General features: G+C 42.7%; 2 protein-coding genes across 2 annotated transcripts; both read right to left on the minus strand.

Moving 5' to 3' along the window:
• Positions 1–9,570: 9,570 nt before the first annotated feature.
• Positions 9,571–106,298, minus strand: LOC111150433 (MAP7 domain containing 2). The gene is made up of 18 exons (XM_022507892.1): positions 106,172–106,298; positions 53,227–53,304; positions 51,979–52,142; positions 45,460–45,571; positions 42,304–42,414; positions 40,469–40,591; positions 34,604–34,758; positions 31,346–31,470; positions 27,072–27,321; positions 26,963–26,999; positions 26,250–26,382; positions 20,386–20,611; positions 19,268–19,372; positions 18,196–18,252; positions 17,675–17,753; positions 16,744–16,930; positions 13,816–14,088; positions 9,571–11,121 (listed from the first exon to the last, which is right to left on the minus strand). Exons 1-17 carry the CDS (start codon positions 106,296–106,298, stop codon positions 13,839–13,841), a joined length of 2,319 nt encoding a protein of 772 aa, XP_022363600.1. The 3' UTR covers positions 9,571–11,121; positions 13,816–13,838.
• Positions 106,299–114,443: 8,145 nt separating this feature from the next.
• Positions 114,444–135,724, minus strand: LOC111150429 (eukaryotic translation initiation factor 1A, X-linked). Its single transcript, XM_022507888.1, has 7 exons — positions 135,483–135,724; positions 128,250–128,333; positions 125,230–125,333; positions 124,167–124,217; positions 121,002–121,083; positions 118,268–118,359; positions 114,444–115,537 (listed from the first exon to the last, which is right to left on the minus strand). The coding sequence occupies exons 1-7, from the start codon at positions 135,496–135,498 to the stop codon at positions 115,532–115,534; spliced, it is 435 nt and encodes a 144-aa protein (XP_022363596.1). The 5' UTR covers positions 135,499–135,724; the 3' UTR covers positions 114,444–115,531.
• Positions 135,725–144,179: the final 8,455 nt, after the last annotated feature.

Consider the following 144,179-nt stretch of genomic DNA (forward strand, 5'->3'; position numbering starts at 1 on the left):
TTTGCAAATATCTTCTCCCATTCCCTTGGTTGCCTCTTTGTTTTGTTGACTGTTTCCTTTGCTGTGCAGAAGCTTTTTATCTTGATGAAGTCCCAAAAGTTCATTTTCATTTTTGTTTCCCTTGCCTTTGGAGATGTGTCTTGAAAGAAGTTGCTGTGGCCGATGTCGAAGAGGTTACTGCCTATGTTCTCCTCTAGTTTTGATGGATAAAGAAGATGTGGTCCGGGGCGCCTGGGTGGCTCAGTGGGTTAAGCCGCTGCCTTCGGCTCAGGTCATGATCTCAGAGTCCTGGGATCAAGCCCCGCATCGGGCTCTCTGCTCTCTAGGGGAGCCTGCTTCCTCCTCTCTCTCTGCCTGCCTCTCTGCCTGCTTGTGATCTCTCTGTCAAATAAATAAATAAAATCTTTAAAAAAATATTAAAAAAAAAAAGAAGATGTGGTCCATACATAGAATGGAATATTACTGAGCCATCAGAAAGAATGAATACCCACCATTTGCATCGACATGGGTGGGACTGGAGGAGATTATGTTAAGTGAAATAAGTCAAGCAGAGAAAGACAATTATCATATGGTTTCATTCATATGTGGAACATAAAGAATAGCATGAAGGACATTAAGGGGAAGGAAGGGAAAACTGAAGGAGGGGAATCAGAGGAGGAGACAATCCATGAGAGACTATGGACTCCGGGAAACAAACTAAGGGTTTCAGAGGGGAGGGGGATGGGGGGGATGGGTTAGCCTGGTGATGGGTATTAAGGGCGTGTTGTAATGAGCACTGGGTGTTATACACAAATAATGAATCATAGAACACTACATCAAAAACTAACAATGTACTGTATGCTAATTAACATAACATAATTTTAAAAATAAATAATAAAAAAAGAATTGTTTCTGCTCCATTTGTTCTGGTCTCTTTTAGGGAGAGCAATTATCTGTGGCCGTTCTCTGTTTTATCATTTTTTTCACTTTATCCTTTTCTGACATTGACATTTGGTACAACTCAAATTTGCTTTCAGTATTATTGATAGGGTTTCCCAAAGCATTATTTCTGCTTCTGTTTTTACTTAAATGCTATTAACTGAGATTTTAGCGTCCTTGCTTCATTCCTCCCCCACCCCCCACCTTTCAAATCGTCCTATTGACTTTGCATCTCATCTTACCTTCTTGCAAAAGGATGTTAAACTGGTGATAACATCCTTTTGGATTCCATAGTCAATCATTTTCATGAATATGCTCTTCTCTCCCTTTCGTGATTAGTTTTTGTGTACTTTACTATATACAGACAGAGATACAGATAAAGATATATTCTTCGAATCATCTTTGAACAAGGTGATCTTTGTTCAGACATATTGGTAGGCCCTCCCACTATTTGCTGTTCACTTGTGTGGACAGAGAGGTTAAGTAGTTTGCACAAGGTCACATAATTCTTGCTGTGTCTATGAATAACACATATGCACACATACACAAAACAAGCCTAACAGAAATAGGTTATTATCTGCCTTTCCATTTATTTTTTCTTTGCAAAGCCAAATCTGCTATTGAATGCTGGGTATGCTTAATACAAGAATTCTGCTTTAGTAAGAATAAATTACGCTACAATAATAGTCTCAAAATCTGATTGGCTTATAACAACAAACGTTTATTTCTTGCTTACATTTCAAGTCCATCGGAGGTCAGCTCTGGTTCTTCTGTCCAGGATGCGGGCTGAAGGAATAGACCCTCTCTGAGACATTACTGGTGTCAGATCAAAAGAAAAGGAGCAAGAGTTGGACCATGCCCTACATCTTAAAGCTTCTGCTTCAAAGCTGAATCAGAACCTCTGGGGGAGTGGCTCAGTACAGATTCAACAAAGCCCCTCCAGGGGATTCTGAAGCACTCTCAGGTTTGAGAACCACTTCTCTAAGGCTTGTATTCCCTGTAAACCAGAAGATGGACATAGAGGTTTATTGAAATCCATGGTAGTTTTTAGACTACTAATTCTTAAACCAGGGGGAAAAAAAGGTCAAATTAAAAAAAAAAAAAAGAAGGAATCAGGTATTGATACAGACTTGGGCCAAGTGCCCACTGCCATTGTCATTTTTTTGAAGGGACACTGTTTCTAGGGAAAGCTGCCAGCTGCCCTGACATGTATCTCCAGTTGCTCTTCTGTACAGCTTTCTTTTTAAAATGCTGATGTGAGAATTAGATAATTAGAAATAAGTAGGACAAACAGCTTTCTCATCCCTTGACAATGCTGTTGGCCCAGATTTTTCTGTTTCTGTATAGATGGTTTGTATCGTGTTGGTCATGCCTTCAGCATCTACGTTAATCCTTATAACCCAGGACTGCCAAAACCAGGTGAGTTTTCTCTTTCCTTAACTCTCTGACTTTGGGTTGGTTCATACTGTAAATGAAATTTGACATATAATGTTTACCCAGCCCTGTTTCCTATAGGCATTTTTTTTTTTTTTTGGTGGATGCTGTCCTTTCTTTACCTTTACTTTTTTAAGGGCTTTGTCAACAACAGGGCACAGACAAAAAATTTATACTGTTTGGAAGAAAATGTTTTTAAACAGGCTTATGCTGCAGATTTCTTTTTGCTCATTCTAGTCATTGTCTTTATGTCTGTTTTCCTATTGAGATGGAGGACAAATTCCTAAGCAAGATTTGGTAGTTACTACCAGCTCACTGGTCCCATAAATTATTTCTGATGAACTCTTGTATAATGTAATATGTGAAGTGGCTTGCCCCTGATTCTGAAAATCATATCATATTTGTGGTGTTAAAACGTGTTACAACTCAGCAATTATTTTGAAAAAAAATTGATATGGACTACCTACATTGATGAAGTCAAAAAGGAACAATGAGGTTAGGTTTGAAACTTAATTTTATTGCAAAATATTTTTTTACTCCCCTTATTTAAACCTTCACTGCCCCTTCCTTGAAGCTCTTCCCCTAGATCCTTGATAAACTCAGTTCACATGTCTCTTCCTACCATAAGCAGTCTGGTTTTGTGTCCTGGTGCAACCCAGACGCCAATCCAAAAGTTATTAAGCTCTCAGAAAGTTCATTATTCCGATAAAGTTGACTTGTTTAACTCTATATTTATTAGGTACCCCCCACAGTGTCTTCTACTTTTTCATACCAATTCTTACTCTCCTTTAGACTAGTACGGAAAGAGAACGTAATGGATCCTGTGGTAAAATGATAATACAATCAAAATATTTACTGCCCCTCTCTTCCCAGGTCCACTAGTTGACACTGAAAATGACATATGTGGCTCACATTATGTTCCCATTACACAGCTCTAAGTTAATCATGGCATGGCATAAACAATAAACTATATACCAAATTACTTGTGCTCCCCCTTGTATAGTACAGGTTTCCCCTTCCATCCAATCTCCCTATGAAAACTTTCCTAAGCCAAAATAGCATACAGCCAAGAGTATCCCCTGTTTTCTGAACGTTTGCATTAGGCTACTTCACTTTTATGAAAGACTTATCTTAGTGTGGTAACAGCTTTTTTCTTGAAAGTGAAAATTATTTTCTGATTTCTTTCAGTTAACAAAACCAGGTATGAATGTAGGTCTTTTCGTAAAAGAATTTTTGGAAAGCGAGGGGTTAGCAATATCTCTGGTAAGAGGCAAACCAGCCAGGGACAACACTTCCCAGCATCCCTCGCATCTATCTATGTGGGGCCACGTGAGTAGTTCTTGCCAATGAAATATGAGGGGAAATGGTAGGAGGCCCTTAGAGGACAAGTTGGTTGGGAAGCATTGTGTCTTCTCCATACTCTTTCCCTATTCCGTGGCCTTAATGCAGAAAAATATGATAAATTTGGAAGATGAAGGAGCTATAAGATGGAAGGAGACTGGTCCTTGAATTACCACTTAGAGGAGAATTAGAATAAGGCCCATCTGTTTTGGACTACACATGAGGAACAAAAAAGTTCTGTTGTATCTGAGACATTTGGCATCTTCTGGGGGTAATTGTTATAGAAGCTAGTATTACTTTAACTAACATACATGATCATCCCCTTCCCTTTGGCCAGTGATTATCTTAAGAATATGATTATCTTAATTTTATCTTAAGAATAAGACTTAGTCCTGGCCAAGGAGAAGTAGACACCTACTGGGAGCTTCTGCGATAGAGTTTCCTTCCTGGTAGAAGGAGGGAGCTGTACAAGGAATAGCCTGCCCCTAATAACTTCACGCATTTGATCATAATGGCATGGGGATGAGATGTTGGCCACATCAACCTTCTTAAAGCCAAGACACTCAGAGAAATGCTGCCCCAGAATCCTGTCATTGAGCTGCCTTTGGAGCTTATTATAAATTGTATGTGATTAATAAATACCCATAAAATTGAAGGCCCTTTCTGCTGTGTGCAGTGAAACCATCCAAACTGGTATACATATTCCCAATTAAAACAACAACAACAACAACAACAACATTCATTTAACAAAGATTTGTTGTGGAGCTACTCTGTGACAGGTGGTGTTTGTTCTAGGCACTAAGGATTCCAAAAGCAAACACAAAAACCAGTACCCTTGAGAGTGTCATCTCATGACAGAATATGAGTCTGGAAGAAAGATACGCAGATCAGAGGTCATGGATTTTAATTCATAGATTTCCTCAGTAACAACTATGTTTATTCACTCACAAATATTTATTGAATTCCTGTGTTAGGTAGTAGGAATATTAGGCAATTACGCAGCCCTGATGTCAAGAAGCTAACAGTGAGGGAGACAGACATTAATCAAAGAATTACACAAATAAATATCTCATTCCCAAACTGTAATAATACATAAATATGTAACAGCAGACCTGACCTCATTACCCATCACAACTACAATAATAACTGGGAAACTTGCAAATATAGCTGGGAGATGGGTTGATGGGCAAGAGCCTTAAAGGGGGTTGTCTATGTGATTTCCCTAAGCAGGAGCTTTGAGGCATAGCAGACCAGGGCAAGCATGGGCTCAAAAGCAAACCTTGGATTTGGAGCCCAGTTGTGTACTTCCTGATGTATGGGGCCTTGCATGAGCAACTTCACCTGTCTCGGTCCCCGTGGTAAAGTGAGCATGACAACAATGGTGCTTATCTCAGAAATTCATTCCTAAGGTTGAGAAAGAGAGGACGTGGAAAGCCCTTAGTACAATACCTCGCTGGCTCAGGTCTGGTTCTCCAGGAACAGGGTCTGAGACCAGTTGGCATGCAGGAGGCCACGGGTAGTGCAGAGAGGAGTGGAGGTAGCAGGAGGGAGAACTTGGGCTGTAATGTAGCCCCAACAAAGGCCTCTGGTGAACCCACAGGGAGCAGCTCTGAAGCTGAGACAGCCCTTCTGAATTGTCCCACCTTGAGGCAAGGATTTTTGTACACCCAAATTATCCATTGGATACAGGCTACCCAAGTGAGGGGGTTTAAACTTGGTGAGGCCGCCTCCCTGAGTCAAAGGCAATTCTTAGAGAAGAACTCCACCAACAAGCCTCACTAACTACTTCCAGCATCTAGAAGGAGACATCTGGAAGGACAAATACCTCAGTCTTAAAGAGGAGGTCCGTTCAGGTGCTGCACCATGACATCAGCATTTAATGTAAACCATTAGAGCCATTATAGCAGCTGCTTAAAATTTCCCAAACTTGCTGAGGACTTAAGGCTTCCTCATCGTCAAAGTATAACTTCCTAAAGGTTACAAGCATAATTGTGATGCAAATATACAAGAGCATGGGTCAAAACTGTGTTGACTTCGTTAAGGAGCAGGATGACAAAACTGGATCAGGGGAGGATATGGGGACTGCTTGTCACATGGATGTAGGTGTACATACAGCACCACAGGACACAAGTTTAGTGCGGAAACAAATGCTGGCGTGAGATCACAAAATTAGATACAACGCTACTCAGTGCCCTGCAGGAACAAAAAGACATAACCTTTGGAGTTAGCTTTTCTGTAAGACGAAAGTCATCTGCAACTTTCTGTCTACAAGTGTCTACTGCAGAGCCTGGGTCCTAGTCCAAGCACATGGTCTGTCATACAAAGCTACATCTGAGACTCAGCAGCCCTTGGGCTGCTGTGCGGAGACCATGCTTTAGCAGGTCTTTCAAAGGGCATGCAGTTATCTTTTGGCCTTATTTCACGTTCTGGATAATTTCTTACCATTAGTGAACACTGAACACCCCATACCAGCCATCAGGGCCGTCACTGCACAGGAGCGACCCCTGAGAACTCTTTCAAAGGTCAGGTCCACTGAGCAAATGAAATTCATTCTTTCCTTCTGGTGGTACCAGTAGGATTCTCTTTGTTCTAAAACAACCTTTGCGTCCCACCCTGGGGACCACATTCATCCCAACAAGCTCTCCATATGCCCACTGTGCATAACCTACCCCCTTCTTAGCTATCACTTCGTTGTTGACAACTTTCTGGTCATTTCAAAGATGAGCATACACACATTGTTAGGAAAATGTGGTTAAAAGACAAGTACAGTCAACAGAGGTCTGTTGATTCTAATTTGAAAAAGAAGTTATTTTACACGTAGGTTCAATTCCTTGGAACTCTAGTCCTCGTATTTTGTATGGAGACATGGGGAAAGCCTGCCTTAAGACGATCTTGGAAGTCCAGAAGCCTGGTCACTTTAGACTTTATTCCCTACCATCAACCATCCCTCAGCACCAATTGGAAGGATTAAACTTTGGCATTTCATAACTGCTTCACAGAAGCTTCTCTCTTACTGCACAGCTGAAGGGAGAGCTGGGGCGTGAATTCTCTAGGTGTCATATCTGAAGCCTATCGGCTCCCTATGCCTTTTGCAAGGTGACTCTCAGGCTCTGGGCTGCAACAAGGGTGATTCTTTCCACTGTGTGGAGTGCACACTGTCTTGGACCCTGACCTGGATCTTGGGATTAAAAAAGAAAAATACTTCCCTCCTGGTTAACATGGGCCATCTGTCCCGAAAACAAGAGCAAGTAGAGCCACTCCATGCCTACTAGATCTGATGGTCACTGTGAAAGACATGTCCTCAAAGGTTCAGAATTTTCCAAGTATTTTAATTCAGTTTCATGCACTCCATGTTTCTCGACTTAGAAGGTCCATACTGGGCATCTGAGCCCGTGTTTGGCATTTGATCTAGTGTTTATGCACAGAGAATGTGAAACAACACAAAACAGCCCACATAAATCAGGTTACATAAACACCACATTAATTTGGTCTGTTGGGACGGAAAGATGGGGAAGTGATTGGTTCAGGGAATACTACTTTCAAATCCCATGTTCTTGCTTCTAGGTACAATGGAGACGTGAGTTAGTAATACAGCCAAGCTCTGCTGCTTTACGTGGATGGATGGCTAAGACATGCTGGCCAAAGCATACTCAAACGGAGATTAGATAGTGGTGATGGTTGCACAACTTTGTGAATGAATCAAAGATGGAGTTGTACAAAAGGGGGTACTTTTGATAGTATGCGAATGATAGCTCAACAGTTTTTTGTTTTATTTTTTTAAGCACACTCAGAACTAGGATTCCCCATGGGGGTCCTGGCTCTTCTAAGCTGTAAGCTTCTGCTCTACCAAAAGCACTTCTGCTGCTCTCAGGGGCAGAAGAACCTGTCAACTCTCCTGGCGGTACCAAAGCTGGGGCCCTGGAGTCAACCCCAGTTTTGTCAAGTTCCAGCTCTGTGTTCTCAAGGAAGCAACCCTCTCCTACCTACCTCATAACCTGGAGAAGTATTAGGACCACCTCACATACAGCAGGAACTGAGAAGGTACTGCTCTTCAGGTCCAGTCCTGAAGAAGCTTAAACCATGGCAAGTAGAGGCCACTGCTTCTCACCTCCTGAGACCATGGCGAAGCATCCATTCAAGATCTTTAGGGGTTCGTGCCAAGCCTTGTGCCTAAATTTTCCCCTGAATTAAACCTTGAACCAAAACTGGTACCCACACCTTGGACCCTGATCCTGTTTTTATAATTTCCTCATTGACTTCTGGGCCCTTATTCACATCCCTTCAGACATACTAAACTCACTTGACCCTCAGGAGACATTGAACCAAACGTTCTCTCCCCACAGGAAGAAATAATCTACCCCTGCCCCACCGTACATTATATTCTTATGTCTCTTGGGTATGTCACTGATACCGATTTTTGGTTCCAAGTTTTATTTATCAGACTACGCTTAGTTATGGAAGGTTTACCATAATATTTAGCTGTTTGTTCAGGGAAATTCTCCCTTTTAAAAGGCTCATTTTTTAAAGTTTCTTAAGCTTTATTTTTTTTCCCATGTATTGTATAAGTTACAAAAAAAGAAATTCCATTGACTGGGACTTGATTTAATTTCTAAATACTGCAAAAACGTGAGGGCTTCCTACTATTAGTTTACTTCACACACATTAAGTTTTCCCACCTGGGGTCATGTCATGTCTTTCCATTCACATCTAATGTCCCCTGATCAAGTTTTAGATATAGCTTATTATTTCTAGGAATTTCTGGGTTTCCTCGGCATTGATTTCCTACTAATTATTAATGTGGAAGAAAACTACTGATTTTTCTTTAGTACTGGCTCACCTGTGAAAACATTGTAAGAGTTTTTCGTTTCTTTCTCTTTGGGTCTGCCCTACCCCCAAATACTACCCACAAAGACTTCTCTTTTCTAAGTGTTCTCACTCTACTTTCTCACATAATTGTGTTTCTTGAACAATACTCAAGAGTGGGGAGGGAGGTCACTCCGTGTTGTGCCCCCAAAGTAATGGGTAATGTGCCCCAGAGCACCTCTAGAAACAAAATAGTTCTTTACATTTGCTTTCCAAATTTAGTTTGCAAAGCATTTGACTAATAGAAAACCTGTACATACTAAGAAAAATGTAGAACGTTCACAAATTAAAAATTGCTCTTAGGAGTGACTCGCCACCACTGTGACCCTGTGGTCAGGTTGAAGAGGACAGAAACTATTTGTAACGCCACTGTCAAAGACCAGCATAGGGGAAGAAGATGTCCACTCCTGTGCACTCAACAGATGCTTTGTCAGCAGAGCTGAGGAGGGCTGCATTGACTGGATCCTTGGTTTCAGAGATGGCAGCCCAGAAAGTTATCATGAGGGTTCCAACATTCCCATTCCACTTCTGCCCTCCTGGCTCTTGGTCTTTGCTGGGACTGTCTCCCAGGCTGTAGACAAGCCATGAATCAGATACCAAAAAAAAAAAGCTGGACTGGGTTTTCACTTACTGGAAAATAAGGGTCACCATACCCATTATAATTTTGTTTAAATGCCAGATCGGTATGTGGAATGTTTTCCTGGATCACACCAAGGTTAACCGCATCTTAACTAGCTAGAATTGCTTCACATCAGTGGTATAAAAGTACAGCAACTCTACTGTATATACCTAGAAGTCCATTGTGTCCTGGGGACAGCTCATCACTTATTTCCATAGTTGGCTGCACTTGGAACTGACAACAGAGAAATTGTAATGAGTTTGACAGGGAAAGGACACCAACACAGGATTTTCGGTTTTTCTCTACATAGCTTTTAAAAAATGTAATTTGGTTTCAGAGCATTTCTTCACTGAGCCTACAGAAACAAACAAAACACTAGCAAGCCATCAGACTCCTCAATGAAAATGTATTTCACGTTAAACACAACGTACACATCATGCAAATGAGGCATCACCATGGTCACAATGGTGCTGTGAGGTATAACAGATCACAACAAAACAAACATTTAGCAAAATAAAGCTATAGGAAAGATGGTGAGGCATTTTTTGAAAGTCAGACCATGCTATCACTTTCTGTGTGCTTGTCATAAAAGGGATTTTCCCCCGATATGCATCAAGATCAATGGCACTGCATTACTGGAGGCATGTATTTTATTTAATATATACACATACACAAACATACACAGTTTCCATAACTAATAAAATCTTAAACTGTAGCGGGTTTTAAAAGCACATGAACAAGATTACTATTGAGACTTCTTTTTATCTCCTTGTTGCAAACCTCAGTCAAAATTATGGATCTTTTCCAAACGCTTTATTGTACAAGTCAAAAAAAGTTTCAGAGAAGGTCATTTTAATCTGAAAGTCACATTTCACCACAAGAAATAAAATTAAGAAAACACATTATTATATGTGTTCTGAAAATGTGCATGAAACACATGGAGTATACATTCTAGTGTCATTTGTCGCCCGTTCGGATATTTTTATACTGAAATCTATTAAAGTGATATACTGGGTCCAGTTCAGGGCCTCCTTATTCCAGAGCACTATCCTTTTCATTTGTGTGTGGCTTCATCAGAGTTGAGCAAACACAGGAGCAAACAAACAAGGACCTGAAGATCCAAGAGAAAAGCAATAGCAACAACATGGAAACCAACCACCTGTGCATGAGACACAAAATTCATTCAAACTTCCTTCGGTCCAAAAGCCACTTGATGGCTTGGGAGATTTTTTTAAGGTTCAACAATGACAAGATCCTTGCCAGACTGAGGTGCCCATATCTATAAGAAAATGCGTAAGTGAACAGAAAGCATCCCACACTGCTTGTTTCCATAATCAACCAGCCTTACTCTATTAGGTCCCCAAGGAGTAATGTGGGGCAACACATTTTACAGATGGCTAAGCTTAATAATAAAAAAAGCTTCTTGATAGTAACTTCCAACAAAGAAACCTCAGAGAAGGGAGAAAACCCTCTGGAATTTCTTCTTCTAAACAGAGACAAGGAGATAAGCAGCCCAAGTTCAGTATATATGCTTAAGCAGAGTCTGGGTTAACGTCTAGAATATTTACAGGAAAAGACATCTACATGTTTAGGTACTCCAGCTTTGGGAATAAGAACAGTTATAAGGTGAATTTCCAACACAGAACCACCTGGGTTATTCGGAGGAGCACTACGATAATAAAGTAGCACAGGAAGCGCTTTATCAGCCGCTGAAGCCCATAAATAGATCTGTAACATGAAATTTTGCTAAAGCCCAACAAGGCCAGTGTTTCAAGGTTTCTACCAAGAGTGGCCAGGGTTTGAGTTTGACATACTAACTAGGAATATACAGTTACATTTGGATCTAATAATTTGGAATCCAGGGATTTAGGACAACAGAAGCTTCTTCAGAGGACCGGCAGCTCGGATTGGACTACCAGCAGCTTCATGGGTTCTCCAAACACCACCTGTGTCAATTCAAAAACAAAACCAGGTGAGATGAATGAAGAGACCACGTTGTACCTATTCTCTCTCACTAAAATGATCACATTGTCTGGGACTTTCTACCTTCTTGATTATATTTTCCTTGGTTCACAAAGTATCTTTCAACTGAGGTGCTACAGCATTTTGGGTAGAACTATTCTATTAGGTGGCCAAATTCTCTTCGGTTGGGACTGTCCTAAAACCTGCAGGATGCCTAATGTCCTGCTTTCCAAATGGCAGTGCTACCCCCAGCTACTGTGACAATGACCCCCCCCCAACATATTTTAAGATTTCAGAATAGAACTTATTTTAAGAAGCCAAATGCAGTGAAAACAAACAAAATACATGCTCATTTATGTTTATCTCTATCCCATTCTTTGTATTTCTTAAAGTTTTTATTTTAATCCTATTAACAGTATACTGTTCATTTCCAGGATACAGTAGAGTGAGTCAGCACTTCTGTACGTCACCCGGTGCTCATCAGGACGAGTGCCCTCCTTCATTCCCATCACCTGTCTCACCCTGCACTCCCCTACCTCCCCTCTGGTAACTGTTTGTTCCTTGCAGTTAAGAGTTTGTTTCTTCTTTGCCTCTTCCCCCTCCCCTTTGCTTGTTTGTTTTGTTTCTTAAATTCCATGTATGAATGAAATCACATGGCATTTTTCTTTCTCTTGCTGATTGATTTCACTTAGCATAATACTCTCTAGGGACATGGTTTATTCTAAAAATTACCTGTCATGCATTCCCTTTCATGTGTGAAAGGGCCACACCTTCTTTCCCAAAACTCAAGAGAAGAGATGCACCGTGTACACCCAAAAGTTGAGCACAGGCAGATGTATACAAAATACAATGACCTTGATTATGTGGCTTCCCCAACCTGTTTCCTCATTTGATTTTACTTAAGTAATCTCTGCACTCAACATGGGGTCAAAAACCCTGAGATCAAGAATCTCATGCTGCTCTGACTGACCCAGCCAGGAGCCCCCAAATAGACTTTAATATTCTTTTTAGTAGGCTCTACGCCGAACATGGGGCTTGAGCTCCTAACCCTATGATCAAGAGCTCTACTGATCTGAGAATGCTCTACTGACAGCCAGCCAGGCACCCCATGTTTCCTCATTTGAGAAACAGAAAGGTTGGACTGTATCATATCAGGCATTAAAGTTCTGTTATAGGAGTGGAGCATAAGGGACGTTTAACTCTAGGAAACAAACTGACGATCGCTGGAGGGGAAATGGGTGGGGGGATGGAGTGACTAGGGGGTGGGCATCAAGTAGGGCACATGATGCAATGAGCACTGGGTGTTATATACAAATGATGAATTACTGAACTCTACCTCTGAAACTAATGATACACTATATGTTAATTGAATTAAAATGAAATTTTAAAAAAAGAAAGGGAGAGTGTGATGAAAATATAGAAATGTTTTGAAGAGTCTGAAGTGGGAGGACAGTTGGAATCAAGTTATGAAAGGAACTGATGACAGATTCTAAGTATGTTTTCATCATCAAAACAAATAAGCCCCCAACTGAAGTAAATCCAATGTGAGGTATGTATAACTAAGTCACCCAAATGCAGAGTGTTTAGAACTCATTTTGGCAAGAAAGAAGGCCAAAGGTGGTGAACAAAAGCTTTAGGACACAAACATCAGTTCTCCATTCCCCCACTCCCTCAGGTGTGATCCAAGAATAAATATTCACTTTAAAAGACTGCAGAATGGGTCAACAGAACAGCAAATCATTTGGCCAAAAGCTCATCACCGCATATAAATTATTGTAGCTAGAATGTGGGATGGCACTGAGAGAAACTAGGGGAGACATTCATTTTATTAATACCACCTTGCACCACTATTACAGCATTCTCTCTTTGCCTCTAAAAATGGTGCTACTCCAGACAGATGGCTGCTCAAACTTTTAGCAGTGCTTCTCAACACACACACACCCATCCACAAACCCCGAAGAGCAGGGGCAGGCATGGTGGCGAATAGCAATGAAGGATCTCAAAATCCATCTCAATTATTGTGTATGTGTTGCAGTATATACTATATACAGGTTTCCCCCCCATCTGAAAGAACATTCCTACGAAACCTTTTGTAATGGAATATGGTGAAGAAGCAATTACCACTAACTTACATGAAAAAAAATTTTTGAGCACTTCCAGACTCTGAAAATAACCTCTTAGGCTTTTCTGATACTTTAGGACACCTCTTGCCAATGGATGTGCAAAATAAACGGAGATAAAGCACAGATGCTTACTGACAGTGCAAAGCTATGGCAGCTGAATGCTGAGTGCGGCTGTCAGGAAGGAGCCTGGCAGAGCCACTCTCACTGCCTCTCTAACAGCTGGCTCCAAGGTGAACGCTGAATACTATTTGCACATTTTGCCTTTTTTTTTTTTTTTTTTTTTTTTTTTTTTTTTTTTTTTTTTGGTAAAAGCGAGAACCCTCTTTGGATTACTTTCAGTTACTATAAACAGGTAACTAACGTAGGTCTTCCATAAACTACATTTCGCATAGTGTGGAACTTTTGGAAAAACAGGTGATATCTGTATTCATATTCACGTTTGTATTTTTCAAATAAAACTGACCATCGAAGAGATGGAATGATGTTAACCCCACCTTCACAAACCCCAGGTGGAGAGGTATAAATTTAGACTCTAAGCAAAAGACTGTACTGTACCTTTCATTAAAGAGAGGTATTTGTCAACAGAAGGTGTTCAGAGTATTTTCTTGGCCAGGACTGTTAAATCCTTCAATCAGATTTTTGTTACAGTCATCCAGGCTGAGATTTTCACTGGATCGCTTGGGGTATATGGGGGGGCCAGTGAAATCTAAGAGATCTTGAAGAGCTCGGGCATTACCAGTTCCATTTTGGTCCAGAGACACCCCAGGAATCATTTCACTTACTGGTGAAAATTCTGGGATAGAAATAAGCTCTTCCTTTGAAACAGGACTGGAATGTGGGGAGGGGAAAGAGAAGGACAGAAGAAGAGAGAGAAAGGCAAAAATTAATTGTATTTGCAATATTTGGTTATATTACTTTTCTAGAGAAGATGGACTTAGAATTGGAGTTGGTGTAAAATGTACTAAATAAAATACAAGTTAGTTCAACTCTGAGACTCTGATAGAAAAGGCCCCCATGGAGAACAAGGGAAGTTTGCTGAGCAGAGTTGTGAAGGCCAAGCTCACACTTCCACAAGAAGAAAGAAAATAAAAACTAAAGGCACCAGCACTGTGGAGAAGCCAAGCACTTCCAAAATCTTCAAAATGGAAAAACCAAATAGAAAGCCAATGCTAAAAAAAAAAAAAAAAAGAAAAGAAAAGAAAGAAAGAAAGCAAGCCAGTGCTAGAAGTTAAAACTGAGCTGAGGAAGGGCTCTACTCAGCATTGGAGCTTCTGGTGCCGCTTTTCTCAAGCGGTGCTACTTTTGACGAGCTGCTTTTTCTCCCCTGGCCTCAGTTTCTCTGCTGTACAATGGGGGTGAACAATCATTTCTTCATACCACGGCTCCTGTGAGCGTGATGTGATCATACTGAGGAAGTCTGTGTGGAGCCACCTGAAGTAAGTGTTCAGTTTAGGTGGGAGCCGTTATTAGCAAGGACCCCACCATCCACCCACCACCGGCAGAGCAGATCTTTCCCAAGTTCCCTCTCTCAAGTAAGGCCCCACTCCACCCTGACTTATCCAGCTCCTGCCCACCAGGCCTGGCTCTCCACCTCCTAGAGATGGAAGAAGGAGTTTCACAGCTGTGTCAACCACAGGCCTAGCTCAGATGAGTGGTGGGCTGGCGTGTGAGGTCCCGTCACTCAGAGTCTTTCTTAACAGCCAGAGTAAGGCTGCTGCCAGGTTCGACTGTTCTTTTCTTCCTTGATAAGATCTGAGAGAAGAATCTATAAAAACCAGTTGAACTGAAAAACTCAGAAAATCCATCTCCCTCATACTCAGCCTAGTTAAGCGGTAGTAGAAGACCTACCAGCACCTCTGGTGGCGGAACCTGGGCAAACTGCTCGATCAGCAGAAAAACCCACCCCATCTCCACCTCACTTTACTTCCTCTCCCTGGGTTTACAGAGCTGGTCAGAGCATGAGGAGGAGAAAAGGCCACAAGTTTGGGTGCAACTTCCAGGAGTCATCTCTCTTTAAATGCAGAGACGGCCGCAGGAGAACTCGGAGCACACACAAAGCCCCTTCACTTCTTGAACCCTGGCGGGTGCTGTGTCTTATCCCATATCCCACTCCCAGAGATATCAAGAGTAAGCAGAGATAGGCTCAACATGGGGCGGGGGCAGAGATGTGGTGTTAACTTTTAAGATGACTCAGCTGTTCTGCCCTGGTGGCTGAGGAGTGGAACCGAAGGAGGCAAGGGCTGTCTCTGTAGAATCTGCTCTACTGGCGACGGGGTGCTGGACCCTGGGTTTTTACATATCTGGCTCAAAGCCAGGATGCACAAGCTGGGGTATTTACAATCACTGTGCCCTAGGAAAGACCATCTTTCCCAGACAAAGCTGAGAATTCACAGCCAAGGAGAGAACGGTAAGCTCTGGGGGGCTAGAGCTCTGACAGAACTTTTGCAAAACACTGTCACTGCCTCCTGACTCAGACAGCTGCCTCCACCCGACTGCCCTGCCCAAGGCTCTCTCCTGCAGGGTCTCTGCCCCAGCCACAGGCTAACTGAATTCTCCTTTTGATTGGGATTAATTTGCCAGGTGATATCATCTACAAACACACTGGTTAAAGAATTCCTTAAGATTGTAGCATCTGAAAGCAAATGAGATTCCTTATCAAGTCCCCGCTGACAAGTCTATGTAACATAAGACAGTGGACACAGTGAGTCCTGTTGGTGTTGCGCTCAGATCCCCTTTAGCTGTAGGTACATCCGGCTCCCAGCTGCAGAGAGAGCAGGCTGCTAATAGCTCAGAGCTGCCACCTCTTCTCTGAACACACGCCTTGGGCTGAAGGAGCCCTATGTCCACTGAAGTTATAACTGCATCCCCTACCTTGGGTGACCACGCTCAATGACTGATGGATACGGTGGCACAGAAGCTGCTTCCCTTAATCAGACCACTCTCTGGTAGAAATTTATCCTCCAGATCTCCCCTATGACCAGCTGACAGAAGTCTTGCTTAGTGATTTCCCATGCCCCATCCTGCTTCCCACCCAACTCTTGCTCCAGAGAACTCTTTCCCTGTAAATCCCATGCCTTTGAATACCTGTCCCACGCTCTACTTCTTTTTTTAATATTTATTTTAGGCGAGAAAGAGAGAGCGAAAGCACGCACACAAGTGGGGTGAGGGGCAAGAGTATTCAAGCAGACTCCCCACTGACCGCAGAGCCAGACGTGGGGCTCAATCCCACGACCCATGAGATCATGACCTGAGCCAAAACCAAGAGCTGGATGCTCAATCCATTGAGCTACCCAGGAACCCCTCCCAGGCTCTACTCCTAGGGAACCTGACCTAAGACACTGATAAACCACTGACAGCTTTCCTAAATGTCAATGGAACCTACTTTAGTTGATTCAGGTGTTTAAAAGAAAAAAAAGTCAATGAAGAGGCAGTGGAGGTGTTTGGAGAAGAGGTGAAGCTCACATGCAAAATAAATCAACTTACCTCACATCCATAGACTGAACCTCTTCAGTTGAATCATCCAGACTGTTTGATTTCCCATCAAGGGTGTCCAGATGAACAAGTCCCCCAACTGGTTTAAGCCCATTAGAGAAAATGTCTCGGGGAAAAGTTTCTGGGCCACTGCGCCCCACACCATTAACTTCCTGGCAGTTGTTTAATCCATTTATTTCTGATTGAGAACACAAAGTCATTCGTTAACCATAAAATATCCAGAACAAGGAGCTAACAGAGGAAATATACATTGAAGCAATTAATTTAATCCTCTACTTTACCAGCAGTGCAACATCTTTTGCCAAAAAAAACCCACAACAACAAACGAACAAACAAAAAAAACCCCTGGGTCATCAGCTTCACACAGGGAAAAGAAAGGACTAATGACATCACCAGTGTCTGTGCAGGGCTCCTGACCCGCCCAGGAGGCTTGCTGTCTCATACTGTGCAGGTCCCCAGGCTCTGTAGAGCGCTTACTTGAGCCCCAAGGCAAAGGAAAAATGTAGAATGCTTCTGAGATGGACACACCCTTCTGATTTTGGTTGCCATGAAATATTCACATCCAAAGAGTTTTAAGTATACCCGAGAGAGACGAGCTGGACTGCCCGAAGTGTGGAAGACAGTAGAAACCACCATAGAATAGCAGAGTCCATTCTGAACAGAACCTGACCAGCTGCTGAGCTCCCTGGAAGGTAGCATGGGCCAGCAGGTGGCCAGCTTTCTGTGGTAGCACTAGTAGAGTTCCACTTTCTGAATGGACCTGACAGACCTCTGGTGGAGATGGGGACTCCACCAGAAGGGAAACTACACAGTCCCCTTCCAGCAGTAATGCTCTTAAGATCCACAGGTGCTTGTCCCCAGCAAGAAGTGCTATGAGCCCGTACCTGCTGAAAGGAACTCAAGAACCAGTTCTCACACTCACCTATTTTGTTCGGGACAACTGGTTTTGTCTTTTTTTCCACACACACAGCAGACTGAAGCTCCACCTTTGGGTCTTCTTTCTGAAAGCAGATACAGGGAAGGATGACTTTACACAGAAAGACAAGTGCTTCTGAAATGCATCAGAAGATATTTGGAACTGTACTGAGCCATCTGCCTGTTCCATGGTAATTCCTGGAATCTTTTGAGCTTATTACAAATCAGCTGTGTTTCCCTTATTAATCTGTCACCATTTCCTGATTTATTCAGGAACTACTATGCCTCTCACTGCATTCCTACCCCCACTTCTTGGAGGAAATTTTTCATTACCACCCTGTCTGAAACTCCTTAGACTTCTCTCTCCTTCCAGGTACTGACAGTCTCCTTAATCTAGCCAGGAACAAAGTAGGAAGAGTTCAATTTTTCTGGCTTTTCCTCTCCAAGACCTTCAATTCCACTGAATATACCATGTCATTCTTTCCTCCTCAGCCAATAAATTATTAAAATGGCACTCTGAACACCTACCTTCACTTCTGGAGACACATCACTCTTTCTTGTTCTCTTCATGATTTCATCAATTCTCTGGAAACCAAAAAGAACCAGGTAAGAGGACAATAAAACCAAATACACGTAAAAGCAGTTGGGTCTATATGCAATTTCATATGTCAGAAAACTTATAAAAGAGAAACATCAACAGAGAATAATTTCCACTGGTTTTCCACTGGTTTTGCAGATATACACCTCGGACCTATAAACACGATCAAATACTTGAGAAGTGAACTAGTACCTAAAATCAACAATTTAGATTCCATTTTTTTCCTTCCTTTCCATAGGTTACCTAAAAACCAACAAATCACCACCTGCCATTCTAGAGGACCACCCTAGAGAAAGTAAAGCTGAGGTGCAGGTCAGGAGGGGAGGCCAGAGACTGGTCTCCTAACTCTTAGGCCTAAAGTAGTTCAAAGCCTAGGCTGGATCTACGATACCTTGGGAATAGAGCTTTATAATCAGTCTCCTTAAATCCAACTTTATCCCTAATTATTTAAATGTAAATGGATGAAACTCTCCAATGAAAAGACAAAGACTATGAAACTGGATTAAAATAACAAGTCTTAACTATATGCTGTTTATAAGAGACATATGGACATACATAGGTTCAAAGTGTAAGGATGGAAAAATATTTACCATGTAGACACTAAGCACCAAAAAGGCTGACAAAGTGGACTTTCAGACAATTATTACTGGAGATAAAGATGTACTGGTGATAAAGGGGTCAAATCAATAGGAAAATTTAATAATCTGAAATATGTATTCACCTAAAAGCAAAGCTACAAAAACATACAAAAGTTGATAGAACTAGAAGAAGAAATGACTAAATCCATAATCACCGATAGAGCCTTTAACACTCTTCTCTTAGTTACTAATAGAACAAGAGGAAAGAAAACCAATGGAGATAAAGAAGATTTGAACAGCACTACCAACAAACTTGACCTAATTAGGTAATTTTCTGATCATTCTACCCGACAACTGTAGAACAGAACTGGATTCACTTCCTGTTCTTGCCTCACCCTAACTCCTCCTGATCCTTAGCTCTTACCTTCTTCCTCTCCAGTCGCTCCTGCTCAATCTGCAGCATGATTTGTTCTCTTTCTAGACGCATCTGTTTAGCTGTCTCCTGGGCCTTTGCTTCTACTGCTTCATTCTGACAGAAACAGGAAAACCAAGGCACAGACTTTACTAAGCTGAGAAAACAGTGTTGTGGAATTCCTTGGGATATGCACATAACCTTCTACCTCATATCATCTACCTCAAAGGGAATGTTGTTTCAATATTCAGTGTGGATTTACACAGCCTGTTCTATGACAGAGCAGACGTGGCTGGGCCTCACTCACACACCCTCAGTCCACCATGCAAATTACCTACAGACAGTTTCCATACTGCCTGACAAGGTCTTTCTGTGCTGAAGGACTGTTTCTAGCCATGTGCATGTGGCCAGGAACTTCAGAAACTTATTTTTTTTCATTTCAAGATTTATTTATTTATTAGAAGGAGAGAACATGTACACACAGACCCAAGTGGAAGGGGGCAAAGGAGAAGGGAGAGGAAAAGGTAAAGAATCCCAAGCAAATTCCACACTGAACATGCAGCCTGATGTGGGGCTCGATCTCATGATCCCAAGACCACAACTGGAGCCAAAACTAAGAGGTGGGTGCCCAATGAAATGAGCCACCCAGGCACCCCAGGAGTCTCAGAAACTTAATTCCCACAAGGAATGATCTACAGCCATGAGAGGCAGGAGCTGAAAGATAAATAATCCAGTTTCCTCACCCCTCAGAGGGACAATTCTAAGGCGTATGGCATGGTCTCTTAGAGAATGCCAAAGGGACTAACTCCCACTGGTCCACCGTAAGCTACTCCTTAGTTCACTTACATGGGCTTTCCTCTCACTTCCCTACCAGCTTCCTGGGATCTTATCCCAAATAAACTACTGGTACCCAAATTCTCATGCTAGCATCTACCTTTTGGGGGATGTGAACTGACATACAACAAACATTACAAACTTCACTTTTATTGTCCAAAGTAACTCACGCTTAATAACCAGCCCAGTTAGTCTAAGGAAAAACTTCAAGTAAGTATTATAAGTTATTCAAACTTAACTCATTTTACCTAATATAAAGTCCTTAAGGAGAGTCCATATGAAGACTCACACAGTACCTGCTTTTCAATCATGACTTTTTCTTGCTTTTCTTTTTCTTGTTTTTCTTTTTCTTGCTCTTCTTTTAATAACAGCTCCTCCTTGGCCTTTCTCTTAGCCTCCTCTTCTGCCTTTCTTTTTTCTTCCTCTTCCTGCCGCTTCTTTTCCTCTTCTTGCTTACGGGCTTCCTCTTCTAGGCGAAGTCTTTCTTCCTCTGCCTTTCTTTTCAATTCCTCTCTCTCCAGCCTTTTGAGAACATAACTGTTGTTAGGAGATGTTGACATTCTCAGAAGACAAACTACCAAAGAACTGTGTGCTGATAGGAGCACGCAAGGTTCAACACAGTCGCAGACATGTGCACTTGAGTTAGTATCCACTCAAGGAAATGACTCAAATTTCCCGGGAAGCAACTTCAGTCCATATATATATATATATATATATATATATATATATATATATGTGTGTGTGTGTGTGTGTGTGTGTGTGTGTGTGTGTGTGTCTGTCTCTCTGTGTGTGTATGTGTTCATATATATATAGGGTTAACTTTAAATTCTGTTAACACAAAGAGTAATGAGGTACTGACTTGTGAACACACCATAATGAAGACACAAATGTTCCCTAGTCAAACTACAAATGACTACAGCTCCATCATTCTTACTTAATGACAATTCTTTAAAAACTAAGTGAAATAAATATTTAAAACTAATTAAAGCCAAAAAAACTAGAAATGTCTTGATGGCTACAATTGTGCCAGTCAGCAATTTAAGAGCAGTGATGGCAAGCTCAAAAAGTTTACTTTGGGTTCGAACTGCTACATGACTTTTTGAAGGAGCAAGTGGAAGAAAACACTCAACAGAACCCTTATATTTAATACAGAAATTAACACCTATTTCTCACTGTTTTACCGATCTTTAAAAATCTCTTTTAGCTTGGGATGCCTGTGTGGCTCAGTCAGTTAAGCATCTGACTCTTGATTTCGGCCAGATCATGATCTCAGGGTATAAGACTGAGCCCCCCACACACACCACACTAAGTGGGGAGTCTGTTCGTGATTCTCTTTCACCCTCTCCCTCTGCCCCTCTCCCCACTCATGCTCTCTAAAATAAGTAAATAATTCTTTAAAAAACGAAGTGTTAAAAAACCTCTTTTAGGGACACCTGGGTGGCTCAGTTGGTTAAGCAGCTGCCTTCGGCTCAGGTCATGATTCCAGAGTCCTGGGATCGAGTCCCACATCGGGCTCCTTGCTCGGCAGGGAGCCTGCTTCTCCCTCTGCCTCTGCCTGCCTCTCTGTCTGCCTGTGCTTGCTCACTCTCTCTCCGTCTCTGACAAATAAATAAATAAAATCTTAAAAAAAAAATCTCTTTTATCTTTCTTTGCTATATGAAAATTAAATGACATTTAGAAATTTTTCATCCACAGATGAATGGTTGATAATAGAATGATAAAGAGCTCTAAGCAGTGAGGGAAAATCCTATAAAGTCCAAGTGCTTGTGGGGTGCCTGGGTAGCTCAGTGGGTTAGAGCCTGTGCTTTCCGCTCGGGTCATGATCCCAGGGTCCTGGGATTGGCCCGCATCAGGTTCTCTGCTCAGCAGGGAGCCTGCTTCCCTCTCTCTCTGCCTGCCTCTCTGCCTACTTGTGATCTCTATCTGTCAAATAAATAAATAAAATCTTTTAAAAAAACAAAGTCTAAGTGCTTGTTTTTAGATTTCTTTTTTTTAAAAGATTTTATTTATTTGACAGAGAGAGAGATCACAAGTAGGCAGAGAGGCAGGCAGAGAGAGAGGGGAAGCAGGCTCCCTGCCGAGCAGAGAGCCCGATGCAGGGCTCAAATCCCAGGACCCTGGGATCATGACCTGAGCCGAAGGCAGAGGCTTAACCCCACTGAGCCACCCGGGCACCCCTGTTTTTAGATTTCTAATGTTCTTCCTGTTCACAAATGTGTCATATTCCTCAGCTATAAAAATAACGTAAGTAATCATACTCATCTTACAGTATGTTACTGAATGGCAATGTGACATATGGACAAGACTGCACCTGAGGTGCCTGGCTGGTTCAGTTGGTTAAGCGTCTGCCTTTGGCTCAGGTCACGATCCCAGAGTCCTGGGAACAAGCCCCGCGCCGGGCTCCCTGCTCAGCAGAAAGTCTGCTTCTCTCTCTGCCCCTCCCCCTGCTCGTGCTTTCTCTCTCTCTCAAATAAATAAATAAATAAATAAACAAAATGTAAAAAAAAAAAAAGATTCTCTCTCTCCCTCTGCCCTCCCCCTGTCAAAAGATCAGGACTTTAAAAAGAATGTCCTCCTATCCTGCAGGTAATGTGGAGGCAATTAGCCTATGTATTACCAAAGGAATACTTTAAAAGGTTAAGAAATACTGAAAGACACATACTCTACATGAGCAAAAGGTGCAGTGTTGAAAGCACTAAAAGCACTGCTGAAATTATTAAACAACAATTATTGAAAACAAGTGAAATTATTAACAAACATTCTGGAGAACTCTGGACAAGAGCATTACAGGGCCTAATCAGAAAGAAACTCCAGTTCTTAGATTCCTCAATGAAAGACCAAATATGTCTAACATTAAGAGTATCAAAATGGGTGTGTTGTTAACAATATTTATCCAAAGATTAATTCGGAGCACTGTTTTAGTTGTAGTTCTTATCCCTCATCTGATGAGACAGTTTGTCCTGAAGAAGTTAATACACTGTGTATGAATTAATGCACAAGCCACTTCATCTTTATCTTCATCTTCAGGGTCTGAAAAGCCATGCTGTTTCTTCTGTTTTACCATGAGGAATTCAGAGGTGCCCAATGCACCCACACACAGTAAGTGATACATCCTCTTGGCCCCTAAGTCTCCCTAATCTTCACTGTCATGTACAACACACATTCCTTCCCACAGGCCCATTAGCCCTTGCTTGTCCCTCCTGTGACAGACAAAATACCCTCCATTAACCATACTCTGCTTCTCCTAAAGTAGGTGAAAACTAGCTTCCTATGTGAAACTGAGTCCCTCAATATCCTCTCCAAGGACAACTATTCTTTCTCTACCTGCTTAAGAAACCAGAGAACATGGATTTGGCCATTTCTCCAATGTCCTGCTCCTGCAGGCTACCCATCCCCTTGCTCTTGCCGTCTTGATCAAGTTCTATTTGGACTTCACAAGACCCATATGCAGTTCTCTCACTCCTCTGTCTTAATTCCTGTCATCTACTCCAAACTTACCCACTTTCCTTACCAGGTAGAAAGTACCAAAAATCTATGCACTGTGGTCATCATTCAGCATTTAGCATATGCATCCCTTATCCCTGTCAATGGCCACGGGTGAGGGTCTTTGTGTAATGACCCCCCATCTCTCATCCTCCAGCCTTTGGCCCCTCTTGCACTTGTACCACATCCCTGACACGTGCTCAGCCTTGAAGTATTCAATCTGTGAACTAGATGTGGGTTTCATGATTCTCTCTCCCTTGTGTGCTTAAAAGTTTTCATTTAAAAAAAAAAAAAAAAAAAGCTTAGGGGCGCCTGGGTGGCTCAATGGGTTAAGCCTCTGCCTTTGGCTCAGGTCATGATCTCAGGGTCCTGGGATCGAGCCCCACATTGGGCTCTCTGCTCAGTGGGGAGCCTGCTTTCCCCTCTCTCTTTGCCTGCCTCCCTACTTGTGATCTCTCTCTCTCTGTCAAATAAATAAATAAAATCTAAAAAAAAAAAAGCTTAATCTTCGACATCCTGAACTTGTGCTTCTTTGATCTGTTTTCACCCTGTCTTTCAGCACCTTCTCTCCTAACCTGCTCTGGAAATGCTGAATTTGAGATGCATTTGGGACACTCTCAAATGAAGGCATAATGTCGCTGAGATATGGCCTCTAGGATCTAGACCAGTGCTATCCAAGAGAACTTTCTGTGATGAGGGAAATGTTTTAGATATTTATGCTATCCAATATGGTAGCTACTCACCAGGTACCTACTGAGAACTAGAAATGCAGCTGGTACAGCTGAGAAACTGAATTTTACTTAATTTTAGTGCATTTGCGTTCTGGTAGCCACATGGGACTAGTGGACAGCATAGCCCTGGCAGGAGAACAGGCCACAGCACAGAGTCAGAGGTCACCAGTGTACATGTGCTATTTACTGCCTCCCTCGTACCAGAAGTACTGAAGGTTTTCAAAACAAGATGAAATTAGCTTCAGAAACAGATGCTAAATGAGGCAAAGGGAAAATGAGGGTAGAAGGGGAGATGAGAGCAGAGTTGGTTTAGCACATCAAATGCTCACATGAAACTGTTGTGTGAAGTGTGGGCCCTAAACCATTTGAAGCCAGAGGAAAGTGGCCGAACAGGATGGAGTACCACTGCTCACAGAGGGCTTGTTTGGTGAAGCTGCCCAAGGGCTGAGGGTTGAGAGTCCAGGCAACATTTGAGGGGATGTGGGGTGGACAGAAGAGACTGAGAGGAGGGGCCAAAGAAGCAAGGGCAAGCTTGACAAGGTCAAAGTCAACAAAGAAATGGATTAAGAGTCTGGCAATTGGGAGGAATGGTGAGTGTGAGGTATGAAAATGAGTTGAGGAAATAAAGACAGGAAGTACAATCAATCCTTTTTGGAGCGGGGCTGTGCAGGAAATGTGAGAGAGAGAGGGTGATTATTAGAAGGTAAAGAACTCCCTCTTCCTAAGCATACAGCCACAATCATGTTACTTACCTGCTTAGAACCTGCAATCACCCAGGCCTGTCATTTGAGGTCCCGTGATTCATCTTTACCTCCTGTGACCTCTCTTCACAAATCCTATGGCCCCCTCAAACCAGCCCAAACACACCACTCAACAAAAAGATGTGTCACTGTTGACCAGAACACTGGAGGTGGGAAAATCATCAAAAAAAGGTACAGAATTTGAAGAAGGGATAAATAAGACCTACTGCTCATCCTTAAAAAAAAAAAAAAATACATCAGCAAACCTGTAATTATAGACCACAAAAGACTTGCCAAGGTCACTTAATAATTAAGGCTATTCTATTATTTATCACTCAAAATTCAGTACCAGTCTTAAAGTGCTGTGGTATGGCTTGCTTTCTGTCAAGTTAATTCTCTAAACATATTGGACTGCACTGTGTGACTACCCTAAAAGCTTCCTTACCAATTTAATGATAAAATCCACCTTGTCCTTCAATGTGCATTCTTTTCTGAATGCAAAGATCAGAAAAGGCCGGACTGCCTGTACTTTGACCAAAGCACCCTGGTACTAACACCACAGTGGTTCTCACTCTTTGGCGAGCTATTAAAACAGGATAGGGCCTATGCCTGCATATTTTCATTGCACTTGCCAGATGGTTCCGACCCCCTCCCTCCCATATTTAAAGACCACTACCATGATGTCCTCTGTTGTGCTCCAGGAATGGAGTCCCTCTACCTTGCTGCTTGTGGACAATGACATCAACTTCCACTCCATCTAGGGGTCTTTACTCAACCTTCTTCCTTCTCACCTGGGGGTCCATGTTAGGATAATTTAAGGAAAAAACATGATTTGGGAAGCAGACTCAAGATCTTTACGTCTGGAACCTCCTATCTTCAGAGAGAATCTCATTCCATGAACAGAGCTCAAACTCCCCTGATAGCTCTCTAAGGCCTCACTGGTCCTAGAGTCCAAGGGGAGAATGGGAAGCTATTGGTAATATTTAGATCCAGGAGCTAGGAGTTTCCAGGTAGTCGTGAAAGGGCAATGTTCCATTGCTGTTAATTACAACCACTAGAAGACGCAGTCTGCCGAACACCTGCCACGTAGACCTGTACTTCTGCCCAGTTTGTGTCATTAGTCAAACCCTAGAAAGAAAGGTGAGTTGCTCTTTCTACCACAGCCTTTTACATGAGATGGCAATGAAACTCTGAGCAGCCCCACACCTGTCCTGTTCTTCCTTCTCCAGTCGTTCCTGCTCCTCCTGCTCCTTCTGCAGGCGGGCCTGTCGTCTCTTTTCAGCCAGGATCTTCGCAGCCTCTCCTGCATCAGTGGTGCCTGCTGTAGGTTTTCCTGAGGCTGCATGAGAGGAAAAGATCATGGGAAATGAAATACTGATTGCGCTCACACAAGTAGCTGCCACTTGGAAACAAAAAGTCCAACTCAGCGGGTGACAGGAAATGCTGCTGGGATGAGCACAACTGGCCACTGAGCAGAGAAGTTGCAACAAGACGGTTGTGACCCTGTGAATGAATCTCCCAGTGGAGGGTAGTAGAAAGGTGGGGAGGAGAGATGGGGGGATAGCGTGACCCACAAGAGCCACCACCGCAGTGCCCATCTGGGTGAACACACTGTATCTCTTGTAAAAGCTTGAAAGACTAAAGACCTTCTCGGTGGGAAGTGCTGATGCTGGCTGGAAGCAGCTCAACAGCCCCATGAGCTTCCAAAGCCATGACCTGTATCAGTTCATCCTCTAGGAGACCCATAGGAGACCACAGGAAGGACTCAGGGGCAATGTGCAAGCCAGAGAAAACAGCATGAGGGCATGAAGTTACCCCAGGGAAAAATCTCGTTCCTTCCCCCACACATGGATCTGGGCAGAGAGAGAACGAGCTTGTAAAAGCCAAGCCCTGGGGCAGCACTGACAAGAAGGGCCTACCTCCACTGCTCTCGGCCTTCCCTCCTGTGGCCACAGGCTTCTCAGTGACATGCTTGTCCAGAAGATGCTTCTCAGTAACATGCTTATCCAGAAGATGCTTCTCAGTGACATGCTTGTCCAGAAGATGCTTCTCAGTGACATGCTTGTCCACCACATGCTTCTCTGGAGCTTCCTCTCCATGCAGGCCAGCTGCCTGCTGAGCCAGGACACCTTCCCTTTCCTTATTGCTCTTCTCTTTCTCTGCTTTCCTCTTGGGTGTTTCCTGGCTGGGAAAGGTGGGACAGCGGTGCTTCACAGGAGACCCTGGGTATGGCGGCTTCATATTCTTTGGAGACTGTGGATACACTTTAGATGTTGCCCTGGAAAACCAAAAGCATGCCTGAAGAGGATTCCAGACCCTGACCACACAACCTCTCGGTTCCTAGCGGGCTTGGTTCTGAAAAGCTGAACAATTTTATCCTTCAAGAGGAACAAGTGGAAAGCTTATTAGCACACCCAAAGTCCTTGAAGTACTATCACCCTAACAGCAACATAGGAATCGCTAAGATACCCCTGGGGGAAGGGACAAGACTTTAGGAAGCCCAGCTGCTGAGGCCATGTCCTAACTTCACTGAAGTTTGACTGACAATGTGAGGATAAAGTGTTAGGCACTGTCCTACCTCTTTTCTCTTTTTTTTAAATTTTTTAAAGATTTTATTTGTTTATTTGACAGAGAGAGAGACAGCGAGAGAGGGAACACAAGCAGGGGGAGTGGGACAGGGAGAAGCAGCCTTCCCGCTGAGCAGGAAGTCTGATGCAGAGCTCGATCCCAGGACCCTGGGATCATGACCTGAGCCGAAACCAAGAATCGGACATTTCATCGACTGCACCACCCAGCTGCCACTTAGCCGTTAAGTGTACAGTTCAGTGGCATTAAGTATGTTCACAGTGTGGTGCCAACTATCTCCACTATCCGTCTCCAAAACGCTACACCTATGAAACACAAACTCCCTATTCCTGCCTCCCTCAGCCCTTGGCAACCACCTTTCTGCTTTCTCTCTGCAGGAATCTGACCACTCCAGGTTCCTCACAGAAGTGAAATCATATTGTATATGTCCTTTTGTGTCTGGCTAATTACACTCAACATAATGTCTTCAAGGTCCCTGGTTCCTTTCTTTTTAAATTCACCATTACTGAAGTATGATTGATATCCAGTTCCTTACTATGTGCCGAGGAACCAACTCTGCCAAGAAATGGGGATTAGAGTTGTCTTATTATTCCTCACATTGTCAGTCAAACTTCAGTGAAGTTAGGACATGGCCTCAGCAGCTGGGCTTCCTAAAGTCTTGTCCCTTCCACCAGGGGTATCTTAGCGATTCCTATGTTGCTGTTAGGGTGATAGTACTTCAAGGACTTTGGGTGTGCTAATAAGCTTTCCACTTGTTCCTCTTGAAGGATGAAATTGTTATATTTCGTATTTAAATATTGGCAGTTCCATATGGTTCAGTCTGCTATAGGATTGAGAGTGATGATTTGTAATTTTTAATTTGTAATTTATGTACGGATTACTTCTTCCTAAAGTAACTCTGCAAATGCCTCTTCCCTGTGCAACCATCTGGGTAAACTCAGCTTCTGAAGCTAGGTTGTTACCTGTATCTTCAACACCTAGCACTCACCAGGAGCCAAGCCTAGACCAGTGTACTTATTATAATGGACCTTTTTCCAATATAAGACAGGCTCCTGCATTTTACCAAAGCAATATTTCCCTGAGTGACAGTAGACTTGTCCTCAGCTTTCACATCTTTCCAGTAGCAAGAGAGATCCTTTTAGATCTTAAGAACCTCAAAAAAAGACCCATTTATCACCACAGGCTTAAGAGATAACTAATCAGGGGCGCCTGGGTAGCTGTCATTAAGCGTCTGCCCTCCGCTTAGGTCATGATCCCCGGGTCCTGGGATGGAGCCCCACAACGGGCTCCCTGCTTGGCGGGAAGCCTGCTTCTCCCTCTGCCACTCCCCCTGCATGTATTCCTGTTCTCTTTGTCTCTCTCTGTCAAATAAATAAAATCTTTAAAGAAAGATTTAAATTTAAATTTAAAGAAGGGAGGCTGTGCCAGTGCATGGCACAGTATTTAACTAGCGTGGTAGCTTCTACTTCCTGTTCTGGGCGATACTTGCTCTTGGGAACACTCTCTTAAAACTCAGAGCCATGCTGTGAGATGCCGAAGTACTATGGAGAGGCTATGTGTAGGCATTCTATTCTGGTTCCCAGCCCCCTCTGAGCTCCAGCCAATGCCCGGCGTTAACTGCCAGCCAGGGGAATGGGCTATCTCCAACTTGCAGCTCAGTCAAGACAGGTAACTACAGCCCCAGGTGACATTGAACCTATGGTAGAAGACTGCAATTGAGAACCACCAGGTGAACCCAAGTCAAACCTCAGAAAAACCACACAAAAGACCCCAAGACAGACCTTCCTGGTAAGCCCAAGTCAGAGCTGTGAGAATTGTTAACAAATTGTTATTTTATGCTGCTAAATTTTGGGGGGTGGGTTATTACAGTAGCAAGAGGTTAACGAGACATTCCCCATCATAATGACCAAAGTGACTTAGAATATATTTCTAAAACCCTGAAACCTTTAAAGAACATTTCACACTGAAGAATTAGGAGTACAGGCAGCACCAACACTCAGAGACAGGAACAGGCTGGGCAAACACACATGACCACACTTGATTTCCTCTCTCTAGGTTACAAGAAGAAAGCTATGCTCCATCCACATCTTTGAGAGTGTTGCTGAAGCTAGTTTTCTAAAACCCATACAAGTACCCAACAATGCAAACAATGGAAATAAACTTGAACGCTTAAAAGAGCAATGCCATTAATATGCACTGCCACGGAACAGTGGCTTAATTTATCTGAGATCCATGAGGAGAACAATGCACTGTCAGAACCATTTATCACATGACCTGTCTGAGTTTCTGGATGGGGGTTCAAAAGGACGAACTAATTCACTGTTCAAAGCCACACCGCTTCCAGCATGCTTTAAAGATCACACACACACTTGATCTGCACAGAGGGGAGGTTGAAAATGCCACTCCGATTCAGATTTTGTGTGTGACACCATTGTAAAACTCAAGGGTTTCTTTTTTCCTTTCTTCAACATTGAACATACAAAAAAATATTTATAAAATAGGCAAAGTATGAAGAATGACATAACAAATACCCACACACCTAAAAACTAGTTCCAAAGAAAGATATCATAAATATTCTGATTCCAGAATATTTCTATTCTGCCCTTCCCTGACCCCCTCCCCCTCCCACTCAGAGGTCATCATTACTTTGCATTTTGTATTTGCCATTTTCTTACTCTTACTAAACATTTTTACCACATTTATATCCTTAAAAACATGCTGGTTTTACACATCCGGGGACTCAATATAAATGTCCCTGTTGATATCCTTTTACAACTTCCTTTTGCTGCTCAACTCTATGTTCCTGAGATCCACCCACTGGTTGTGGGCAGCTGTGATCCATTCTTTTTCACTGCTGTAGAGTTTGGCTGAATTTTCAGAACTTACAGTCTACCTGACTTTCCACATTTCTCAGACCTGGTTCATACCCATTGTGGTTCATCCATTAATTTTTACCTGGGGAGAAATTATCTTTCTTTTTGAATGTCTCAAAATCAAGAAATGTTTGCTTCTCCTTAGACCTCTCAACTTGGTAATTCTGATTTAGAGGTACTGGAACAATTTCCTGTCCCCAGGGCACTTCTTAAGGAGAAAATGATTCTGGTAGTTTTGACAGTACACAACAAGTCCAGCTGTGTTAGAGTTTACTATTTTTCCTGCCTGCACTAGGAATGGCATGCATAGGGCTCTGAAAAGAAAGGTCATTCCATTAACTCATTGGAGAGTTTACCCAATGCTTAACAAAAAAGTATAATGGCCTCATTTAAAACAACAACAACAACAACATACTGCCAGTGGTGACTGACAACTTATTATTGCCTCTCTGTTGGAGACAGATGAGGGAGGGAGAGAGTGAGTGCCCACGTACATGAGCTTGAGCACCCAAGCACAATGCAATCACTTCACTCCAGATGCAGGTGAAGGAGAATGCCAAAAAAGCGGAATGGAACTGATGGACCGAAAGAGAAAATGTTGAATGGATCATCTCAGCAAATCGGTGTTCCATGCTTCCCAGGCAACAAATCCCTGAAGAGCCCACCATTTATCCAAAAGACACACAGACAGTACCTGAGGTAACTCAAAGTCTAGCATTCCTCCTGCTTGCCTCTTAGGGCTGGCCACGACTCATGCGGCAGCAGGAAGCACACACTGCCCTGTACAGAGCCCCACCAAACCACTTGCACTGTCCGACTGTGGCAAAGCAAAAAGATGCTTACCTGGATGTCACTGGAGAAGATGACCTCTTAGAAATGCCTCCTGGAAACTCACATCTTCTCAAAGGAGACCCAAGGCCCACACTGGGAACAGAAGTTGTTCGAGGACTCCTCTTCATCTTCTCTGTCTGAAGGGGACACAGACTAGGTCAGCCACGGCCCATCACTGGCAATATTTCTACAATTTCTTTAAAAAAACCCAGATGGAAATGATGCACAGCTTTCTTCCAGAAGGGCCCATATGAAGTTACAGTGCTTCCCACAATGGGAATCTTTCGCAGGAAAGCACCATGAGGTCATCAATTTGGTGGTCAATATTGAGGTCATCCAAATTAAAAACAAAAACACTTCAGCCTCAAAATGCAAAGATTTCCTACTCTTTGCTATCTTGCAAAACACTAACAGAACCATATTATGATTCTGGACACAGAGAAACTACATCACTCAACATCAGGGAAATGCAAATCAAAACTACCATGAGCTATCACCTCACATCTGTCAGAATGGCTAAAATCAACAACACAAAAAACAGCAAGTGTCAGCAAGGATGTGGAGGAAAAGGAAACCTCATGCACTGTTGGTGGGAATGCAAACTGGCACAGCCCCTATGGAAAACAGTATGGAGGTTCCTCAAGAAGTTAAAAATAGACCTACCCTATGATCCAGCAATCACACTACTGGGTATTTACCCAAATGATATGAAAACACTAATTCAAAGGGATATATGCACCCCTATGTTTATTGCAGATTATTTACAACAGCCAAATTATGTAAGCAGCCCAAATGTTCACTGATAAATGAATGAATAAAGAGTATGTGGCATAAATGTCAAAAAACAAAATGTGGTGTATATAAATACAATGGAATATCAGCCATAAAAAAGAATGAAATCTTGCCATATTCAACAACATGGACAGATCTAGAGAATATTATGCTAAGTGAAATAAGTCAGAGAAAGATAAATGCTGTATGATTTCATTCATAAGTGGAATTTAAGAAATAGAAATGAACAAAGAAAGCAAAAGATAAAAAAAAACAGACTCTCTAACAGAGAACAAACTGGTGGTTGCTGGAGAGGGGAGGAGATGGGTCAGAGAAGTGAAGGGGAGTAAGAGTACACTCGTCGTGACGAGAACTGAGTAATGTACAGAATTGCTGATTCACTAAACTGTACACCTGAAAGTGATATAACACTGTATGCCTGTACTGGAATTAAAAAAAAAAAAACTTAAAAAAAAAACTGCAAAGAGTACAAAAATACATAATCACTCAAAAAAACTACAGGTGGGTGTAAATGTGGTTAACCAAGACAGTGAGCTGTGGACTCTTTAACAGTGGATGTGAGGTAATAGGGACTGCAGCCCCATAGGGACCCCCGTCCCTGTACATCATCCCCATGGCCTCCCTCCGAAAGAGGCAGGAGGCCCAGCCTCTGTACGTGGCACGTGGTGGGGGCTTCGCAAGGGTGGAGCCCTACTGCACTTTTCCTTCTCTCCCTATCACACGTTCCCCTCTCTCCTTATTGCACTTTTCCACAACAAACCTTCCTTTGCCCCTGACCTATACACACATATACCTTAGCCCCCTTCCACAGTAACTGATCCTATAGTAAAACCCAACGGTCTGATACATTCACTTCTCATTTAAGAACCTCAGGGCCACAACAGATTTTAAAAATACATATGGTGTTGGGGCTCCTGGGTGGCTCAATTGTCAGGCATCTTCCTTCAGCTCGGGTCATGATCTCGGGGTCCTGGGATCAAGCCCCGCATTGGGCTCCCGGCTCAGCAGGAAGCCTGCTTCTCCCTCTCCCCGTTTGTGTTCCCTCTCTCGCTGTGTCTCTGTCAAATAAATAAAATCTTAAAAAAATACAAACGTTGTTATAAAATGAAAGTCCTATAGTACAGTAGTGTGGCAGTCTTTTTTTTTTTTTTAAAGATTTTATTTATTTATTTGTCAGAGAGGTAGAGAGAGTACAGGCAGGCAGAGTGGCAGGTAGAGGCAGAGGGAGAAGCAGGCTCCCTGCGGAGCAAGGAGCCCGATGTGGGATTCGATCCCAGGACCCTGAGATCATGACCCGAGCCGAAGGCAGCCACCTAACCGACTGAGCCACTCAGGCATCCCTAGTGTGGCAGTCTTAAAACAAGTCCACATGTCATTTGATTCTCCCCCCTTCCCTTTGAGTGTGGGTTGGTCTTAGTGACCTATTTTTAGGGAACAACACACAGCAGAATGATGGTGTGTAACATGTAATATGAGAGCATAAAAGGTGCTGCAGCTTCCCCTGCTGCTTGCACCCATCATCCTTGGATCTCTCACTCTGGAGGAAGCCAACTGCCAAGTCATTTGGACATTCAAGCAGCTCTAGAGAGGTCTACATAATAAGGAACTGAGGCGGGGCGCCTGGGTGGCTCAGTGGGTTAAGCCGCTGCCTTCGGCTCAGGTCATGATCTCAGGGTCCTGGGATCGAGCCCCACATCGGGCTCTCTGCTCAGCGGGGAGCCTCCTCCCCCCCTCTCTCTGCCTGCCTCTCTGCCTACTTGTGATCTCTGTCAAATAAATATATAAAATCTTAAAAAAAAAAAAAAAGGAACTGAGGCCAGCAGTCATGTGATTGAGCCATTCTAGAAGAGCCCCAGCCATGCTTTCTTATGACTATAGCTCTGGCCATCATCCTGACCACAGCCTCATGAGAGACGCTGAACCAGAACTACCCAGCTAAGCCATCCTCAACTTCTGACCCAAAGAACCAGTGTGTTAATAAACATTTGTTTTAAGCAGCTAAGGTATGGGGTGATTTATTATGTAGCAAGTGATAACTAACAAAAGTAGCATGCTGTGTATAATTTCTAAATAAATACACATAATTGGGAGTACCCATTCAATATTTGTTTTACTGGTGGTGTCTATATGATGTCAAAAATGTTTAAAGGCCATTGTTATGGATTGAAGTCTTAGAACCTTAATTCTAGTTGCCTGTAGGGGCGAGACTGGCATCCTTAAAAGCAGAAAGAAGACACCAAGAATATTCCTTTTGGTTCCTGTCCCCAAGGACAAGGTCTTTAGGAATCTACTCCAAGGCACTTAGACTTAGGAAGATGCAAAAAGTTAAATGATTTTCAAAGGATGAGTGAATTTTTAAACCAAATCCACCAGCTGGGCAGTCTCTGGAGACTGATGGAAACGAAGACCCCCAGTCAAGCACAAGAAGTAGTCATACTATCAAATAAACCCATCCCAAGGGTGAAAGTTTAAACTTACCGGAGAGGCCTCTGCTCCTGCAGGGGCTCCTTTCCCAGAATCTCCTGCACCAGATGTAGACGGAGTCTTCTTCCTCTCAGCACTCCGAGTAGGAGAAGACTTGTAAGAAGATTTAAGAGCGCCAGCAGGAGCTACACGAGGACAGGCATGGGATACTAGAGAGTTACAATATCATAGCCAAAGAGACAAGGGAGCACAGGTGGAAAAAGTAGAGAGAGAAGGGAATCGGGAAGAACATATTTCTGTTAAAACATAACATGGGCAATCCACATTCTCTAAATACCAGCATACTTTTTCTAGTATGTGCAGAGTAGACACTATCTGGAAAGACTGCCATACGCCATGCTCAAAAGTCCAGTTCATTTCAGGAGTTCAAAGTCTGGGCTTTGGAGCCAGACAGAACTGGCACTGTCTCCAAATAGCTGGATCACCTCGGAAAGGCTACTCAACCTCTCTGAATGTCAATTTCCTTGTGCAGGGGATAGTTAATATTGCAGCCCTGAAAACTGTCCTAGAAAGGCCTGCTTACAAGGCTGGCCCTTGGTCAGCACCTAAGAACTTAGATATCAGAAGGGTTCTTGCCATTAACTGACGAGTAGCACTTCCCTTATCCTCGTTCCTTCAGGGTCTGGAATTTGGGCATGTAACTGGCCGAGGGTGCCTATGTGACCAGCCCTTAAAAAACCCCCGCCACCGAGTCTCTAACGAACTTTCCTGGTTGGCAACATTTCACATGTGTTATCACAGTGCGTTGCGGGAGGAATTAAGCACGTCCTGTGAGACTCCACTGGGAGAGGACTCTGGGAAACTTGCACCTGGTGTCCTCTGGGCGTCGCCTGTGCGCCAATTCCCTCTGCAGATGTGCCGTGCGGGTCCCACTCTAACACATCACAGCTGTGAGTGCCACCGTGTGCTCAGTCTCCTGAGTGCTCCCAGCCAATCACCAAACCTGGGGCTGGACCTGGGGACCCCTCCCTCACACAACTGGTGCCAGAAGCAGGAACTGTAAGAACGACCCTGCTTCACAGACAAATGGTAAAAGCAGTGTTTGAAAAAGAAAGGCTAAAGGATGGAGAAGGATGACCTTCTGGTGCCTGCTGGCTATGGAGTCAGCCACCGCATCAAACAGCAACTGACCTGCCATCTGTTGCAGGAGGCAAAATACCTACGGTATTTGAAGAGAGCTCATCCAACTCCAAGAGCGGGCTTGTTGGACCCCCTGGCTGGTTTTGGCCATGCTGGCTAAAGTGAGGGGGAAAGTACAGCCCAGGCAATGTCTTTGGTTTTTGTGTTCTCCTCCAAGTGGGAGTGGGACACAACCCCCTTGTTTTGTGCCATCAGTGATTTGGCAGGAATTTAAAACTCTTAAGTACTGGAACCGGAAGAACCCTCCATACCCGATGCTTTTTGCTATGACTTTTGCATAACGGAGTCTCTGCAAAAAGGGAGACACGAAAAGAGGCAATTTCCAGATAGAGATACGTTTGGAGTTTTTAAAAAATAAACCCAGGTCTATTACAGATACAGAACACCCCTCCATGGGGCCGTGACCCATGAAACTATCATCGATACTGGTTGCACTGTCTGAGTCACAGAAAAATGCTCACAGGAAAGAGCTCGTTCCCTGATGGGACCATCTGACATGGAACTGCTAGTCAGCTCTTAATTTCTGATGCAGAGTCTAATTACATCCCTAACCTGTGATTCCTGCCACAGCTGGGAGCTAGGACAGGGTACTCCCACGGAGCAGAACTCCTTCACCCACCCCTCATGATCAGACTCAACATCGGCTGACAAGATGTCCGGTATTTGACTTGCTTGGTTGGGTGCAGTCTGTAACAATGGACTAGGAGCCTGACTCTACTTCCCTTACCTTTCTCCTGCTACACACACCTCAGGAAGGCAATGCACCTGTCCCCAGAGAGGGATCACTTTTTTCCTAGGTTGTTCACTGGATAAATGAATGGGACTAGAGAGATGGCAGCTGATGCAAACCTACCCCGAAATTTTTTTGAAAATTCAGGATTTTGTTAAATTTTTTTTGTTAAAAGGCTCTTGTCCTTCTTGCTTTCAGCCTTTCCTTATGAACAGTCATTTTAAAAGTAGAGGATAATTGAGAAAATGTAAAGTCTTAATTACTGAATGGGCACACTGATAATGAAAAACAAAACAAAACCTAGCACCTGAACTGGCGCAGGGGACGGGAAGGACATTCAGGATCTTCGTTTTCCAGAACTGTTCCTGGGAACTCTGCTCTCTTCCTGAAGAAAAACTGTGCTGCCTGTGCCAGCTGCTGTGAGCACTTCAGATTCCCATGGACTGCTGATCCCAGGTCATAGATGATAATGTGACTTGAAGCTGCAGGGCAGGCCAGTTCCTGCACGGTCTCTAAAGACCACCTCCATATGCCATCAGCACGCAGCAAGTAATGAACTCAAGTTGTTGACAGAACTGTTTGGGACTGACCACCTCAAGCAGTCCCTCTGAAAGCAAGGACTGAACTGAATTCCTCAGGCCACAATGAGACCCCTGTGGTGGGAGGAGCCATGTGGGGAAAGACACAGTGGGGGCCCTGTTAGCCTGTACTGCATGACCAATATATGTCTTGCTCAGGGTTCTGGAACAGTGGAAACTGTTTCCAGGGGGCATGTGTGTCCTTGGGGATTATACTCCCTGGGTGTATGTTCCGACTATTGTGACACTGCCTCAGCCCTGGCAGGCTTGGGGACAGCTTCATCTTACTGACCAGATTGTGCTGGGCTGAACTGACGCCTTGGGCCAGGTTAAAAAAAAAAAAAAAGAAAAGAAAATGTTCATACACAAAGTCATGAAGGAAGCCACCTGGCTTTCTAAGACAGATCTTTACGGCTAATGGTCTGTGTTTTAACTGGCTAAGTCCAGAACCCCTAAAGAATGTAAGAGAGGTCAATACTGTAGATTGGCCTCAACCTCCTATGTGAAATCCTGCTGATGATAATTCTGCTGTGAATATGCCCAAGACCAAGGGGATGGACCATGCAGGAAAGAAAAGAGAAGGGGAACCTGGGTGGCTCAGTTGGTTGAGCATCTAACTTCGGCTCAGGTCATGATCTCGGGGTCCTGGGACTGAGCCCCAAGTCAGACTCCACGCTCAGCAGGGAGTCTGCTTCTCCCTCTCCCTCTGCCTCTCCCTCTGCTGGTGTTTGCTTTTGCATACTCTCTCTCAAATACATAAATAAATAAAATCCTTAAAAAGAAAAGAAAAGAACATAGAAGGCGTGACTGCTGTCCTTGGAAAGGCCAGCTTACAAGGTTGGCCCTGGCATCAGGGAACTCGTTTTTCTGGAGAGCTCCCACCATTAATTGATAAGATTGGCTCACTGTGCCTAAGCTTTGTATAAACATGTTGTTTGTATAAACAACATGATTTATGCTCAACACCTGCTTTCTTTCTGAGAGTCTGGAATTTGCATATGTACCTGGCATGGGGTACCAATGAGACCAGCCTCCAGTAAAAAGTCTGGGCACTGGGGCACCTGGGTGGCTCAGTGGGTTAAGCCTCTGCCTTCGGCTCAGGTCGTGGTCTCAGGGTCCTGGGATTGAGCCCCACATCGGGCTCTCTGCTCAGCAGGGAGCCTGCTTCCCCTTCTCTCTCTCTGCCTGCCTCTCTGCCTACTTGTGATCTCTGTCAAATGAATAAATAAAATCTTATAAATAAATAAGTAAGTAAGTAAGTAAGTATGTCTGGGCACTGAGCCTCTAATAAGCTTCCTTGGTAGGCAATACTTCATACATGTCACAACTCATTGCTGAGGGAAAGTGCTCTGTATGGCTCTACTGGAAGAGGACTCTGGAGATTTGTTCCTGATCTTCCCCAGACTTCATTCCATGGCTTTTTTCCTTTGCTGATTTTGCTCTGTAGCCTTTCACTGTAATAAATCATAGTTAGATTCCTAGAGAATCAGTGGTCCTGCAAATGATCTTGGGGACTTCCTAACACATTCCTTGTTCTCAAAAGGATACTTCCTACTTCCCAGGAATTTTTTGGTTAAGAGATAATTAATGTATGATAAAATTTACCCTTTAAAAACTGTACAATTTAGTGATTTTCAATAAATCACATTTCTACAATCATAACTACAGTCTAATTCCAGAGCATTTTCAATACTCCCAAAACAAACCCTGTACTCAATTAAGCATTCATTCCCTTTCTCCATTCCTCCAGTCCCTAGCAACCACAAATTTACTGTCTTTCTGAATTCGCCTATTCTGGACAAGTCATATAAATGGACTCATGTAACTTGTGGCATTTTGTTTCTGGCTTCTTTCACTGAGCCTAATGTTTTCAAGGTTCATTGTGTAGCATGTATCAGTAATCCATTCTTCTTCATATCTGAGTAATATTCCACTCTGTGGATAGACCACATTTTGTTTATCCATTCGTCTATTAAAGAACATTTGGGTTGTTTCCACTTTGTGGCTAATGCTGCTAAGAACTAAGCTTTTGTGTGTTTTCAATTTTATTGGCTCTTTATGTAAGAGTACAACTGCTGGGTCACATGGTAACTCCATGTTTAACCTTTTGAGGAACTTGCCAAGCTGTTTTCCAAAGTCAGTACATCATTTTACATTCTCCCCAGCAATGTATGAGGGTTATAATTTCTCCACAGCCTTGCCAACACTTATTGTTTTCCTTGAATTTTAGCCATTCTAGTAAGTGTGAAGTGCTATCTCATTGAGGTTTTCATAAACATTTCCCTAATGATTAACAATGTTGAGCATCTTGTCCTATGCCTATTGGCCATCTGTGTAGCTTCGTGGAAACACCACAACCACTCAGACTAGCAGGCTGTTTCTGAAAACTAGTCAGAAGTAGGTAGAGGATTATATGTCATTTATGTCATCTAGTGAACACACTATCTTGGGAACTAAGGCCAGATCTGCTTTAATGTGGACACAGTGTTGCTAATCTGCAAACAGAGAATGTCAGCCCTCATTAATCTTGCCATGACAATTTGATCGATTTAGCCAAGAAGAAGCTTTGATAGTGTGGCCCAGAGTTTCTCATACTTCAGTGTGCAGGTCTGCTGGGGACTGAGAGTCTGTCTTCCCAAAGTTCCCAGGTGATACCAATATTGATGGTCCATGGGCCACCCCTTGAGTAGCAAGACTCTACATATCTGTTGAGCCCTTACTGGGCCAGTCATTGTCCTATCTCATTTAATCCTCATGACAATTTAAAGTATTTCAATTTTATAGATAAGGAAACTGAGGCTTTAGGGGCACCTGGGTGGCTCTGTTGGTTAAGTGTCCAACTCTTGATTTTGGCTCAGGCCATGTATCTCAGGGTCATGGGATCAAACACCAAGCTGGGTTCTACACTCAGCAGCGAGTTCGCTCAAGATTCTCTCTCTCCCTCTCCCCATCCCCGAAGCACACACTTGTACTTGTGTTCTCTCTCTCAAATAAATACATCTTAAAAAAGGAAACCAAGGCTTAGAGAGGTTAATTAGTTTACCCAAAGTGTTCAGAACTGGTAAGTGGTATATCTGGTTATGGGACCCCAGAGACTGTGGTTTATAGGCAACTTTGCCAAATCATCTCTTTAAGAAAGTCTACTGACCTTCACAGCTCATGAAATAGATTCCTTTTCCTAATCTACATGCCCTCAATCAAAAATAATTTACTCACCTCTGTGACACTGAAAAGAAAAAAAAAAACATAGTAACAGCAAAACACTTGTGGGTAGAAAATGTTATTAACCACTGAAGACTTTCACAAAGTCAGACGATGGGAAACAAAATACAAAAATTCAGGAATAACTTGTACGTCAACCAGCACCACTTTGGGCATTTTCCTCAGCGTCACCAGCTTGGCCTCTTTTACCTGAGTCACTGGCCTGCTCAGAGAGCATGAGTGCACTTCTGCTTCTGGCTAAAGAAGCCTGTGTAGGTGTCAAGAGTCGCATAACAAGAAAGGTTTCCATGGGACTAAGGTTTGTACGATGAGCTGGGGGATGGAATCAAATGAAAATTTTAAAAAGCAAAATTAAAACAAAATAAAATGTTTAAAACAACACAGTGTATGAAGCAAATTAAGTTTTGGGTGGCGGAATGAAAGTGGAAAATAAAAATATTCTAGCAAAGGATGGCTTTGGAGTTTGTCATAGTAAAATAAAACAAATGATATGTCATTTGGGCTTTGTGAGAGTGCGTTAGTTCTTTTGGGGTGCCAGAATTCATTCAATGTGCTCTTACAGTATCACAATATTATCTGTTTCACTTGACAAGAATTAGCCCATTTCCCAAGATGTAATATGGACTCAAGAAACCATTTACTCACCAAGTAGATCTAACATTGAAAAAAGATTATTCCTATGAAACACTTTAGGGTCCTCTGTTAAAAAACATTTCATTATACAATGATTTTGTTAATGTATAAATATGCATCTGTTCATACTTTTTCCATGTACATAAGGGCAAAAATTAATAAGAACCACAAAAACAAAAATAGCCAACGAATTATCGGCTTTAATGGAAGTAGCAGTAATCACAATCTAAAATACAGCAACTGAAATGTCATTTTGATGGTTTTGGAATGTATTATATGGTAATGGATTAACTTTTCCATTACTTTGAATTTCTTGGGTACCCATTAGCCAGTAAATTGTTTGAGAATTAAAATTTTTCAATTTATAATCCACAAGCAGATAATTCAGTTGTCAACAATATGTAATAACACACTGGTATCTTTAGGTAGTAATCAATGCAAATATAAATTTAACTTCAATTTATAACCATGTGAATTAATGAAAACATAAGGAATGTACTCACTATGGAAAAGCCATATAGAATTAAAAGCAAGTAGATGTTTTCTCATTTAGCTCTCAATTAATTCAAGGTTTCTTGCATTCAGTTCAACCATGAACTGCATCAGAGATCAGCAACACTGACACTTACGGGGTCTCTGACATAAATGACAGGCCAAAGTCAATGCCAGTGAAAAACAACCAGAAAGGCACTCTGGCCTTTTCAAAGTCACAAACACTCTCCTGCTTGCCCCTTGGTAATGCCTGACCTGTTAAATAGTCCACTGGCAGCTGACACTTCTCCAGTGTTGTTTTAAAATACACATTTAATGCATGGAGAGTTTCCCTCTCTTCCTTAACCCACATTCTCTTAAAGGTATAAATTCATACTTTTAGTAACTCATCTGAGCCTCCATCAGAACACGAGTAGATTGAAATCTATTCTGGAACCGGCACATGTCCTATACATATCATCCTCCACCTCAAAATGAGTGCCGGAACAGGCCACCCATCCTTTTCGCCTTATTTTAAAGGCTTCATATTAGCTCTGAACTTCAGTTTTCAAAACAGAAATGGGCAGGCCTACAAGCCTCAGACAATAGCAGAGTCCCATTTTTTTTCATCATCTAAGTTTTCCACCTATCTCTGCATGATCACTTCTGCTGTTTCTCGCTAAACAAAGAATATCATTAATTCCTGTACCTATTCAGCAACAAACTGGCAGAGCCGATGCCACTTTCCAAAGTCCAGTTAAGTGAGGCCCTGGGGGCTCCCACATTCAGACCACAAGGCTGAATGCAAATAATGGAGGCATTTGCAGAAGGCTCAAGAGGGGCTCTCACAAAGACTGAAGTTAAGATGCTCACACTAGAAAGAAGAAAACCACAGAGACCAGGTCTACACGTTCACTTGCCTCGGTCTGGGGAATAGGATATTGCCACGGTGGATGAAGACAGGCGCTTACTCATGGGAGGCTCCGTCTGCTTTGGCAAATTCATGGCTGACGTTGAAAGTTTGTCACATGCTGCAGAGAAACGCATTAAAGATATTGGTATGCACACCACTGTAGACTGAGAAACACATATCCCAAAGTGTTCTTCCTGTCCTCATCCACACGCCTCCTATACTCCCGTGGCACAGCGCCTGGCTTCCATCACCCTGTGATGCACTTAGCCTATCTGGAAATGTCCAGGCCACCGCAGCCACCAGTGTGAAGCAAGATCTTCTCTTCAATTTCAAATATTAAACTCCACTCAACTGTTCAACTAAAGCCATGCTAATCCCACCGGCAAATCATTTCCTGTATCCAGGGACTTTCGAGCATATTCAGACTACACAAAAACAAAACCAATCCAGGCCCAGAGACAAATCACCACTGGAAAATGTTCTATGGTCTGAGACTGTGTGAGCTGAAAGCAGACTTTCTCTGAAGGTTATCTACAGGCTCAGGGTGAAGAAGTAATATGGAATTCAAGTAGCTGTATTTAAAGCAGAACAACCTTTTTTTTTTTTTTTTTAAAGCAGAACAACCTTTAACAGTTGACTTCTTTCTCCTCTCAAGAAATGGGATCACAATAGCCCTTTTTCTAATGCTGCGACTACCATTGGTTAGGATTTTAACATGTGGTCCTATGTTTGGTATTCTTTACTTCCAGCCATTGTTTTAGACTGGTTTCTAAATCAAACCATTATAGCAAATGAAGAGGTGCTGAAAATGCCCTGTCAAGCCATATCAGAGCCTGAAACAAAAGGAAAGATGTACACCCTTGGCTTTAAAGGAAGCAAACTCATCACTAATAATGTTCAAAATCTATTCCTCTCATCTTGTTTCCGAATGAGAAATTTGCTGTGTTTTACAATATGTCCTGACCAAGTGGCAATCTTAAATAAGTTTTAATTCTCTTAAGCTGAAGTGAAATTATAATAAATTCTATTTTGGTCTAAATAAAACATTTAAATTTACAACAATGTAAGTTTTAACATATCTACTTAATTTTTCAGCATGTTTTCAACTACTTTAATGAAAAAAAGTCAGTAGAAATTTATGTGAAACTATGTGTAAACAGGTACACATTCTACCCTTTTGTCTCATGCTCCAAAATGGCTGGCTCAGTATGGTACTTGTCTTTAGAAATTTGGTATTTTGTTCATCATGGATTGTTCTGCATTAATTTTGATTTATCCAAATATGATTTCATCTTGATAAGGTGTTCCCTTAAACTGTATGCCCAAGTCACGTACTTGGCTGCCTCAGCCTGGCCCTAAGCCCTAGGTGGATTCCCAAGGGGCAATTATCAACTCTACCTACTGCCCCTCTCTTTTAGGAGAAGACCAACGCCACACTAAATTTAATCTGGCCCATGGAGCAAATTCTCTACTACTCAGCAACACTAATAAGGATTTTTCTTTGTCAAAGGAATACTGGAAACCAAAAGTATTTATTCCTACAGCTATAATTTGACCTGTACTGCTGGTAACATCCCTTTTAACATCTTGTTTTTTCTTTGCCAGCCAAAGATAGATTGAATTTCTAAAGTCTTTATTAACTGGGAGAAAAGTTTTACTAATTCCGTTCTTGTTCTAGACCCTAAGAATTTCCCAGGCCTGAATCCAGAAACAAAGAGCCTATTAGAGAGACGAAATAAAAAACAAAGCAAACATATCTCCTTGTTTGGATTCCCAGTGTTAGTACTGATAAACTCCCTACCACTCTGTCTCAAACACCTCTTCTGGGAATCCAGCACATTAAGACCCAGAACTCTGTAAGAGTACAGGTTTTGGTAATCAGAAGTGAGTCGAACACCCTACTACATAATGCCTAAAACCAATAATTAATGAGAGTGTTAAAGATCTAAATGCACAAAAGTCAAACACTGACAAAATTTTCAAGGCAGAAGGTAGTGAGTTAAAGATGAAATGTCTCCAGGGCACTAAGGGGTAAGGCATGCACAGCTCCATGATGACAGAGGAACATAGAAATATGGGCACATCATTCACATTTCTAGAAAAAAAGTTCTAAGAGGTCAGTCTAAGAAATCAATTGTAAAAGCGCTTGAGACAGACACAGTGATGGAGGCGAATGATTAGAAACAGTCGTCACAAAACGCCATGGCACGGTGAAGCTCAGATATACCGTTGGTGGACTCGGCAGTGGTGGCAGTGGTCCCTGGGTCCGGAGGGAGGGCGCTGGCTGCTAAACCTAGAGGAGGGGGTGGGGTATTTTCTGATTCACCTACACAGCAAAAAATCAGAGCAAAGAGAGGTAAAAGAAAAAAGTCCCAATTTCTGGTTGACTTTAGTTTCTAATTAGGAAATTAGAAAAAGTAACTGAAATGGGTTACAGACTTCCCAAAAAGAAAAAAAATAATAAAGTATATTCACTGACAAAAGGTTAAAAGCACAATACAGCAACGTCAAACAACTGTACTACAGACAGAACCCATCTGTTCTCAGAAATCTAGTATACAACTCCTGTGTAACAGAATGATAAGATCACCGAAAAGAAGACATTGAAGTAAGAGAAAGGCCACCCAGAGACTAGTAGCAGTCTGCACATTAAACACTTGAAAATTTAAAGATGAGTATGATCTGGAAAATGAAATAAACAAGTCACCTTGAAACAAAATTGAAAGAGCAACAAAAATGAATGATGAGGAGGGAAAACCCCTAGCCCCTTTGGGAGGGTAACCGCTGCTTAGCCTTTCCAGGCCGCAGTACAGCAGTGACTTAGTCTACTGCCGTTTGACCTTCCCTGAAATCAGACTATCGCTAGGCTTGCCAGGTGCATCTGGTTAACCAGGCTCTGCATTCATTTCCTTCACTTTTCTTTTGCTTTCCCTTAAAGCCCAGTTACTGTATTAACTGCTGTTTGCTAGCAAAAAGAAAGCACGGACTCCCTTCATGAGAAATACATACACAGGAAGCTTGGCATCACATCTGAAAAAGGTGCCTGCAGATGACTACAAAGCCCGCCCCAGATCCAACGGACACCGGCCTGTGCCCATGATCAGCGGCCCGCCCCATGATCTCCCTCGGGGGCCCTGCAATGCAGGGACAGCCCTATACTCACCATCACGACCTCCAGGCCCGTTGGCCAGTGAAGCTCCCCACGAGCACTTCTTCTTCAGCTCCAGTTGCTGCGTGCGCTCCAGGGACCGGCGCATCATCGCCTCCAGCCGCTCCTGCCCAGTTCACGCAAGGGAGAGCAACATAACCACCCAGCCCCACTGCGCTGCCGTGCTTCGGGGCTCAGGCTGAGTCACCAAATGAGGCTCTCAGGGCTCAGCATCCAAAACCCAGGCCCACGTGCTCTCCACCACACTGGCGAGATCTTAGTGGGTGGAGAGTAAACAATGAAGCTAGGGCTGGCTCCCAGCCCCAGGGGATAGGCTGCTGCGGCAGCCAGGCCTTGATTTAAGAATAATGCCAGACAAGCATTAACTCCTTCAGGCCTGTCTCAAGTACCATTTTGCTTCATTGACTAGAACTGGAATTGTGCTCTGGAACCAAGGGCATACTCTCCATTAGAAAGGCATGAAGCCTTTGAGATTTGAGAAAATTTACATTAAAATACAATTTGAATTTATATAGCCCTAAGCACAAATTTTGGGGGTAATAAATGGCTTTGAGATCTATTTTACCAGGCCTCATTTTCATCTTAGAACTTCTTAAAGGGGAATCCATTTTTTCTACATTGTAACATTTTCTTGCTACATAGTATTCTGGGAAAAATGCAACATATTTCAAGATTTAAAAGAGACAAGAGTAGAGAACTGCCTGGCCATAAAATAAAGGATCTATACATTCTCAAGGGGAGGGGAGGAGAAACTAAACAGTTTTCAGCCAGAAGAGAAAACAACAAAAACCAGGCTTCTCCCTTACCAGAGCATTTATTAAAAAGCACTCTCCTGTGTTAATCAAAGTGTTGTTTTCATAAAGTTGGGTCTGAATGCCGGCAAATACTTCCTTGGCACTGGAGTGAAGCTGTTCCAATTTTGCATTCCCCACCACCCCAATGACACTGCAAATACCAAATCCTCTCCCTGCCTCTACTGGACAAGGCCTGAAGCAAGGTAAACAGGTACACGATGATGCCCTTTTGCTAAACTTCATAAAACCCAACCCCGAGGTGCTCTAGGAAATGGGGTCATCCTAGCCCAACTCCAAAACAAAAAGATAAATATTTTCTCATGGCGTGAATAAAAAGTAAGCAAAATTAATTTGATTAAGTTGATTCACAACTTAAGAATCAGGGAACTGCTCCTTTATTTCACTTATAAGAAACACAGAAAGGTCACTTAGGAGGTATCTGCATCTACCTCTTTTGTCTATACCAGGGGAATGGGATGAGCATTACCCACATCTCGGCTTCCTCTGCATAATTTTTCTCTGAATAGCACTTTGCTAAGAGATGGCCTCTCCAGGGACCTCTGAGTAGAAAGGGGATTTTTTTTTTCTCCTGTAAATCTCAGGTTTTTATTTGCTCTAGTTTTTGGCTGAGACTCTACAATCATGAGTGTGCATTTCCTAGCAAAGTCCTGTCCTCATGACCCTGGCCCATTAAATTCTGACACCCAACCCCCGGGGCCTACCCAAGAAAAGTTGGTGGTTTGGAGGAACTAGAACTTTTTAACTATTCGATACTTGAAGTACAGTCACTTGAGACAGGGGCTGAAAGGTATTTCAATTATATGGATTTAACATAAAATATTTAACCAGTGACCTAATTTAAGTGTTAAAACCTTTTACCTCAGAGTGAATTTAGTACTGAGTGGGTTATGGGAGATTTCCTACATGCTTAAAGGACCTCACAAGAAAGTCTTTCATTTATCAGGAGACCAATGACAACAAATAACACCAAGACTTGCCAGCCAAACTTAACCCTGAGCAGCTATATAGGGGTATAATTACAAGGGAATGCTCACCCAAATCCAGACTTGCCACTAGACTGTTCAGTTACCTTAAAAACAAACAAACGAACAAAACTTCTACCATCTACCTCCAACCCGCTGAGCTGCTCCAAATTCCACTGTTCGAGATACATTCCTTTGAATCATAAGCAGGCTTATGAAAATGAAGCTATCCCCGAGCGAGGACACAATCACTCTGTGTCACGCAGAGATGATGAAAAATAGGTGGTAACCAAGCTCTACAGTAAAGAAAATTATGGAACCCAAATCATCAGAATGGGGTGATTAAAACATGTCAAAAACAAAACTGGTCCAGGGGTGCCTGGGTGGCTCAGCTGGTTAAGTGCTTGGCTTTGACTCAGGTCATGATCGGAGGTCCTGGGATCGAGCCCCACACTGGGCTCCCTGCTCAGCAGGGAGTCTGCTTCTCCCTCTCCCTCTGCCCCTCCCCCTGCTCATGCTTGCTCGCGAACTTTCTCTCTCTCTCTCTCTCTCTCTCTCTCTCTCCCTCCCTCCCTCTCAGATAAATAAGTAAAATCTTAAAAACAAAACAGGTCAACTTCACTCTTGTTAGAGGTTAGTCCTATATAAGTCCCTATTACTCTGTGTGTGTGTGTGTGTGTGTGTGAGAGAGAGAGAGAGAGAGAGAGAGAGAGAGAGAAAGGCAGGAAGGGAATTTTTCTATTACTTCATTTGATGGAATGGGGAAGAGGGCACCTGGGTGGCTCAGTTGGTTAAATCTCTGATCCTGGTTTTGGCTTTGGCTAACGTTATGATCTCAGGGTCATGGGATTGAGCCCTGTATCAGGCTCCACACTCAGTTTTAAGTGTAGAGTCTGCTTGAGATTCTTTCCCTTTCCCTCTCCCTCTGTCCCTCTGCCTGTTCATGCTCAGAAGCACAGTCTCTTTCTCTCAAATAAATAAATAAAATCTTTAATAAAATGGGGATGACATTACCTGTATCATCAGATCACTCAAATCTGTAAGACAACGACTAGCATAGTAAGTCCTTAACCAATACTAACCGAATCCAAACTGGTAAAGGAAAGTTATTAACAGAACAGTTTAAAGCAGTGATTCTCAAATTTGAGTGAGTTCGCATCAGAATCCCCTGGAGTGCTTGTTAATAAACCAATTGCTGGACCCCACATGCAGAGTTTCTGATTCCACAGGTCTGGGATGGTACCTGCTAAGAATCTGTATTTCTGACAAGTTCCCAGGCAATGTGAATGCTGCTGGTCCTGGAACTCACTGTGAGAACCACTGGTTAGAGTAAAGGCTGAGCATGAGAGAGCATGCGAGAAAGTTCAATCACACCAGAAGAACAGTAGTAATAAATGTTAGAGCTGCATACTGCATTCTGAAATTCCTGCCAAATTCTTGCTCTCCTGAGTATCATCACATGATCAATAGAGGATGGGGAAAGGGCAAGGCAGATTCTTGTCCTTAGAATGTCCTCTATTGGGTACAGCTTAGTGGAAGGAAAGAATGAGGGGACCTCACCCTTGACCCTTTAGCTCTGGCCCTAGATCTGCCTGGATGAACTCAGAGAAGAAGAACCAAGACCAAGGTGACTCACGGAGTTGGTCAAGGAGTATAAAAGGCCTCCAGGAGGGCCCAGCCTAGGCACTGTTGATGACCCAGATAGCCATCTCTGGCAAGAGTGGAGAGCTGGCTGTGCCTTTTCCTCTGCTGTTGCTACGTGTGTTCTTGAGAAAACAGTGTGGTGACAAGCCCCCAAGGGGTTCTCAGTAGGGCTCTGCAGGTCTTTCTCTTTACGAACAGATGTTGACACCTGGCCAAAAGGCCATATAGTCACCATAGCCCCATGCCAGACAATGCCCTCTGAGATCAGCTAGCTCTCAGTTTAGTGAAGTTTTGGCTTAGGTGAGTTTAGAAATTTTTCCTTTTTACACTCAGTCTGGTGGGTTTTGTTAGGTATCAAATAAGAGTTTGACAAGTATGAGATGAAGCTACTCTTTGAAAGAGGCCTTTCCTGGTTATCTGTTTAGCGTGAGGAACGTGGAGTTGGCTTCACCGAATCCCATTTCTCAGGGCCTCTAGTCAGGAATCTATACTCCCCCAATGGGAGAATGGGTGAGTACATTGTGTTGTCAGTCCTAACCGAAGCAAGTGACAAGGGTTTATTCTAAAAGTTTGATTCTTGGGAGCTGTGTGGCATGCAAGGATTAGAAGAACCCACCTTGAGGAAAAAGCAGCCTTTACTGAGAGAATGAGCTCAAGGTCAGTATCTCAAGCAGACACTGGACATCCCCTTCCCCAGAACAGGCCTGACCAGCTTCTAGCCCTTGCAGTCCTCAAGATCTCTAGAAGCCAAGCTGTTTGTGGTGGCCACTTCTGTACTGGCAGACAGGAAGTCTCCTGGCTCAAGTCTGGGGCTAACTCACACAGATGTGAGGAATTATAAAAAAGCAACATCATGGCAACTCTAAGGACATGGAATCAGGACAGGGCAAGGAAGGAGGTGTGGAATCAACAGGTCTTTTATAAGATCCTAGTAACTGCCCTAGAGAGGTACGACTTGGCAGGCAACCCAAACAATTTCCAATAAGCTACAGAAGCAAAATGGGCTGCAATGGAATGAACCATTCCTGCAGAGGCTTCTATCTGGTTGACAGAGACAGAACATGACAAGAACAAGAAAAGACTGGAGAATCTACACAGCCACGTGCCAAGCAGTCAGTAGCCCTGCCAAAGATTTTTAGTGAAACAGGAAGACAAATGCAGGATTTTCCTTTGGAAATGCAGGTTTTCCCCTGCAGTGTAGACCTATCCGTCCTCTCCAAAGATCACACACAAGAATGCCAAACAGGTCTCATCACTAGCAGACTGCTGACACGATGTGGTTAACAGGCTGTCAGGTGTGTGGAAAGTCCCTAACCTCCACCTGGGACTCTGGGGACCCCCAAGGTGGGAGCAGTGGCAGAGGAAGTCTGCCGTTTCCTTGTGTTGCTACACAACCACAGGAGGCCCAGACTCTCAGCCCTGCCCTGCTGTGTCTGGGGAGAAGAGAGAAGCAAGCCCGGCTTGTATGTGTAGTGACTAAAGGTCAGGCAGTATCTCCCATTCCCCATTATCATCCATGTTAAGAGTGAAAGGAAGCACACAAAGCAAACAGAAAATTACCTGAAGAGCAACTATTAGAGATTCAGCCGAAGTCACTAAAGGGAATCTAACATTTTTTTAATTTAAAGATTTTATTTATTTATTTGACAGAAAGAGAGAGAGGAGAGATCACAAGTAGGCAGAGAAGCAGGGAGGGGGGGGGGGGGAAGTGGGCCCCTTGCTGAGCAGAGAGCCTGATGTGGGACTCAATCTCAGGACCCTGAGATCATGACCTGAGCCCAAGGCAGAGGCTTAACCCGCTGAGTCACCCAGGCCGAAGGCAGAGGCTTAACCCACTAAGCCACCCAGGTGCCCCAGAATCTAACATTTCTGAACACTACTCTGTGCAAGGTGTTTTCCTGAGCTTTTACAGAAGTCACTTCCTTTCATCCTTGTGACCACCTCTGTTTTGGGCTGAAGAGACTGAGTTAGAGGGTTATGAGGAGCTAGGTGACTCGTTCCTGGCTACCAACTGCCCAGGAGTAGAGCTGGGACTTGCAGAGAGAGCAGATGAATCCATGCAGCTGCCGGGCTATAGCCAGCAATGGTGAAATGGGGCTGAGACCCTTGAAATGACTTTCATTTGCCAAGAGGAACAAAGCAATGACCATTTAAACGAGTGCTTTGTGGATAAAGATGGGTCTAATTGTGTGTGTGTGCTCACGTGTGCACACATGTGCTCATATTCATTTTTTTTTCATTTAAAAAAGAGGAAGGGATGAAAGATGTATAGTTATAAACCATACAGATATCTGAAAAGATACCAAATCTATACAAATGTCTCTGAATCTTATGGAGCTGGTGATGAATAAACGTCTATACTATTCATCCTAAATGATGAGTCATTATACCTTATGAATAAAAAATGATCATCACCTGATACAAGGCTATGATTACATCCTTAAAATATATTTGTTAAGAAAATCTATACCCAAATATGCTTTCTAAATATATTTTCAAAGTTTAGTAATAAAGGACTCTGCAGTGGTAATAACATTCTGTTTCTTTTTAAAAAGGTAACTGTAGAGAAAGGATGATTAAAGCAAGGAACTGCATTAAAATTTAAATATACTAGCATGTTTGTATTTGAAAGCAGACTGTTTGCTGTAAGAGGGCCAAGATACCCTCTGCCCCCACATCCCTTTCTCCAGCCCTTCGTGCAGGCTACATCACCAGGCCTCTATCCACCAGCCTCTCTGAGTCTCAAAGTCAGAGAGGGTTAGGTCTGGAACAGGCCTTGGAGACTGCCAACTTCAACCCCTCACTTCAGAGATAAACAAATCAAGCAAATACCCACACAGGCCAAATGGCTTGTTCAAGCTCACAGAGCAAATGAACACCTGAGGTGAATGGGTAAGTCTCTTCATTCTTCGTCCAGGGCTGCTTTCACTACACTGCGTCTTGCTGCCGAGAGAAGGCAGGTTGAGGCACCAGGGAGAAGGCTCAGTAGTAGAATTCTCTCACATCCCAGACCTGCACAGGCCACTCCGTGGCCCTTGAACACCAGGCCGTGTGGGAGCTGCTGCGATGGCTTGAAGGTCCTGGAACCTTACCTCCTCCTCCCGGAGCTTCTGCTTCCTCTTCTCCTCCACAGCTGCCCTCTTCTGGTCCTCTCGCTGCCGCTGCTCTTCCAGTTTCCGCCATCGCTCCTCAATTTGCTTTTCATACTGGAGTTTCGCTCTTTTCTGTTTCTCCAGGATCTGCTGCTCCCGGGCAGCTGGGGGAAGGAAAGCAGAAGAGAGGCATCATTACCAGCGCACCCCATGCGGTTCGGGTTAGCCAAAATGCAGAAACACGAGCGAGACAGAAAAGCCCAGTGGGATTCTAGGCCACAGAGACCGAGATGAAGGGCTCTGGCATCTCTGCCACCGCCTGGGTGATGCTGGCCATGCGAACCACATCATCTCTCTGCCTGGATTTCCTCTGCTGTAGGTGGGGACCCTCACGTCTGCAAACTCACAGTGTGGTAAAGATTAAATGAGACCATGCATGGAAAGTACACGGCACACAACTGCTGTTGCTATCGCCGAGTCAGAGCCGCCGCAATGGCTAAGCCATACCCGAGGCTGGCCAGTGAGTTCAAAGAGTAGAGCCAGTGAAAATCACAATGACTGTACACGTACCATTGCAAGGGCACAAACTCAGGATATTCCCCTCAAGACATTTCCTAAGGACCATCTACCTGGTGGTGTCACGGAAGGGTTACCTATAAAACAGCGTGTGAACCAACTAGCAGTGGGCAGTCAAGAAGAACCCGAAAACTCACTTGTGTCAATTCAGAGGGGAAACCACTATTTACCTATATCACAGTATCCTGTGGGGAACACATTGTACTTATCCATCTATAGTTTGCAAGAGCTAAGAAAGCCTTTTTCAACTGGGTTTCCCGTCCTAAAAGAGAAAATGTCTTAATTGCTAATTTTCTGAGTTCTGAGGTTGGCCCTTCTAGATGCCCCGGAAAGAGCCTGAGTGAGTGCATGTAGTGGTCGCCTGAGGAGGTGGGGACAGTGAGGAGGTGGGAGCAGTTTCTTGTTATTCACCATCTTACCTAAAGTCCTTAGCAGAGTATCTAGAACATAGCAGAGGTTCCATGTTTGCTAAGTGAGTAAATGAACTACTCTGAGAATTAAATAACAACTGCGAACATGCCAAAGCGTCGATTTGCTCCCCGGTGCTCTATATTCATCTAGCAATTATTCTAGCTCTCTTTCCATCCAGTCATCAATTTCTAAGGATTTTCAGGAAAGACACCACCACATCTCTACTCCCTTGGACCTAAACAGCCAAAGGGCAGAACTTACCAAGACATTTTTCTCTTTCTTCTCGTCTTTCTTTAGCTAGTCTTTGTCTCTCATCAGATCTTAAAAATCCATCCATGCCTATAAAAAATAAAACATGATAAAATAATTCTTCCCCGGGGCACCTGGGTGGCTCATTTGTTAAGCATCTGCCTTCAGGCTGGGTCATGATCCCAGGGTCCTGGGATCGAGTGCCGCATCAGGCTCTCTGCTCGGTGGGGAGGCTGTTTCTCCCTCTCCCACTCCCCCTGCTTGTGGTCTCTCTCGCTGTGTCTCTGTCAAATAAATAAATAAAATCTTAAAAAAAAAAACACAACTCTTCTCTCTTTCCCTACCTACTGAGTGCCAGGGGCCACTGGTCCTGCACCCTGGGTCTGGCCACACACATACATCATCCATAGCCACCATTTTACCCACAGAACCCTAATAAACCATTCCCCACCACACACGCACACGCACACACGTGTGCACGCCTGCAGCCAGGCCCTGAGACCTGAGGGGTGCCAGCCACAACTTCCACACTCACCCACCAAGCTGTGCTGTTGTAGCCCCAATGTCAATCCTGGAGAACCACGCCCTTTCCCTCTGTCCCCAAGACTGGACCTAGAGTCAGAAAGTGCCAGGGAGGCTTAGGAGGGTACAGAAAAGCCCACCAGGCCTCCCCAAGCCTTGTTCCCAGGGGAGAGGAGAAGCACAAAAGTGGACACAATTATTACACAGACAATCAATGTTCTACTTTCTGAAGGGAGCCAACTGCTAAGCAACATGTACAAACTCCTTGGGTAAGTACTGAGAAACGCAACACTCAAGTTTGATTTTGGTTCTGCTAAATTTGCTCCAATGTCAATCTTAGTATTTTAGAATCAAGAAGAAGAAAGATAATATATTCCTGTTTGTCATTTAAATATCTACAACAAACAAAACAGAACAAATGGCAGCTCCCCCTACCACAAAATGTCTAGGAAACATCCCAAGAACTCCACATCTCCACCCATCTTCTACAGGACCATGAAGGGCTTTCTAAATCAAAGATCAAATGATCTTATTTTAGGATTACAAATAATTTACTGCACTCAAGTCACAATCAATCATTCATGAGCATTATTTATATAATGTTCCAGCACAACATCTAGGAGAAATCAGCTTCTGTGTTAGTATGACCAAACTCACTTTCATAGTCCCTGGGCCCTCCTTTCTGGTAGCATCACGTGCTGACCTCTTTGTGTGCTCTACTGCCACAGTTACCTGCACCCCTTTGGGGAAGGTTCCTGTAACTGTGCAGGAGAGAGACCAGAGACTTGGACTTGGTATAGGCAGCAGGAATGCAAATAAGGACGGATGTGATAAACACTGGATTGTCACAACTCCCCATGGGCATCTGATTTTGGAAGCCTGGATTACATATCAGGAATATTAAAGTTCAAGAGAGAAGTACTAAAGAATCAACCTGGACTATAAAAGCCATTACCCACATTTGTTTTAGTTAACTCTTAACCACGATACTACCAACATAAACATCACCAAGAATTTGAAGGCCCAACTTCTTAGCTCAGTGCTGGCTCCCTAGAGTCTGACCCCAAGAGACCCCAAACTCTCTTCCCAACTTGACATCAGGTGTGTTTCTTCCACACACCTTCCAGCTCAAAATACCCCTTCTCCCACACCCCAACACCTATTTAAACCCCACCCACCTTCAAGACCCCACAGTTCCCCAGAACTCATGATGCTCTGTGGTTCCCATACGGTAAGCAGAAGACTAATTTCATTCTGCTTGGCTGCAGAGTTCTCTGCTTCAGTCTCCCTGGGAGGAGAGAGAGGCTACGGAGGCAAGGGTGGCTTATGTATGTCTAGGTCACTCCAGCTCCCGGCACTGCCCCTCAACAGTGCCCCTTAGGTGAACACACAATGCTCAAAGGCAAGCATGCAGTTGGTGGAAGGGAGACAAAACCAGGTTTTTCTTTTCTCTAAAACACCTTCAGGCTCTACTGTCTGCCTCAAGAGTTTGATTAATTAGAATTTACTCTGTGAAAAGTTACAAAGAGTAGCTTAGCTTCTCTGGACAGATGCTGGCTTGTGTCAGAACCCATATTAACCTGTCCATCCTAGCACGACCGGAACCTTACTCTGTATTGCCCATGCCACCCTTCAGATATTAATGGGCCAGCCCTCTACCTGAGATACAGCCTGAGAACCAATGAAAGTGTTCTTCAAACAGAAGAAAAAAACTGAGGGAAAAGGGCCAAGCACATTTGGAACTGGCCACATTACCCACATGCTTTACAAACACAAGTTGCTCTGTTCCAGGGATCTGCATGATTTTAGGCTGCCCCCTTGTGGGCACTTGTAAGAGTCACAACAACAAATAATTTCCCTTCATTATCGTGCTCGGGGATGTCCTCACGTGCTTCATCACACTAGGAGGTGACCCGTTACTATGGATCAAATGCGCTTCTCGGATTTACTGGGCTCAATCACTTTATGATGCAGGTACTATTTCGACCCTCACAGGTACAGAAAGGAAGGCACTAAGAGGTTAATTAACTTGTCTGAGGTCACACCATCAGAAAGTGGAAAAGCCAGATCCTACCCATGAACATGACTCCAGCATCCACTCTTAATTACTGCTCTCCTGCAAATGAAGAAATGTAACAGCTTGTTCTTAGTGCCTATGAACAAAAAGCTGTAATCCAGTATCGCACACAAGGAACAAATCCCACCCTTGTCCCTGGAATAAGCCTGCGAATGTGGGGAGAGGTCCAAGTCCAATTCGTTAGAGAGGGATCAAGTAAGAACTGCTGTGAGCCACACACTGGCTGGCTTGCCACAGATATGGCCACTACCCAGGCCGAGTAAATATCTGCTTCCTTTTCAGACTGATACTTTGGAAATGTTTTAGAGAGGCCGATGCTGGGTGGTAAAGGGGGTTAGCCAGAGAATGCTGGGAACAACCACGAAAAGCAATTCTGCTTTGGCCTCACTAAGGAGGGTGAAGCAACTCAAACAGTCCAACCTGGGTAACCCGGAATGTCTGCACTGTCACACACAGCCAGAGCCATGTACGCTACTTCAACTGAAGATAATCAAAATTAAATGGAATTAGGGGAGCCTGGCTGGCTCAGTTGGAAGAGCATGTGACTCTTGATTGCACGGATTGTGAGTTCGAGCCTCACACTGGGTGTAGAGATCACTAAAATAAATAAATAAACTTTTAAAAATTAAATGCAATTGAAAGTTCAGTTCCTCAGCACACTGGCCACATTTCAGACACCCACTAGCCACATGAGGCTGGTGGCTACCATACTGGAGAGCAGTGGAAGAGAAAGAGAAGTCCGGCAGCTCCCTCTTGTGATTCTCTTCCTTCACACTTAGCTGCTCTGGGACATGCGTGGATAAGGAAGATGTCATAGTTCACTCGAGGTTGAGTTTTGCTGGGTGAGTAAGGCTCAAGTAGGGCCTCATTCCTCAACACAGTGTTGGCCTCTCCTGATTACAAGAAGAGTCAGGCAACTGTTTCTAAAATATCCATTTGAAAAGAAGCCAAATAATTAACTCATATCTCCAACTTCCATCTTGTGACTTTCCATGATCCTCCAGCAGCCCCTGCTGAGAAGCACTGGGCTTATCCCAGGGTAGGGCACAAACCAGACCACCCCTATTTGTTATGGGCCATGGATTTAACCAGTTAATTACCACGAGTGCAACACAGCCAGAGGACTCAAGGTAGACCATGATTAATACATGAACATTAACAATACCAAGAGACTTCCAGTATACTTAAGGGTTAATGCTCAATTTTGTTCCTAAAGTTAGTCTTCTTTCTGTATGGCCTGAAATTCTCAAGTATTTAGTTTTCCTACCCAACCAATCATCCTTTTTCCATTTTACTTCATACTTTATGCATACCCTTGTCTTTTATTAAACCAGAGACCCAATTTTATGTTTGAACTCCATGAGAAGAGATGGAAAATAGATCTGTGCTTGTCAGGGGGTAGGGAGGAGGGGCAGAAGGGAAGTGGGTGGCTGTGAAAGGGCAGCATGAAGGATCCTTGTGGTAATGGAAATGTCCTCTATCTTGACTGTATCAGTGTCACCACTCCGGCTGGGACAGTGCTGCAAGCTAGTACTGTTGGGGAAAACTGGGGAAAGGGTACATGGGATCTTTCTATAGTATCACTTATAAGTGCATGTGAATCTACAATGACCTCAAAATAGAAAGTTTAATTAAAAAACAATATGGTTGGGCACCTGGGTGACTCAGTTGGTTGGACGACTGCCTTCGGCTCAGGTCATGATCCCGGAGTCCTGGGCTCGCGTCCTGCATCAGGCTCCCAGCTCCATGGGGAGTCTGCTTCTCCTTCTGACCTTCTCCCCTCTCATGTTCTCTCTCGCTCTCTCTCTCCCTCAAATAAATAAAAATCTTAAAAAAAAAACAAAACACAATATGGTCCTGGGGTGAAGCCCTGGAGGAGAACCAAAGACAGAGAGAGAGAGAGAGAGCAGAAGACACCCTCCTAAAGGTGTCCCACCCAGGAGAAGGACAAGCGGTACATATGTCAGAGCCAAGCTGCCCCATTCCTGATGAAGTAATGCTTCCCAGGACAACAGCATGCAGGTAACGTGCGCTACTGAAATGGAGGCCTTTTTCTGGACAACTCATCCCGTGGAAATGAGAATGAAACAGGGAGAGTAAGCGTCTAAACAACTATTTTATGTTAACAGAACAGCATACGATTTCGTTCTTCACTAATGTGCTCTTGCTTGGAGTAACTTCCCGTTATCCTTAGGCTATAGCAACACATTTTTAAAAACTAATTTTAAAATGAATTTTATTAGCCCAAGCACTCTCCCACTAGAATATGAATAAGCTGGTATCAGTCAATGATTCATGGTACTGGTAATAACCATTATCAAAATACAAAGTTTTTAGGGGAAGCCAGCTATGTTGGACTTCAAAAAATTAATTATATTAAATGAATTTTAAAGTAACTTTCCCAATCACACTCATATGGCTACAACCAGTCAGTGTCCAGAAAAAAGAAAGGGAAAAGAAATGAAGAGCTTATCAAATAAGAAGTTCAGTGCTAGCCAGCCCCCTCCTCTGGGGCCCCCTCCCCTCAGTGGACTGGCAGGCATGGACATAATCACCTCCACGGTGACTCATTTGTGCTGTCTTCTAAGTGCATGAAGACCAGTGGTTCTCAACTGTGGCTACACAGTGGAATCACCTGGGGAGATTTTAAAATGACAGATGCATGCATCTCCCTCCCAGAGGCTGACCTAACATCTCAGGTGTAAATGGGGTGGCAGTGTTTTAAAAGCTCCCATGTGATTCTAACATGCGGCAGGACTGAGAAATGTCCTGGCCCACTACTCCTACTGGAGCATGCATCAGAACCACCTGGAGGGCCTGTGACCTCTTACTGCTGGATGGCACCCCCAGAGCTTATAACAGAGTGGGCCTGGGGTGAACCACTGACTCAGTTCCAGGTGAGGCTGATGCTGCTGGTCCACAGTCCACAACTTGAGAACCATTATTCTAGACTAAACTGACTCTATAGGACAGAGCCCTGCCTGTGGCTCCTCTGCAGATGTCCAGAACCCAGAGGAATGTGGGGCTCACAAAGTGGGATGGAAGGAATGCAGAGAGATGACCTGACTGCACCCCCCATTCCTCTCCACATGCTATGATCTGGGCTTGTTCATTTGCCCCTTGCCCTCTAAGCTCTTATCTCTGAATCTCTAGTACCTTGTACATGGTACTCAAATACTTACTGAATGAATAGGCCATGAATATTATGTCCCACTGATCGAAACCTCTCCATTTGTAGAGCACTTAAACCTTTTTATTGGGGCACCTGGGTGGCTGAGTGGGTTAAAGCCTCTGCCTTTGGCTCAGGTCATGATCCCAGGGTCCTGGGATCGAGCCCCCGCATCGGGCTCTCTGCTCAGCGGGGAGCCTGATTCCCTCTCACTTTCTGCCTGCCTCTCTGCCTACTTGTGATCTCTGTCAAATAAATAAACAAACTCCCAAAAAACCACACATTTTTATCAGTAATGTCTATGTAAACCAGTAACATTTTGAAGCATCTATGTAGCTGTTGTTATACTGCTGGAGTTGGGGCAAGGAGTACAAAGCTAAAGAAAGGAAAGCAACTTTTCCCACTGCTCCCCATGCTCCCCCAAAGGCTAAAACAAATCTTTCCTCTGAATTCCATCAGCGCTCTACCTCTCAGTTCTTTTCCCTCTTTAATTTGAATTGGGTTCCCTCTCTCATTTATGGTCCTCAAACACAGGAAACTCTACCCTCCATACCGTCCCCCTTTTCCAGCCCATCTATCAGGATATAAGGTACTTTCTTCTTTTTTTCTAATTTTATTTTTAAGTAATCTCTACACCCAATGTGGGACTTGAATTTAAACCCCGAGAATTGCATGTTCTACCAACTAAACCAGCCAGACCAAAAAAAAAAGCTTTTTTTTTTTAGATTTTTTATTTATTCATTTGACAGAGATCATAAGGAGGCAGAGAAGCAGGCAGAGAGAGGAGGAAGCAGGCCCCCTGCCGAGCAGAGAGCCTGATGTGGGGCTCAATCCCAGGACCCTGGGATCATGACCTGAGCCGAAGGCAGAGGCTTTAACCCACTGAGCAACACAGGCGCCCCCCGATACAAGCTTCTTAAGGGAAAGGCCCACATCCCATTTCTTCCCGTAGCCCCGAGGGCCTAGCATAGTATTCCGTACATATTAAGAAACTAATAAATGCTGAGTTCACAAGCACCTACAGTGTGCCAGCCTGGAGGGTATATTAAAACAAACATTTCCTTATTTCCTACGCTCCTATGACGGCATCAGGACAAGGACATCACTCCTGTGGCCTCTGTATGACATGACCCACTTATTTAAACTTGCGAAGTCTCAGTTTCCCATTGTGTAAAGGGATATGGAATGTTAGCTCTGGGGACTCACCCTCTTAAAACACATCCCTGTGCTGTGAGAAGGCCAAATTAAACAGCAGGTCTCAGGGAAGGCTCCAACCGGCAGAGCGACCACCAACTGTCAGCCTCTGAGTGTGCCATCTTGGCCCTCCAGTAAAGGCCCTCAGTAAAGATAACAAGTGAAAACCACCCAGTCAACCCCAGGCAACACACAGAACCCCCGAGAAAGAAGGCAACATTATAAACTGCTCAGTCTTGGTGTAGTTTGTTTCACAGCAATATATCCAGAAAACCAGTCCACCGATCAACCAAAAGCAAACAAGCAGCAGTTTCTGATCACTCAGTATATGGGACCCAGACTATATGCACCGTCCTAGACTCCTCAGCCTCATGGGCTCACCAACCCTGGACCTCAGGACCACATGTCACGCTTCTCAGGCAGAATTTAGTGATGGCTCATGTAGTTCCCTCACTCAATAAGCCCCAGAAGCTGCTCCTGTCACTGCCTCCGACAGAAGAGCGCCCATACATAGCACCAGCTGAAAAGGAACACTAGCACCTTGACATTGACTAGGCCAGTCCTGCAGAGGCCAGGAAACATGACCCAGAAGACAAAGTAGTTAAGGCCCTGTGGCATGCACTCTGAGACACGAAGGCGACAATGGATAACTGTTTGCCCTTCTCTCTACCAGTGACTGCTCTGAGTCACTGGGATTCATAACCTCCCTGGACATGGCCTGGGATCGAAGCACCACTAGCTGTATTCAGGTGCAAGGCCTTGGTCAGCTTGACGATGCATCACCTTTTATTTCCTTTCCTTCCCTTCCCTTGCTCACATACCTTTCCTCTCACTCTTAGTTCCCAGGGAGCAGACTCCTCAATAAAGTGCTGGTAGGTATAAAAGAGAAGGAGAAACTGTACATGAATATTCATAGCAGCATTATTCATAATAGCTACAAAGTGGAAACAACCCAAATGTCCATCACTATTGAATGGATAAATAAAACATGGTATGTCCATAATGAAATATTATTCAGTCATAAAAAAAGGAATGAAAGAGGTGATGGGCTGTTAATGAGTGCAGGATTTCTTTTAGGGGTGATGGAAATGTTCCAGTATTAAACAGTAATGATGATTGTACAATATTTTGAATGTACTAAAACCCACCAAAGTTTATACTCCCAAATGATAACTGTTATGGTAATTATATTGCAATAATACAATTTTGCAAAAAGAAAAAAAAATTAAAACCACATTATGGAGGGCTCCACAACAAGATTTAAAATCCACAGCCTGGAGCATCTGAGTGGCTCAGTTGGTTAAGTATCTGTCTTCACCTCAGGTCATGATTCCAGGGTCCTGGGATCGAGTTCTGCATTGGGCTCTCTGCCCAGCAGGGGGTCTGCTTCTCCCTCTCCCTCTGCCCTTCTCCCTGCTCATACTCTTTCTCTCTTCCCTCTCAAAATAAATAAATAAAATCTTCAAAAATTAAAATAAAATCCAGAGCCTAATTAATCTCATCTATGGCCTTCATTCAAGTCTCCCAAGTTACTGCTTTTACCTTTTCCTCTCAAATATCCAAATGATGTATTTGGTTCCAACAAAGCAGTTTCCATACAATGAGAACGAATGTAGTTCATTTGAGTATGTAAAAATCATATATATGTGTGTACGTATGTACATGTATGTATGTATGTACATACATGTACATACATACACATCCTGGTAAAGTATCTGTCGCACAATCTCAAGATCTTTGTTTTATTTTATAAAACTGGGGAGAAAAAAAATCAATGTTTGTAAGTTGAAAGAAAAAGAAGTATGCCTGCTATTTGTTCAAAAGGGGGGAGGGATGGGCACCTGGGTGGCTCAGTGGGTTAGGCCTCTGCCTTGGGCTCAGGTCATGATCTCAGGGTCCTGGGATCGAGCCCCACATCAGGCTCTCTCCTTGGCGTGGAGTCTGCTTTCCCCTCTCTTTCTGCCTGCCTCTCTGCCTACTTGTGATCTCTCTGTCAAATAAATAAAATCTTAAAAAAAAAGGGGGGGAGGGAATGAAAAAACACCCAATAAATGATAAATGTTATGATCAACAGTTATGATAACATAAAGTGATGTACAGGAAGAACTTTCCATTATGATAAATGGTCATTAAATACTAGTGGCTATTATTTTCAGGGGGAGTTATTTTTGAGATTGAAGAAATGGAGACTCAAAAATTTAAGTGAACCACCCAATGTCACATTAAGTAGGAGGATTCTCATTATCTCTCTGACCCTTAATTCACTGTGATTTTTCCTAGACTCTGCTGCAGGATCAGATTCAAATCAATGAAGGGCAGGAAGGTGAAAATTCTAGGAAGGGGTAATGGTGTATGCAAAAATATGCTAGAAAATAATAGTTAAAGCCTGAAATCTCATTGAATTTCAATCCTCCTAGTCTAAACTGAAAATCAATTGACAGAATCTAGAACCTTTTTCATCTTTGCATGAGGGTATTGTTTTTGTCCAGAAAGCATCACATATTCTTAGTTTATATTTTTCAATTAAAATCTCAGAAATAATTACAATCCCATAGGGTCACTAAACTTTCTATTTAAATTTCTTTCAATGTGGAACTAAATCTCAATTCTCAGTAGGTCCTGTCAGCATCCATCCATACTTCAGGATGACTGCTTTAATGCAGTGGACTGTAATGAAAACCAATAGCACTAATACTTGAAGATTCTTGTCTAGCAACCAGATATTTTTCCAAAATGAAATTCATATCCATTAAAGGCACTCTGAGAATAATAAATCAACCCTTACACTGTTAAAATCAGGGCTTAATCATACCTGTGTACAATGCACCAAAAAAATCCCCCAAAAGTAAATTTAATAACGTATGAACGGCATGTTCGAGATCCCAAATCATGGAATTTCGGGTGAAAGAGCTCTCAGGGGCCCACTTCAATAGTCTACTTGCTGTGAGCAAAGAGGGAGTGAGCCAACAGAGATGGGGGGTTTGGTCCCTTTCCTCCACCAGAAAAAGAACTATCTTTATCCTCTTTGCTTCTTTCATCTACCCTTCCGACCTGCTGGATGAATTTCTCGGGCTTTTGTTATACAAATAGAGAATGCAGATAAAAAGGGTTTCCGGAGTCTAAGAAGTGAATCAGCTTTGATGATCAGACAATGGAAAGACAGGGAAACCTATAAGAGGGAACAAAAGAGAAAAGGAAATAAGAGGTGGGCAGGGGAGCCAGAAGCTCTGTTAAGGCTGCCTCTGGGTACAGTTCTGCCTGGGAGCTGAACACAGGAAGGGTTTCAAGAAACTCCTGGAAGGTGTGGTGTGTGTGTGTGACACTGGGAGCCAGAGGAATACGCAAAGAGCTGCAGGTGAGAGCCTGCTAATCTCCAGAGCCATCTGAATCGCTTTCAATCTCTTTTGGTTACTGAGTTTTCTTTGGCTATCACATGAGCTTCTGGTATTTATTTGGGATATTTAGTTTACAAACAAATACCTAGGGAGGAGCTAACCTCAGGGGAATCAAGGGTTATAGAGATCCTTTGGTGGCCATTAATTCCATTTTCAGTCTCTGATAATAGCAGAACTGGGTGGCTTCCACTGCAATTTGTGTCTTCGAACGATACCACTTCTCCCCATAGCTTAATAATTCGCCTGAGAATTTTGGGGCAAACACTAATCCAGTGATTCTCAAGCTTTAGCACACACCAAAAGAATCCCCTAGAAGGCTTGTGAAAAACAAATTGCTGGGCTCCACCTCCAGAGCTTCTGATTCAGTAGGGCTTGAGGGGAATCTGCAGTTCTTTTAAAGATTTTTATTTTATTATTTATTTGACAGAGAGAGAGATCACAAGGAGGCAGAGGCAGGCAGAGAGAGTGGAGGAAGCAGGCTCCCCGCTGAGCAGAGAGCCTGATGCGGGGCACCATCCCAGAACCCTGAGATCATGACTTCAGCCGAAGGCAGAGTCTTAACCCCCTGAGCCACCCAGGCGCCCCGGTATCTGCAGTTCTAACAAGTTCCAAGGTGATGCTAATGTCACTGGTTTGGGGACCTCACTTTGAGAACCACTGATGCAATCCATTACCTTCTGAACTGGTTTAAATTCCATTTTCAATGGTAAGAAAAAGTCACTATTACTACCCAGTTAACTACTTTCAACAGGTCTCTTTTTCAAGAATAATGTCATAATTTATACTTTCGAAGGAGGCAGGGCTGTAACTATCTTTTATGTTCAACAGCTACTGACTTACTAGGATGAAGGTACAGATATCCAAGTATCAAAATAGATTTTTAAAAATGTATACAGATACTAAAATATCCTTGAAAAGAAAGAAGTGGAGAAACAGGGGGAACGACATAAGAATGTATACAAACTTATGCAGTTGTTATGTTTTTATAAAATATACTAAGTTCCTATAAGTTTCCTTTAAAATAACTAAATGAATCACATTTTCCAGAAAAATGCAGATGTGATAAGAGTATTACTGAATGGGGGCACCTGGGTGGCTCAGTGGGTTAAAGCCCCTGCCTTCGGCTCAGGTCATGATCCCGGGGTCCTGGGATCAAGCCCCACATAAGGCTCTCTGCTCAGCAGGGAGCCTGCTTCCCTTCCTCTCTCTCTGCCTGCCTCTCTGCCTACTTGATCTCTGTCTGTCAAATAAATAATAAATAAAATCTTTTAAAAAAAGAGTATTACTGAATGACTCAAGTGATCCCTAAATGATTCTTTTTAAAATAAGATTTTATTTATGAGACAGCGAGAGAGTACATGGGCATGGGTAGGGGATGAGCAGAGGGAGGAGAAGCAGACTCCTTGCTGAGCAGGGGGCCTGACATGAGGTTCCATCCCAGGACCCCGGGATCATGACCTGAGCTGAAGGTACAGGCTTAACCCGCTGAGCAACCCAGGTGACCATCTTAAATGATTTTCTTAAACAAGAATTATACAACAGAGAGAATGAACAGTTGGGTTGTTTTTTTTTTTTTTTTTTAAGTGTGGAATTGGGTGAAGTTCAGTCACAAAGAGCGGAGCACTTTGACATCAAGGCTGAGTGATGAGAATGAATCTCCTCACCCTGGAACCTGGCACATATTCAGCACCAATATGCCACAGAATTCTCTGCAGAGGGTTACTGGAAGAAGGCACAAGGGCAAGTGCCCACAACAACTGCTTTCAGACCCCTCTTCTAAACAATGATGATAAAAGTAGTCCCTCTCTTACTCACAATGAGGGTTAAAGGAAAGATCACTGGCAGCTTCCCTGTGCCCAGCACCTAATGGGAGCTCCAAAAACTGAGCTATTCGTTGTTAGCCATGCTAGCCAGGCTGTTCCTCTTCCGTGCTCTTCCTTTTCTACTACTGAAGTCTTCAGAAAACCAGTCCTGCTACCTTTCCTAATGGGGCAATTAGATAGAGTGCGTGCACGCAACAGCACCAGGCTAAAACCAGGGCAAACCTTCTCCTTCAATAAAAATTACATTATATATATATAGATGATTTCTCATCTTCTGTCAAGAGTATCAGTTATCCATCATCATTTGTATCTACACATGGAGACATACACCCCTTCTGGGAAATAAGTAGAAATGAGATCCTGTCTTTAGCAGCATGAATAGTTTCTTACCAGAAAAAGAAAAGTAGATGACATTTCACAAACGTCAACTGTGAAGGCTGTATATGATGATGCTGACGCTTTCACTACTTCCGCAGTACATTTCCTAATTATATTCATGAACACATAATCAGCTGTCCCAAGAATACCCACTCCAGCAACTCCAATCAGCTCCCCAGAATCAAGTGAAAATGTGTCACATTATAAAATGCAACTGTGCCCAGTTTCACGTACTGTACACATATTCATGGGTCAGACTATCTTTTTCTAAAGGCACCATTTATTAAGCAGGCATGAAAGTCTCCAAATATTATCAAATGCTCACAATAATCCTAGGAGGTGGAAGCTACCCTTATTTTGCAGATGAGGAAACTCAAACTTAAGACTCGAAGTTAAGAAATCTGTCCAAAGTCACAGGTGCTATGTAGCAAAGCCTGGATGTGAGGCCAGTCTTGCTGACTCCCAGGCTGACAGGCACCAACTCAGTACTGACAGGAAAGGAAGGCCACGTAAAGGAAAGAATACTGACCTAGCGATCTAGATGTCCAGAAACTGGGAGCTATTCTTTTTTTTTCTAATTTATTTTTATTATTTACTTATTTATTTGACAAAGATAGACAGAGTGAGAGAGGGAACACAAGCAGGGGGAGTGGGAGAGGGAGAAGCAGGCTTCCCACAGAGCAGGGAGCCGGATGTGGGGCTCGATCCCAGGACCCTGGGATCACGACCTGAGCTGAGACACTTAAGGACTGAGCCACCCAGGTGCCCCCATACTGGGAGATATTATTATTGGGATGCACAAAGGAGCCTAAGAAAATGAGTCTGCTTCTCTCTCTGACCTTCTCCTCACTCATGCTCTCTCTGTCTCTCTCTCAAATAAATAAATAAAATCTTAAAAAAAAAAAAAATTCCTCATGACTGAGGAGATAAGAAGGTCTAACAAGCCAGCTCCTTGGTTCTGAAACCTGCCTTGAAAATCACCCTCTTTCCAGGTTCACTATAAACCTTTACCTGTTTCCAAACACACCAGATCTTCTACCAATGTCCAACTGGCCTGGGTCTTTTCTACAGCCACCAGGAAAACTCTCTTGTTGATCACTTCCCCATTCATGTGTAAAGCCTGGCCCAGGGGCTGCTTCTCGGTTGCATCCATGTGGCCTGCCCAAAAGCACCCCTGCCAAAGGAACTGGAGTAAATCTCTTCATATCTCAGAGCTTCCAGCTGCTCTTCTGTAAAGCAGGAACATCACTACCTCCTTCAGGGTTATGGCGGTTCTTGTGAAAGCACCTGGCAGCAGGAGTAGTCACAGTTGGTCCCATTCCCTTGATGATATATGAGAACACAGACTAAACAAGTTGTGGCAGATGCTCACTGGGCCCAAGCCCTGGGCCGTGTAATCATAACCTCCACTTTTCAGTCTTCCCAAGAGTCCCACAAAATTCCCCTAGGAAATCCCCCACAACTTCCTAAGAAGTCACAGTTTCCATTCTAAGACTTATTCTGCCTTGCTGATCATTCACTTAGAAAGTAAGAAGAACAGGGGCACCTGGGTGGCTTAGCAGGTTAAACCCTCTGCCTTCGGCTCAGGTCATGATCCCAGGGTCCTGGGATCAAGCCCCACATCGGGCTCTCTGCTCAGTGGGGAGCCTGCTTCCCTCCTCTCTCTCTGCCTGCCTACTTGTGAGCTCTCTCTGTCAAATAAATAAATTTTTAAAAATTACTTAAAAATGAAAAAAAAATTAGCATTTGTAAAAAAAAAAAAAAAGAAAGTAAGAGGAACAAATTCAAAGGTGCCTAAAAGAAGACAACAAACAGCTAAAAAATTCAACTTGATTCAGTACTGAGCACTGTGATGCACAAACTTATCTCCCACCCTGGCTCTTGATCGTGGAGGCAGGAGTTAACCTGGATTCCTGTGTTTCCACAATAAATTTAATATAAGTATGTATCATTTCAAAAGGACCCAGTATGCACTGCATACTCTATTCACAGCATGATTTGCGAGTTAAATGAAACCTACATCATTTCCCAAACCCAGCCAATCTGAGTTCTTGGCTGGGACCACCTGTAATACAAAGACAAGTTTAACTTCCATCTTCAGCTAGGGACAAAAGAAAGATGTTGTGGGGGGATGCAATTCACGGAAGGTTTAGGGAAGGAAATATTAAACAAAAGCTGCCCTGCTGTGCAAGTAAAAAGTTTGCTCTTGTAATAGTTCTCTCCCTGGTATATGCCCCCTTTCTATTGCAAAAAAAAAAAAATTTAGACTTATTTATTTTAGAGGGGAAAGAGGCAGAGGGAGAGAATCTTCAAACAGATTCCCCGCTGATGCTGGGCTTGATTCCACAACCCATGAGATCAGGACCTGAGCCAAAACCAAGAGTCAAGCATTCAACTGACTGAGCTACCCAGGTGCCCCATAGCAAAAAAATTTTTTTAATAAATGTAAACTTCCCTTACAAAATAATCCTTAGTAAAAGAAGCATATTTTTGGGGGCGCCAGGGTGGCTCAGTGGGTTAAGCCGCTGCCTTCGGCTCAGGTCATGATCTCAGAGTCCTGGGATCGAGCCCCGCATCGGGCTCTCTGCTCTCTCGGGGAGCCTGCTTCCTCCTCTCTCTCTGCCTGCCTCTCTGCCTGCTTGTGATCTCTCTGTCAAATAAATAAATAAAATCTTTAAAAAAAAAAAAAGCATATTTTTGGTGGACCCTTCCACAGCTAAGCACAGGGCTCACCAAGCAACTGGGTGGTTTCATGCTGAGATCCACCTTCCCGACCTTCTGTGCCGTGTGGTGACCACACAGTCACCTCTCCTCCACATCCATGCCCACTCCCCCATGAGTGTCTCTAATCATCAAAGAATTGTTTGCAGTCACGAGAAGTTAGACTCCACCCATCCTGTCAAGTGTGACCACAAAAAAAAACCAGAGAAGTGGGAGCTGGCACCAGAAAAGGGAGTGAACATGGAAAGCAGAGCAAGTACAGATTTCTATCATGGACAAGGCATACAAGTCCAGGTGTCTGAAGTTGGCCTCAAGGTCCTTTACAGGTGGGGAGCCTCTGACACATGGGGCTTTGGTTTGAATGCCCAGAGGCTCACTTGATGCAGGGATCCAAGCAAGGGGGTAAGGCTCTGATTTGCAGATAGAATGACCCTGGAATAGCCTTCCCATCCCCCAGAAAGTATGGAGAAGGCAGCTGGGTACAGTGTCTGGGAGGAAGAGCTCAGGAACCAGGTGGGCCTGGTTCCAATCCCACTGAGATCAAGGAGCATCAGTGGAGAAGGAGAGGGAGGAGGAGAGGGGGGAGGTGGAAAGCAAGAGGGAGAGAAGACGTGCGGAGGCTTTGAGTGAGAGAATGAGTATGTGTGTGTGTGTGTGTGTGTGTGTGTGTACTGCTCAGAACACTGCCTGCTGCAGTCATCACTCAATAAATGTTAGGCATCGATATTTCTAAGTCTAAACCAGCCGGGACTGTCCTCCAGGGGTGTGGTAGGGGCAGATTCTGGGGCTGCATACCAGGACAAGTGGTTGTGTACAGTGAGGGTCATGTGTGAAGATACAAGCCCCCCACTCACCATCCTAAGATTCAGAAAGTCCTTGAACATCTGTTAAAAGGGCTAAACACAGGGGAAAAGGATGATTCTTACTTGGTTTTCAGCAACAAAGTATGAGATTTACAAATGTCTCTTTGAAACTGTGTACGGAATCCAGCAGGTAACAGCCAGTAAAGGGACATTAACTGAGGCATTCCATTATTAGTACTGTCATTTGATGTTCTCTTCAGGGTGGTATGTACGTTTGATGACCATGAAAGTAAAAGATGAGTCAAGGATCCCAGAGCATCACTGGAGGCCCTTCCGGCCAATCTTCATGCCATTCCTGACCTAGCTGCCCATAAGGCTCAGAGTCCCCATGGTGGGAAGAGCTCCCACCCTTGAGCATGAGCTAGGCAGGCCAGAGAGTACCTTGTCCCGAGCCCCTTACTTTGTCCTTGTTTCCTCAGCGTTTTCACACACTGACATGCTCATAGGGATTTAAGGTCCTTCCATCGTCATGTTATGGAGTTGGCAGGAGCCTTTAGCACTCTCCCTGTGGAAAGCCCCTCTGTTTCTAGGCTGCCTGCTTCCCCTCTGCTAATTGGGCACCAGACTTGAACTTCGACCAGAGCTGTACAACTCAGCTATTCAAAGTGAATCCTCCCTGCTCCAAGCCCCTCTATTCCCAGTTTCAACTCCTGGCAGCACAAACTCCCCATCAGATATGTCCCCAGGTACACCAGCACTTTGAGGGACCACTGATAGGGCCTTGGAAACCCAATCCAAGTCATCAGTGTGGTTGTCAGGCCTGCAGTTCAGATTCCTGAATTTTAAAACAAAATACAAAGGGGGAAATAAAGAGGTTAGGGAAAAAACTTTGTGTAACAAAATCTTTGCATTACAAAATCTCTGTATTACAAACAATTTAGAGACATATTAAGAATTTTCAACGTCGGGGTGCCGAGGTAGAACAGTCAGTTAAGTGTCTGACTCTTGGTTTTGGTTCAGGTCATGATCTCAGAGTCGTGAGACTGAGCCCCAAAATGTGCTCCATGCTCAGTGTGAAGTTCACTTGTGACTGTCTCTCCTTCTCCCTCTGCCCCTACCCTCCCCCTCACATGAATAAATCTTCAAAAAAATTTTTTTTCAGAGTCATAACCCCCTGTTCCTTTTTATCCTAAAAAGCATACTCAGGGACACTTGGGTGGCTCAGTCAGTTAAGCATCTGCCCTCCGCTCAGGTCATGATCTCAGGGTCCTAGGATCAGAGCCCTGCATCTGGCTTCCTGCTCCCTCTGCCTGCTGCTCCCCTGTTTGTGCACTCTGACAAATAAATAAAATCTTAATAAATGAATAAATGAATGAATGAATGAATGAATAAATATTTCTTTTAAAAAGTAAATAAAATAAAAAATAAAAAGCACACGCAAGAGGGTTGCTCCGCTCCCATCCCAATATACAGGCCTGGCATCTGACAGTGTCAGCTAAGCCACAATAGAATTCTTAAACAAGTACAGTTTTCAAGGACATTTTGAGGGCTTGAGGTAGAAACAGCTTCCTGGTCAAACAGATTCTTCTTAAACTGCAGGCGCAGAGCAAAATGTGTGCCCTCGCTCCACGTCATTCCAAGCAAGCTGCTTTGTCTTTTTTTTTTTTAATTTTTTTTTTAAAGATTTTATTTATTTGACAGAAAGAGATCACAAGAAGGCAGAGAGGCAGGCAGAGAAAGGGAGAGGAGGAAGCAGGCTCCCCGCCGAGCAGAGAGCCCGATGCGGGACTCGATCCCAGGACCCTGAGACCATGACCTGAGTCGAAGGCAGAGGCCCAACCCACTGAGCCACCCAGGCGCCCTGCTTTGTCTTTTTAAACAGACTTGCAGATATCTCCAGCTTCTTGATTAAATTTACCCTACCTCATTCCCCTCCAACTGCCCCGCTAAAACCTCTTTGGCACAAGAATCCTAAAGTTCTACTTATTGCTGCCAGTGGTCAAAAGCTTATTTTGAAAACAGTAAGATAACAGATGTGATAGTGACAAGAGAAAAAGTAAACTGTAAATCTTGGTATTTGTTTCTGGGCAAGATTTTCATAAAGTAAAACAAGGCCTTCAGAGAAGTGAAGTCCCAAAGTATATGGACATGTAAAGGCTTCTCTTTGGCTCTTTCACAGAAAAAGCCCCTGCCATTCAGAACAACACATAAGGAATACCCTTTTGTGCACTACAGTTATATCAGAGCACGGCTGCCTTGCCTATGGTGGCTGTCACTGTTTCTTCCTTGTTTTTCATTGCAGGAAGATAAAAACTGATGATGTATGTATTTTAAATCCTGCATGTTGCCTTTCACCTGCAAAAACCATGAACAGAGAACAACAATATACCGCTGCTATTTAAGTATGCTAGCCCATTAAAGCAATCCAGTTTTGGATTAACCACATTATTTTAAATTAGCCAAAGTGTCATACTGAAAGGTCACTACACACATTTCTATTAAAGATGACCCAAACCAATGCTTAAATGACCACTGCCTTTAAAAACAGCATGCTCGGGACACCTGGGTGGCTCAGTGGGTTAAGCCGCTGCCTTCGGCTCAGGTCATGATCCCAGGGTCCTGGGATCGAGTCCCACATTGGGCTCCTTGCTCAGTGGGGAGCCTGCCTCTCTCTCTGCCTCTGCCTGCCTCTCTGCCTGCTTGTGTGCTTTCTCTCTCTCTCTTTCTGACAAATAAATAAATAAAATCTTAAAAACAAAACAAAAACAGCATGCTCCACAAACCTTATACTCTAATAAAGAGGTTCTCAACCAGGGGTAATTGTGCCCCCAAGTGACACTTGACAATGTCTGAAGACATTTTGGGTTGTCACAGCTAGGGTGGAGGGGGATGCTACTGGCATCTAGTGCGTTGAGGCCAGGGACTCTAACATCCCACAGTGGATACAGGCCACCCCCCCGCCCCCACGAATCTTCCAACCCTTAAAGTCAGTAGTGCCAAGGTTGAGAAACCCTGCTTTAGTAAGCTGTGCTACACGTGACAAGGGGAACGACTTCCTTTCCATACTGTAGACACCTTGGTTCACACTACAATAATACAGAGCAGTGAGAACAAAGCTAGAAAATGATAAATACAAAATAACATTATTCCCATTTGGGCAGCTTTGTTAAAAGCTGTAGTAATTTGGAGTAGTTTCAAAAGTTCTACTTCAGGGGCGCCTGGGTGGCTCAGTGGGTTAAAGCTTCTGCCTTCAGCTCAGGTCATGATCCCAGGGTCCTGGGACTGAGCCCCGGCATCCGCATCAGGCTCTCTGCTCATAGGGGAGCCTGCTTCTTCCTTTCTCTCTGCCTGCCTCTCTGCCTACTTGTGATCTCTGTCTGTCAAATAAATAAATAAAATCTTAAAAAAAAAGTTCTTCTTCAAAAATAGAGAATCAATAAAATTCTTATTGGTGTTTGACAGAATCAATAAGCACAATTCGTTTCCTTAGGTAGAACTGTGACTAAATGCATTGGTAGTATTGTTAAGGGTTTTACAACATCCTTTATGGAACAAACTGCCCCTAGCATCCACTTACCTGGATGGCAGTGCAGTGAAACTATGGTGCGAACCTGCAACAGGCGCAAAGATAATGCACTGCCCTGGACCTGGAGTGAGAAAGCTTACTCGGTCAGGTCACCCCCTCAACAGGCCACTCCAGGGAAGGCACACATATTCCCTCTGCCTTTATGTGACCTTCACAGGCCCTACTGGGCAAAGGAATTCCCTCCTAAGACCATCAGTACAAATTATATGCTTAATCAGAACCCCTGCTGATGGAAACAATTCATATTTTGTCTTGCAACAATTATCCTGGGAGCACCAGGGAAGAGGGTAAGAAGAAAGATGGATGGGAGCAGCTTTGGTCCCTGTAAAATCCAAAAGCATTTAAAAATTGGATTTACTCGATTTGATCAGAGCACTAACAGGAAGTTTTACATTTTTGATCAGGGTTTTTAAAAAAATACAGCATTTCCCTGTGGGTACTTTTTTTTTAATGCCACAAAGAATCAGTAAAATGTAGGCTGCCTCATAACTGCAGCCACTGTGTCCCTTTTTATAGTAACAGGAAGGATGTCTGTGTTCCCAAGGCAACCTGAGGTTTCACTCATCAATACAGCACTGGGTTCTTTTACCAAGCATAGTATCAATCTCCTGCGGTTTCAAAACTGGAGTTCTCTGCTCAGGACAGGGCATGACGGTCCTACACACACCAGAGCTAAGATGGTCACCAAATGTCAGAAACAAAGATAAAGAGCAGGTATCGGGGTAAAATATTGCCTGAAGTTTTTCTCCAGGTGATCATTCAAGCTGATAACAAACCATTTGGTTCAATTTGATCTAAGGACTTTATGCAAAGAGATGTCCATGAACAACATAAAAGCTAAAGGCAATTCAAATACACGGGGGGCTCTGCGGTGTGGCTTGGTCCTCCTCAGAGCCCTCTCCCTATTGGCCTTTTGCCCTGTGCCTCACACTGCTGAGGCCTACCCTGCACCCCATTATGTCCTCCCAGCCCACCTACGTGGGTCCAGGGCCTGGTCCACAGAAACCCTGTCCTCCTACGTCAGCTCCACAGTGAATGAATAATCCAGATGAGAGTTTATGAGGATTTAAACTGGAATGGAATGCAAAGGAAAGGATAAATTCTACCACAGAGAGGTAGATGCTACACAAATAGGCAACTGAATGGAGGTGGAAAGGAGAGAACCAAAGGCAAGCTGAGGTTCTGGGTTTAGGCAGCCTGAAGAAGAGTGGCTTGACACCACCCACAAAAATAAGGAGAACTTGAGGGGGGCGAAGGTGATGAGCAATGAGTTAAGTTCAGTTGTTAAGGAATTTGGGGAGCCTAGAAAATAGCTAAATGGGAGATTCTGCCAATAGCCAGTTTAGAAAATAAAGATAATAAAAAAAAAGAAAAGAGAGAAAACAATAACAATAATGATGATAATGATAACCAACAATGATCATGGCAGGCTCAGTCCTAAATGCTTGACATGTCTATACTCACTTAATTTTCCCAAAAAATCTATGAGATAAGTACTAATATTGTCTCCATTTTCCACGTGGGAAAACTCAGAAGTTAAACACTTTCCTGAGGTCACACAACAGGTAAAGAGCATGAGCTAGTACAAACTCATGCCTTCTGACTCTAGAACTATAAACTGGCAGGGGGCAGGGTGGGAAGTATTGCCTAGAGATGAAAGGCGAGGCCTTGCCTTAAAGGCATTGCTTACAAAGGAGAACGTATTACACACTGACAACAGAAATCTACAATATGTACTCAACTCTGGGTTTCTAAATCATTTAAGGACTGGACTTTTAGAACCTGTCATGGATAATAAAACTTCCCAAATCAAGCCCTCTCTATATATTTTTTAAGATTTTATTTATTTATTTGACAGAGAGAGATCACAGGTAGGCAGAGAGAGGAGGAAGCAGGCTCTCTACGGAGCTCGATCCCAGGACCCTGGGATCATGACCTGAGCTGAAGGCAGAGGCTTTAACCCACTGAGCCACCCAGGCGCCCCAAGCCCTCTATATTTTTGAAAACTGTACTATTTTAGACACATATGACTGGTTACTGCTGAACAAAATAGCTGAAATCATTTTACCTCTCTGCAAACTGTTGGTCTAACAACCAAACAAGATTTGAAAATATGTAGATATAACAACTTAAGGGTTTTAGATGGTCAATATTCTTTTAGCTTACAGATTTGGCAAGTAATTTCTATAGGTTTAAGTTCTTATAAATATATGATACATTGTTATGTGACAGAAATATACCACAAATAACTTTCTGTGTAAAAGTAGTTCTAAGAAATAAAAACAAAATCTTTTAAAAGGCGGGGGGGCACCTGGGTGGCTCAGTGGGTTAAGCCTCTGCCTTCGGCTCAGGTCATGGTCTCAGGGTCCTGGGATCGAGCCCTACATCAGGCTCTCTGCTCAGCGGGGAGTCTGCTTCCTCCTCTCTCTCTCTCTGCCTGCCTCTCTGCCTACTTGTGATCTCTCTCTGTCAAATAAATAAAAATAAAATCTTAAAAAATAAAAGTAGTTCTGTGCTTGGAAGTCATGTCACAGGGCCTTCGGCCCAGTTCAGAATCACTTTTAGTCAAGTCTGAGCATTGCTATTATAGAACCGGTCCAACTCCAGTCCAGAATTCTTTGCAAACTGTAGGTAGCTACCGGTATTTTAAATAAATAGTGTAGGATTGATTGTAAAGATCCAGAAGGGAAAAGTTTGGGGATGATGGAGGCATTCGAGAATTTGGCTGTGGAGTTAGGTGCACAGCTATATAAATTCAAACTGTTCACTAAGAATGGGTGAACTTTACAGTTCAACAGGAAGGAATAGGGAAGGAAGAAGGGAGGAATATGGTGGAAGAGAGGAAAGCAAAGGGAATAGAAAAGCAAGCAGAAATAAAGGAAGGGTAGCCACTGTTTTGTAAAAATCTATTTCAGCTACATCGATATGCACATTGTAGTATGTGTTTCTAATTGTGGAGTTATTCATGATCCAAAAATCTAGAAAGCTCTGTTCCAGGGGAATTACATCTAGGTGAGGGCTGTGCAACGCTGATGGGAATCGCCTGGGGATCTCATTATAATGAGTCCAAGTTCTAGTCACTAGGTCTGTGGAAAGGTGAGAATCTGCATTCTGAACAAGCTCTCGGATGTTGCTGATGTTGCTGGTCTGTGAACCGCACTTAAAGCAGCAAGGAGCTGAGGTACAAACAGAAGCTGAACTGGCAGGAATACAGAGACTTAAGATTGTCATTATTGGAAGGATCCTTAGAAAACTCTAATGCAGTGTTTCCCAAATGGACATGATCATGAGAACCTTCTAGGAGTACTTACTAAAAATACAGATTCCTATAGGGGTGCCTGGGTGGCTCAGTGGGTTAAAGCCTCTGCCTTCCGCTCAGGTCATGATCCCAGGGTCCTAAAATAGAGCCCCACATCCGGCTCTCTGCTCAGTGGGGAGCCTGCTCCTCCCTCTCTCTCTCTGCCTGCCTCTCTGCCTACTTGTGATCTCTGTCTGTCAAATAAATAAATAAAATCTTTAAAAAAATACAGATTCCTATAATCAAGATGGTATGGTACTGGTATAAAAACAGACACACCAAACAAGAGGACACAATAGAAAGTTCAGAAATAGAGCCACACATATATGAGCAGCTGAATATTCAACAAAGGCATCAAGGTAATGCAATGGATAAATAATGGTCTTTTCAAAAATGGTGCTGGAACAAGTGGCTATCCATATGCAAAAAGTGAACTTCAATCTGCACTTTGCATCATATATAAAAATTAACTCAAAACAGACCTATAAAACTTCTAGAAGAAAACCTAGGAGAATATCTTCATGACCTTGATGTAGACAAGGATTTCTTAGAACACAAGAAGCTCAAACTATAAAAGAAAAAATTGAAAAAAAAGATTGATAAACTTTACTTCAACAAAATTTAAATCTTTTGTTCTTCAAAAAGACACCATTAAGAAAATGAAAAGGCAAGCCAGATAAGTAGAAAATATTCACAATACTGATGTCTGACAAAGAACTCGTATCCAGGATATAATAAAAATTATAAAAGAAAACCACGTGAACTTAACGTTAAAAAACTATTGACCAATATTACCTGTGAATAAAGATGTAAGATTCTGAAATAGAAGCAAATAAAAAAGTCTTACAGCTAAATAAGCAAGCTCAGTTAAAAAAAATGGACAAAATATGAGAACAGACACTTCATATGCCAAGAAGCACTTGAAAAAACGCTCAGTATCTTTAATCATCAAGAAAATGAGAAGTGGGGGTGCCTGGGTGGCTTAGTCGGTTAAGCGTCTGCCTTTGGTTCAGGTCATGATCCCAGGGTCCTGGGATTGTGCCCCTCATCAGGCTCCCTGCTCAGCAGAGAGCTTCTCCCTCTGCATGTGTGTGATGCTCTGCCTACTTGAGCATGTGCCCTCTGTCAAATAAATAAATAAAATCTTTAAAAAAAAGAAAATGTGAAGTAAAACCACAATGAGATGTCATTATACAACCACTAGAAAAAGAAAAAAATTTTTTTTAAATCTCACAAAAATCTGACCATACCAAGTGCTGGAAAGGATGCAAAGCAACTAAATCTTTCCTGAACTGTAGGTGAGACTGTAAACTGGTACGATCACTTGGGAAAAGAGTTTGGCTTTTCCTTTTCCAGTTAAAGCATATACTTATCATGACCCAGCAACTCCACTCTGAGGGATTTGCCCTAGAGAAATGCAAATGCATATCCACCAAGCGGTTTTGCATGTGAATGCTCACAGTATCTATTGCCCCAAACTGGAAACAATCCAACTGTCTATCAGCAAGAGAAGGGGTAAAATGGCAATGCAGCAAAAACACCATCCTATATTCTTAGTTCTTCTCAGCAACAAAAGGAATGATTACTTACACACGCACGCACACACACACACACACACACACACACACACACACACACCACATATGAATCTCAAATACATGCCAGATGAAAGAAGCCAGAGAGAAAAGAGTACATTCTGTAAGATTCCATTTATAGGAAATGTTAAAAATGGCAAAGCTCATCTATGGTAACAGAAAGCAAATCAATAATTGCCTAGGGCTGAGGGTGGGGAGCGTCTGTCTGCAAGGTGTTTGGACCAACTGGTCTGTATTTTGATCGTGAGAGTGATTCCTGGAACGCATGCGTATGTCAGAGCACATACATCAGTACACTTAAGATGGGTGCCTTCTCAGGGCGCCTGAGTGGCTTGGCTGGTTGAGTATCCAACTCTTGGTTTTGGCTCAGGTTGTGATCTCAGTCAGGGTCATGGCATCAAGCCCCACGTTGGGATCCACGCTTGGCGTGGAGGCTGCTTGAGATTCTTTCTCCCTCTCCCTTCTCCCCTTGCTTACTCTCTCTCAACTCTCTCTCAAATAAATACTTAAAAAAATAAAACAAGGGGCGCCTGGGTGGCTCAGTGGGTTAAAACCTCTGCCTTCGGCTCAGGTCGTGATCTCGGGTCCTGGGATCGAGCCCCACATCGGGCTCTCCGCTCAGCAGGGAGCCTGCCTCCCTCCCTCTCTCTCTCTCTGCCTGTCTCTGCCTACTTGTGATCTGTCAAATAAATAAATAAAATCTTAAAAAAAATAAAACAAAACAAAATGGGTGCATTTTCTTGTATGTAAATTATATACACAAAAGTAGGCCTGTACATAAATTATATGTAAATACACACACACACACACGTTAATTTAAAATGTACAGATTCCCAAACTTCTCAGACCTGGTGAAAAGGCACCTCCCAAGAGGAGGCAGAGAATCTGAATTTCCAACAAGCAGACCAGATAGTTCTCAGGATCAGACAAGTGAGGGTAATACTATTTTAGTCCACTTCAAAGAAGCAGAAAAGGAAAGCCTAGTGAGATGAAGTGGCTTTATGAAGGCCCCAGATAAACAGCAAGTGACCCTGTTCACGGGAACGAGTATGTATCATTATTTTACCGAGCAGCAAAATGTAGAGGGAACAGGGCAGCGCAGGAGGCGAGATGAAAGCAGCGTCCATGACATGCCTACTCTGCCCAAGCAGCATTTAGTGGGCCTTAATAAAAAGCAGTAAAAGTATTTCCATTGAAGACAACGAGAGCCCAGTTCACATTAATAAATCATTTAAATATCATTCTGTCTACATCTGAACCTACTTCTCAGATGCATCCCTGGGTCCGAGAGCTTGAATAGAACCATTTCCCAGGGCACTCTGTCCTCATGGCACCCTGAGCGCTTGTCCCTTCTCTGAAGAAGCCAGGGGCTCTCCTATCTCTAGGCCTCTGCACAAGCTGCAGCCGCTGCCTGAACACCCCTACCTGTACCCTAAAACATATACTTTCCATACTCTTGGATAAGCAGCTACTTCCTCCAGGAAGCATTCGCTGCTCTACCTCGGTACCCAGATGGGAGCATTCTAGGTGCACACGCAGCCCTTATCTGTCCTCATCACTGTGGTTGTGATACCTGAGCTCCACCATGTCCTTTACCTTGTCTCCCACTGTCTTCTCTGCACTCAGCCCAGAGCCCAGCCCTGAGTAGGCTCTCAGCAGGTACTGGCCGTCTGAACACTACGGACAGAACTTCATCCACAGGCCTGTGGAACTATTAAGTCTGGTGTCTCCTCCACCGCCCTCTACCTACTGGAGAATTCTTTCCCACAGGAGAAACAAATATCTATACCTGTCACATTTGTTTCTGAGGGTGAAGGACTCCTAGAGCTCCAATGGGAGCGGCAGGATATGGGGGCTAAGCTGGGCTCAGACAGGTGTTTGCAGACCCAGATACTGACACCCCAAAACCCAAGCAGGTGTGACTGGGGCCCCCTGGGAGAAACATCATCAAACCAATTGAGCTGACAGATCTGCATCCCAGCCACTGGGGTCACTTGGCTTCCACTGTTGAGAAACCTAGTCCTCATCTGGACACAGAGAACTGACGGGTGAATGGCAGCTCTTTTCTTATCGACCCTGACACCATCAATTTTAAAAGCTACAATGGCTTAAAACAAGGCTCCTAAAACTTGATTTTGCATCAGAATCACCTGAAAGGGTTGTAAAAGTACAATTGCCAAGCTGGACAGCACAAAATTCTGATTCAGAAGGGCTGGAATACAACCCATGAATTTACATTTCTGACAGGCTTCCAGGTGACAATCATGATGCCAGGCTATGAGTCACACTTTGAGAAGCCCAGGCTTAAACCACAAAGACATATGGGATTTCATTAATCAAGAGGCATTTAGGGAGTCTTGGTGTTCCTTCAATGATTAAAAGATGAACAACTGAAGATCTGTTTGTTTTTCTACTCAGCCATCTTTCGGCGTATCTCTCCCTCATGACCACGAGATGGCTGCCAAAGCTCCAACATCGTATTCTCACAGGAGACCAGGTGAAGTGGACTGAAGATGGTAGGAGCCAAAACACGAGGTCTCCTCATGCTCATTTCTCTTTGATCCCAGAAAGACCTCTAGTCTTCGCCTTCAATCTTCTTGGCAAGTACTAGGTCCCAAAGCTACAAGGGAAACCAGGAGAGTGAATACATGGCAAAGGAGAATGCAACGTGCAAGGATGACTTGGGCTTGAAGTGACTCAGCCGGGCCCCACTGCTCTCCACCTCAGTACCTGGGCTCTGTAGGAAGGGAAGGATGGTTGTGGGACAGGCAGCCAGTAGCCTGCCCCACCATTCACGTTCTTGTGTGGACGCCCCACTGCCAGCCAGTAAAAGGTTGTCCCTAACCAAGGGCTTCCCCAGTGCGCCGCTAAAAAGCAATCTGGCTCCATGCAATAGCTGTTTAACAGAACTCAACAGCTCTTTGGGCCTCCTTTCTCCTTGTAGAAGGCTAGTTCTGCCTTTGCCACAGGACAGAGGAGAGAACTAAACAAGAGAATAAATTTGTCCACTTTTTATCTTTACCAGACTAAGCTCTGGAAAGCTACGGACTGTGCTGACTCTATCACGTTTCACAGGTCAGCACATGTCAGGCACTCAGTAAACATTTTCAGAATGGACCAAGAGCTTCGTTTAAGTACTTGTCCTTAGACTCTGACAAGGCTGTTAATAGAAATGCCTTCTGGACATTTTCACATTAAAGGAGATGTTGCTGAAATAGAAGCTAGAAGGAAACGAGGACTAACAGACGAGAAGCAGAAAGACTAGAGCGAAGAGTGTTACAGGGTTATGATTCAGCCAGGCTCATGTTTAGACGGATGTTCAACAGACACCGCCATGGAGGAGTGGGGGTGCAGGTCAGCACCCTCACTCACACTACATACTGCAGGGGTGACAAGCAGCCTGCATCTCTCCTGATGACCTTGAGTGACGGGCAGCCGCTGCCTGGAACATGGTGTCAGATGCACGTTGAGGCCGCTTCCAGCTGATGACTTGAGTCTAGCATGGGATGCGTGGGATAAAGAACTGCCAGTGCGCGTCACACACTTTGTGCTCCCCTGGATAAAATAACTGAGGGATGCTTTGTTTGTTTGTTTGTTTGTTTAAACAGGTTCAATGCAGACTTTGAACTCACAACCCTGAGGCCAAGACCTGAGCTGAGATCAAGTCAGATGCTCAACCGAATGAGCCACCCTGTCGCTCCCTGAGGGATGTTTAATTGACCAAAAGAAACTGACTGGCCTGGTCTCTGTGCTCATTTGAAGGTGCCACAAAGCAAACTCACCATTCTTTTCCAAGCCTAGAAAGACTACTCAACACGTCTAACTCCTGAAAGGCAGCAGGCTGTGTGCTTCAGATGTATTTTTTTCTAATCCTTAATACAACTGCAGGAAGTAATACCATTTTACTGATGGGAAAGTGAAGTCCTAAAAGATTTTTTTTCCCTAAACAACACTGAGTTAAGGGGCTGAGGCTGTATCTAAAGATGCCTTTGGGGGACACTCTCCCAGCCCCTCGCCCTATCCTCCCGTGGGTCAGAGGGCTTGGCCTGCACCAGACTGCAGCTGACTCCGACCACCTACAATCAGGTCAAACATGGTTCTCTCATGCTAAAACTGACACATGACTTCTACTATCAGAATGCTCACCATTTTCTGTTCTAAGCAATAAACAAAAACCCAAAGTTTCTCCCGACACAGAAGCTTATTCTATTTCTCTCAACCAAAGTCGACTCTGGAACACAAGGAAAGGCAGGACAGATCTTGTTCTAAGGGTACACTGTGCTTCTCTCTCACGTGGCTCAGAAAATTCCACAGAAACAGCCTGCTGGTACTCGTTCTGACAGCAGCAATATGGAGATGAATAGAATAAGAGATATGTATATGGAGCATGCCTGGAAACGAACATGACTGATGTCTTCTTAACACACACAAAAAATAGGGGATTCATTAGGTAAAATCATGACTACCCTTTTTGTCAAGTTTATTTGTTTTGACAAACATGGTTTGCCTTAATTACAGCTACCAGTGGCCAAGAGTAAATGATAAAATGTTTTAATTTGCCCACAAGAAACAACAGTATCTACCATTCCCAGGAAAAACCTAACCTCAGCCAAATCTTTCCCATGTTGATGTTTATAATCAACATTGTTTTATAAAAATTATTCAATAAAACTTATAGTTCTGAGGAAACAAGTAAAATGTGGATGCCACCTAGCCTCTGCTTCCCCAGCATTAACTGTCAAGCTCCAGGCACAACTATAACACCGAGAGGGCTTGAATTCTATTCATGAGACCCTGGTTTATTCCTCATAGAACCTAACCTGGCACCTTGTATATGGCGGGCACATAAAAAATATGGTCCCCTAATACCAGTTAATATTTATTCATCTCTTACTCTTGGCCAGGCACTGTATTAAGTGCTTTGCTTGTATTATCTTATTTACATCTCACAGCAACCTCATGCAGTCAGATTTATTATTCTCCCCTTTCAGAGAGGAGAAGAATCTTCCAAAAAGGAGGAGGGAGTTTCTCAAGGTCACCTCGGTAAGGAAAGGAGCAGAACCAGGATTTAATCCCAGGGTATCTGGCTTCAAAAGCAAGAAAAACGCTATACTAAATGAATAAACTATTTATGCCCAAGTGCACCAGACTTTTCTCATTGCCAAGAACAGTGACGGTCATAGTCCAGACAGATATTTGCAGATTCTGAAGCTCCTCTACCATTAAAGAGTATTAAACACTGTTTCTGTTAGAGAAGAAGTTACTGAAGAAATTGTGTATTTGATTTGTCCTGAAACTTGCACAGGATCAGGGATCAAGCCAAGGCAGCTTCTGGCCCAGGGGCTCTCACTAATTTAGCTCTTGAGTTCCTGGCAGCCCAGCGAGTGAAAAGAAAGCCAGCTGCAGAGTATAGAATAAAGGCAGGTGCCTTAAAAGGGTGTTCCAGGGCTCAGTAGTGGTCATCTGCCTATCCTTGCTGTTTTGGGATGAATTCCTGCAGCTGTGCCCCATTCTCTTTGAAGGATTTATAGCTAACCTACTACTATTACAAGAGTTTTTTAAAAAAAGAAAAGGAAACAGCCAATGACAAGAGTGCAAGAGGGAGGGCAAGATGGGTGGGTGGCTTATAGTACAGTTTAGGAGAGGAAAAAAATCACTGTTAAGGATGTAAGACAGCTAAGGGCGCCTGGGTGGGTCAGTGGGTTAAGCATCTGCCTTCGGCTCAGGTCATGATCTCAGGGTCCTGGGATTGAGCCCCACAGCAGGCTCTCTGCTCAGCGGGGAGCCTGCTTCCCCCTCCCCCGTCGCCCCCCCACCGCTGCCTGCCTCTCTGCCTACTTGTCATCTCTCTCTCTGTCAAATAAATAAATAAAATCTTAAAAAAAAAAAAGGATGTAAGACAGCTTACGCCAAATCTATAGAGAAAGAGTAGATTAGTGACCAGGTTACCTAGGGCTGGGTGTCGGGAGGAAAGGAGGAGTGACTGCTAAAGGGTGCGAGGTTTCTTTTTGAGGTGAAGAAAATTTTCTAGAATTGATTGTGGTAATGGCCGTACATTGCACAACTCTGAATATGCTAAAAACCACTGAATTACGCACTCTGAGTGAGGGAACTATACGGTTAGGGTTCTTGGTTTCTGGCTCAGGTCATGATTTCATGGGTCGTGAGACTGAACCCTGCATCAGGCTTTGCGCTCAGCATGGAGTCTGAACAGTCTCTTCTTCTGCCCCTTGCTGCCACTCGCATGCATACACTCCTCCTCTCTCAAATAAATAGACAAATCTTTAAAAAAAAAAAAGTAAAGAAAGCTAGCTAATTATCAGAAGACCGCATTAAAACCATTCCCAAACCATAAAATATTAAAACCACAACTACATGACAAGAACAAGCAAAAATCAGAGGACTCTGGTAATGTATGATGGTGTATACACTTGACCCTGGAACAATCCAGGTTTGAACAACACGGGTTTAAATTATGTGGGTTCACATACATAAGCATTTTCGCAATACATAAAGTACACTACTGTAAATGTATTTTCTCTTCCTAATGATTTTCTTAATAACACTTTCCCTAGCATACTCTATTGTAAGAATACAGTACATAATTCATATAACACAAAATAGGTGTTAATTGACTTTGTATGTTATCAGTAAAGTTTCTGGTCAATAGTAGGTTATCAGTAAATTATGGAGGAGTCAAACATTACATGCAGGTTTTCAACTGCACGGGGGGGGGGGTCAGCACCCCAATCCCCAAGTTGTTCAATAACAAAAGTGTATGAGTTTTATTATTTGCTTCCAAGCAGAGCAATCTGAAATCTAAAAATCAATACTGAAGGTATTTATTGTAAACAATCTGATGTTTGGAAACCAAGTCGTTGCAGAATTTGCGATCAGCACCAGAGAAGGAATAGAACCACTTTCGAGCCAGGGAAGGATATCTAACAAAGCAAACATAGGAGGTGCAATAAAGAAGAAAGGAGCCACAGCTTCCAGAGCATTCCTGAGGAGTCTGACCCATTTGTGAGGTTATTCAACATCCCGTTCCATAAAACAAGGCCTCATAAGTAGCTGAAAATATGTCAGGTAGCAGGGGAGCCTTTCTGAATTTCACTCCAAAAGGCTCACAGTGAGCAGAGTATTCTTGCTAAAGACTGCACAGCATTCCAAGTATTTGATAGAAATATCTTTTTTTTTTTAAAGTCATCTCTACTCCCAGCGTAGGCTTCGAACTCATGACCCAAGATCAAGAGTCTCATGCTCCACCGGATGAGCCAGTCAGGTGCCCCACAAATTATTTTTTTAAGAGTCTTATACTAATCCTGAAAGCTCCCTTCCTTCCACTTAAGCTGCCTTCAAGATTCTGCCTCTCTCCCCAACTCTGGTTCCTAAGAGGCTATAAAACAAGTTGGGAGTGATTGTAGAACCTTATGAATATACTAAAAACCATTGAACTATATATACACTTCACCAGGGTGACATTTTTGTTATATGAATTATATATCAATAATAACTTTTAAACTGCTTCCTAAAATTCAAAGCCAAAGACAGAATTACTGTATCACCCAGCAATTCTACTTCTGTGTATATATACTAAAGAATTGAAAGCAGGGACTCAAACAGTACTTGGCCACCCAAGTTCATAGAAGCACTGTTCACAACAGCCAAAAGGTGGAAGCAACCCAAGTGTCCATCAACTGAGGAATGGATAAACAAATGTAGTCTATCCACATGATGGATGGAATATTACTCAGCCCTAAAAAGAAATGAAATTCTGATATATGCCACAACATGGATGAACCTTGAGGACATTATGCAAAGTGAAATAAGCCAGTCACAAAAGGATAAATGTTGTATGAGTCCACTTATATGAGGTACCTAGAACAAAGAGACAGAAAATAGAATATTGGTTACCAGGGATTAGGGGGAAGGCATAATGGGGAGTTACTATTTAATGGGTGTAGTTTTTGTTTGAGATGATATAAAGTTCTGGAAAAAGATAGTGCTGACTGTCACATAACATTGTGAATGCACTTAATGCCACTGAATTGTACACTTTAAAATGGTTAAAATTGTTGGGACGCCTGGGTGGCTCAGTTGGTTGGACGACTGCCTTCGGCTCAGGTCATGATCCTGGAGTCCCGGGATCAAGTCCCGCATCGGGCTCCCGGCTACGCGGGGAGTCTGCTTCTCTCTCTGACCTTCTCCTCGCTCATGCTCTCTCTCACTGTCTCTCTCTCAAATAAATAAATAAAATCTTTAAAAAAAAAAAATAAATAAAATAAAATAAAATGGTTAAAATTGTAAAGTTTATGTTATATATAATTTACCACAATAAAAAAACAATTAAAAAACTCAGGGCTCTCTAATCAATGAATCCACACTTGATAGCTGCTTCAGAGTAATATGTCAGTACAAAAAAAAAACTTCAGAAAGCGAATACCCTTTTTTGCATTACAAATATGAGGTCAGAATATTTTACATGCATTAGTCAATGTTCAGTTGATTAGGCAGTTACATTTAATGCTTACACATCCAACTTGGATCATCTGAAGGAAGGATCAAAACCATCACACCATGGATAAACATCTGTGTTTTCCTCTCTCTATTAAGTAGCCTACAACTGTTAAGATAATCCTCTCAGGGATCCTGGGTGGCTCAGTGGGTTAAAGCCTCTGCCTTCGGCTCGGGTCATGATCTCAGGGTCCTGGGATCGAGCCCCGCACTGGGCTCTCTGCTCAACGGGGAGCCTGCTTCCTCCTCTCTCTCTGCCTGCCTCTCTGCCTGCTTGTGATCTCTGTCTGTCAAATAAATAAATAAAAATAAAATCTTAAAAAAAAAGATAATCCTCTCAATCAGTGCTGGCCCATGGAACTTAATGCAATGAAAGGAATGTTCTGTATCTGTGTTGTCCAATACAGTAGCCATTAGCCACATGGGACTACTGAGTACTTAAGATGTGACTAATGCAACTGAGGAGGTAAATTTTAAATTTTATTTAATTTTAATTAATTTAAATAGCCACATGTGGCAACTGGCTACCATACTGGTCAACACAGAGTCTAAAATCCTAAACTTATAGCATACTACTCAACTCTCTTATCTTGCCAAAAGCCATGACAATTTCCACAGTTCCAGAAAGTTGAATGGTGTCTTGATCTCCAGGCCAATTTGTAGAGCAAAACATCTAGTGGTGGGTGTCGAAGAGGGACAGAGGACAAAAAATAAGAATTTTTCCTCTAGTCTCCTGTGTTCCCTGTGGAAAATGCTAACTACACAGAGAGAAGAGTAAGTTCATCTAGCACAATGAGAAAATGGACTTAGGACAAGTCTCAGACATACTTAGACAAAGAGGAAAAGGAATGCCACTGGCTGAATAAGCTCCTGCATAGGGCACAACTGTATCCTTCAAGAATTTCAATATATACATTGAGCTTGAGTGGAAGAAAAAGAACCACCATTCCTACGCAGAAAATGGAAAGTATGGCCACAGACAGGCCCCCAGTAACAATATGAATACTTGACAGTGTTGTCCTGCTAACCACAGGACACCTACATGTAAGTGATTATGAAGAGTCACACATGCACAAACACTGTCCCTCGGTCCTCCACCAGAATAACTGTGCTTATCTATGGCCTCATGGTCCATTTTATATTTCCATTTATGGTATTTTTCTGCATTAGACTTGGATTATATTAAATTAGAGAAAGCCTATCTCACCAGGTGACTAGCTCCTTGGAAGGCAAAGCCAGGATACAAATATATCAATATAAGTACACTGATACGTAGTATATATGTATTTTATAGATTTTATTTTTAAGTAATCTCTACCCCCAACATGGGGCTCAAACTTACAACCCTGAGAGCAAGAGTCACATGCTGTATGGACTAAGCCAGCCAGGGGCCCCAAAAATCTATTTTTTATATTCAAAGACGTAAGATCTGGGATCTTATACTCAATGCACAGATGATGGCCATACAACCTACCTCACGGAGCACCTATGTGCGAGACACTGCACTAAACACTTTCCATGCATTGCCTCATATAATCCTCCTGTCAATCCTGTGAGGAATTTCTGTTATTTCCCCATTTTATAAGTAAAGAAACTGAGGCTAAGAATAAAAAAGAAACTAGCTCACATCATCATAGCTACTTAGTGGCTAAACCAGTAACTGATCATATTAAGGTCTTAAATAGTAAATTCTTTGTAAATTTTTTTATTTATTTTTTTAAGATTTTATTTATTTATTTTTCAGAGAGACAGAGAGAGTACAGGCAGGCAGAGTGGCAGGCAGAGGGAGAAGCAGGCTCCCCACGGAGCAAGGAGCCCAATGCGGGACTCGATCCCAGGATGCTGGGATCATGACCTGAGTTGAACGCAGCTGCTTAACCGACTGAGACACCCAGGTGTCCCAAATTTTTTTGCATTTTTAAAATATTATTGTGGTAAGAACACTTAACATGATATCTACATTCTTTTTTTAAATTTTATTTTATTTTTTCAGTGTTCCAGGATTGTTTATGCACCACACCCAGTGCTCCATGCAATACGTGCCCTCCTACATTCTTTACATTAAGGATGTTATTTATTTATTCATGAGAGACAGAAAGAGAGATAGGCAGAGGAAGAAGCAGGCTCCCCAAGGAGCAGGTAGTCCAATCCAGGACTCGACCCCAGGACCCTGGGATCATGACCTGAGCTGAAGGCAGATGATTCACTGACTGAACCACAGCACCCCTCTTAATAAACTTGTAAATGTACAATACAATATTGTTGACTCCGCATATAGTGTTATACAGAAGATCTCTAGAACTTACTCATCTTGTTTAACTGCAACTTTATGTCTGTTGATTAGTAACTCCCCATTTCCTGCTGCCCACCTCCTGGGAACCACCAATCTACTCTTTGATTCTGTGAATTTGTCTATTTTAGATGTTTCATATATGTGGAATATATGTATATAGTATTTGTCTTTCCATGACTGGCTTATTTCATAATGTCATCAAAGGTCCATCCACGTTGTCTCATACTGCAGAATTTTCTTCCTTTTTAAGGCTAGATATGGGGCACCTGGGTGGCTCAGTCAGTCAAGCATCTGCCTCCAGCTCAGGCCAGGATCTCAGGGTCCTGGATCAAGCCCCATGTCCAGCTCCCAGCTCAGCAGGGAGTCTGCTTCTCTTGCTCTCTCTGCCTTTCCCTCTGCTTATGCTCTTTTTTTGTCTCTATCTCCCAAATGAATAAATGGAATCTTTAAAAAAAAAAAGGCTAGATAATATACCACTCTATGTATATACAACATTTTCTTTATCCATTCTTTTGTATATAGATATTTGTTAGGTTGTTTCCACATGTTAGCCCTTGTGAACAGTGTTAAAATCCCTGAGATCCTGATTTTAATTCTTTTGGATGTATACTCAAAAGTGGGATTGCTGGATCATATGGTAGAGTTCTTTTTTTTTTTTAAGATTTTATTTATTTGACAAACAGAGATCACAAGTAGGCAGAGAGGCAGGCATAGAGAGAGGGGGAAGCAGGCTCCCTGCTGAGCAGAGAGCCCGATGCAGGGCTCGATCCCAGGACCCTGAGATCATGACCTGAGCGGAAGGCAGAGGCTTTAACCCACTGAGCCACCCAGGCGCCCCCATATGGTATAGTTCTATTTTTACTTTTTTTTTCGAGAAAACTTCATACTGTTTTCCACAGCAGCTGCACTGTTGCATTTGCATTCCCACTAACAGTGCACAAAAGTTCCAATTTCTTCACATCCTCACCAGCACTTGTTGTTTTTTGTTTTTTGATAATGGCCATCTTAACAGATAAGAAGTGCTATCTCATCTGTAAATTCTTAACTGAAGAAAGAGGTAAAGAGGCTACACAATGGGTAATTTGTGCAAAGAGTTAGAGAAGGGAGACACCAATGTCACAGAAGTAAACACCAAACAAAACATCATGTAAGAAGGTTTAGGGAACTGGGCCCCACAGAAAGCCGGTTCCTTATGGAAACTGGGAGGTTTTGTCAAAAGGATGCTGAGTCGTTGTTCTGCCTGTTCACAGAGGGCAAAGCAAGAGAAGAGGCATTTAGAGGAGAGAGGTCTATATGAACATAAAGGACTTCTTGACGTATGAGGTAAGGGGTGCCCCTCCAGCCTCAAAGAATGTGAAGCAAAGATCTACTGTCTGTCCTGGAAAAATTTAACATGCACCTGCATACAGTACCCCCATGTTTTCTCTCAAGATTCCCTCCAGACCTGGAGTCAACAGAGAGGAACTCCAAAAGGCCAGGCCTTGGTCTGAGTGTGGGAAGATCAGTTCTCAGCAGGAATGCAGCCACATGACTTTTCCAAAACTCAGATACATCAGGCAGAGAGGCAAAGACATTGAGGAAGTCACAGGGACTCCATAAACATAGCCATGACTCTGTTCAGCCTATCCCAGTCCTCCCGGTATGTGTGTTGTCCACACCACCCAAGGCCCAGGCATGCCTCCATTCTGGCATGGCTGGCTTGACTGAAGATTATCTTGTGAATCACATGTGTACCTACGCAAATCGCTAAAGCTGTGACATTGTTAGTATGTCTCAACAGGGACCAATAACCCCAGCATAGGCCCAACACAGTAACTCCTACCCTGAGCTAGTATTTTTCTCAAAAGACAAACTCCTTTATTTTTTTTTAAGATTTTATTTATTCATTTGACAGAGAGAGAGAGATCACAAGCAGGCAGAGAGGCAGGCAGAGAGAGAGGGGGAAGCAGGCTCCCTGCCGAGCAGAGAGCCCAATGCGGGGCTCAATTCCAGGACCCTGAGATCATGACGCAAGCCGAAGGCAGAGGCCTAACCCACTGAGCCACCCAGGTGCCCCGACCAACTCCTTTATGATCTAAATTCTCTCAGTGACAGAGAGGTTTTCTCATGAGCGCCAAAGAAGTCCTCTGCCACATCCATAGCAACATTTTTCTCACACACGTCACACCCCACAGGGTCAAAGTAATGCCAAGCTGTAGGAATGCTGCCAACATGTTGGTGCCTGGAAAGATAAGGCTGAGGCCCTGAAACCTTATAGCTCTCATGAAACCAGGGGTGTGCCCAGCAAAGGAAGCTGGGAACAAACAAGAACAAGAGAACAGTTACTCGTATTAGAATCTTCCCAAGGGAAGCCACAATCCTGTCTGCCTTTTGTCTAATACTAATCCCTCCTTCCAGGTTTATCTCCCTAGTGTCAAGACATTTGTACCACCGCCCTGTGTCCAGTGGCATTAGAAATTCTTTTCTACTCTGGCTTCACCTTCCTCAGAAATTCCAGCCTCAAGTCTTCAAGGTGGGTTTAAGTCTACACACATTACATTCCTTGAGATCAAGAAACCCCACTCACCTTCCAGTCCTTCTGCAAGCCAGAAGCTGCAGTGTGTTGCTATACTGGAGCAGAATCGAGGGAAAAGGAAAACCAGACACTGCTAAGGTCCAAGATCAGACTCCCCAGAAGACTGCCTGCTGGAACTGCATTCCCCTCTCATTTACATATAAGGTGAAGTCATTTCCAACCAACGCCCTCAGGAGTTGAGGCCCACATTTCCTTCGACAGCATTACTCACTTATAGATTATCTATCTTGGGAAAGACAACAGCATGCAAAAGTTAGAAACCAGATTATCTGCTCTGGTACTACTTTTTATTTGGGAGAAACTCTACTTCAAGCCACAGATGGGACCATAAGCACAGGCTTTCATTTACATCTTTAGCTCTGCTCACTTCTCTATTAAAAAATGCCCTCAGTCATTACTTACCATCCAAGGAGCATCTACTGAACCAGCTACGACCTGCTGCACGAAGGATATATGGCTTGGGCAAGACAGAAGCACGTAAACAAATATTTATAATACTGTGAAGTTGCAATAATGTTGTATCACTCCAAAGAAGGACATACTGTCTGAAGGTGGTAGCTGTAGATGTACCCCCGACATTCCCATCAGAATGGCTAAAATTAAAAAGACTGACAATACCAAAAGCTGACAAAGACGTGGAGGAACTGAAACTCTGATGTTTTCCTGATGGGAATGCAAAATGGCACAGCCATGTGGTAGGTAGAATAACGCCTTCTCCCTCATCCCTGCCAAGAAGTCTAAATCCTAATCCCTGGAATCTGTGAAAATGTTACCTTATGTGACAAAAAGGCTTTTGCAGATGTGACAAAGTAACAGTTCTTGAGATGGGGAGATTATCCAGGATTTTCCAAGTGGGCCCAAAGCAATCACAGGAGAGGCAGAAGGGTGAGGGTGAGAGAGGAGATATGACGATGAAACCAGAAGTTGGAGAGAGAGATACTGGAAGATACTGCCCTGCTGCTGCCCTTGACAACAGAGGAAGGAGTGAGGAGCCATTGAATGTAGGCAGCCTCTAGAAGCTGGATGGAGAAGGCAAGGAAATGGGTTCTCACCTTACAGGCCCCAGAAAGGTTTTACTGACATGTATTATAGGACTTCTGACTTCTAGAATTATAAGATAATAAATTTAGTTGCTACAAGCCATTACATTTGTGGTAATTTATTAAAACAACAATAATAAACTGCTTCCAACTCTTTGAAACCAGTTTGGCACTACGTGCTAAAGCTAGACATATGCCTACCTTATGACCCAGCAGCTCCACTTCTAGGCATACACGAGCAATAGAAATGCTTTTGTATGGGCACCAAGAAATGTGCATAAGCATGTTCATTGCAGTTTTAGTCAAAAGAATAAGAAGCTGGAAATAACCCATGTGTTTATGAGCAAAAGAATGGATAAAACAAACTCTAGTAGTAGTCACACAATGTAATACTGCTCAGAAATAAAAGTAAATGAACTGCTGATAGATACAACATGGGTGAATCTTATAGACATAACACTGAATGAAAAAAACAGTCACAAAAGCATATACTTGGGGCGCCTGGGTGGCTTAGTCGCTTGAGTATCTGCCTTTGGCTAAGGTCATGATCCTGGGGTCCTGGGATCAAGCCCCAGGTTGGGTTCCTCGCTCAGCAGGGAGTCTGCTTCTCTCTCTGGCCCTCCACCTGCTGGTGCTCTTGCTCTCTCTCTCTCTCTCTCCCCCTCAAGTGAATGAATAAAATCTTTTTTAAAAAAGTATATACTTGATGAAAAGGTTCTGGAGATGGATGGCAGTGATGGATGCTCAACAATGTGAATGTCCTTAATGCCAACGAAATTAAAAACTGCTAAAATAGTTTTAGATTATGTATACTTTGCCATAATAAAAATGGGCATGCTACATGAATCCATTTTAACAAAGCTCAAAAATAAAACTAAACCACAGTGAAAAGAGGTGAGGGGGCACCTGAGTGGCTCTGTCAGTTAAGCGTCTGACTCGTGATACTCATGATTTCAGCTCAGGTCATGACCTCCTAGGTGGTGAAAGTGAGCCCTGTGTAGCACGCCATGCTCAGTGTGGAGTCTGCTTGAGTTTCTCTCTCCCTCTCCTCCTCTCCACCACAGTTCTCGCTCTCAGAGGAATAAATAAATCTCTAAAAAAGAGGTGAGGAAAATAGTTCCCTTTGGGGGCCACTGTCTAGGAGGGGGCATGAGGAAGCTTTCTAGGTGCTGGAAATGTTTTTTGATCTGGGTTGGTTATATAGGTGTGTAAGAAAACACTCATCAAACTATGTCTAAGATCTGTATACTTTAGTTTACAAATGCCAACCCCAAGTTTATTTGCACATGATCTGATTTACCTGCATTAACATTATCAACACCAAAACAGAAATGGGGGAGAAAAGAAAAATCTACCAAAAGTATGTGGTCAGGGAAGGCTTCAGGGAGGAAGTGAGATGTGAGACAAGTACTAAAGGACGAACATGGCAGATACAGAGAGGAAGGGAATTCTGGGCACAGGGAAGAGCATGGCCATGAGCAGTGAGGTGCGGGGGTTGTGTGTACAGAGTGTGCTGGCCAGAGAGAGGGGGCTGAAAGGTGGGCTCTAGTCTAGATCAGTAGTCTAGACTATGCTCATGCTAGGCAGATGTCAGAGGAGGTTAGGTAAGAGAGTGATAAGACGAATCCATGACAGAAGGGTGACCTGGATAGAGGGACAGAGACCTCTGAGACTCTTGTAATAATGGTCAGGCCCCAGATGACAGGTCTAACCCAGGCAATAGTGATGGGGTCATAAGAGATAAAGGGGGCAAAGGCCCTACTTGGTTGTAATGGGGGAGGTTAGGGGGAAATGTGGTAAGTCTGCTGGCTCCAAGCCTACTTGGCTGGTGCTCCCCATAACAAAAGGGTGAAGACATTGGGGCGCCTGGGTGGCTCAGTGGGTTGGGCCGCTGCCTTCGGCTCAGGTCATGATCTCAGGGTCCTGGGATCGAGCCCCGCATCGGGCTCTCTGCTCAGCAGAGAACCTGCTTCCTCCTCTCTCTCTCTGCCTGCCTCTCTGCCTGCTTGTAATCTCTCTCTGTCAAACAAATAAATAAAAAAAAAATCTTTAAAAAAAAAAAAAAAGGGTGAAGACAAACCTACCCTTCCCCTTGCCTCCTGAGATGGCAGTGGAGGAACACAGTTCTCTCAAGAGCTGGAAAGCACCAATCAGATTTCCTAGCATACCATCTTACAGACAAGCAACTGAGTTTTTCTCATGGGCCAACACCTGTGGTCACAGTTTGTAAGGAACAAGCTGGAACAAGAGAGGTGAGGCTTATCTACTTGACTGATTACATCCTAGAGAAGAGGGAACATGACTCATTCAGTGTACTGCCCAATGCCCCCAAATGCCCTCACCAACCTCACCTTCTACCACAGGGTTCTCTGGCCTAAGCCTATGGTCTCAGTCCCTGCCAGTCTCTCACTGGAAAAGTTCTCCCCACAGGCCACCCAAATCCTATATAGCTGAGGATTTGGTAATGCCTTCTAAGTCAATCCAATTTATCCTCCCACCAATCTGTATAGCCAAAAATGTGGCAGGGACAGAGAGGAGCTGGCTGATCACGGGCACCCCAGGGCCACCAGGAGCCAGAAATAAGTCTTGGGTACTAGATCCCATCATGGCCCTACAGATCTGATATGAACCACACAGGAGGTAACTTCTGGGTTCTGTACTTGATGGCTTGTGCACATCTGAGAGTGACTGAATAGCAACAACCAAATACCACAACTTGTAAAGGAGAAACCAAGAATAGATGAGTTTTAAGCAACTCGTTTAAGGCCTGAAACTTATTCCTCATTTCTGATCCTCATCTGGCAATGTTAGTCAATGTTTAGTTAACTGCACAGTCCAATTCAGGAGCCACTACCACATGTGGATATTTTAATTTAAATAATCTAAAATCAAATACAATAAAAAACTCAGTTCCTCAGTGCTCCACAGCCACATGGTGGCTGATGGCTACCATGTGGAGCAGATGTAGAACATCTCCATCCTCATGGAAAGTTCTATTAGATAGCCCTGGTCCTCGCATGTGGTATCTCCTGCTTGAACTGGCCTGATTATAAGAGGCATTCACTCTAGGAGCGTCTGGGTGGTGCTGGTGGTTAAGCATCTGACTTTTGGTTTTGGCTAGGTTTTGACATCTTGCAGTGGAGACACTGCCTTGCATCAGGCTCTCTCTCCTGTCCCTCCCCACCAGCTCTCTCTACAGTAAATACATCCTTAAAAGATTTCACTCTGAAATCTTCTACGCATTCCCAAGTGGCAAGAATCCTTTTAATTTTTAACTAATAAAGGTGAAATTATGTACCACAAAGGACATTCGGTACTCCTTAATAGAAAGGCACCAAGTCTTCTGGAGTTCCTCAGTCAAAACTGAGAGAAAGTAAAAGACAACTAAGAAATTAAAGCTAACAGGGTAGAGTTAAACAGTCCACATTCTGCTTTCTTGACCATTCTACTATAAGAAGAGCTAATCTCATCCCAGAAGACTAGGGATATGTGGAAATTAATGGACCATTAATAAGAATCAATTATTCTTTAGAAATAATTTATGACTGACAAAAACAAAATCAAGCTAAGTGGAAATTTAGGTGGGTGAGGAGAGGGAAAAAGGAAAGCAGAAAGATGTTTTGCAGTAAGAAAACTACAAGCAGAATTAATAATTTTAAGAAGAGAGCTTACAGTCTGAAGATGTAACTAAAACAGCTTGAATAATACTGCTTACCTAGCTAATGACAATGATCACTTAAATTTTGTTCATAACATGTATCTCTACTGGAGGAAAAGTCACCCAAGGGGAAGGAAAGCTTCCACTGAAGGCTATAATAATATTTCACCACCAACTGTCACCCTTGATAAGTGCTCCCGGGAACCCAACACAATTAAGGTAGAAGAGAGCAAAAACTCCTAAGAGGCAACACCACTCCCAGGCACAAGGACAGTTCCTTCTCTGGTAAGTGGAGAGCAGACTCAAGTGCTCAAGGAAGAGGACAGGAATCTTGGGAGGGGGCGGGCAGGTGGTTAAAAAATAAGCCCAGGAGAATCCCATTCTGTCCAGTTTACAGTTCGGATGGTTATTGTGAGTTAAGGGCACACACTAAGGTGTTCTGAAACGAGGACACAAAGCACTGTTTAATTAAGGACTTTAGGTGCCTGATAAAAGACTCAAGCTACAGGGGCATTTCCTGCTCTGTATTTATTTATGCCCTCCTTTGGCTTATATAAAATAGAGCAGAAATAAATAGAAAAATAGAGCTAAGGGGCACCTGGGTGCCTCAGTCGGTTAAGCTTCGGGCTCCTTGCTCATCTGGGATCTTGCTCCTCCCTCTGCCTGCTGCTGCTTCTGCTTGTGTGCACAGGTGTACTCTCTCTCTAACAAATAAATATTTTTTAGAAATGTATTTAACCCAGTTTACCCAAAATATGCTTATTTCAACAGGTAATTAATATAAAGAACTACTCATAAGAGATCTCACAATGTATTCTTTGCACTGAGTCTTTCAAAACCAGTATCTATTTTATGCTTTCAGCACGTTTGGGCTGGTCACATTTCAAGTACTCAGGAGCCAAGTGGGACCAGCGGCTAGCATATTGGACAGGACTCACTGATTTAGACTATTTCCATCATGGCAGAAAGTTCTTCTGCTGCAGGAATGACACCATGGTCCCAAAAGGTACAATGGTATTGAGTGCTGTCGAGAATGGTATGAATGTGTGTTGTGGTATTCAGTCCAACGTGGGTAGGCATAATGGAAATGGGAAGTTGCTTTGATAAAATGGTCTCCCCTACAATAAGGCAAAACAGGCTTAATCGCCAGGCTCCTGAAAGCAGCAGCAGCATTTGCTTTCTCCAACGTGGCCAAGTGGTAAGGTCCTCACACAAAGTGTTGTCTTGGTGACTTGACAGGTGGTGGAAAGAGGGTGGGTCTGACTTTATGATAATTATTAAGCTGTTCTCAATGGAAAGCATGGTAGGACATTGCTAGAAAGATGGGAGGAGACAGCAGTATTAACTAGCTCAGGATCTCCCAAATTCAATGTCAGGGTCCTGTGGGGAATCCACTGGGTTAGGATGGGCTCTGTGAGGTCAGGTCTGGTCATTTACACCAGAGTTGGTATTGTGTCTTCCTAGTACCAGTTTACAGAAGTCACTTGCTCATTATGATCAACAAGTTCCTAATGGTTGACGGGACAGACTCTGGAGACCACATTACTGGGCAGTTCCAGTGAATTCACAGGCTGGTCCCATCCCTATGTCCTGGGTTTGATTATGTGAGAGAGCTGGCACTGGCTATAAAGGGACTTCGCTGGGCAGGGCTGGCTAGCCAGCACTCACTTTCAGGGCCTGCAGGACAAATCCCTGCCCAGACTAAGTTGTCTTCCTCCTGAGCAGCTGGTCCTTCTCTGTTTTTGACATCAAGTCTTTAACTCCTGGTTGGCTAGTCTGGGTGGCTCAGTCAGTTAAGTGGCCTACTCTGGATTTCAGCTTGGGTCATGATCTCAGGGTCCTGTGATAGAGCCCTGCATCAGGTTCCCTGCTCAGTGGGGAGCCTGCTTGAGGATTCTCTCTCTGTCTCTCTGGCCCTCCCTCCACTTGCATTCTCATTCTCTCTCAAATAAATAAATAAGTCCTAAAAAAAAATTAACTATTGGCTTAGCAAGTCCACCAGTGTAGAACCTGGGTTGCTGTGGTAGATATACTGGCTTAACTTCCTTCTTAGTGCTATTTTTTCAAAAAGATTTTATTTATTTATTTGAGAGAGGGAGAGAGGCAGAGGGAGAAGCAGGGAGCCTGACATGGGGCTCAATCCCAGGACCCTGGGATCATGACCTGAGCCAAAGGCAGATGCTTAACTGAATGAGCCCCCCAGGTACCCCTGAATAAACTGTATTATATTAATTTCACCTTTCTCTTTTTTACTTTTTCAAATGTAGCTGTTAGAAAATTTAAGATTATATATACCTCTAGCATTCTATTTGTATTATCCAGCACCAACCCATACTATTATTTTTTCTTTAAACTGAGTTCTTTTCATTTTCTACTCATTCTGAAAAATAATCATGAAATTACAGTTTGATGTACTAGTTATATTTTTATAATACCACTTAAAAAATCCACACAACTATTAGCCTAAAATTGAAAAGATAAATCTATCCATGTGTAACCTAAAACCCTCTTGTGTATCACACCCTTTGGGAAATGCTGGCCCAGGGCAGAGCTACTCAGAGTGTGGCCCATGGATGGGTGCCAGTCTCCTTATTTTCTGTTATCATTTAAAATAAGGACATAAATTGAGAGCATGCATTTAGAAACATTTATAGCAATTTGACAGACTAATCTAATATCTAATCTAATATCCATTGATACCGTGGAATCTAATATCTTATCTAATATTTAAAAATCAGGAGTTATATCTTCCATGTCCTTCCTTTACATTCTATTTTTCTAGTAAGTCTTTTTTATTTTATTTTGCCAAGATATGGGTCAATAACAAACTGGGAATCAGAAACAAAAAACAAACTGATCACCAGAATTAGTTTGAGACACACTGGCTTAAAGTGTAAGAGAATCTTCCACAGGCCTTCTGCAGTGATGACCCAAGAACTGCAGTCCTCAGTCATACCCAACAGTCTCCTAAGACAGAAAAGTGTACTAAGGTGATTTTTCAGAGCCCAACAATGAAGGCTGGCATAGAGAGAGTAGGAAGTTAATTCCTGGCAAGTCAGAAATCCTGTTAAATGGAAACTTTCTTCCTCTAAGCATTTTAATCTATAAAATTTTTGCTATTGGGGCGCCTGGGTGGCTCAGTGGGTTAAGCCTCTGCCTTCAGCTCGGGTCATGGTCTCGGGGTCCTGGGATTGAGCCCCGCATCAGGCTCTCTTCTCAGCGGGGAGCCTGCTTCCCACTCTCTCTCTGCCTGCTGCTCTGCTTACTTGTGATCTCTCTCTCTGTCAAATAAATAAATAAATAAAATCTTTTAAAAAAAATAAAAAAATAAAATTTTTGCTGTAATTCTAAGAAATGTGGGTCATTACCTTTGAGGAGAAAAACTGTATACAAAGGAAAAGGCACACAAAATCCTTATATAACGTGGACCTAGAGTACTGAGTTAGATCTTGAGACGGGTACAGAAGATGTGTCAGCTGGAGTTACAGCAAGCCGGGAGCTCGCTTGGAGTGTTTGCGAGAAGAGTTTGTTTTCATCTACCTGGGAAGGCACATGTGGCATGAAGGCAAAAAATACTTAACTCTGGAGTCAAACGCACTGCCTTGCCACTTAACTGTATGACCTTGAGCAACTTACCTACGCTCTCTTACATTCAGCATACTCACCTGTTGCAGTAGAGAATCTCCAAAAAAGGAGATTCATCCTCTACCAGCGGGTGCTTGCCACTCTTGAAATCACGAGGTGGCGTCTGGCTCCCTCCCCTTGAATTCGGCTGGCCTTGTGACTTGCTTTCACCACTGAATGCAGGAAAAGTGACATTCTGGGACTTCCAAGCCCAAGCCTTAAGAGAAGTGGCAACTTCTGCTTCCGCGACGCTGAGAGAAGTCCAGGACTGACTCCCCGTGATTAGCTACCAGGCCCGTGACAGGCTATGTTGCCCAAGTGAGCTCCCAGCTGACAGCAACTCCAGCTGACACCACATGGAACAGAAAAACCACTCAACTGAGCCCAACCTACCCCTAGAATCGTGAGAAATAATAAGTTTGAAATGATTTGCTACACAGCAATAGAGAATTGAAACATCTCTAAAATGAGGATAGGGGTGCCTGGGTGGCTCAGTGGGTTAGGCCGCTGCCTTTGGCTCAGGTCATGATCCCAGGGCCCTGGGATCGAGTCCCGCACTGGGCTCCTTGCTTGTCAGGGAGCCTGCTTCTCTCTCTGCCTCTGCCTGCCACTCTTCCTGCTTGTGCGCTCGCTCACTCTCTCTCTCTCTCTGACAAACAAATAAATAAATAAATAAAATCTTTAAAAAATAAAATAAAATGAGGATAGAAACAGAAAAACAGTGTAAAGAGTGGCTGTAAGGAATAAAATAAAATAATGTATGACAAGTGCTTATAATGGTGCTTGGCACCTAAGTGCTCAACAATTAGCAGCTGTTAGCCTTTGAGGAGCTAAAATGAACACATGTGTGGTGTGTAACTGCAGGCTGTCTGGGAGGGGGGTTACAGTCAGGTTCCACCGCCTTGTAGGCCCTGAGCAGCAGAATGCACAGAAGGTGGAAAAGCAAGACTTTGTGGTGAAACAAGTATTGGACCTGAAAGATGGAGATCGCAGAATGATGGTTTCTAAACCTCTGACACACGGACACCCACCCAAGGACTGCTGCGCAAGAACCGTATGTGTCTGCACCAAAGGCTGAAGACTGCCGTGGCACAACTGCAGAGGTCTCTACAGAGAGTAGACAGGTGGCTGCCCGCACCTGGGGGGAGGGCGGTGAGGGGGAATGGGGAATGACCGCTGATGGGTATGGGCTTCTCTGTGGGGTGATGAAAATGTTCTAAATTTGGCTGTGGTGACAGCTGTACAACTCTGTGAAAATACAGAAAATCACTGAATTGTGCATTTTATTTTATTTTATTTTTTAAAGATTTTACTTATTTATTTGACAGAGATCACAAGTAGGCAGAGAGGCAGGCAGAGAGAGAGGGGGAAGCAGGCTCCCTGCTGAGCAGAGAGCCCGATGTGGGGCTCGATCCCAGGACTCAGGGATCATGACCTGAGCCAAAGGCAGAGGCTTAGCCCTCTGAGCCACCCAGGTGCCCCTGAATTGTGAATTTTAAAAGGATGAAATGTATAGTATATAAACAATGTCTCACAAAGTTACTACTATATAGTAAAGTAAAAATGAAGAGGGTGGAGATGACAAAGGAGCAAGAAGCATTCCATAGGGTTGTTTGGCGCTAAAAGATGCCAGCCTATTCGGCATCAAGAGGAAAAGCAGGTATTTGCAGACAGTGAATGAACTCAGCACCAGCCAAGAGCTGTGGACCCTGAAGACAGACCCTGCTCTTCCAAAGGATCATGGGAATTTGGCACGGCTGTCTGATGGCTGTGCAGCTCAATCATATCTGGCTTCCTTCTGCTTAAGCCACATCCTGAACTCTGCTAATCACACAGCTTTTAAAAAGAGGAAAACTTCCTCGGCAAAATGATAACAAAAATGCTTCCTGAAAGAAAAGCAAATAAAGGCCTACATTCGGACAGACCCCAGAGGTGGATGAGGGGGATCCCAAAGCTTAGCCACCCCAGAGCCTCAGGTGTCAACTCCACATTTGAAGGAGGTCCCCTGAGATGTGAGATGGGCAGTGGGCAATCTCTTCCAGGCCACAGTCTCCCCAAAGCAGCTACCCCCAACCACAGCCACTTCCTGGGCAAGTTTTCAAATCCTCGGACTGCTGCCAGAGCTAATGCAGTGCACCAGCAGTCCCCCCAAACCAGGCAGTATCATCTTCAGCATTATCCTAGGAGCTGAGCACATTCTGAGTTATATCCTGTTAAATCTTCCCAACAAGGCCCACCAGACTGTGCACCAACATCTCCCAGAAGTCCCCATCTCTTCTTGCTCAAATCAACCCTGAATATCCTTGTTTTGTAAGTCAATCCATATAATTCCGACAAAAGATGAGATGTTCTTTAAAAAAAAAAAAAAAAAACTACTCCAGAAGATGGGGCAGCTGAATAAGAGGATAACATCTTTTAATCCTGGAGAGGAAGAAGGGCTAGAAATAGAAATGAAAGACTGACTACTTGTGTCACCAGTGTTGGGACATCAGTAGAGAAACCGCTGATGGTCAAGCAGACTTTCAGTGATTTGCCTTGAAGGTCCTACCAAGTCCAAGTCCCACAGTGCCATCACTAAACAAGGCCAGAAGCCCCAGATCAAACACAACTTTGTGTCTTTCCCTCATGACCTGTGGATCCTTCCTAATGCCGAGAGGACCTGAGATGTTTAATATGCATGCACAAACTCAACTTGCTCTTCTTAGATCCAAGCAGTTTTATTTTTTTTAAGATTTTATTTATTTGACAGAGAGCGCGCGCACGAGCGCACACAAGCAGGGGGAATGGCACACAGAGGGAGAAGCAGACTTCCCGCTGAACAGGGAGCCAGATGTGGGACTCAATCCCAGGACCCTGAGATCATGACCTGTGCCAAAGGCAGATGAGGTCCAAGCAGTTTTAGAATCCAAGTGTTCAGGATGCCTGGCTGGTTTAGTTGGTGGAACATGCAACTCTTGGTCTTAGAGTTGTGAGTTTAAGTCCCATATTGGGTGTAGAGATTACAGAAAAGTCTTTTATAAAAAAAGAACTGAGCATTCTAGTCTTAAATACAATTTTGGAAAAAGATGAAGAATTCTGATTTCTTGGGGACCTACTCCCAGCCTTTCCTAAGAAGCCCCACCCTACTTTGGCCCCTGCAGGAGGGTCTCCTCACCTTCCAGTGTGCACCCCTACTTTCTCCTGATCTAGGGCAGGGGATGGAAAATTTCCAAGTGGAGGGGCACCTGGGTGGCTCAGTGGGTTAAAGCCTCTGCCTTCAGCTCAGGTCATGATCCCAGGGTCCTGGGATCAAGCCCCACATCGGGCTCTCTGCTCAGCGGGGAGCCTGCTTCCTCCTCTCTCTCTCTCTGCCTGCCTCTCTGCCTACTTGTGATCTCTGTCTGTCAAATAAATAAATAAAATCTTTGAAAAAAAAAAAAAGAAAATTTCCAAGTGGAAGGACAAAAGGGAACCTCATTCTTTGTCAGAGCAATGCTCTCCTTACCAGGGAACAATGGGGAAATGAGTTCAACTCAATAAACAACATTCACCCATCAAATGTACCAGAAAACTCAAGAGGTCTTAGGAAACATGTTTTGTAATTCCACTACCACAAACTCCACCAACACACCGCTTCAGTCCAATTCATGAATATTTACTGCAAGCTGGACCCAGTGTAGCTGCTCCCAGCATAATGCAATTGTTAAACATCAGTTTTAGACTTACTGTGTACCTGTACCAGGTGGCACTGAGAGAGGCACCTATAACCTAGACCTAGACCTTGTTTTCAAGCTGATGTTATAATAGGAAGTAACTGTTAACCGGCTTGAGTACTTACTGTATGTCAGCCACTGCTTTACAGATACTAATTCCTTCTTCAGAGCAGTGCTTCTGTCTCCCACGTTATTCTTAAGCCCATTTTAAAGGTGAGAAAACTGAAGGTCAAGATATCAAATAATTTTCCTGACGTGAGACTGAGGAAAGTGGCGAGGTGGCATTCACCCCCAGGCCTTCTGCGGCTCAATCTACTCAGCTCCAGCACAGCAGTAGCCACCAGCACTGGGTCTGGCTTACCGGGGGCACTCAGGGATGCCTGCTGAGAGGAGCTGGCTGGCTAATGTAAGAGGCAGAATGATAGTGTTTCGCTGAAGGTGCCACAGGCACAGACAAGAGGAAGTTCCTTAATTCTGACTAAGAGGAGCCTAGAGTAAGTGAACCCTGGAATGGGAAAACGTAAGAAGGGGGCATTTCAGGCTGAGGGGAGCACAGGATCTGTGTAACATCGAAACCGTCTGACAGCTGAGATCCAGTGATTCTATCTATTGGCTAAAGGTATTTAAGCAGATCCAAGCAACAGGGGCTTGCTCGTCACTAAACAGTGCCTATAACAAAGCCCTAGAAAGAACAGTACATTTGCTAATTTCCATCCTGCGGGTGAATAAAGGGAAAGAAACAAAGGCATCACTGGTGGATAATGGGAATGCACAGGATTCCAATATTGGAAGAACCTGTTGTTAAAGGAAACCACCAGAGGCATTCCCTAGTCACCTTCTACATCAGCTCTGAAAAGCACTCATCAATTCGTATCACCTAGATGTGCGGGCTGAATCTCATTAAGAATGGATCCCAAAAGATAAGGCCTCTGGGTAACCAAGAATGATCAGCACCCCAGATGGATTATAATAAAACCTCAATAATCCAGATTTTACTGAGAATGACATTATTTTTCCAAGTATCTGGCCTCACTAGCACTCAAAAGAACAAACCATGGTACTACCTGGTCCCTAAACTGAACACTCCCAATTTTTCCACACCAACCGTAATGCATGTAAGTGTAGTATTTTATTTTATTTTTAAAGATTTTATTTATTTATTTGACAGACAGAGATCACAAGTAGGCAGAGAGGCAGGCAGAGAGAGGAGGAAGCAGACCCCCTGCTGAGCAAGAGAGCCTGATGCAGGGCTCAATCCCAGCGTTCTGGGATCATGACCTGAGAAGGCAGAGGCTTTAACCCACTGAGCCACCCAGGCGCCCCGTAAGTGTAGTATTTTAAACCTTCACATGTCTTTCTATGGTTCCAATTTCAAGTAAAGGAAAACAGCTTTAAGCTAATCTTAAAATCAGTAGAGAATGCATTAAATGGTTCTACAATAAAGTTCCCCACTAGAGCTTAGTAGATTGCCCCTTTATTAAGTTCCTTCAAAGAAATTTAAATCTCACAGATAAACAGCAAGCCCAACCAAAAAGCTCCTCCCTGCCCTTAAAACGTGGAAATAACCTATTATTTAAAGTCCCAAATAAAACTGCAAACTTCAACAACCTTTTTGATATTTTCTTCTGCTAGGTCTCCCTCCCTCAAGGCTGATTGTGATGGGTGGGTTGGTTAGTGGGTTCTGGGTTCTTCCCTAGCAGACATATCTGAGTTTCTCAAAGTAAGCAAAAAGAATGAAAACAGAAGTGTACATATTTATAGTATTTATATCACTAACGTGTGATATTGGTTAAAATCTGCCTTAAAAAAATGCATGATGAAAAACGCATACTGGGAAAGACTTAAGCCACCTCCTCCTATGAACGATGTAAATGAAGGCCCAATCAGAAAATACCTCCCACCCACCACGAAAAGCACGTTTTAAGTGAATAATGACTATTTCTCTTGATTTCTTTCCCTTCCTTGGTTCACTTCATATAAAATATTCATATCTTCACTATGCGATAATTCTTCGAATCATATACTTAAATTAAGATCTGCGCCTTTGTAGCATGCACGTTATACTACAGTAAAAAATGTTTAAAAATAGGTCACATTAACTTAAAAAAAAAAAAAAAGGTGTTGCCAGGAAAAACAGCAGGAAATCGGTTTCCCAGCTGCCTGCACCCCCGCACTACCTGCAACCACTTTACAGAACGTCGAAGACGCGAGACCTGCTTATCGAAAATTCTGCCAAATGTCCTCAAAATTTCTCCCTGCTTCGCTCATTTTTGGGCAGCCCGTCTGGGCACCAGCACTCCATAGCTCCTAGCAGTTGCAGCCTCGCGGGCTGGGAGACGCGGGGGTCGCGCTGCCACTTGAGGGGGCCTGCGGGAGAGCCCTGGGCAGCGCAACCGAGGCCTGCGGGAGCGCCCGCGGGTGGTGGGAGAATCCGGCCCGGGGCTCGCGCCCGCCGGCACTTCTTCCGCCCCTGCCAGTAGGTGAAGTGCCGGATCTGCCCCAGGATGCCGCGAAGCATGAAGCCGGGCCACCTTCAGGGCCGGCTGCAGCTGCCGCTCGCGCGCATTTCCCAAGACGCAGAGTGGGCGAGTGCGCAGGCCCCGGCGACCCCTGGAGCCCGCTCAGCCTTTCCCAGTGCCCCCCACGCCGGCTGCTCCCTGAGAGGGGGCCGGCCCCCCGGAGCCCCTCGGGCATCCAGCGTGGGCCCAGACTCCCCACACCAAACATACTTGCCACCCACCCTAAGCCACCCCCAACTGCACCCACTCACTCAGGCCACCTGAGAGGGGCCCCTGCCACCGGCACCGCGAGCGTCGCGGCCCTGGATACCGTGCCTAGTTGACCATGGGCCGGGAGAAGGGCGTTTAGCCCAGCACCGCGCTGCGTCCCCGCCCCGCGCGCTCCAGAGCCGCTGCCCTGCGCGGCCCACGGAGGGTCCGCCCCGCCCCCCCGGGGGGTACCTGAAGCCCCCACGCGCCCGCCGCACCCCCGGCGCCCTACCTGAAGGTCGGTGGTTGGGCGGGGAAGTCCGCACGGCGCCTGACTCGGCCATCTTCCCGGGGAGTGGGGATCCCCGCGTAGCCCCCTCCGTCCCGCTTCCAGCCCCGCAGCCGCCACCGCGCTCCATCCGGACGCGCGGGCTGCACAGGCGCACTGCCGGAACCGCCGCGCCGCACCGGACCCGCGCGCACCCGCACGCGCACGCGTCCTCCTCACACAGCGTGCGCACACGGCGTGCACGTGCGAAGTGAGCGCCGGTTCTCACGCCGCGCACGCGCACCTGTGAGGGGCACACAGGCCCTCACAGCGCACAGGCAGGCGGCGTGTACATGCAGCATGCGCACTAGTTCTCACAGCACGCGCACGAACTGCGCGCACTTTCGATGTGCACACCGGTCTCCAAGCATACACGGCGTGTACATAATTCCTCATAGACTGCTTACATGTAGTGTGTACACACCAGTGTTAAACGCACCTCCCCACAGTGTGTGCACCCTCAAAGCACTGTATACATAGGATGAAGTTTCTCACATTGTGCACGCATCCTCAAAGAGCTGCGAACACAGTGCACATATACCACGTGCACACACGTGTTCACCCAGCGCGCACGTGTTCTCATACACCGTGGGCACACGTCCTCACACAGCCTGCTTACGTTCACACACACGAGGCGTCCACACACATTCAAGCTCAGTCCTGCAGCTCTGGAAACAGTTCCTAGCTAGGGCCTCAGGCAGGCGCCACTGGTGTCGACACCTGATGGACCCTCCCGCCAAGCACATGCAGGTTCCAGTTCTCAAGGTGGATGGGCAGCCGGTGCTAGGTTCTCCCTCAGCCCAGCCAAGACGTGCACCACCCCGGACAGGACTACGGTAAGCTCACTGGTCAACCTCCCAGGCAAGGCAGGGGCATGTAGTCGTAGGAACCATGGTTCCTTTTTTCCTGGGGGGAAAATAATGCCCAGTTGAGAAATCTCTGCGAGGACCTCTCTCTCTCTCTCTCTCTTTTTTAAGATTTTATTTATTTGACAGAGATCACAAGCAGGCAGAGAGGCAGGCAGAGAGAGAGGAGGAAGCAGGCTCCCCGCCGAGCAGAGAGCCTGATGCAGGGCTTGATCCCAGGACCCTGGGACCATGACCTGAGCTGAAGACAGAAGCTCCAACCCACTGAGCCACCCAGGCGCCCCAGGACAACCTCTCTTTGAAGAAACTGTTAAACGTGTAGTAGCCTCGGGAGTGGAGGTCATGAGCATCTCACCTTCTCAAAGACATACATACTGAAAAAGATGTCTGCATTACGCCAGTTCAAGCTTCCAGGTGTTTACTCAGGTACAGCCTGCCAAGTGATAACTGATCTCAGTGGGGCCCCAGGCTGCACATTTCTCTGTTGGACAGTGACCAGCCCTCTGAGGTTTTAACTCCCACCCCTGGGGGAGGGAGAAATGCCTGATTAAAACACGGAATTAAGCTGAGTACGAGTACAAGATTTTTATTGGGGATGATAAAAACATTCTAGAATTAGATTATGTGATGGTTGACTCCATAAGTATACTAAAAACCACTAAATTTTACATTTTAAATGGGCGAACTTCAAAATATGTAAGTTATACGAATTTTAAAAAACCCACCAAAGTCGAACCCTCAGGAACCTGCATCTGAATTAGTAGTGAAAAGCTTGGAGAGTCCCTTTGTGGCAGAAAAACATGATGAACGTGTTGGTGGCACTCCCAAAGGTGCACAGGGAATAGGGTGTGACTGTGGCGAGAAAGCCAGAAGGGGACTTTAGACAGAAATGAGCAGGAAAGCGGGCAAGTGCAAGCCGGTCCCTTGGCTATTAAAAAAAAAAAAAAAAAGTTTCTAACCCAAGTAAGATTGAGCCAAGTTAATTAGGGCATGGGAGCCATCTTCACTGCCCCCCCACCCCCATTTTCCCTTAGAGACCTTGGGTAGTAGTTCATAATTAATCCAACTCTTCAGCGTTTGTCTTGCTGACATGCCCGAATAGCATTTCATCTTGGTTTCATTCTATTTTTTCCTTTCTATTCCCACTTCCATTCCTCCAGTCATAGGCACTTCACTATTTTATTTTTGTAGCTCTATTTTCTAAATATATAGTGTTGTGAAGATATGCATGGTTTTAATTTATATAAATGATATTACACAATAGCTATCACTGTATTTCCTTGCTTGGAATCGTCAACATCTATTCATTGCAGCTGTATACAAATCAGAAATATATTAGTCATTCATTCTGGTTTACTTTTTTAAAATGTATTTATTTATTATGTATAGAGAAAGAGAGCCCACAAGCAGAGGGAGGGACAAAAGGAGAGGGAGAATCCTTCAGCAGACTCCTGGCAGAGGACAGAGCCGAAGTCCAGAGCAGGCAGCTTAACCGACTGAGCCACCCACATGCTCCTTGGTTGCCTATTCAATCCTTGCCCATCTTTTTATTGGTCTACTTATCTTCTTCCTGTTTATTTCCATTTTTTTTTTAAGGATTTTATTTATTTGACAGAGGGAGAGAGAGTGCACAAGCAGGGGGAGTGGCAGGTAGAGGGAAGGGAAGCAGGCTCCCCGCAGAGTACGGGGAGCCCGATGTGGGACTTGATCCCAGAACCCCAGGATCATGACCTGAGCCAAAGGCAGACGCTTAATGACTGAGCCACCCAGGTGCCCTTCCAAAACTTGTGTTTTGTTTTGTGTTTTTTTTTTAAGATTTATTTATTTGAGAGAGAGAGAGAGAGAGAGAGAGAGAGAGAATGAGCATGAGAAGTGGCAGGGTCAGAGGGAGAAGCAGACTCACTGCTGAGCAGGGAGCCTGATACGGGACTCGATCCTGGGACTCCAGGATCCTGACCTGAGCTGAAGGCAGTCGCTTAACCAACTGAGCCACCCAGGTGTCCCCCAAAACTTGTTTTAAAAATAACCTCTACACCCAACCTGGGGCTTGAATTCATGACCCCAAGATCAAGAGTGGCATGCTCTACCAACTGAACCAGCCAGGCACCCCCAAGTTTTTCAGAACTTTTTACATTTTTACTTCCTAGTGCAAATGTAATATAGGCAACAGTTTTCCTCGAAAGGACAAGTTCACTTGTGGGTTATAACCACGGATATTGCTGTATTAGAAATTTAAGAAATATTTAGTATTAATCCACTAACCTGATGCTGTAATATAACATACTTCTAAAGAAAAGTAACAACAAAAATATTAACAGTGGCATTTTCACATCTCTGCAAATCTCTTTACAGTTTGGCTTAATAGTGGAGTCTCAGATCTACTTTTCTATTTAATGTGTTGTAGTATGTTCTTTTGGTTAAAACAGGAATGTAGTTGGAAAAGGGAGAAACATTCTCATAGCCCCTTCAGGTAACTGTATGTTCTTTTGATACTACACCCAATCTTGACTTATGGTAATTTCTTCAAGGTTAGCAGCAATGTGGAATGTAAAACTGAATCAATATTCTTTCCATTCTGTTACATTAAAATCCACTGATCACTTAGAAAATACTGGTTGATTCAGCTATGAAGATCTTCCAAATGTCAACACCTTTAATATTAAAGTCATTCATCAATACCATCACTAATCTCTCAAATCTTTACTGTGAAGTTGTAAAGCTATTGATCCTAGTTTTTCAAAACTTCTAATTTTTGCTTAAAAAGCTTAAATCTTATTAACACCAACAAATTCTGCCAGTTCCCTTGGGGCAACAGCCTCATCTCATTCATTTTGGAGAAAATGTTAACCACAAACCCAGGTTTGTCAGTCAAGTAAAAATAGTGTTCCATGAAAAACAGTGGCTAATACAGCTTGCAACTCAATCACACAAGGGTTTTTCCTCGACAACTATTACACTGTTCACAGTATGTAGAAGTGCTTTATGTAGCACTTTCTACTTTGTCACATGCAATATTAAAAAGGTGTGTACTCAACAGCTGGATTTAATGAGATTAATAAAATTTATTGCTACTCAGGGGCATTCTTAAGTAAAACTGGCTTTAAAAAGATTTTAGAGCGTGCATACAAGCAAGCACAAGTGAGGGGGCAGAGGGATAGAGAACCTGAAGCAGACTCAGACTACAGAGCCCAATGCAGGGCTTGAGCTAACAACCCTAAGACCATGACCTGGGCCAAAACCAAGATTCGGACGGTTAATCAACTGTGCCACCCAGGTGCCCTATAAAATTAGCTTTTTAGGGGCACCTGGGTGGCTCAGAGAGTTAAGCCTCCGCCTTTGGCTCAGGTCATGGTCTCAGGGTCCTGGGATCAAGCCCCACATCAGGCTCTCTGCTCAGCAGGGAGCCTGCTCCCCGCCCCCGCAACCCCGCCCTCTGCCTACTTGTGGTCTCTGTCAAATAAATAAAAATAAAATCTTTTTTAAAAAGTTGGCTTTTTAAAAAGACTGAGTTTCTGTATTTGCTTCTGGTAGATAACCTTTCTTTTTTTTTTTTTTTTTTTAAGTTTTTTTTGACAGAGAGAGATCACAGGTAGGCAAAGAGGCAGGCACAGAGAGAGGGGGAAGCAGGCTCCCTGCTGAGCAGAGAGCCCGATGCGGGGCTCGATCCCAGGACCCTGAGATCATGACCTGAGCTGAAGGTAGAGGCTTAACCCACTGAGCCACCCAGGCGCCCCTGGTAGATAACCTTTCTTAACAAAAGTTATTCTTACATTTCTAAGGTATTTTAAAATAAAAACTATGCATTGATTTTTATTAAATTTGCAAAAATCCAACTAATTCTATACCTGATATTCCAGTGGATCAAATGAGCAATGGAGTATCAGGTATAGGGACTTAACTCAGATTTTGTCTCTACTTTTTGATCTGCTCATTATCAAGTTGTAAACTGAACAAAGCCTGGATTCAAACAGAAAAGACATTTTTATTTTTAATTAATTTATTTTAAAAATATTTTATTTATTTGACAGAGAGAGAGCATGAGCAGGGGGAAGGAGCAATGGGAGAGGGAGAAGCAGATTCCCTGTTGAGCAGGGAGAATGATGCAGGAGATGCAGGACTTGATCCCAGGACCCCGGGATCATCACCTGAGCTGAAGGTAGATGCTTAACTGACTGAGCCACCCAGACACCCTGAAAAGACATTTTTAAAAAAGTGAGCAAGCTTGGGGGGGGGGGTGGTGGTGGTGTAAACAAGTTGACCAGAGGGTATCTGCTTCATCCATGGGTCTCTGTAGTACAAAAATTAAAGTCTGTTGAATGTGATTTTGGCAATTTGAGGTCATTAAGGAGAAGTGATCTACCATTCGAAAACATCTTCTGCATAGGTTTGTAACAAACTCACTCACCCACAAAATGCAACCCCATATTTGAAGTCTGAATGTATTCATTCAAATCAAACAACCAAAAACAGAAAAATAAAACATGAAGTATACATTTTCCCTCAATCACGACTGGTTTTCAGAAGAGCATCTTCATGAACTTAAGTTTAAATAGTTAAAAAAAAAAAAAAAAGGTCAAACAGTTCGTAAAGAATCAACTGCATACGGTTAAAAGTTATTTCATATTTTATTTTCTAATTGTAATAGTTTGCATCCATTTTTTTACATAAGTCCAAACCTCCAAATCAGTCAATACTAATTAGCTGTCATGAATCTATATAGTAAAAGGACTCATTAGACTTAAGAAATGAAATATGACCAGAGCTATCAATATTAATAACTACAAACTTTCTCTAAAGAAATATAGAGTAGTTGGTATTTTGCAAAACATCCCTCTTTAAGCAATTTAGAGACTTGTTAGTCTAATGCTGAATTAAATGAGGGTGGTAACAATTATTTTAAATATTTTATCAACATGAATGTATGAATATATATATTCTACAAGTTTCTTTTATTATAGGAACTAAAGACTATAAGTGAAATGGTAAATAGAGAATATAAAAGATGTGCATATTTGATCTTATACAGTCCTGGGTACTGCGTGAAAAGCAGCAGACACTGCACTAGGTGCAATACACATTCGGAGACGTAATTAGTCAGTCCCCCGCCAATTCTGCAGGTACTATTCTCATCACCTCCATTCTTACGGTAAGGAGCCTGAAATTCACACAAGTGAGAGAAGGTGCCCGTGGTCACCTGCAGGTTAAGGGCAAAGTGGGGGTTGGGGCACAGGCCTCCTGACCACAGGGCCCATGCTCTCTTCACTCTCTATCACACTGCCTCCTAAGTTCCCAGCAGCTGTGGGGGGGAGAGAAGACCCACTCCAATACTTTCCAAATTCCTTGGTTGTTCACTCTGTACCTGAGGAGTTATCTCAACGCAGCTGTATGAATATTTTGTTCTTTTCTGAGTAGGAAGAAATAAGCAAAGATAAAAAAAGCAAGGATAAAAAGAACAACAGTTTATGGTAAATAAAAAACACAAAAGTGGTGTGTAAAAGTTCATGGGAATCCAAACAGTATAAATGAAACTCCTCTTGCTAAGCAGGATAAAGATCTAAACATCTCCTACCAATATGAGTCTTAATTATTAGGACAAGTAACATAAAGAACCTCACTTTCATTTTGATGCTGTCAAGCTACGGTTAATACTGGCTATTTTAAAATCTGTAGGAAATAAAGTATAAATCCAGATAGCTATTTTTATTTCAAACATGCTTTTACCTAACTTGATTACTCTGTTGTTCTGAAGTCAGTACTGACAGTTTATATTTACTAAAGATGTTATTCACCATCCTATACTTTAGTATTTACATAAAATAGATGAGATTAAGTTAAACTACAAGTCACAAGGAGTTTTGCAACCAACTATATTCACAGCCATGATTCTGTAACTGTGGTGAGTAAACCAATGGCCATTCCTTAATAAAATACAAGAATTTTCATCATGCATAGTTTACAGGATCCTTAAGAGGTGGTCTCTTAAGAGGCTGAAGTTCAGAAAAGATTCAACAGTCAAGCAATTAAATCTTGGCAAGTATTTTTTCACACAAATGCTTGGTTTGGTTGTTGAGCCACCTTAGTAATACAATTTATTTATACTCTAACTGGAAGTAGAATCAACACTGCATGAAAAATGCAAGCCCATCAAATTCATTAGTAATAATTACTATACCTGCTTAGCAGGAAGAACAATTATTCTTGGATTTCAAACATTTTATTTTCTTTCAGGGCATACCTTATAGCCTTGTGTTAGCGAAATCAAAAATATAACCAAAGAAACCCCAAAGCCAAAAAAAACCCCCAAAACAACAACAAAAAACCACAGAACAAAAACCTTAAACAAGAACTCAACAGAACACACATACACACACCAAAAACACAAAACAAAACAAAAACACCAACTAAGGACCACTTCCATTTCTCATATGAAATGTAATCAATGAAACTATACAAATTTCACATTAAAGTTAGTAAAACAATCCCTCCAAGGAGTGTTGCATATGACCTAGAACTTTACCATTTTATAATCATTATGATTTGAGATTTTCCAGGATGCAATGGCACTAGATTAAGCTCTTACTACATAGGCAAGGAAAAAAACTGTCACTAATATCCACATGAATGGGGGCCATACTTGTAATTTTCAGACTCTTTGGACGAACCATATTTGTTAGAGGAGGTAAGGAGACAAAGTAATGTGTGAGTTGTACCATCCCTACCATGAACTGTACCACAGACGCAGAGTTACAACATTCTTGGTAAAACAACAGAGGAAAAGGATCTACATATACACCACAAATTTAGTAAAACACTTTTTATATAGAAGCCTAAATATCTTAGGAAGTTTAGATTTTGATGAAGATAATCACTAAGTCGATTTTTCAAGGCTAGTTTCTTACAAGTCTTAAAAACCAGCCCATGGACTCGGATGCATTCCACCTAGGTAAGTCTTCAGAACTCCAGAGAATAAGAAACATGAATTCCAACTGTCTACTCATTTCTGTTCTCCGATTTAATGTTTTATAGTACCTCAGATTCTGATTCCAGTTTGCACACTTACAAATAAACATGAGATTAGAGAAGATTTGCTTATTTTTTGAAGCCACATGAAGGTTTATTTCCCTTTGTAGTACTTTTCATCATTGAAAACATCTCTGGAGACCAGCAGAATAAAAGCTTCACAACCTTAATGATGGAACTCTTCATTGCATAAGATTTCAATGTGGCTAGTGAGGTCTAAATAGCCCCGCCCTTAATTTCATCTTGGTCGAGTTGAGAACAAAAACTGAATAAGGGAAAAATCCAAATTCCCAATAAAATATAAGCAAAACAAATCTTTACACACAATAAAATATATCCTAAACACAAAGTAAGGGTATAATATACTCTGCAGCATGACACTGTCTTTATTTCTCAGCAGTACTTCTTCCATTTAGAAATGAGAAACCATCTTTTCAGTAAATTGTTATTCCCTTCTCTTTTTACAGCTTAGGGATAGTTTGAAAAAGGCTTAAATTGTACAGTTGTTAGGAAATTAAATTTTCATTTATACATAATTCAAGAGTTTATAAACCACTCAAAATTGCAGCTTATATGTATATGACGTCTGAAATAGAATGACACTTTTAACAATATTTTTGTTCTTTAAAAATATTCTACATACATGCATATGATCAAAAACAGTCTTCTTGTTTGGGAAATTTCCTATGCACAGTAAGAAAAAAAAAAACTGACAACTATAGCAACGTTTCAATGTCAGGATAACTGGGTGCCACCTACTGTTCAATTCCTATAACTACTAACCTTACAAATTAAAAATTGCTATTAAAACCTAGGTTCTAAAACCTGCATTTTGGAAATGCTTTTTTGTTGATACATTTATAGTGGCAAAATAAGATCATGAAAAGAATGTACATGATATCAAAATTAGTATAAAAATAGCCACATGCTACTTAAATATGAAAAACTGACCTAATCATTTTTTACTTCAAATGCAGAGTTCTGCTTCCTTTAAATTGTATCAAAATCTCAAGGGAACATCGAAATAACTGGAATATACAGAAAGTCACTGTACAGTTGACAGGCTAGTCAAAGTTAGGGCTTAATCATAATCCATGAGTGTAGGGCAAATGGTTTATTCAAAAGATTCATTTACTTATGGGAAGCAGCCAAAGTAGGAAAAGGAGTAATGCATTTCCCCCCACTTTTTAAAAATAGTAGATGTGGTCTTTTACCCATAAGCTCCAAAACATCAAAAGAACAAAGGGGGCTTAACTTTTCACTTAAGAGAATTCAGCATTACCAGTTTTTAAAGAAATACCTTAGAAACAAATCAGTCTGCTTTAACAAACTGTATTCATGCTAATGAAATTTTAATCTTCTTTAACAGGTCACAGCCAAAATCCAAATTGTGGGAACAATCCTCAGAGAAATTGGAATGTAAAATGTTGAATTCAATTTAGATCTGGAAGAGAAAAGAACATCAGATCAAACAAAATAATTCTTACCTTTCAGCAGTCCATCACATAGGGGAGCCTTGCACACCCTAAGGCTACCTTTGAAGAGGAAATTCTATACACTGGGTTTTTCTCCATTGGTTTGTTGCCAGTAAATCTTTACAACCTCCTTCAGAATGTCATGCCATGCAAAATATTCTTTTTTTTTTTTTAAAGATTTTATTTATTTATTTGACAGAGATCACAAGTAGGCAGAGAGGCAGGCAGACGGGGCGGGGGGAGCAGGCTCCCTGTTGAGCAGACAGCCTGACGGGGCTCGATCCCAGGACTCTGGGATCATGACCTGAGCCGAAGGCAGAGGCTTTAACCCACTGAGCCACCCAGGCGCCCCCATGCAAAATATTCTTAATAAAGTTTAGTACGTCTTCCCTTTTTTGTTAGTGGTAAGAGATTTTTTTTGTTCTGGGACGGAAGCAGACACACAGGAGTATTATCTGAGAAAGAGAGGGGTCTGGCAGTAACCAAATTCTCCTCTCAACCTGGTTTTAGAAACAACTAGTATTACCTATAAATGATCTGAAGAAATGTCTTGGAAACGTAGGGTTCTCAGGTGATAAAGCAACCCTTGCTTTATCTTAATGTTCAAGATAACTCAAATTCCTTTGGTATCCACCATATTTCACCATCTCTTTCCCTGCCAGCGTACTGGGTCCAGCCCTAATGAATCACTGGCACAGATTCAGTTTTTTTCTTAGAAAATCTTAACCTTGTTTAGATCCTCAACCTATTACCTCTGTGTATTCAAATTCAAATTCATACTCAAAAGTGTTCTCTGATTTGGTTCTTATTTCCAAAAGAGACCTACCCCAGCTCTAAAAATGTCTGGATTGCCCCTTTATTTCCAACACAATTCCATGTCAGGTTCTGGTCACAGAATATAATCAATAAATCTACTGTCAAAGTATCATTAACAAGTCAGTCACAAGAATTCTGTGGCTCAGGGTCTCTAAAGGGAGATACATTAAAAAAACAATGACGTATTTATGTAAAAATTCAGAAATGCATATACACATAGAGGATATGTACTCAAATCCTTAACTCACCCTGAGTATTCTAAATGGTCTGAAGATGCATCAAAATATAAGATGGGTTGATGGATGAATAAAGATATAGTTAGATATATGATAAATCAGGTAAAAAATATTAATTATAGAACCTGGGTAGTGGGTATCACTTGTGATGCCTAATTCAGACTCCCCGCAGATCAGCCTTTGTATTTTTGAAAGGCCCTGGTAATCACGTCACACAGTCTAAGTCAGGAAAAGATACCCCAGATACAATGAAATTTCATCTTTGAATCAAACCAAACATTAGCATAATTATTTTTAGATTTATATACATAGGTGGGCTCTCAACTACATTTTTATTTTAAGGAGTTGAAAAAGAGCCCAAACTGGAGTTAAGAGTAACTTATAATACTACCCCAATTATTTAATAAATTTATATTGCCAGAAACTAAGTATGAATTTCACTTAAATACTGTAACAGCAGAAGGGCATTTTTTCTGGGGCGCCTGGGTGGCTCAGTAGGTTGAGCCTCTGTCTTCTGCTCGGGTCGTGATCTCAGGGTCCTGGGATCAAGCCCCACATCCGGCTCTCTGCTCAGCAGGAAGCCTGCTACCCTCTATCTCTCTGCCTGCTTGTGATCTCTCTCTCTCTCTCTCTAATAAATAAATAATCTTAAAAAAAAAAAAGGCATTTATTCTTGTGAGCATCACTGCTTTACCTTTCAGAAAAAAAATATATTTTCCTAAAACACACCAACACCAAACCAAGAGTTTGCCAACAACGCATATTCAATAGATGAAGTAACATAATTGGCGAAAGGTCTCTAAAGATTTATTTTAGAAAGAGAGAGGTCACACATGTGGAGGAGAGGCAGAGAGAGAGGGAGAGAGTCTTAAGCAGAACTGAGCGTGGCGGCCAACTGGGGGCTTGATCCCACAACCCTGAGATCATGTTCTGAGCTGAAATCAAGAGTTGGATGCTCAACTGACTGAGCCACCCAGGGGCCCCTGGAATTACAACATATGTTAAAAACCTTGTTAAAACTGAGACCTTCTGGGGCATGTGGGTCAAGCATCTGACTCTTGGGTTTCAGCTCAGTTCATGATCTCAGGGTTGCGGGATTGAAGCCCGCACACTGGGCTCCATGCTCAGGGCAGAGTCTGCTTGAGATTCTCTCTCTCCCTCTGTCTCCCCCGCACGTGCTCTCTCTAAAAAAAAAACTAAACATTTAAAAAAATGTTGTAATTCCAATGTTCCATATCAAGCTAGTTAAAAAAGATTCTTCTAATATACCAGTATTTCAATTAAGGCATGTTTCTTCGAGAAGATCTTCTATTTCTTACAACTCTCTGCTAAATTCAGACACAGCTATCTCTTAAGATACTTTTAAACAAGTTATGATTCCAATGCCTAGCATTTATATCACCAAAGCAAATACTGATCTTTTCTGGAAAAAATGTTGAAAAGATTGTAAGAATTCTCAAAGTATAACAGTTTGACTAGTTATCTTCTAAATAATACCGAGTATTTTAATTCATGGACAAGTCTTGAAATATACCCTAATTCAAGTATTCAACATTTTTAGTTTAAAGGAAGACAGGAGAAAAAGCTGGTTTTCTCTGTGGATAATTCAGAAACAAAAGTTGGAAAATATAAGATCCATCTACTCACATCATCGATGTCTTCATCATCATCTCCAATGTCATCGAACTGAATTTCATCATCATCTCCAGGACCAAATGTATCAGTTTCATTGATTTTAGCTAAAGAAACAATAACAAATACACTCATATAACCAAGATAATATTAAAATGGTCTAATATCAAATATTGACGTATAAAAAGACTCTTATGAGTCAAAGTTATACCGATTCAAGTATAGTTGACATATAAATTTCAAGCGCACATGGTTGATTTTGACAATTATATACACTACAATATGTTCACGAGAATAAGCATAGTTACCATGTCACCAAAGTTACTACAATATTATTAACTACATTCCCCATACTGTACTTTTCATCCCCATGATTTATGTTAGAACTGGTAGTTTGTACCGCTTAATCCCCTTCACCTACTTCGCCCACCTCCCCGCCCCCCAACAACCACTGGATATCTTCTCTATATTTACGAGCCTTTCTCTCTTGTATTTTTGTTTTTTTTTTTTAGATTCCGTAAGTCTAAGTGATATCATATGGTATTTGTCTGATTTATTTCACCTGGCATAATACCCTTTAAGTCTATTCATGTTACTACAAATGGGAAGATTTCACTTGCTTTTATGTCTGAGTAATACTCAGTTGTATGTGTGTATCAATCACATATCCTTTATCCATTTATCTATCAGTGGATATGTGAGTTGCTTCTGTTATCTTGGCTATTGTAAATAATGCTGCAATAAACATAGGGGTACATACACTTTTTCAAATAAGTGCTTTCATTTTCTTTGTGTATATATCCAGTACTGAAATTACTGGACCGAATGGTATTTTTATGTTTAACTTTTTGAGGAACTTTTAACTTCTCGAGGAACCTCCATACTGTTTTCCACAATGGCTGTACCAGTTTGTATTCCTACCAACAGTGCACAAGGGTTCCTTTTTCTCCCCATCTTCGCCAACACTTGTTATTTCTTGTCTTTTTGATACTAGATATTCTGACTGGTACGAGGGGCATCTCACTGTGGTTGTGATTTGCATTTCCCTGATGATTAGTGATGCTAAGCATCCTTTCAAGGCCTATTGGCCATTTCTACATCTTCTATGTAAAGTGTCCATTCAGGTCTTCTGTCCATTTTTAATTGGATTATTTGGGAGGATTTTTAGGCATTCAGTTGTAGGAGTTTTTTTTGTCTTGTTTTTAAGATTTTATTTAGGGGTACCTGTGTGGCTTAGTCAGTATCTCTCCCTTTCGCTCTCAAATAAATAAAATCGTAAAAGAAAAAAAAAATGATTAATTTATTTGAGAGCGAGAACACGCACATGTGCAGGAGCAGGGGGAGGGGCAAAGGCAGAATCCCCTGCTGAGCAGGGAGCAGTATGCAGGGCTTGATCCCAGGACCTGAAAGAAGACGCTTAATCACCCAGGTGCCCCAAGCTATAGGAGGTTTGTGTTTGCTTTTTTTTTTTTTTTTAAACATATTTTGGATATTAACCATTTATTAGATAAATCATTTGCAAATATCTTCTCCCATTCAATAGGTTGCCACTTTGTTTTGTTGGTTTCCTTCATGGTCCAAAAGCTTTTTGGGTTGACATAGTCCCAAGTATTTATTTCATAAAGATATTTTTAGTAAAGCAGGCTCTAGTTACACAAATTCTGAAACCTTTACAACTTCTAACTATGCCTCAAACTGGTTAGAGCACATGCTAACAACTACCAATCACCAGACAGACTCATCAATCAGAAACTTGAGTCAAATCATGATTATCCCTAAGCAATGAAAATGAACTGGGAAGTGCTGGTTCCATTCCCCAATATACTAGCATTTCCTAGACTGGAAATGTTAAATAATTTTGGAGGATTTTCGGCTTAAGTAAAATTATATTGTTTTCATAATAATATGCAAGAAAGCCCAAACGAAGAAAAAACACAACAAAATGAAACAAAAACACCAAATGAAATAGATACTTAGGCTTACAAAATAGTATGTAAAGTACATTTCCCCTTTGGTGAGGTTACGAAGGACTTATTTAAGTTTACCACCTATGAATGCGTAATTTTTTTTTTTTTTTTTTTGAATGCGTAACTTTTGAGGTGCCTGGGTGGCTCAGTCAGTTAAGCATCTGCCTTTGGCTCAGGTCATGATCCCAGTGTCCTGGGATGGATCCCCACATTGGCCTCTATGCTCAGCAGGGAACCTGCTTCTCCCCCGCCCCCCAACTCATGCTTGCTCTCTCCCCCCCTCTGAAATAAATAAATAAAATCTTAAAAAAAAAAATACACAACTTTTGTATTGGTAACAGAGAGACAACATTGGTTTTAAAAAATCCTACAGGATCCTTTAATACTAGGATAAGAACTGAAAACTGACTTTATAAAAATTGACAACAGTACCTAAGTACTATCCCTGCTTCATATTTAAAGTAGATGAACAATGACAATCTCTTGAGAAAATTATTGTGAATACTGAAATAAATACTGAAACAAAAGTAATCCTCTGATTAGTATTATGCAAAAGTTCAAAGTATAAAATATAACTCCACACCAGAAAGTATTTATTAAGGACAGAATCCCAGTTACTTTTTTCTTAAGGTATCCAGTATTATGAAGCAGGCATACTTAAAACGAACCATGTAAGCACAAAAGTAAATACGCAAAATTCTACCAAAATTCCTTCACCTAAGTGAAGTACGAACCAAGTACGAACACCATATGACAGGTTAATAAAGTAACTCAGACATTACCATGCTCTGGAAGCTCGCCATATGCCTTCAGACTTCTAGCTTCATCTGCATTGTATTTTAAAATTACATCGGCTTTATTATCCTAAAAAAGACAAGTAACTTTTAGAACCGATTATGCCAAAATATTATTTCCCAAATTATTTTCAAACTGGATAAAAAATTAAATCTCACTGTGGTTACAATCCTTTTTTCACATTTTAAAGTTTTCTCCTACCTAGTGCGCTTGTTGTCATAAGCACTGGATGACATATGGAAATGCTGAATGACTGTATTGTTAATTATACTGGAATTAAAATTTAAAAAAAAATAAGTATTAGGGGCACCTGGGTGGCTCAGTCCGTTAAGTATCTGACTTCAGCTTAGGTCATGATCTCAGGGTCTTGGGATGGGGCCCCTGCATCTGGCTTCCTGCTCAGCAGGGAGTCTGTTCCTCTTCCTCCCCTTCTGCCTCTAACCCTGCTTGTGCTCTCGCTCTCTCAAATAAATGATAAAAAAAAAAAAGTATCAAAAAAAAAAAAACTTTTTAAAAGATTTTATTTACTTATTTGACAGAGAGGAAGAGATCACAAGTAGGCAAAGAGGCAGGCAGAGGGAGAGGGGGAAGCAGACTTCCTGCTGAGCAGGGAGTCAGATGAGGAGCTCGATCCCAGAACCCTGACTGAGATCATGACCTGAGCAGAAGGCAGAGGCTTAACCCACTGACCACCCAGGCACCCCAGAAACAAAATTTTTAAAAAATAAAGTTTTCTCCTACCTTCTAAAAAACATCTTCAGGATTATATAGTATAAAGCTACTTACATGCATAAATGAGTAGTGATCAACAAGCTTAAGGGAGATATTTACAGATCTCACTTTAAAAAGGGAAGAACTGTGCAAACCCAATCTTTTTTTTTTTTTTTTTTTAAGATTTTATTTATTTATTTGAGAGAGAGAGAGAGATCACAAGTAGGCAGAGAGGCAGGCAGAGAGAGGAGGAAGCAGGCTCACTGCTGAGCAGAGAGCCCGATGCGGGGCTTGATCCCAAGACCCTGAGATCATGACCTGAGCAGAAGGCAGAGGCTTAACCCACTGAGCCACCCAGGCACCCCCAAACCCAATCTTTTAAGTGTTTACTATTATCCTTTGATTAGAAGTCTTTTGAAATACAAAAATTCCCTGGGACCATAATTTACAGGTTGATTAAACAAACTAAAAAAATGTGTAATGTGTAATGACCTAAGGAAATTAATATGCCTTTCCATGAATCAGTGGTTCTTAGAATACGAACCGAATGAAATCTCCAATGGAGCCTTTATATTTCCTGGAGCTAGATCAGTAGAGGCAGAGTGAAGTTAATGAATTTGTATTTTTAAAAGCCCTTTTAAGTGTTTCTGATGCAAATGTCCCACTGAAAACTACTGCCATAGAATGTTCACACTTTCCCATTTGAAAAGAATCCCACTCAGTTAAGGAAGGAAAAAAAGTGTTGAAGCTGATTGTTTCAACTTCAAGAAGTTCTTTGGACCTAAAAGCAGGACAGAAGGGCTTCAAAGAGGATCAGTTATGCAAAGGCAGTGTGATTCAAACCAGTCCTTCTTGAACTGTGATGTTTATAGAAGTTCAAAGGTAAATTGCTAAAACGCATATTCCAATTCAGGAGGACTGGAGTGGGATCCAAAAACCTATTATCTCTGACAAGTTCCTAAAAGCCAGTGATGCCACTGGTCCCTGGACCACCCTTTAAGTGGCAGGGGTAGAGAAGGTGGTTTGTGGAAGATTAAGAATCAGAAAAAGTTGGTCTTGGCTGTCATTTTATAGTCGGAATTGTACATGTTTTCATATCTTGGGTTTCCTTATCCATCAAACAGAGAACTATTCTTCCTACTTCTGGGGTTATTTTTAAGATCAAGAGAAGAAACCGGACATTAGAATGGTATTTTGTTTTGTTAGAGAGACAGTGCACACTTGCAGGGGAGGGGGCCAACGGGAGGAGAGTGAGAATCTTAAGCTGGCTCCACACCCAGCAAGGAGCCCAAGGCAGGGTGCAACTGTGACCTGAGAGGAAATCAAGAGTTGGACGCTTAACCGACTGAGCCACCCAGGCATCCCAAAATGATATTAATTAAAGCAGGCTTTTTTGTACCTCAGCATTATTCACATTTTGGGCTGGGCAATTCCTTGTTGTAGGGACTGTCCTTTGCAATGTAGGATATTTGGCACCACCCCTCGTCACTATCCATTACATGACAGCGACACTACCTCCCCCAGTTGTGACAACCAGAAATGTCTCCAGACACTGCCAAATGGCCCCCTGGAGGAAAAAATTCACTCATGGTTGAGAACCAATCATTTAAAGTAAAGATTTTAATTCTTTATTCTGGAACATATATTTTAAAAAATCAAGGTAGGATCAAGGCTATAAAAACAGAAACATCACTCACAATGTGATTAAATATATGGTGATGAGTTCCAACAGGGAGAAACCAAATGGCCTACAGAGACTCACAATGAGTAGTCTTCAAGTTGAGATTATGAAGGGTAACTACCATTTTTTCCTCTGGGTGCTCATTCAAATTTAGATCACATACTTCTATCATGGTTTCTACCACAGTTACTTGTGTGCCTGTCTCACTCTTTTCACTACCAGGCCATAAGCATTTTGGGATGGGAGCTTGGCTCATTCAGGTGTATCCACTACAGTAACAGTTCCCAGATTTTTATTTCAACAAGTATGAAATAAAAAGAAAAGAAAAATTGCCACAGGAGGTCCACCATAAGATTAAATTTTTATTTTAACAAATAAGAACACAAACAAAACCACCACTAACATCACTCATTCCAAACAAGGGAACTTTTTAAATATCAAAAAAGGTAAAAAAAAAAAAAAAAAAAAAAGACCATTTAACTTTATGAAAAATTCACGCTGCCTGTTATTTTTTCCATAGTGAAAACATGGACTCCACAAAATGGCCACTTGGGAACCATGATGCCTAGGGTATCCAGCATAATACCTAAAAAAACGTAACTGGCCCTTATAAAATGTTTGTTGACACAATGGTGAGCAGCATGCTGGGGTGGAACTGGTCAAATACAGTCATGACTGAAGTTCTAAGCACTAATGGCTCACAAAATTCAACCAAGTGAACAAATGAGAAAAAAATATATACATATATATATATTTTTACCTGGTAGTCTCGGAGACCAACCAATATAATGTCTGAAGTATTTATCCAAACCTATGAAAGAAAAGTCACTGCATGTCATATTTAAAAATAAAGAACCAAAGCAACACTGAGTCAGTCTTTCCATAAAACACTGTTCACCCACTTGTGGGTAAATTACCCATATTTAGAATAGGAAAAAAATACTACAGTAAGCAGCTGAGATGTTTCAAATCTTCTATAATTTGGGGTGTTAAAATCTTATTTAACTGCCTGTTTATTAATTCCAGAAGAATAATGACTAGATTAGAAATTAAGGAATTTTTAATAGTGAATTACTCCAAGTGGTTAGTTATCCATCCATTACATGTGAGAATACAAAGTTAGAAATGTACTTTTATCGCCTTCCCTCTCTTCATTTCACCAACCCACATAACAAGAAGCTGGCAAAACCCCTTTATAGTTTGGTAACGAGATTAAATAATAACCATATAAAATCAGAGTTTGAGGGACCTTTACCCAACTTGATTAATACATCTGCCTCAAAGCCCACTATGATGGGATATTAATCATTCCTTCCAAGGCAGCCCATTGAAGAAATTTAGTATCACCATAACACTAACTGTAATTCCTATTCAAATTTTCGTAACACTCTTTACAACTATTTCCCCCACCCTGAAACCAGAATCCAAACATGGGCCACATACCCCATTTAACCATTAGGTCTCTTTGATCTCCATTCAATTAGAATAGTTCCCCACCCCTTTAAGGTCATTAACATTGTATTAAGAGCCAGGCCATTTGTTTTGTGGGTTTCTCTCAATGTGGATTTGTTGACTGTTTATTCATTATTAGATTCCGGTTAAACACTTTGAGCAGAAAAAAATAGGTGATGCAAATGTGTCTTTAAATGGAATCCATAAAAAATTACCATCAAGGAGTTGGCTGTTTTATCACAGGTAATAAATCACTCTTCTACTGTAATCTTTGGGGAACTTCCAAAAATGAGGTACCTGACCCATAAAAACTATGGAGCCATCTTCCCCCTTAATCACAATTTTAAAGTAAAACAAATTTCCACACCTACCTTTTTTCTCAATTTCCCTCTGATGTGACATAACCTCTTTACACCATCAAAACACATCGCTTCTAATCGTCCATTTCCCAACATTTTGATTACTTGAGCATACTCTGGGGGAGGGAAAACAAAAGTGTATAGGATACTGTTCAACTTTTCAGAACAGCAACTTAAAAATCCACACAAAACTGACTAGAACTGGGGCACCAGGGGGGCACGGTCCATTAAGCATCCGACTCTCGGTTTTAGCTCAGGTTATGGTCTCAGGGTCTTGAGATCAAGCCCCGTGTTGGGCTCTGAGCTCAGCAAGGAGTCTGCTGGAGTTTCTCTCTCCCTCTCTCTGTCTTTCCCCACTCTCCCTCTCTCTGTCTTTCCCCACTCTCCCTCTCTCCCTAAGCGAATAGGTAAATCTTAAAAAAAAAAATTGACTAGAACAGGGGCACCTGGGTGTTGCAGTCAAACTCTTGGTTTTGGTTCGGGTCATGATCTCAGGGTTCTGGGATCAAGCCCCGCCTCACAGTCCAATGTCAGCCCAGAGTCAGCTTCAGATTCTCCCTCCCTCTCCCCCTGCCCCTCCTCCTTGCTCTAAGATAAATAAATAAACCGAAAATGAAACAAAATAGACTAGAACACATAGGTATAGTGGTTAGGAATAAATATGTGTAGTAAAATAAAGACTAGGGAGTAATAAACACTAAGCTAGTTACTGGTAGAACCAGAATCTAGACTCCATAATGTCCTTTCTATAACAAGCTATCTCTTATCAGAAATGCTTTAATTACATCTATTCATTTTGAGTAAACAGAATGACTACTGTCTTCGTAACTGCAGGCTTTACTTTTGGAGACCAAGGTGGCATGTCCCAAAATGCATATTATATCTCTTCGATCTCTCTCATTTGGAATGTCTCCCAAATTTGGATCTCCTTTCCCTCAGATCTTATAAAGGCTAATTTCAACAATTTGGCAAATACAAGTAGCTTAATGTTAGCTGTTTTTTTTTTAAAGATTCTTTTTTTATTTGAGAGAGAGAGAACAAGCACAAGAAAGTGAGAGAGCGAGCGAGCGAGCATGAGTGGGGGAGGGACAGAGAGAAGCAGGCTCCCAGGTGAGCAGGGTGCCTGATGCGGGTCTCGTTCCCAGGACCCTGGGACTGTGACCTGAGCCAAAGGCAGATGCTTAACCGACTGAGCCACCCTGGTGCGCCAATGTCTTTATTATAAGTCATCATTCAAAGTTTTTGTAAAGCCAGAAAGATGTTCTCAGGCAAAATGCCAAACTTTTAAACAAAACCCTTCCAAAAGGAAACCCAAGAAGCCCCCTGGTTTTATTGACATTTGGAAAACTAAGATGATGAGCATTAGCTTGCACGTGGGCCTGTCTGTGCTTCTCTTGTCATTAAATGACAGAAGACTGGAGTAAGCTTTAGCTTACTCAAGTTGTACATAAGACTGACCCACAGAGAATACCCACAGGTCTGTAAGTACACTGAGACCCAACTTTGAAAGGCTCAACCATGGAGTTAACATGCTGAAGTGATTGCTCAGACTATACTGCACCTAGAGCCTCAACATGGTGGGTCAATTCAAAGGCAGCCTCTCTTCCAAAGTGAGGGGAAAAAAACATGAAAAAAGTAGTGGTGGTCATAATGAAGTCAACAGCTAATGGAGGCAGGCCTAACTACGGCTAAGAAACAAAAAGGTCTTTTAGCCACAAAACATGCCTCATTTTTAGTGGCTTATATACACATAGCCATGAACAAAATCCACCAAAGTTCTTACAAAAAGACAATCAAAAAAGGTTCTTTGTTAAAATATGCCGGGAGGTACTAGGATAACTGGAAAATTTCAAAAATAGATTATATGCTAGGTATATAATATATTCATGTTAAATTATCTGAGTATGATAATTCTATTGTGATTATATAAGAGAATATTCTTCTTGGGCGCCTGGGTGGCTCAGTTAGTTAAGCGACTGCCTTCAGCTCAGGTCATGATCCTGGAGTCCCGGGATCGAGTCCCGCATCAGGCTCCCAGCTCCATGGGGAGTCTGTGTCTCCCTCTGACCTTCTCCTCGCTCATGTTGTCTCTCACTGTCTCTCTCTCAAAAAAATAAATAAAATCTTTAAAAAAAAAAAAAAAAAAGAATATTCTTCTTAAGAAACATAATGCAGCAGGTAAGGTAAAAAAGTATCATGTCTGTAACAAGCCTGAAAATCGTTTAAGAGGGGCGCCTGGGTGGCTCAGTGGGTTAAGCCTCTGCTTTCAGCTCAGGTCATAATCTCAAGGTCCTGGGATCGAGCCCCGCGTCAGGCTCTCTGCTCAGAAGGGAGCCTGCTTACCCCTCTCTCTCTGCCTGCCTCTCTGCCTATGTGATCTCTCTCTGTCAAATAAATAGAATCTTAAAAAAAAAAAAAATTGTTCAAGAAACACACACACACACAAATGTGTGAAGGGTTTAAGGGAGTTCATTGTATGAACACTGCAACTTTTCCAAAGGTTTGAAATTGCTCAAAAATATGGGAAACTAGTGTTATGCACCTTCGTTTAGAAAAGTCAATTGTTCAGTTTCACTCTATTCTATGTCCTGAAATTATATGCTAATGGCACTGGAGAAGTGTGGAAAAGGCCTCTAATTCATCCCTCAAAAATCCAGTCTAATGAAATTGCTATGTAGCACCATTTCCTAGCAAAAAAGGTCTACTAAATCATGCCAACTGTTAACCTCAGCTTTTGAGGCTTAGTTCTCTCTGAACTGTATAATTCATTCTTAATTATGAGTGTTCATGCAAAACAATGAAACCCAGACATTTACAGAAACGCCTCCAATCCTCATTGCACACAGGACACCAGGGAATGATTAGAGGCACTCTAGAGAGGTGTGGAGGGCTGAGGAACAGAGAAGGGCAAAGAGGGGCACAGGATGTAATCACTCAGGGTTATGAATAGTTCTAACCTTTCATGTTTTGACATTGAAATTCCATGTTAAAAAAAACTATTACTTAAAAAAAAAATTCACAGAAACGCTTACCTTGTCCATCTTCTTTGAACACCAGCTCTCTTTTTTCAGATTCATTCTCATTCTTACCTCTGCGTCTATTTTTACCTCCTTTACCTGATGGTTTTAAAGAAAAAAAAAAAGATGTTAATTATCTGCACAACAGTATTAAAGAAATAAATGACTCAACATGCCTTTAAAAAATCATTTAAACTTAAAAATTCACCTAATGTGGTCACACACTCATATTAAGTTCACAATTTTCAGTCATATCAAACACATCACCTCCCTACTCTTCTTGGGAAATTCCTTTTGGGTTATTTCTCACATAAAATACCAACAAACTAAAAGAAAGTATTACATAGAATTATATAGATCCCTGAGAATATCTGTGTTCAATGATCGAAGTTTCTGGACCATAATGACCACTTGGTTGAGCACACTTCTCAGTGAACTGTCCTACAGTGGCCCACAAGGGCCAGGGTGGGAGATATATGGGTTACCAGTAAATTTCCAAGTAAATAAGCTCCCTCTTTTATTGGACCTCCCCATGAAAAGTCTGAGCTCAATCAAGTAGGATGACTTGGGGTGTGGGGTGGGGGTAAAGTTATAGCTCCTGGAATGGGATACACTGATTTTGTGGTGGAGGGAAAAACAACTCCAGCTGATTTGAGAGTTTTATCTTATACCTGTAAGAAAGATTCACTGAGCAAAGTATTTGAAGTTAAAAACACAAGGCACTAATTCCTGAACTTGGAAGCAACCAAGATGTCCTTCAGTAGGTGCATGAATAAACTGTGGCTTGACACAGGAGAGTATATTATTCAGCAATAAAAAGAAATGAGCTACTGAGTTCCTGAAAAACACTAAAGAATCTTAAATGCAAACTGTTTAGGGAAAGAAGGAACCTATAAAGGCTGAATAGTATGACTCCAACCATACAACATTTTGGAAAAGGCAAAACTATAGAGATAGTATAAAAAAAAAAAATCAGTAGCTGCCATGAGTTGGGGAGGAGAGGGCAAATGAATATGTAGAACACAGAGGATTTTCAGGGCAGTTATATTATTATTCTGTAGGATACTGTAATGGTGGATACATGTCATTATACATTTGTCAAAACCCACACAATGTACGCATGAAGAATGAACCTTAAGTAACCTATGGACTTGTTAGTAATAATGTATCTATACTGGCTCATGTAAGATGTTAACAACATGCTGGGGTAATAAGAGAATTCTAGTTTCTACTCATTTCCCTACAAATGTAACTAATCTAAAAAACAAAGTCCAGGGGCGCCTGGGTGGCTCAGTGAGTTAGTACGCCTTAGGCTGTCTTGATCTCCAGGTCCTGGGATAGAGCCCCACAGTGGGCCCCCTGACCCAGCTCATGCACGCTCTCTTCAAATTAATAAAATCTTAAAAAATAAAAAATAGGGGTGCCTGGGTGGCTCTGCCTTCGGCTCGGGTCATGGTCTCAGGGTCCTGGGATTGAGCCCTGCATTGGGCTCTCTGCTCAGCGGGAGCCTGCTCTCCCCTCCCCCCCGCCTGCTTCTCCGCCTACTTGTGATCTCCGTCTGTCAAATAAATAAATAAAATCTTTAAAAAAAATAAATAAATGAATAAAATAATAAAATTTAAAAAATTAAAAATTAAAACAAATAAAATCCATTAAAAAAAACGAACAATAAAAAGCAGCTACCCTACAACCCAGCAATCGCACTATTGGGTATCTACCCCGAAGACACACAGACACAGGAATACTATGCTGCCATCAAAAAGGGAAATCTTGCCATTTGCAACAATGTGGATGGAACTAGAGGGTATTATGCTAAATGAAATAAGCCAATCAGAGAAAGACAATCATCATATGATCTCACTGATATGTGGAATTTGAAAAACAAGGCAGAGGAGCATAGGGAAAGAGAGGAAAAAAATGAAACAAGACAAAACCAGAGAGGGAAACAAATCATAAGAGGCTCTCAATCTCAGGAAACAAACTAAGGGCTGCTAGAGAGGAGGGGGGTAAGGGGGATGGGGTGACTGGGCAATGGACACTGCGGAGGGTATGTGTTGTGTTGAGTGCTGGGTGTTGTGTAAGGCTGATCAATCACTGACCTCTACCTCTGAAAGCAGCAATACATAATATGTTAACAATAATAATAAATAGTGGGATGCAGGAAAAAAAACAATAAAAAGCAATGTGCAAACCAGATGCAATCAGCAAAATCTTGACTGTGGGGGTGATTCAACAAGACAATTTGTTTTCTTCAATAGATACACTATGAGGGGGCAAAAGACCAGATGGATGGGGAACTTAGAGATTTCTTTTTTTTTTTTTTTTTTTTTTAAGATTACTTATTTGGAAGAGAAAGCATGAGAGAGAGAATGAACACAAGCAGGGGTGGGGACAGAGGGAGAGGGAGAAGCAGGCTCCCCACTGAGCAGGGAGACTGATGCGGGACTCAATCCCAGGACCCTGGGATCATGACCTGTGTTGAAGGCAGACACTTAACCAACTGGGCCACGGCGGCACCCTACAGATTTCTTAAAAGAGACTTAAAAGATTTGTCAACCAGTGGCAATGTGTAGACCAAATCTGTTTGTTTTTTTGTTTTTTCTTTTTCAAAGACTCTGCTGAGCAGAGAGCTTAATGTGGGGCTCAATCCCAGGAGTCTGGGATCATGACCTGAGCCTAACTGACTAAGCCACTCAGGTAGGTGCCCCCCAAATCTGGATTCTGGTTTGGTGTGGATGGTGGTCAAGTTTAGATGTGAAGTGATTGTGTCTGGGGCCAGAAAGCGAGTACCTAAAGGTTCCTTATATAGTCTACTTTTGTATTTATTTAAAATTCTTTATGTACATTTAGAAATGAATACAGCAAGGTGAGTAAGGGTATGAAGCTATCACCGGTGTAAAAAAGAAAAATGAAGGGGTACCCAGGTGGCTCTTAAGAGTCTGACTTTTGATTTCAACTCAGGTCATGATCTCAGGGTCCGGACATTGAGCAGTCCTGTGTCAGCAGCGTGAAGCCTGCTTAAGAGTCTCCCCCTCGGCCCCACCCCACCCCTGCTTTTCTGCCTATTCTCTCTCAAAAGAAAGAAAGCTGCATATTCACATTTGTTTATATATACATAAAATACCTCTGGAAAGGCATATACAAAAAAGTTAACAATGACTGCTTGTGAGAAGGAGAACTGGTTTACAATGGGACATGTTTAGGAAAGAGATTTCACTTTTCATACTTTTTGAAATTTGAATTGTAAATACTGTCCAAAAAAAATATATACTTCAACAAAAATCTTACCATGCAACAGACCTAGACTAGCCATGAAGAAAAGAGATAAACAGGAGGAATATTTCTGAGATGGAAACGAGAATTATGACCAGATGTAGAGGGAGGGAGAAGGATAAAAGGAACTTTCACAAAAACCTCCCAGGATCTCAGTTACAGACTATGTAAAATGAAGGAGTTAAAACAGTAGATCCAAATACCTCTACATTCCTTCTACCATTTAGGATTCTAGAATTTGATCTACTGGTGTCCTTAAAAAACAAATTCTCCACCTCCCCTTGTTTTTCACTTTAAATGACTCTAATGATCATTTCCCAACTCCTGTTTTTCTGACTTTTCTTTAAAGATTTTATTTGAGAGAGAGAGAGAGAGAGAATGAGCGAGTGAGAGCATGAGAGGAGAGAGGACAGTGGGAGAAGCAGACTCCCCACCGAGCAGGGAGCCCAATGCGGGGCTCCATCCCGGGGCTCCAGGATCATGACCTGAGCAGAAGGCAGTCAGTTAACCAACTGAGCCATCCAGGTGCCCCTTTTTTCTTATTTTTAAAGGGCCACTTGCACTATTCTTGACTTTTACCAGCCAACCCCCTCCCCATTATGCCTGTTCCTCTGGAGCGTCATTAATTCCAAATTCCCACCTTCTGTTAACCCACTTTCTAAGGAAATTAATTTTTCTCTCACCTATCCCTTCTAAGCTAGTAGTCTTACATCTAAGCCCACTATTTCAACCAAACAAGGGTCTCCTATTTCTAATGGCTCCAGTGAATACTGTCCTCTGTCCTCTCAAGCTCAATTTTATTCAAAACTTTTTTTTTTTTTTTTAACAAAGTTGGTCCTAAATCAACACCCTTGTTTCTGTTAGCGGCAACATAACCGCTTTAAAGAATATATCTCTCTCATCCTATGAACACACAATCTACCTTCCGCTATCTGATGCTTTAATCCAAGGAGACTTCTCACTGTCCCAGTAACTCACCCTTAACAAGCCTATGCCTATGAGATAGGTACTATTTTGTCTTCATTTCCCAAGAGATAATAGTCTTTGAAAGGTTAAGTGACTTATCCAAGGCTATATCATAAAACGTGAGATCTGGGATTTGAAGTGAGCAGTAAGACACCACCCCAGTTCACTATACTCTTAGCCACTATGCAATAAAGCCACCCATTTACTTGTCACAGTCACCCTATGAAGTAATAGGTCATTTATCCCCAGGTTACCAGGGAGTTCACTGAAGCTCAGAGAATTAACTAACTTACTTTACATATTTCAGTGTGCGGGGGTGAACAGATTCAAACCTAATCTTTGTTGTTGTTGTTGTTCATGGCCCTCACATTAGGGTATCTCTCTACAGCGTTCTGTTCCCATTCCAGAACCTAAAACCACACTGGTGCCCGTTTTCAAAATGTGGAAGGCTGTAAGTGATAGTGATATTAAAGAACTCATGGGAAGAACCTGGAAGCAGCAAAAGGTTCAAAGCCCAAACAGAATAAAGAGTGTGCACCAGGCCACTGCAAAGTCAGACACATAACTTCTAGAATCAAGTACATCTTATCTGTCCTGGGGGCAGTCTCACAATGTTCTGTACTATTGTCAGATGGGCCTCTATAATTTCCTGACCCACACAGAAGTCCTTAGAGTTCAGTAAGTGAGGCATTCCTAGGGGACACCAAAACGAATTTCCCAGAGAAAGTATTTCTGCTCCATGCCATTCATGCCAGATCTTCAAACCAGAGTGAAAGTTCCATTAGGGCAAGGATCCTACCAACTTTATTTACTGAGTTATATAGCTGACTTGGGCAATCTTTGAATCAATCAAGAGTAGTCCATACATTCCCAAAGGAGTGGCAATTTTAAAAGTAAAGGCAGTAATTTCCTCTTAAGTGTGGGAGCACCTTACCCCAGTCTTCTTGAGTTGACCAAAAGATACTCTTTTTCCTGAGGTAATAAGCTAAAAATATCTAGAGGATTCCAGAGGACATACGCTGGTAAGAATCAGTCCAAAGCAAAAGTCATTCAACGCACAGTTTGTGGCAATTTATATCTTTGTGAAACCATCACTAAAATTATATTCACAGGGCTTCTGGCTTTTCCAATGAAGAAAAACAACAAACATGAATTTAATTCTACATTAGTAAACCTCATCTCGTAAAATCCAGGGGTCATGGAAAGCACTAACATAACAGATTGATTTTACAAGTACTGAAATGATAACCGACAAATTCAGAATGATGACTACCTCCAAAAACAGAGGAAGACACGGGAAAGGGGATTGAAGAGGGGGGCACAAAGGGCTTTAGATGATTCTGTGTTTTAATTTTCAAGTTCAGAGTGATAGACTCCCAGGTGTTCATTGTATTATCTATATTTTTTGTATGCTTCAAATATTATTTATAGAAGAACGATTCACTGCTTGCCAATTTACCAGAATTAACCATGCCCTTATCACTCCTCTCTCTGTTTTACTGCCATGTCAGGGGAATAGAACCTTAAGAGAGGCTAGTGAACTAGATGTGATTTAACATAGAAGTCCTGTTTCCTGGAAACCAAAGGGTACCTATTATTCATCTGAGAGTGGAGTCAACCAAAAGGAAGATGACTTAATCCAACAAATATTTATTGAGCATCTACTAAGTGTCAAATGCTAGTAATTCAATGTGATTAAGACAGATAGCATTATTGCCCATTAGAGCTTAGAGTTTAGTGAGGGAATTGGAAATTTCATCACTAGAAATAAAGGTGAGAATAAGATACTTAGGAATAAAGGATTGGACAGGTTACAAGAAAACTTTTAGAACTCTGTTTTACCCAGAATAATCAGCAATAAAATGCTACAAAAAGGACCGGCAAGTTAGATTTCTGAGGACAGGGGAATGCCCTAAGGGAACGGCACCAAATCTTGCAAAGAACCTCAACCAAGTACCCCACCGGATAAAATGAGTAGTGACAGCTACAAAGAGAACAGAAGTAAGCCTGGATTAGGGCAGGGGTCTCAAGGATGAATAACCAAACGAAACTTCCTGTGGGTTGTGTAATATGCTCCTCTCCTGAAGGAAATACAATGTTTCCCTGTTTCTATTGACACAATTACCTTGAAAAATATTTATAAAGATACAATTTCCTTGAGAGATTATAAAAATACTTAAAAGATAGAAATCCCCTTAAGTGTAAAAAAGGGTAATTACTTTAGAACTCCTCTGCTTTCAGGTAAATTAGACTTTCCATTTTGGAAATTCCAAATAAATTTATCTCCGAGACGAAGAATTTGTGGACTTTGAGCCTCAAAATGGAGGGAACTTAAAAAAATTAAAAGGTCTTTACTCCCACCACTTACATACAAGATATGAGGCAAAAGTAGAAAACTTGGGAAAATATGAAACAAGTGTTCCATAAAAAAAAAAAAAGTTAAATCCCGTAAAGGATGGGAAAGAGTAAATCTAGAAATGAACCTTAAATAAGTAAATATACATCAAGGTTTCGTCCACTGTTCACAAGGGAGAGGGAGCAGTCTCAACAATACTCAACAACTGTCCATGAAGAAACCCATACAGGAGTACCTGGTCACTAAAGCAGGCATTACCTTTTTCAAGTTAAGAACTGCTTTCAGGGCTTAACTCTTTGCCCAGGAAGCCAAAGGCACTCATTTGCGAAACCCGGGCCGCCTCAAGAGGGTCTCCCCCACAGGTCCATAACGCGCCGCGGTCAGTCTGGCGCGAATCGGGAGCAAAAGCCCACATTCTCCCGCAGGAGGCCCTACAAAAATGGCGTCGGCTCCACCCCAATGTGACCAAACTGGAAGACAGTACTAACTTCCCAGCTCCTCTCCCAAGCCCCAAACCGCGAGCGTATCCTGCAGCCGTGTGCGGGCACAGCGGAATGGAAGGTCACTGCGGCCTGGGTAACCCGGAGGCCGCGGGCAGGGCCGGAGAGACCCGATCGAGCGGAGTCGTGGTCCCGGAGTCCGGGCAGCATTACCTTTATTCTTGGGCATGGCGGTGACGGAAGCCTCCCGGCGTTTCCGACTCCTATCCTGGGGGTGGTGGTGGCGGCGGCGGCAGCGGCGACTCCTCCGAGGGGCCCCAGGGGCGACGCGTGGCACCGCGCGGTACCAAGTAGGCAAAAGAGGCCGGGTCGCGTGCGCGGGAGAGTCTCGCGACCGAGTTCTTCCGAGATCGGCCGGCGCTCACGTTCAGCCGCAGCAAATGGCGTCGCCGCTGCTTGCGTCTCTTTTCCCCGCCTCCGGACGGCGGCTGGCCCGCCCACCCCTCCCGGGCCCTACGGCGCAGGCGTGGGCGACTAACACCCGCCCCCTCCCCCCGCCCTCCATTGTTAGAGCGATGGTGACGCGCTTTTGAAGCGTTCACAGTAGTTTGCTGGAACGGGCGGGGGATGGGACCGTGAGCCAGGAGGAGCAGGAGTCAGGGGAGTGGGCGGGGCCTAGGCGTCACAATTAAGGACGGATTCAGGTGGCGCCCGCTGCTGGCTGACATCAGACCTCTCTGCTGCTTTTTGACAAGCCGCGTCTTGGGGTTTGCGCTGCTGCTGACTCATTAATCTCACAGCTCGTTTTAACTAGGCCCTTTCACCCGCCCGACGTGGTCGGGAGACTGAGCAGAAAGGCAAGGCTCTCCGGTGATCTCCATTTACCAAGGCATAATATTTGCATGACATTTGTTTTTTCTTTATAATAAAGGCTACATCTGTTGCTTGCTATTACCATCAGTTAGCAGAATGTCTCACACATAGTAGATGCTCAGTATATACACCAGGAGGGAAGGAGGGGAAAAGACATAAACTCGGTGTTATGGGCTGAACTGTGCCCTCCCAAAATTCATACATTGAATTCTTGACCCCTAACATCTAAGAATGTGACTGTATTTAGAAATAGGGTCTTTAGGGGCACCTTTGGCGCAAGTCTTGATCCCACGGTCTGGGATGGAGCCCTGCTTAGGGCTCCCTGCTCAGCTGGGAGTCTGCTTCTCTCTCTCCCCGACCCCTCGCATGTGCTCGCTCGCTCTCTCAAATAAATAAAAAAGTCCTTTAAGAATGAAAACAAAGGGGGCGCCTGGGTGCCTCAGTGGTTAAAGCCTCTGCCTTCGGCTCAGGTCATGATCCCAGAGTCCTGGAATCGAGTCCCACATCCGGCTCTCTGCTCAGCGGGGAGCCTGCCTCCTCCTCCTCTCTCTCTCTGCCTGCCTCTCTGCCTACTTGTGATCTGCCTGTCAAATAAATAAAAATCTTAAAAAAAATGAAAAAAAAAGTAGGGCCTTTAGAAGTAATTAAGTTGAAAAGAGTTCATTATGGTGGGCCGGAATGCAATATTGACTGGTGTCTTTACAAGAAGAGGAAGAGGAGGTTAAGATGCAGACACAGAGGGGAACACCGTGTGAACAAGGTGTCAGCCTTTACAAGCCAAAGAGAGAATCCATACAAGAACCCAACACTGCAGACCTCTTGATCTCAGACTTACCGCCTCTGACACTGTGAGAAAATAAATTTTTTTTTATTTATTTATTTGACAGAGAGAGATCACAAGTAGATGGAGAGGCAGGCAGAGAGAGAGAGAGAGAGGGAAGCAGGCTCCCCGCCAAGCAGAGAGCCCGATGCGGGGCTCGATCCCAGGACCCTGAGATCATGACCTGAGCCGAAGGCAGCGGCCTAACCCACTGAGCCACCCAGGTGCCCCGAGAAAATAAATTTTTACTGTTTAAGCCACTCAGTTTCTGGTATTTTGTTATAGCAATCCCAGTCAACTTATACAGCAGACTATACAGGACATACAGCTTCACTTTTAAGTAAACTTTAGTTTTTGTTTTTTTTTTTTAGATTTTATTTATTTATTTGAGAGAGAGCATAAACAGGAGGAGCAGCAGGCAGAGGGAAAGGAAGAAGCAAGCAGGCTTCCCACTGAGCAGGGAGCCCGATGCAGGGCTCCATCCCAGGACCCCAAGATCATGACCTGAGCCGAAGACACGCTTAACCGACTGAGCTGCCCATGTGCCCCAGTAAACTTATTTTAAATAAATCACTTTTCTGAAAATATTAGGGTGTAAGCATTATCTTTCCAAGGAAATGGACATACCTAAGTGGCAGAGAAATAAAGTGCTATTGTTGAAAATAGTGGTTTTATACCAGAGACATCTGACAGTCTCTGGAGATATTTCTAATTGTCACAACTGGGAAGGAAGGATGCTGCTGCTGGCACCTAGTAGACAGAGGCCAGGGATGCTGGTAAACATTGTACAGGGCACAGTACAAACCCACCCACCCACAAACAAAGCATCATCCAGACCAAAACACTAAAATAGCTGAGGATGAGAAACCAATGACAGGCATTTCTTAGAGACTGAAAGATGATGAGGACTTAAAGTTCTGGGTTTCTTTTTCCATTTGCAATAACTTGTAATATTCACAATTGAGGATGAAGGACATCTATGAAATTTATTTAAATTTTGCTTGAGGCCAAATGATTATGAACTTGGGACTTAAGTCAGAGAGAGCTGGGCTCAAATTCAGCTCTGCAGCAACTTATCACTCTATAACTATGGACAAATTACTTAACCTATTTATAAGTCTCAGTTACCTCAGCTATAAATTGGGTATAGGAATAATACATATCATATTGGGTTATTGTGGGAATTAAATCGATATAATACATTTATTGTTTAGCAGTTGTGCCTAGCACCTGGCAAGTCAGACTCCAAGTGTCTGAAGTTCAAATATTTAAAAACCAAAAGTCTCTGCCAATTACTCAGTATAAAACCCCAAAGGAAAAAAAAAATCAGGCTTCATTTGTCTATCATAGGATGGTTCTCACATTTGACTGACCATCAGAATCATTTGGAGAGAGGTGAGTCATGGGGACATCTGAGGGAAATGACTACTGGGCAGAGCATAAAGACCTGGAGCAGGAGCATGCTTAGAATGATGTGAAATGTTGGGGTTCAGGAATGAGTGGTCAAGGAAAAATTCTTGAGATGTCTTCAGTGCAAAAAGGGCGATTTTATTAAAGCATGGGAACAGCACCTGTGGGCAGAAAGAGCTGCACTGGGGTTGTGAGGAATGGCTAATTATATAATTTCAAGTTGGGAGGGGGTTCAAGATAGCGTTAAGTCAGCAAGGTTTCCAGGACCTTGATGGGCTAGCTGTTGTTAGGAAAAGGTCATTTACCACTATCTAGTAAAACCTTAGTCATGAGACCCTTTAAAAGTATATCAGTGATGGGGCGCCTGGGTGGCTCAGTGGGTTAAAGCCTCTGCCTTCGGCTCAGGTCATGGTCCCAGTGTCCTGGGATCGAGCCCCGCATCGGGCTCTCTGCTCAGCAGGGAGCCTGCCTCCTCCTCTCTCTCTCTGCCTGCCTCTCTGCCTACTTGTGATCTCTGTCTGTCAAATAAATAAATAAAATCTTTAAAAAAAAAAAAAAAGTATATCAGTGGGCCATATGTTGGGAGGATGATTGCTAACATATATCTTGGTGGGGATGGGTAGAGAAAAGGAAGTTTCCAAAGGGATTTTTGGAAGGATCTTGGAGGTCTGGTTAATGTCAAGCTAAGGCTGTCTTTTGCCTTTAGCAAAGCATTCACATTGAGGTAGTTAAGTTCCTGAGGGACGATCACTCTACCTGTCTCAAGTATGTGTCAGTTGGCTGTTAAGTTATTTTTAAATTTTTTTTTAATATTTCAATTTTATATTTGTTCTACTGGTTTTAACCATGTGCTCAAAATTTCTTATGCAGTATTGGATTTACTTTTTTTTTAACATCTTAATTTTACTTTTCAGTGTTCCAAGATTCATTGTTTATGCACCACACCCAGTGCTCCATGCAATACATGCCCTCCTTAATGCCCACCACCAGGCTCACCCATCCCCCCCACCCCCCTCCCTTCCAAAACCTTCAGTTTGTTTCTCAGAGTCCACAGTCTCTCATGCTTTGTCCCCCACTCCGATTTCCCCCAATTCACTTTTCCTTTCCTTCTCCTGATGTCCTCCATGTTATTTGTTATGCCCCACAAGTAAGTGAAACCGTATGATAATTGACTCTCTCTGCTTGACTATTTCACTCAGCATATTCTCCTCTAGTCCCGTCCATGTTGATAAAAAAGCTGGGTATTCATCCTTTCTGACGGCTGAGTAATATTCCATTGTATATATGGATCACATCTTCTTTACCCATTCGTCTGTTGAAGGGCATCTTGGCTCTTTCCCCAGTTTCATGATTTATTTTCTTGAGTGCCTCTAACTCTCTCTGTATATTCTGTTCTCCACCCTTCCTTCCCCTTTTAGGTTGCAGCATAATCATTGTTTTCTTAGAAGGCCTACCCTGCCCTGACCCTTAGGCAACTCTGCTATATATTCCTATAGCATCCTGCACTTCCTTTACCTAATTTTGCTAAAGTCAATCAATTCTATCAATTTAGGGTGGATTAACAAAATTCAGTATCTGGATCTTCAAAGCTGCAGAAGAGTGATCATGGCAAAAATTGCTCCTTCATGTTGGCTTGTCTGAGGAGCCAGATGTTTTTCTAGATAACCATGGTAGGCTGGCTAATGGACCCCAAAAATGTTCATGTCCTAATCCCTGGACCCTGTGAATATATTATCCTATGTGGCAGAAAGAATTAAGATTGCAGATGCAATTAATGTTGCTAGTTAGTTAACCTAGAGATGTGGAAAGTTTCCTGGATTACCTGAGTGGGCCAATCACATGAGTCTTTAAGAGTGGAAGAAAAGGTCGAAGAGAGGAGTCAGATTCGTGTGACAAGGACTCTACCCACCATTGCTAGTTTTGAAGATGGAAGAGGGTGGCCATGACCCAAGGAATGCAGCTAGCCTTCAGAAACTGGAAAAGGCAAGGAAACAATTCTCTCCTAGCACTTTCAGAAAGGAATTCAGCCTGTCCAACACCTTGGTCTTAGTCCAGTGAGACCCATATTGGGTCTTCTTCTTCTCACCTACAGAACTGTGAGAATAAATCTGTGTTGTTCTGAACTGCCAAGTTTGTGGTGATTTGTTACAGCAGCAGCAAACAAGCACAGTAACAGTCCTATGTTGCCTCTGTATAATACCAAGTAGACCTTGAAGCTCTCCATCTTAACCTGAATAGCCAAATTAAACCATGTGGATAGTCCCCAAACTGTTTTGGCCTGAATTGTAGTTAAGACAAAGCTGTTAAGGGTGAGACCCTAATGCAATATGACTTGTATCCCTGTAAGAGGAAGAGACAGAAGGGGCAGAATGACTACTTGAAGAGGCAGCAAGAGGGTGGTCATCTGCAAGTCAAGGGAAGAGGCCTCAGAAGAACCCAACCCTAATTGACTTCCAGACTCCAGAAGTATGAGAAAATAAGTTTGTTGTTGAAGCCACCCAGTCTGTGGTATTTTGTTATGGCAGCCTGAAATGATGAATAAATACACCATCATAATATAAAATTACTAAGAATGTCAATAGGAAAGGTAAGGGCTAACTGTAGGCCTATAACCCATTCCCTCTCTACCAGAAATCAATGACCTCAATCAAATTTCCTTAAATACGCAATGATATTAGCAGAAAGAAAACGAAAAGTTCTTATGTCTAAAATGCTTTTAGGGGCACCTGGGTGGCTCAGTGGGTTAAAGCCTCTGCCTTTATTTAGATCAGATCATGATCCCAGGGTCCTGGGATTGAGCCCCACATCGAGCCCCGCATCGGGCTCTCTGCTCAGCGGGGAGCCTGCTTCCCTTTCTCTCTGCCTGCCTCTCTACTTGTGATCTCTGCCGGTCAAATAAATAAATAAAATCTTAAAAAAAAATAAAATAAAACGCTTTTAGCAAGATACATTTTGTCTCTAGAGATGGCTTATTGTAAAACATGGAATTTATGGACTGATGAAGCATGGTTGGCTGGAGAATGGGGGTTCATCATTTGTGTAATCAATGAGGTATAAAAAGGGGAGGTTGCAAAACCAAATAACTTCCCTTGTTTAAGCAATGTTTCCAGATTGCTCAGAAGAAAACTGTCCTTTAATTCTGAGTCCAAAGTGTACAGTAATGAGGAAGAGAAAGGGTATTTTGGAGCTAAGTCTGATGATTTTGGACTTCTCGAAGAACAGATTATTTCACCTGTGCCTGGTGATCGCTCTGTATCCTTCGAATCATTAATCACATTTGGTATTGGGTTAAGATCTATGATTCATGTGCCTGATGGGACTCTCTTTGGGCTAACCAAGACTTTGCATACAAAAATTATCTTGCACTTCTTATTAACTCAGAAATGTTCTTGTTTTAAGTTCTATCAATCCGATTTGATAAATTTATACTTTGGAAAAAAAATTTATACTTTGGATAGAATTTGACATTATGAAGGATTATCATATAACTGAAATAACCTGATAAATGACATACATGCATTTATTTGAAACTTTATTATATAAATTTTCATTTCTTTTAAAGATTACAAAACCTGTTCTGTGACAGGAATACAAGCAATATTGTTCCAGGATTATTCATGGATACATCTGAAAGACCTTAGATTACGCATTAATAGTATGATTTGAAAACTTCCCAGATTAAACTCTTAAGTAAAACAATTTAAAGTATTCAGTGATAATTAATCCTTTACAAGCATTTCATAATTATGGCAGCAGTTCCAAGCATCTGATGTGATTTAACCACCAATAAAAGGTACAATACATAGGAACTCATGATATGGTAACTTGGGCTTCCAGCATGCCTTACTAGAGAGAAACTAGTATAAAGTAAGATCAGGTATAATAGTAGAAAAATATTTGTGATTTTTTTTTTCTTTTTTAAAAACTGTTTTAAGTAGTTGCCCACCCTATTCCCACCCAAGGCCAAAAATGCAAAATAATTACATCCCTTAGGTGTATACCTTCCCTTTTGCTTGGGTAAGAGTTAAGATAAACCTAATACATGTACATAATTTTAAGAATTAAAAACTCATCACCCATAATTATTAAGGATGCTAAGGAATGGCAATTAAAAAAAAAAGCTTTAGATGATAAACTAGATACACAAACCAAAACCTTTATCCTTAGGCCCTTGCTTTGTATTTAAAAGTTCTACTTTACATACTTGTTTGAAAAACTCAGTATACAGCTCATTCAGTACTATAGTGATACTAGGAGTAAAAATTTTCACTTTCATTAGATATTGAACTAATCTACTTAGACTATTACGGAGACTCTCCTCTCACATGTGTTTACACATATTGTACTCAAATGGTATGTGCTCTAGAAGAGGTTTTCTTGAGGTCTGCATCTCTGAACTTAAGTCTCTAAATTTTCCTTTTCACTAATCTCTATTCAATGTCATATACTTTGCTAGTTGCTCTGGGAGAAGTCATGGACATTTAAACAGCTTATCATGCACTTCAAGGTTATATGGCAAAATAATGAGGAAAGTGCCTTAAGAGGTAGGAAGTAGACTCTCATCCCAACCCTTGCTATGCCCTGTATGAACAGTTAAAAGACTATAATAAAGTGGTAAATGTGAGACTGATAGTAATACAAGGCTTAAGAAAATTAACTTGACTTCATTACTAGAATTGAGAACACTCAGTCACACTGGAACCAGTTACAAGTCACTTGACCACACAAAATACAGCAGTGTCAGAAGTACATAAAGCACACTGTAGATACAAATTCTTCTTGGCCATCCATATTTAGGTATTATCATTCTGTAGATTCTTCACTAGAAAAAGTGGTTAAGCGTGGCTCTGTAGAATACCACAGTCCCAAGAAAGCAAATTTCATTCCTTCTTTAATTGGTCTCCACCAATGGTCACTTGGGGAAACCAGCAAAATGTAAGCAATCTGGAGGCGAAAAGAGGACTATTTTCACTAATTGAAATATAAATAATGAGTTAAGTCAACTTATCTGTGAATTAAATAAAACTCAATGTATACATCTAGTGTGAGTCACATGGAGCTGGACCTTTCAGAAAGACAGAACTCTATGACTAGATTGGAACCCCTTGGTTTAAGCACCAAGGGTCAACCATGGAACCCATCATATTTCTTAAGCACAGAAAACAGACCTTTTCTAACTCTTTACATTCCTGAGATACCTGTCCTAATGCCTTCAAAAATCTCATAAATCCTCGATACCACCATGAGAATTTTATCTATAAAATACGGTAAAGCAAGCTGAGTATTTTTCAGTCATTTATAAAGGCCGGGAAGTAGAGACTATTAAAGCCATGTCGAGATATGTATTGCTGACCTCCATGGTGATTAAGTACATCTGTACAAAGGCTCCCAAATCTTGGATGTTTTTCTGCTCTCATCCCAGGCTGGACCCACCCCAGTCCCTTTCCAACCCAATCCATTCTCTTACTCATGAAGCCTTTGCACCCTTCTCCCTCTTCAAATCTTTCCTGGGCTGAGGGTGCAGGGCACAGCAAACAGGCCAGCCCCACCTCTCATAATGTCCCCACTTCTTAAAATTAGATGGGAAATGGTTGATCCAAATCCATACTTTGCAGCCTACCACAGTGAAATGTGAATCTCTACTGCATACACACCACACCCCCTCCAGACCCTAAGTGACTTTTCCCCACACATCAGCCTTGCAGCATCTTGATTCTGTGCCTTGTCAAAATATTACATTTTTGGACTTTTGGGGTTGCTTGTGAATAAATTAAAGTTAAAGGTCTACTGTACTTAGGAAAAAAGAC

The sequence above is a fragment of the Enhydra lutris genome, unplaced genomic scaffold (genome assembly GCF_002288905.1).
Source record: "Enhydra lutris kenyoni isolate GAN:26980312 unplaced genomic scaffold, ASM228890v2 scaffoldscaffold23, whole genome shotgun sequence".
In the NCBI taxonomy this organism is placed as follows: domain Eukaryota; kingdom Metazoa; phylum Chordata; class Mammalia; order Carnivora; family Mustelidae; genus Enhydra; species Enhydra lutris.

Excerpts from the sequence above, each read along its gene's own strand:
- LOC111150433 (XM_022507892.1), bottom strand. The coding sequence starts at position 106,298 with ATGGAGCGCGGTGGCGGCTGCGGGGCTGGAAGCGGGACGGAGGGGGCT. Across the intron at positions 34,759-40,468 it reads TGAGCAGGCCAGTGACTCAG|TATCCCATGCCTGTCCTCGT; the intron begins GTAAAAGAGGCC and ends GTAACTCTCTAG. Across the intron at positions 18,253-19,267 it reads AGCGACTGGAGAGGAAGAAG|AGAATTGATGAAATCATGAA; the intron begins GTAAGAGCTAAG and ends TTTGGTTTCCAG.
- LOC111150429 (XM_022507888.1), bottom strand. Across the intron at positions 125,334-128,249 it reads GTTCAAAGAAGATGGACAAG|AGTATGCTCAAGTAATCAAA; the intron begins GTAAGCGTTTCT and ends TCCCTCCCCCAG. Across the intron at positions 118,360-121,001 it reads TGGCGAGCTTCCAGAGCATG|CTAAAATCAATGAAACTGAT; the intron begins GTAATGTCTGAG and ends TTGTTTCTTTAG.